Source organism: Coregonus clupeaformis, chromosome 34 (genome assembly GCF_020615455.1).
Source record: "Coregonus clupeaformis isolate EN_2021a chromosome 34, ASM2061545v1, whole genome shotgun sequence".
Taxonomy (NCBI): Eukaryota; Metazoa; Chordata; class Actinopteri; order Salmoniformes; family Salmonidae; genus Coregonus; species Coregonus clupeaformis.
In genome coordinates this window covers 17,693,515-17,815,410 of record NC_059225.1, presented here as the reverse complement: position 1 = coordinate 17,815,410, position 121,896 = coordinate 17,693,515, and the positions used below count along the sequence as shown (strand labels likewise).

Sequence of the window (121,896 nt, the reverse complement as noted above, 5' to 3'; positions counted from 1 at the left end):
CTGTCTTACTAAACACAGCTCTACTGACCAGCTCCCTGTCTTACTAAACACAGCTCTACTGACCAGCTCCCTGTCTTACTAAACACAGCTCTACTGACCAGCTCCCTGTCTTACTAAACACAGCTCTACTGACCAGCTCCCTGTCTTACTAAACACAGCTCTACTGACCAGCTCCCTGTCTTACTAAACACAGTTCATCTTAACTTATCTTGTATATCGATGGAGGGGTAGAGGAGAGCAGTGTGTGTGACAGGAAGAGTATGGAGGAGTAACATCCATTGCCAGGAGGAGGGTCTAAAAGGAAAGTGATGTATGAGGGGACAAATAGGAAGGTAGCTTTGGCTGGGGCAGGGCTGTACTAAATGGCGATTGGATGGTCTGGCTGAAGGCCTATTGGAAGACTGCTTCCTACTTCCTGAAGACGAGCGATTGGATTGGATAAGCCTCAAGGTGCACTTCCTGTTTACTTCATCCTATACTATTTACTCCAAGTGACGGCACTATTGTTATCCAATCACTGATCCCTGTTCATCCTCATTCTAACCCCCCCCACCCCCCTCCCAACGGGGAATGCAGAACAAACAACAAACAAAAACAACAACAATGCAGGGTGAGGACATGGTGTTAAGAGGCAGTAAAAAAAAACATTCCCAAAGTAAACAAAACAAGTTAATAAAAAAGTACTGACTAGAACCTAGAACACCTGTTCTCCTGTTCAATGTAACAGAGATCAAATCAACAGATGAGAAGATGAATGTAAACGAATGATGGTTTTAGCTGCTGAGAGGGACACCCCTGCTGACGGAGAGAAAGAGAATGATACCCCCCACCCATCCCTTCTCTCCTCTCTCCACTTGTTTTCCTCCATATCTCCTCTCCCTAAGTCCTCCTCCCCCCCCTTCCCCTGGGGGCTATGAGAGAATGGTGGTGATAAAGTCGTAGAACCTCTTGGAGTACTGCTCTGGGTTCACCGTGGAGATCTCAGCTCCCGCCTGCAGGGGGAGACACACACACGGTGGAGGACAGTGAGTCAAGGGAAGAAACCCAAACACACAACATTCACACCAACGGAGGCGTAGGCATCCGACCTCACACACATACATACCCCGTGTTTGACGGTCTTGGCAGCATGAGCAGCCTTCTTCTTGGCATCATAATGCTGCAGAATGTCAATGACCGCCATGAAGTACACCTCCTTCCTAGGAGCACCTGGACACAGACACACAGGATTATCCCTATATTATAAACTGGGTGGTTCAAGCCCTGAAGGCTGATTGGCTGACAGCCGTGATATATCAGACCGTATACCCCAATATGACAAAACATGTATTTTTACTGCTCTAATTATGTTGGTAACTAGTTTATAATAGCAATAAGGCACCTCAGGGGTTTGTGATACAGTGGGGGGGAAAAGTATTTAGTCAGCCACCAATTGTGCAAGTTCTCCCACTTAAAAAGATTAGAGAGGCCTGTAATTTTCATCATAGGTACACGTCAACTATGACAGACAAAATGAGGAAAAAAAATCCAGAAAATCACATTGTAGGATTTTTAATGAATTTATTTGCAAATTATGGTGGAAAATAAGTATTTGGTCAATAACAAAAGTTTCTCAATACTTTGTTATATACCCTTTGTTGGCAATGACACAGGTCAAACGTGTTCTGTAAGTCTTCACAAGGTTTTCACACACTGTTGCTGGTATTTTGGCCCATTCCTCCATGCAGATCTCCTCTAGAGCAGTGATGTTTTCACTCAAAATCTCACGATACATGGCCCCATTCATTCTTTCCTTTACACGGATCAGTCGTCCTGGTCCCTTTGCAGAAAAACAGCCCCAAAGCATGATGTTTCCACCCCCATGCTTCACAGTAGGTATGGTGTTCTTTGGATGCAACTCAGCATTCTTTATCCTCCAAACACGACGAGTTGAGTTTTTACCAAAAAGTTATATTTTGGTTTCATCTGACCATATGACATTCTCCCAATCCTCTTCTGGATCATCCAAATGCACTCTAGCAAACTTCAGACAGGCCTGGACATGTACTGGCTTAAGCAGGGGGACACGTCTGGCACTGCAGGATTTGAGTCCCTGGCGGCGTAGTGTGTTACTGATGGTAGGCTTTGTTACTTTGGTCCCAGCTCTCTGCAGGTCATTCACTAGGTCCCCCCGTGTGGTTCTGGGATTTTTGCTCACTGTTCTTGTGATCATTTTGACCCCACGGGGTGAGATCTTGCGTGGAGCCCCAGATCGAAGGAGATTATCAGTGGTCTTGTATGTCTTCCATTTCCTAATAATTGCTCCCACAGTTGATTTCTTCAAACCAAGCTGCTTACCTATTGCAGATTCAGTCTTCCCAGCCTGGTGCAGGTCTACAATTTTGTTTCTGGTGTCCTTTGACAGCTCTTTGGTTTTGGCCATAGTGGAGCTTGGAGTGTGACTGTTTGAGGTTGTGGACAGGTGTCTTTTATACTGATAACAAGTTCAAACAGGTGCCATTAATACAGGTAACGAGTGGAGGACAGAGGAGCCTCTTAAAGAAGAAGTTACAGGTCTGTGAGAGCCAGAAATCTTGCTTGTTTGTAGGTGACCAAATACTTATTTTCCACCATAATTTGCAAATAAATTCATTAAAAATCCTACAATGTGATTTTCTGGAGAAAAAAAATCTCAATTTGTCTGTCATAGTTGACGTGTACTTATGATGAAAATTACAGGCCTCTCTCATCTCTTTAAGTGGGAGAACTTGCACAATTGGTGGATGACTAAATACTTTCCCCCCCCCACTGTATATGGCCAATATACCACGGCTAAGGGCTGTATCCAGGCACTCCGTGACAGCCCTTAGCAATGGTATATTGGCCATATACCACACCCCCTCTGGCCTTATTTCTTAATTATATAAAATGAAGCCTACCAGAGGGCTACAACCATACTGCTCATCTATTTGGTATTTCTGACCCACTGTTTTGAAGTGAACCCTTTCCTTTTTAGTCTCCTGTACCCCTCCTCCTATCCCTTTCCTCCTCCTCCCTCCTTCCCCCTCTCCACTCACTGTCGTTGCTCTTGATGGCATAGACGTCTATGGTGGGGTCAAACTCCCCGGGGGACAGGGGCTTGGTGCTGTCCAGGGTGTTACTGGGGGAGTCAGGGGGAGTGCCAATCCCTCCATCACTCTCCCCTTCATCGTCCCCCTCGTTGTCCTCACTCTCCACCTCCTCCTGCTCAGCCCGCTCCACGTCATGGATCCCCACCAGCAGACTGTAGTCCATCAGCTTCAACTGGGCCAGGAACTGGAGGGAGAGAGAGAGAGGGAGGAGACATAGAATAAAGTAATGGAGAGAGTAAAAGGGGAGAATAACATTTTAGAGTGAGACCAGGATTAATCCAACCCAAGTATTCATTCCCTCACACCAGAAGAAATAACAGAACCACAAACACACCTCCACGTCTTTACGTAGTTTCTCCAGGAAAATTTTCTTGTTGTCATCGTCGATGTAGATCTTCTGTCCATCGTTGATGAAGTCGTTGTCCTTGTAGGTGGGCAGCTCCTTGGCCTGATGCCCCGCACAGACAGACAAACAGTCAGGACAGCAGAGGACACACCTGGACTTTATAACTATTTACATTATTAGAAAGGAGTCAGAATGAACACTCTTTAAAATGATCCTCTAACTAACTGACTCGTTGAATAAAGTGATCTGAATCATGTTTGTCTGTGACACATATAACAACAGTTCGAGACAAACAGTGTGAGCTCTATGGAGGCTTGTGAATTTCCATTGAGCCATCTGGCTACAGTACCATGTGTGGCCTGTGGTCTGCGGGGGGAGGGGGGTGGGCGTTATTCTGTGGCAGAGAGGAAGGAGTGAGCAGGAAATTAGGTTACAGCAGCAGCACTGCTCAGAGAGCTGACAGAAGCAGTTCTATGGCAGCACGAGGAAAGCAGCCACACAAACCCACACACATATAGCAACAAACACAAAGACCACAAACAATGCTGCGATGGCCAAGGCACCCTTGCACACTCAAATGGGTGAATGTTGTAATAATGTGGAGAGTCAAACAGCAGGTAGACACTAGTACCAGCTACAGACAGCATCCTAAAAAGAATATACATTCCAGATATCCAGCCACCCATTCTATGCATCCTCAATCTCTTCCCAAACACCCATCTTCCTGATCAACCCCTCTAATCGCTCAATTATCAGTTCTATTCTCAGAGAAAGTATAGAGGAGCCCATACAAGCAGTAGATCAGGTACTGTACGTAATGGTTGTGGTTCAGAGGTAGACTGGGCTGACAAGGTAGAGTAGCAGTAACAAACACCCGGGCTCCCGAGTGGTGCAGCGGTCTAAGGCACTGCACTGCATCTCAGTGCTTGAGGCATCACTACAGACCCCCTGGTTCGATTCCAGGCTGTATCACAACCGGCCGTGATTGGGAGTCCCATAGGGCGGTGCACAATTGGCCCAGCATCGTCCGGGTTTGGCCGGTGTAGGCCGTCATTGTAAATAAGAATTTGTTCTTAACTGACTTGCCTAGTTAAATAAAGGTAAAATAAAAATAAAATAAAAAAACAGAATAGATTAAGTTGGATGAAAACAGCCACGAGAGAGAGAGATGGAGAGAGAGAAAGAAACAGATAAAGATGGGTTGAGAGAATGAGAGAGAAAGAGGGAGAAAACAAGAGAAGAAAGAGATAGATCAAAGGGTCATTGCACATGGCCTTCAATCAGGTGACCGAAGGCAGTTTTTTGATCATCATCATCACAGTGCGCTACAGGAAGTTTGTGGCACATCAGATGTGAGTGATGTCGCTCAATAGTGAATTTGTCACAGCTTGGGGAGAAAGAACAGGAGAATTGTACCAGATCACCAACTGAAGTATCAAAAATATACAGTCAAACCTCCAGGTAAATAAAAACAAAAGCAGTCAGTGAAACAGGTTGGTGTGATGATAGTACTGCAGGATTGTGATTAGTAGTCAGGAAGGACAGGAGAGGAGAGGCCAGGCCTGGTGGTGAGCAGCTGCAGCCCAGTGGTGCTGTGCTCTGGGCATGCTCAGACAACAGCTGTTCCAACCAGCCACGTGTCTCTCTCTGCCTGCACATCAACACTGAATGGGAATCTGGGTCAACTACACACAGGCTGCATCTGAAATGGCACCATATTCCCTATTAAGGGGACTACTTTTAGCCAGGGGGACTGATGGGCCCTGGTCAAAAGTAGTGCACTATATGGGGAATAGGGTGCTATTTCAGAAGCAGACACACACTCTCTGAGGTACAGCATCATCACACTGTGTGTGTGTGTGTTTGTGAGAGGGACAGGAAGTGAAAGTGATTGGTTGTGAGTCAATAGCCATAAAGGAAAAGGGGCAAAAACAGCAGTTTGAAAAACTGTTCCAGAATAAGCCAGTTCCGTCTGTCTGTTTCCTACATGCCAGTCCATTGCAGGTGTCCTGTCCTGTATCCGTCATGACATGAATCTGAAAAAAGCTATGAAAATAAAATGAGATACGATTGATCTGATAACTTGAGCATGCCTGGCCTTGGTTCTATAATATGATTTGATCTGATAGGTAGATAGATTGAGCATGCCTGGCCTTGTTCCTTACGTCTCTTACGTGTTTCATGGCGCAGTAAAAGCGTGTGGCGATCCGCAGCGTTTGCAGCCTTTGCTGAACGTTAGATTTGGGCCGCGGGGGCGCATCCTCAGGAGGGCGTGGCTGCTAGAAGAGGGGAGCGGGGGAGGGATGGAGGGAGGAGGATGAGAGGAGAGAGCCGGGGAAAGGAAGGAAGGAAGTTGGAAGGAAAGGCAAGTGTTTAGGAAATACACAAACTGTATTAGTTTTGTTTCAAGCGAGGCAAGGGAAGAGAGCTTCTGAAAGAGCGTACAGCCTGGCAAGTGCTGCTAGAAAAGCCAAGGTTGCGGGTTCAATTTCCGCAGGGATCACATACACATACTAAATTGTATGCTCTCACTGTACTGCAAATCGCTTTGGATAAAAGCATCTGCTAAGTGGCATATTATATTTCATGTAAACAGAATCTGCATATCCTCCGGTTTTGTGCGCATAAGGAAGAGCTATAACAGCTAGGGTGGCATTTCAGGTGTTCTTTTAGACTGCTGCTTAGACAGACTGTCTCAGGTAAAAGCCATGTTGCCTGTAGGGAGGGCCAGCCGGTAGCTAACAGTGTTAATAACAACACTACCAGCTGGCACAAGGAGCCCAGGGAGAGGAAACAACAACGTTAGATAGCAGAGATCTACAGTGGTAAACAGGTACCATGACAAATCTCTGGACCCAGGGGGACAGCTGGGAGTGCAGGCTTTTGTTCCAGCCCAGCACTAACACAACTGATTCCTAATCACATCACTATTCATGGTCTAAACATTGACTGTGATTAGATCACTTGCATTAGGTGTGTTTAGAGCTGGGCTGGAACAAAACCCTGCACAGTGCATACCGCAGCTCCATTGCCCACCCTGGCTGTAAACTATGAATATGTTCATGTAAAATAAAAATCCAGGTTCCATGTGAGGACAGTAGGACAAGCGAGTCCACAGCATGCAGCACAGAGTGGAGCTGGTCGGGGTGTTGGAGACACAAGCCTAGAGATGTAGGACCATGCAGAGAACATGCGAGAGAGAGAGAGAGAGAGGGGGGTTGGCATGCAGTCAGTCAAGAGGGCTTGTTGTTTGTGTGTGAAACCCTACACACCATACCGCTGTTACACACATTACACCACCTAACACATACTAACTACCATGTAGCTCAACACACACCAAATACCCTGTACCTCCATTCACCCCTCCAGTATTTATGAATACACAGCAGTGTCTATGGACACATCTCAGTCACAACTCTTAACCAACTAACCAATTAAATCAACCTAACCTGAAAATGCAGAAAATGTGCATTTCTAAAGCCAGTCTGCCATTAAAGATTAAACATGATAATGCATGTAGTCACGCCCGAACATACACACGACTACACTCAATGTGAGAAGGTGTTTTATTCAGTCATGTAATTGAACAGTGATGGTGGGTGGCCATGGCATGCCCGTTTACAGATTTCTGTGAGCATACAATGTGTGTGTGTGTGTGTACACTGTATGTCAAACTTTTAAGACAAAACAGTACACAACTTGAAGGCCTGTGAATGCTGCAAATGTGGTCAAAGCAGAGGCAGCAGTAGTAGAAGCAGCAGAAGGTACTTATCGTAGTAGTACTGCGGCTGTCGTGGTTGGAAAATGAACAATTGAAGTCCTTCCACATCTTGGCTAGTCCGTTATCGCTGATCTGTCAGCAATAACTACTGGCATTTTGTAATAGTCACACATTTTCACACACCAAGCTGAGAGAAGAGAGTAGAGCTTACTGTGTAGTACAGAGTGTGTGATCAACGGCTTCTGTACTTCCATTTAAGTCCTTATTCTCTTTGTCAGATATATTTAGACTGAGGGGTTCCCCGAAGTTACAACGCCCCGCTGGTTCTGGTGTTCCACCCGGCCAAGCTTCTACAGTCGCTAGAGGAAAGATCCGGCCTTTCAGGGTCAAATGATGACCTGGCTACTCAGACACACACACATACACACACACGCACACCCACACTAAACACAACGTCCAAAAACAGTATGCCGCAAAGAAGATTCCTGCCAACAGGGAAGGTTGCAGAATCCCAAAGCCTGTGTTCTGTTTGTACAACTACCATTGGCTGAATCACAGATATATATTTAGAATGTATGGCTCTGGGCTGAATCACTCATTCACTCTCAGAGAAAGTCTGCTCTCATTACCAGAAAACTGCCTCATACAACAAACAGCATCTGATCAAATAATCCAGGAATGTAAACGCACACACACAAAAAACATTCACTCTCTAGAAGACAAAGAACAAAGCATTTGGCGCGCACACACACACACCTCAGTCTCTCACACACAGACAGCAAGCAGGGGAAGCACTGGAACTGCTGTAGCAGTAGTAAACTGATGGAGCAAACTGAAGACACAGAGAGCGTGCAAGAGTATGGGGAGTATAATGGGCAGGGGTCTTAACAGAAGAGGATGGATGGCTTGAACTACCCCCCCACCCCCACCCCCACCCCAAAAACCAAAGCAAACCAGCTCAGTAGAAGTTGAGCCATGTAGTTGATGATGACAGAAGGAAGGGCAGGTAGGTAATGGACAGAAGCTATGTTGGTTTAAAGGACCAGGTGTTAACACACAGCTCCCTCCCTCGCACCCTCGGTTCCTCCACATGGCTTTTATAGGACAGGAAGTGGCCAGGAATCAGAATCAAACTCCATAATCAGTGTCTATATCAATACATTAAAACACACCATGTATAGGTCTGGTTGTTTTGTGTGTCTGTACTTTGTGTGTGTGTGTGTGTAAATTACTGTACCTTCTCCTTGTCGCTGGCCTCCCTGGCCACAGTGGAGCCCTGACAGACAGAAAGATGTCAGACATTCCTTTTTCCTTATAAAAGTCTACAACTATCTCTCCCCCCCCCCCCCTCCCTCCCTCCCCACCTACCTTCCTCCCCACCTACCTTGAGGTCATATTTTTTGTAGACGGAGAGGCGGTGGGAGAAGACGTTCCTGGTGACGATCATGTAGGTCTCGTCTCCGTCCACCGTGAGGCGGTACATCCCCAGGAACTGAGGCAGCAGCGTGTTGCCATGACACTCCACTATGAACTAGAGAAATAGAAGAATTAGAGGAGAGTTGGATTAAGACTCACTTTGGTACTTCTTGAGGTGTGTGTGTACCTGGTGGTACTTCTTGAGGTGTGTGTGTACCTGGTGGTACTTCTTGAGGTGTGTGTGCACCTGGTGGTACTTCTTGAGGTGTGTGTGTACCTGGTGGTACTTCTTGAGGTGTGTGTACCTGGTGGTACTTCTTGAGGTGTGTGTGTGTACCTGGTGGTACTTCTTGAGGTGTGTGTGTGTACCTGGTGGTACTTCTTGAGGTGTGTGTGTACCTGGTGGTACTTCTTGAGGTGTGTGTGTACCTGGTGGTACTTCTTGAGGTGTGTGTGTACCTGGTGGTACTTCTTGAGGTGTGTGTGTACCTGGTGGTACTTCTTGAGGTGTGTGTGTACCTGGTGGTACTTCTTGAGGTGTGTGTGTACCTGGTGGTACTTCTTGAGGTGTGTGTGTACCTGGTGGTACTTCTTGAGGTGTGTGTGTACCTGGTGGTACTTCTTGAGGTGTGTGTGTACCTGGTGGTACTTCTTGAGGTGTGTGTGTACCTGGTGGTACTTCTTGAGGTGTGTGTGTACCTGGTTGTACTTCTTGAGGTGTGTGTGTGTACCTGGTGGTACTTCTTGAGGATGTTGTGCATCTCGGCCACATCCTCACTGGTGATGGTTTTGATGACATAGCGTTTGTCATTGGAGGTGTGGAAGCGAGCGCCGCTCCGACCCTGAGAATCACTGTTCAACGGAGCCGCACGGGTCAGGGAGTTCTACACAGAGAGAGAACAGTGAATCACAAATGTCTATAAAAATCTGAAACTTCTTTTGAATCTATAGAGAGAATGTGAACGAGAAAGGGAGAAATTGTGGAGAGAGAGAGATAGACAGAGAAAGAGAGAGAGTGGGATTGTGTGTGATTGTCAGAGACAGCTGTAGTCAGGCAGGCCTCTAAGGCCCTGTTATCCCTCTCCCACACCCTCCAACAGCCCAGCCACTGTGTGTGGACAGACACCCCTCCTTCCCCTGGGTGTGTGCCACCCTCCTACCACCTCGTGCCCCCCAGCACACAGCTGATGCCCTCCAGAGTAACCTACCCCAGTCCTCTCTGTAACCCCCTCCATGTGTGCTTGTTCCTACCCTCAGCCCACTCCTTCTCCCTCCACCGTAATATAAACATGAGAGACAGCTTCAGAGGACCAGAAAACATTGACCTCCCTAATGCCAACACAGAGCACACACTCTACCCTGGGAACACACACAGACACAGACACAGACACAGACACAGACACAGACACAGACACAGACAGACACAGACAGACAGACAGGAGAGAGAGAGAGAGAGAGAGAGACAGACAGACAGAGAGAGAAAGAGAAACTTGGCGATAACCATGAAATAAATCTTGCAAGATTAGGAAGAGAACAGAGAGAGAGAGGGGGCGAGAGGAGAAGAGAGCTGTTCAGTCTGCTTCTGCATGCGTGTACCTGGAAATCCTGGTCGTCGATGCCAAACCGTTCTCTAAGGTTGCGGAACACCAGAGGACAGTACTCCTTAAACTTGAAATGGCTCGGCATGTTCTCCCTACACACACACCAAAACATAGAGTCACAACACTGAGTACAAGCTGTTATTGTGGTAGTAGACATTTAACATCAGAGCAATTAAATTAGTGTGTGTGTGTACACTTACTTGTTGAAGAGGTGATTGTCCACCTTGATCTTGGAATAGGCCTTGAAGTCATCAGGCATCAGCATGATAGGGATCTGAACATGGCTCAACTCATTGATCTGAGAGAGAGAGAGAGAGAGAGAGAGAGAGAGAGAGAGAGAGAGAGAGAGAGAGAGAGAGAGAGAGAGCATATTGTCTTATTGTAGAGTAATGACTAAACATAAAACTCCCATCAGATTTAACTAATGTTAGTCAAGTCCAGAGGCTTGTTTTTTTTATTCAAGATGAGCATACAGGACCTCAGACCTCCATACTCATCAAACCCCCTTCATCAGTCTCTTTAGCTCAGTGACCCTCATTCCTGGTTGTGCAGGCTTTTGTTCCAGCCCAGTACTAAATGCCTGAAGACTAACAGCCCATCTATTGCTGCCAACAACCGTGACTAGACATTCTGTATTTCATCTACTGCAAGAAATGTGAAACAAGGTTTTTGAATCCAACACATGGGACAGAGAGTGTGTGCGGAGGAGGAGGCAGGCAGGAACAGGGTTGTAGTCAAGATAGCCTCCAGACAGCATGGATCTTCAGAGCTGCCGTGACTCACACAGATTGAGGGATGGGGCTGGAGACAGATTGTCATACTCAGTTTCTAGCTGTCTGTGTGAGTGTTTGTGTGTCACTCTGCGCGTGTCATGCTGAGAGGCTGTTCAGGTCCACAGTCTATGGTTTTATTAACTACTTATTATAGCTGCCACTCCAGTCTTATAGGTCTGTTACAAACATAATGAGACCAGGGCCAATGACACATCATGGTTTTACAATTACCCAAGGAGAGGATCATTTCCATGTAAAAGGACCCATGTGCACCAACAAGTGAAGTTCATAGGAGCATGTCAAATTGGGTGTCAAATGAAAGCAAAGAGTCAATCTTTTTGAGAAATTAAGGCATATATACATTTTTCCACCCAAAACATTCGATTTCTGGTCGAACAGATGGAAAAGGGGTCTTAGAAAAAACCTCTAGCAGAAAAAGTCTTAAAGGGTAACTCTCAACCCCAATCTCAGCCTTTGCCCAACCCCATCAAATGTAAAACAAAATTGCTCATAAATATTACTTTTTGGGGGTGGGTAAACATAGTTGTATCTGATCCCAACTCTTTCTCACTAAAACATACCTACAGTGCCTTAGGAAAGTATTCAGACCCCTTCACTTTTTCCACATTTTGTTATGTTACAGCCTTATTTTAAAATCGATTAAAAACAAATTTTTCCTCATCACTGTACACACAATACCCCATAATGACAAAGCAAAAACAGGTTTTTAGAAATGTTTGCTAATTTATATATATATAAAAAAAAAAAACGAAATGCCAAGAGTGTGCAAAGCTGTCATCAAGGCAAAGGGTGGCTATTTGAAGAATCTAAAATATATTTGATTTGTGAACACTTTTTTGGTTACTACATGATTCCAAATGTGTTATTTCATAGTTTTGATGTGTTCACTATTATTCTACAATGTAGAAAATAGTAAAAATGAAGAAAAACCCTTGAATGAGTAGGTGTGTCCAAACTTTTGACTGGTACTGTGTATATACATATATATACATATACATATATATATATTTTTTACATTTACATTTTTAGTCATTTAGCAGACGCTCTTATCCAGAGCGACTTACAGTTAGTGCATACATGTATAATTTTTTTTTCCCATACCCCCCGTGGGAATCGAACCCACAACCCTGGCGTTGCAAACGCCATGCCCTACGAACTGAGCTACATCCCCTGCCGGCCATTCCCTCCCCTACCCTGGACGACGCTGGGCCAATTGTGCGCTGCCCCATGGGTCTCCCGGTCGCGGCCGGCTACGACAGAGCCTGGATTCGAACCAGGATCTCTAGTGGCACAGCTAGCACTGCGATGCAGTGCCTTAGACCACTGCCCCACTCGGGAGGCTACTGCTCGACTAAAGAAATCTTGGTCGACCAACAGCCTATCGACCAAACAATCGACCAGTCGACTAAATGGGGTCAGCCCTAATTTCTGTGTAGTACAGATCAGGGACCAATAATGAAATTCCACTTCATTTACTGTAGTTCAATAACCCAAAAATATTTTTTCTAAATTCAGTGTCAAATCAAATCAAAACATAGCTGACACCCCATTATTTCCGCGGATATCTTTGAATCTGAATTCGGAGCAGATATTCAACAGAGTTTTTGGACAACGTGGACAAACGTGGGCATACATTATAAGTGAAAAATCTGAGTCTCAGCGCAATTCCGTTATATTCTGTCATTTCTGTAAGAACTTGATAAAAAAATGTACCATAGCTAAACGTTTATGTTGCAATCCAATATAGTGGAAAAGTATCGATATCATCTTATCATATCATCCTGTTTTAATAGGTAGTGGGCCAATATGCCCCTGTCATGTGGGATTGATGCCTGCATCTCTCGCCTAATGCTGAAGGATCCACACAACAGACGGTGTAGAATATGGTCTCAGCAGGACTCTACTCCTCCTCTAGACCAATTCAGGTGTAATAACATCCGAAAGAGAGCGAGACTGCAGCTTGGTCCAGGAGGAAAGGAGACAAGGAAAGGAAGCTAGTGGACTTCAGGAGGGGGCAGGAACTTGATAGATGTTAAGGAGAGAGAGACTGTGGGGTGCCAGGTAACAACGTCACCCAGAGAGACTGTCAGTGATGTGGGGTGCCAGGCAACAACGTCACCCAGAGAGACTGTCAGTGATGTAGGGTGCCAGGCAACAACATCACCCAGAGAGACCGATGCATCCTGTGTACATCAGAAGGAGACGTCCCCACATCACAAAGCTCTATTTCACACACAGTACAGAGGCAGGAGAGAAGACAATGCCCCTAGACACACACCTCCACTTCCATTCTCATGCCTGTAACTGATCAGATACACATGCAAAGCAGGTGAGGCTCTCTCTTATCATCGGAGGGGAGATGAGCGACATGACCTCTGTGAAAGTAGTCAGTCCACCCCCCCCTCCCGCACACAGAGACAGAGGAGTGGCACAGGGCCAACCTTCAGGAGGCAGGCAGCAGCAGCAATGTATTCTGGGGGCTGACAGTGACAGAATACAAACATCTCCCCTGAAGGAAGCAGGATTACTAGTCTCTCTGTCTAATTATATCATGTTGCATTCATCTGTTCAGTCAGGCAGGCAGGATTTAGCCCAGAATGAAGAGAACCACATAGAACAGCATTCCCCGGACCTCTAGGTTTTCGAATACCCTGACCGGTCTATGGATGTGTTCCAAATGGCACCCTATTCCCATTATAGTGCACTACTTTAGACCAGGGCCCAGAAGTAGTGCACTATAAAGGGAATAGGGTGCCGTTTGGGACGCATCCTATATATTCTAGTCACTGTGTTCCTTGGCCTGTTCTTATCACCTCGGAGTGAAACTGAGTGATGCAGAGTGCAGCTCTCATGTTTATGTTGTGTTTAATCTCCTCCTCTGATGATGACTTATCTCTCTGCACCGCGTCTATCTCCCTCTGTCTATCTCAGCCTGGCCAACTTTCACAGTGCCATTTCCTGTTCTTCGTCGCCTTGGTGACGGAGTTTGGGGTTTCCGCCTCGGAGCAGAGTGAGTGCGCTCCGTGGCCCCAGTGGACAGGAAGTGGGAGAGGAACTCAGCACAGGGAGCCTAATTTCTCATAACACCCTCTCTGACTGACAGACACACAACTCTCTGACTGACAGACACACAACTCTCTGACTGACAGACAGACACACAGCTCTGACTGACTGACAGAAACAGCGCTGGCTGGTGCACCTGCTGACAGATCACTGGTACTTAAGTCAAGATAACCAGTTGTTACATGTATGGAAGATATAACAAGTACAACCAGTCTATACTCAAACAGAGCAGTACTATGGGACAGGCTAGACATTACTATGGTACAGTCACAGTACATAGGCCTACTCTAGCAGTTGGTGCTTACCGCTTAGTGACTGATTTAATGTTTGTTTGACTATAAAGGGGATAGATTTAGTAAGTGTAGCTGGTATGTAATCTCTCCTAGCAGCACTGACAGAGATATACTGCTCTAAACCGGATGACACCTGTTCAGGATAGTGGTCATATTACGCACATCGAGATCCAGCACATTTCACAGGTGCAATTGTGTACAAATCTGGCCTATCACATGAAAGGGTGCAGAATGCACAGTTAGGCTAGTTAGCAATATTTCTACCACTGTGTGTCTTGGAACAAAATAGTGTGATGTGATAAAACAAATAGGGTAAACCCTGTTCAATCTGTCTCACTGCCTCACGTCTTCTGCACCCCAACAGTAACATCTCAAAGAAGACAGGCAACCCGGTCCTTGTGATGGTTAACAATTCAGCCTGGTAGTCTCATTTCAGTCATCATGTGAAGAGAAACCCGCATCATTGCGTGTAATGTAGAATTAAATTATCGGTCTCCCAACCCCCATAACCCACCCGCACCCTCAAGTCAAGCGACAGCCTGCTTCTCCACGCCCCCAGAAACAAGCTCGGCTGCTTGGGGAAATGGGCTTTCAGCTCGACTGCCCCCAGCGTCTGGAATGCCCTCCCGGACCACCTGAAGGTAGGGCTGGGCGATATATCGAATTCATGCAAATTAATTTTTTTGCATGATATTCCAAATGCCTGTATCGCAAGAATCAAGTTTTTATTTTTATATGAACGTTTATGTCCACTTGTTGTCTTTTTGGTCTCGTCTCCTTTGCTCCTTCTGTGCACCTTCCCATTTACACCAGAGATCTGTATATAATGACGAGAAGCACGTCTCTGCCCTAACAATGGGAGTCTTTCTCCCAAAGGCAGGAAGCCAGGTGACAAGGTCCAAAATAAGCCCATAAAAACACATTGGGCTTATTTTTGCCAGAGTGAAACCGCACGTTTCCCCTCTTTCTCTGGTTCACTCACACACACACACACACAAAGCCCCTCACAACAACAAAGATGAGAGATCACGTCTTCCTCTCTGACGTGCGGTTTCAACTCGCTATTTGCATTTGAGGTTTGGTCCAACAGAATTGGTCATATGGACACCGAAACATATTGAGACATTATGCTACCGTAATACAGGAAAAGTTAACATTTCTAATGACACCACTAAAACGAAAGTATCAATGAACACTGATTCTGGCAAATGAATGCTCAGTTCGTTGCGTGCGGCATTGCGGTACTAAGTACCACTAGCAGCATTTTAGCCAAAGGCTGTTATACTAGCTGTCTAGTCTGTGTTATATAAACGTGCAATAAGCATAAAACACAATTATATAAGGAATTGGCAACTCATTCTCATTCTGAGAAATAAGGTAGGCCACTTGATTTCAACATCTGAACAAAGTGGACAGGCTAGCATGCTGTTCAAACAGTTGGAGACGGACAGAAGGTTGTGTTCATAACAATTCAACTGTTCTGCCTTGTTAGCTAGCAAAAAGATCCAAGTTGGCTAAACTTGAAATATACAGATTAGCTGGCTACTCACTAGCACGTGGGCTTGTGCTTGAGAGAATGTTTATATGAGACCTGTGTTCATTTTCTTTAGCCAAATGCCTGTCACAAGAAGTTAGTCATTAATAGTGAATGTGCATCATGTTTTTATTTTGTATTTGTTATGTAGCAGATGCTCATATCCAGAGCAACTTACAGGAGCAATTAGGGTTAAGTGCCTTGCTCAAGGGCACATCAACAGCTTTTTTACCTAGTTGGCTCGGGGATTCAAAACAGCAACTTTTAGTTTATTGACCCAACACTCTTAACCACCAGGCTACCATTATGCATGGTTCTGGTTAAATTTGTAACAAAAAATGGCATTTTCATAGACAGACTTGAAAGCCAGATCAGTGACTATTGCAAAAAAGCAGGTTGAACTATTTTGATTAAATAATTAAATGTCTAGTGAAAAGGAAAGGAGGATATCTAGTCAGTTGTACAACAATGCATTAAAGTGAAATGTGTCTTCCGCATTTAACCCAACCCATCTGGGTCTTATGGTTGTGGAAGGTTTACGTTTAACCTAGGTATAAGTTCACAAGCCCTGAATTCATTAGGATTATTGCTGACTATTTGAAATGCAGTGTATTATTTTATTTATTTTTTTAGATATCTTGAAATCGCCCCATAAGTTTGAAAAAAATGTAGATATGATTTTTAGGCTATATCGCCCAGCCCTACCTGAAGGCACCACAGACTCTGGGCTCCTTTGAAACGGGCCTGAAGACCTTTCTCTTTAGGAAGGCTGTATGTTGATAGCTGTGCTCCTTGGTGTCCTTGTCCCTTGTAGTGTCAGCTGTGTTCTTTGTCAGTTTCCATGTATAGTTTATTTTATGCAATTTGAGAGTAGTCTGTAGCCTTTTCATGGGGGAGTAGCCTAATTCTCTCTGACTGACTCTGCCTCCAATAAAGCTAATCAGGACCAATTTCACACTATGATACCAATTACACCCTCAGTTACATAAGATATACACACCACACTAACACACCATTTCATGGTCTGTTCCCTGTTTATATATCCCTGCCTACTGTACTTTTAAAGGAAACCAGAGCCCTTTGTGACACTAATATATTGTCATGGTTTGGAACGGGGTGGGGGGAATAGGTTATGGCAGATTCAAATTACAAGGTTTTTTTCTGCATAGAAAAGGCTTGGGCGGGCCGCCTAAGTGTTTAAAATGCAAACATTTCTCTACACCGTCAAGATGGGGGACTTCTAAAATTCTCTCTAAAATTCAGCCGTGCCAACCGCTCTCCCTGCCACGCCCACCACCTAGGCCCCTTTTTGATCCAGAAAAAAACCTGGCCTCGCAGTCTATGATGATGTCATATGGCTGAGTCTAACTTTAAAGCTTTGTTGGTGGTACGATTTCTTTGAGTGTGTGGGAAGCCAGGCGTGTGGCTAAAATGTCACGTGCAGAGAAACTTGAATGGTCAAATCACCAGACATGTTTAGGGAGTAGCCAAGGTAATGAGGCTTTAAAGGTCACAGATTATAACTGTATAGAAACCAGGGGGCCTGGTTGGCTTTTAAACAATGGGACCACTACCTCTCTCTACTGTACATTAGCCTATTCATTATCACAGGCTGTAGACAGCATAGGCCCTATAGAAATGATAATCGTCATTCAACATGACCTGTTTATCACAATGTAAACAACTTGAATATAAGGAACCTGCCCTGCTCTTATCACTCTGTGTTTGACTAGATTACTCAAGTAGAGGAATAAATCATGTTAGCAGTAGAATACATCTGTTTTATTTGTTCCTGGCTGATATCATGCGAGTGAGGGGAATGGTCTCTGTATTGGCTAGGGGAGTATGAGGGTCCTGCCAGCTAAACTAAGCTAAATGCTAGCTAGGCTAATCCTGTGAGGCTATAAGGAAGGAACCCTTTCTTATTAAAACACCTTCTCTCTCATTACTCCCTTGTTTCCCCTCCACAGCAGAGGGTTAATGAGCACACACCACCAGGGCCAAGCTATGATTGGTAACATACACATACGCATGCACTCTATTCGCTTCTCTTCTCGTAGGGCCTACTGTACACACATTGATGGCCATGCAACGAGGGCACACGTGTGCTGCAGTTTCAACATCTACTGTTGGTGGCTTAAAGTGGCAATCAGCAGTTGCTACGTCCATTTTTGGACTTAAATCAATTATATGCATGTACCCATTGATTCTTGAAGAATATAACTTATAAATGCCTCATGAGCTTAGTTCAAAAGGTTACATTTCTCCATCCCCATCCCTCAGCTTCTTACCAAAACATAGGTGGGGAGAACGCTTTGTTATTGTTTCAACTGCTGATTGCCGCTTTAAGCTATATTCAGTTTACATCAATGTCATGCAATGTCATCGTCTCCTCAGACATAACGCGTAATATTTCCTTCTGTTCTATGGCAAGCTACAGCCATATGAATGCTGCGGAAGCGTGTCTGAGAGATCACATGCACGCACGCACACACAGTGGATGTGCTTGTCTGGTCCCCGGGGACTGCAGGTACTTTGTGCGATCCCATCTATTCTGTTCTTCACCCATATTCACCACATATTAGCTGCAGGTCACTCCTGTGGCTATTAATAGGAACAGCCTCTTACGCAACACACAGACCCAGACATAGTCACTGGCTCAGAGAGAGGGGGGAGAGAGGGACGGGGGACGGGGGGAGGAGAGGAGGAGAAAGAGAGGGGACTGGGGAGAGGGGAGAGGGGGGAGCAGAGAGAGAGCATGAGAGAAGAAAGGAAAGAGGGATGGAAGTTGGCAAGGACAAAGATCAGGAGGGGCAGAAAAGGGAGATGAATGACAAAGAGATGGAACAAGAATGAAGCATCAGATAGCTTCACTCTTACTACGAGGGACCAATCAGGTTCAGAGAAAATAGAATTGGGAATATATGAGACCGAGAATTACTTTGATTACGTTAATTAAACTACTGGTGGTTATCGACTCTCACTTCGTCTGATTGGTTACTGACTGACTGTACATTCCCCTAGAGTATTTCACTGATTTATAATGTATAATGCTACTACACATCAAATCATCACTGAAATGAATCACTGAAATAGTACATGTCTACAATGTCTACAATGTGCCCATGATTCACCAGAGACTTGTACAGACATTCTAGATAGCAGTATTTCTCAAACTCCTGTCCATGGATGAAGCACTACAGGTCCTTGCCTGGGATGTTGCTGGACCGCTGTACGGCTGAGGTACATGTCAACTGTCAGAGTGTCTCTCTCTAAGCTAAGTCCTATATCCTCAAGGCCTTAAGACAGTAGGGATGTCTGTGAGGCTTTGGCTGTCAGACTGAGTTAGTTCTCTCTCCACACGGGGAGATGAAGGATTATAGACAGAGAGGTCTAGCTGCTGTCACTCATGCACTACCACCAATCACATAGCTGGAAGGACCGAGGCACAGAGGCGGCTAGCGCTTTAAAATCACAAATACAATTTGTGCTCAAACGACTACAGTAGATGTGCTGCTGCAAATCAAGAAAAGCTCTCTAACATGGTAATCTAGTGACATCTCTCTGTCCTCTCTACCATGGCCGTCTAGTGACTAACAGTTGAGTTGTCTAGCTCTGTCACTGGTTTCCCATGATGCTAGAGCTGCAGGAATGCAGTGAGCTGGTGAGTTTTGTTGCCTGCCTCGGTGTGTGTGTGTGTGTGTGTGTGTGTGTGTGTGTGTGTGTGTGTGTGTGTGTGTGTGTGTGTGTGTGTGTGTGTCTTGCCTCTGCACAGTTCTACTGGTGGACCACATTGTCAGGCCTACCACTCTCCCCATTCCATTCCAGTGTTCCGTCGCTAGCAGACATTACATCTGACCCCTACTCAAACCTGGGGCATTACCAGCAGCTCAAACACAATCAGCAGGCTTTCTATCTATTTCTAACTATCGCCCACACTAAATGACCAATTTAGAGCTTGTTGCAAGTCTGCAAGCAAGAGAAAGTCGTTGTGACCATGACGAGTGAAACTGTAAAGCAAGCAGCTTCAGGCATAAAACACGGCTATCCGTCACCCTGTCAGGCAATGCAAAAAGAGAAGTTTGACCATGTAGGCTATGCCACACTGGCCGGGAATCCAACCCAGATACTGTCTGTGTGACTAAAGTGGACCACATTAGCCCACTGAGCTAAAGCCTAGGGCATTAGCTCTCTCTGGGAGCTAATATAAGTATTCCGATCCCAGATGTGGTCACGACGTCACACAAGCCTGGTGTAGTAAACTACCACTTGGATAGAATACCATCTAGGCTAGGCTGTTGTGGTCGTGACACATTTATTGTGTAACCTCCCTTGGTTCCCCTCCCTGGCTTAACACCGAGATTAGTTAGGGGCAATTCCACGGTAACGGAATTATGCTGAAACACCGATTTTTCACTTAAAAATGTATGCAAAACAAAAAACATTTTTTTCCAATTTTAACAAACCATACAACTCTATACACAATGACTACTTTGAACAATTTACACAGTAAATAAAATAAAATATTAACTGGAAAAACTATACAGATGCAAAGTTTGGTAACAGACTAACGGTTACCAAATGTTGTATCTGCACAGTTCTTCCTGTAAATGTGTTTTTGTAAAATGTTCTGTGGAAACTGTTCAAAGTAGTCCTTGTGCATAGGTTCTATGGGTGGTTAAACTTTTAAATCAATGTTTTTTGTTTGGTATACATTTTAAAGGGTTAAAATCTGAGTCTCAGCATAATTCTGTTACCATGTAATTGCCCTTAGGCCCTGTGCAGTGGAGAGCACAGCACAATCAAGGCTCTTTCCATAAGAGTGTGTGTGTGTCCCCTCTTCTCATTCACACTAGTAACCCTGCACCCAAAGAGACTGTTTTAATGTAGAACTTTGAGCTGGGCTGACCAGCCTCTGATGCAACGTGAATGAGGGAGAACCCACACTGAGGGGGTGGGGGTGGGGGGGCTCAACATCTGTCTGTCTGGAACAGTAGAGGACCACCACATAGACCACTACAGAGATAGAGAACACCACTGTGTCTGGCCAACACTTCACTGTTAAGGCGTCAGCATGCTTCAGTTCGCCTGGTGCCTAGACGAAATCGGCTAGCCGAACTGAAGGAGTGTGCTCGCATACTCCCTTAAAATAAAATTGTTTGGGGCCTCCCGAGGGGCGCAGCGGTCTAAGGCACTGCATCGCAGTGCTAGAGGCGTCCCTACAGATCCGGGTTCGATCCCAGGCTGTGTCGCAGCCGGCTGCGACCGGGAGACCCATGAGGCGGCGCACAATTGGCCCAGCGTCGTCTGGATTAGGGGAGGGTTTGGCCGGCTGGGATGTCCTTGTCCCATCGCGCTCTAGCGACTCCTTGTATTGTTGGGGTATTGTTCCCCTGTGCCTGTATTTTGTTGGAGCTACCCGTACCTTGTATTGCCGGGGTAGATTGTTCCCCTGTGCCTGTATTTCAGCGCAACTGTGTACGACGGAATAAACTCTGTATTCAGTGATTTACCCTCCTGTGCCTGACTCCTTCTAATCACACTCATCACAGAATCACCCACCCACTATGGAGTCAGCGGGAGAGGAGCGCATGCCTGGGTCGTGGCACGGGTCCAGGAGCATTCCACGATGCTGGCCAGCTTGGGGGAAGCGATGGATTGGGTTCTTCAAGTCGTCCAACGCCTGGAGAGGAGAGGACCCGATATGTCGAGAGCAGCTGGCCAACTGGATCCAGCCACCCACACCCCAGCACCCGGAGGGATCCAGATATCCCGACCACGGGAGTTTGACGGGACGGCGGCTCTCTGCCAAGGATTCCTCCTCCAACTGGAGCTCTACTTCTCCAGCATCAGGCCGGCCCCAATCGGAGCGGGAAAAGGTGTCCGCCCTCGTTTCCTGCCTCTCGGGGAAAGCCCTGGAGTGGGCCAACTCGGTTTGGAACGAAGGAGGAGCCGCGTTGGAGAACTACGGGGAGTTTGCTCGCCTCTTTCGGGCTGTCTTCGATCACCCGCCCGAAGGTCAAGAGGAGGACTTCGCTTTGGAGTTTCGGACTCTTGCAGCGGGGTCCGGGTGGAACGAGCGGGCCCTTATCGACCATTTCCGGTGCCATCTGTGGGAGGATGTCCGACAGGAGCTAGACTGCCGGGACACCATGTTGTCCTTCACGCAACTGGTGGACATGGCCATCCGGTTGGACAACCTGCTGGCAGCCAGAGGACGTCCTGGATGGGGTCTGCCCGTTCCCACCCCGGCCGACTCGGATCCCGAGCTGATGGAACTGGGTGGAGCCGCCATCCGAGAGAGCGGAGGACGACAGCGACAGTGCCACTCTAGTGGCACGAAGAGACGGTACACCACACGTTGTCAACGCTCTTTTGGGTCTGGAGGCGGCAGGCAGGGCACTCTCGCATCACCCCAGGTATCGAACACCCACACTCGTTCAGAGCCCTCTGCTGCGCACGGTACCCTACCCATCTACTTTCCCGATCACATGGTAGTTCCCCAGTAAAAGGCGCTAGTCGATTCAAGCGCAGCTGGGAACTTTATGGACAGGGCATTCTCATGCCGTCTAGGCATTTCATTGGTTCCCCTATCCATTCCACTCCCCATCAGAGCACTTGATAGTCGATCATTAGGGTCTGGGTTCGTTCAGGAAGTTACTGCACCAGTCACCATGATTACCCAGGAGACTCATTGTCCCCTGCTTTCCCTGTGGTATTAGGTATCCCTTGGTTAGCACTCCACAACCCCACCTTCTCATGGCCGCAGAGGGTTCTCACGGCGTGGTCGCGAGTGTGTCAGGGTAGGTGTCTAGGTGTTTCCGTTGGTGCAACCACGGTGGAAAGTCCAGACAGTACCTCCACCGTGCGCATCCCCCCCTAATTACTCGATTTGGCGCACACGTTTTCAAAAACGCAGGCTACCAAGTTACCAGCTCATCGGGCGGGGGATTGTGCGATAAACCTCCGGGTAGACGCTGTACCTCCCATGAGTCATGTGTACCCCGTCGCAGGCTAAAACAGCGGCTATGGAAACATACATCACCGAGTCCCTGCGCCAGGGGTATATACGTCCCTCCACTTCACCCGCCTCCATGAGTTTCTTCTTTGCGAAGAAGAAAGACGGTGGTCTGCGCCCCTTGCATTGATTATCGACCACTGAACAAGGAGACAATCAGATTTAGTTATCCTCTCCCCCTCATTCCGTCAGTGATCGAGTCAATGCATGGGGCGCGCTTCTTCACCAAATTAGACCTCAGGAGTGCGTACAACCTGGTGCGTATCTGAGAGGGGGATGAGTGGAAGACAGCATTCAGCACAACCACGGGGCATTATGAATACCTGGTGATGCCCTACGGTTTGATGAATGCTTCATCATCTTCCAGTCCTTTGTGAACGAGGTGTTTCGGGACATGCTTGGTCGCGGTGTAGTGGTCTACATCGATGACATTCTGGTGTATTCCGCTACGCGCGCCGAGCCTGTGTCCCTGGTTCGCAAAGTGCGGGCCCGACTGTTGAAAAATGACCTTTATGCTAAGGCAGAGAAGTGTATGTTTTTCCAGCAGTCCGTCTCCTTCCTCGGATACCGCATTACCACCTCAGGTGTGGAGATACGTAATTGGCCGACTCCAACCACGGTTAAGGAAGTGCAGCGCTTCCTTGGCTTCGCCAACTACTATCAGAGGTTTATTCGGTCCTTTGGCAAGGTCGCAGCTCCCATTACATCCCTGTTGAAGGGTGGGCCGACCCGGCTCCGCTGGTCAGCTGAGGCTGACCTGGCCTTCAGCAAACTACGGGGTCTGTTCACCTCAGCCCCGGTACTGGCCCACCCCGATCCATTACTACCGTTCGTAGTGGAGGTGGATGCATCCGAGGTAGGGATAGGCGCTGTCCTGTCTCAACACTCGGGCACGCCACCCAAGCTCCGCCCCTGTACCTTATTCTCTAAGAAGCTCAGCCCGGCGGAGCAGAACTACGACGTTGGTGATCAGGAGCTGTTGGCTGTTGTCCGAGCCTTGACCATGTGGAGGCATTGGCTCGAAGAGGCGAAACACCCTTTCCTCATCTGGACGGACCACCGTAACCTGGAGTACATCAGGGCAGCGAGGAGGCTGAATCCTCGCCAGGCCAGGTGGGCCCTATTCTTCACCCGGTTCGATTTTACACTGTCATACATCCCGGTTACGAAGAACGTGAAGGCAGACGCATTGTCACGGCTGTATGACACAGGGGAGAGGCCCAGAGACAACACCCCCACACTCCCTACCTCCTGCATTGTGGCGCCGGTAGTATGGGCAATGGACGCGGATATAGAGCAGGCATTACGCACAGATCCATCTCCACCTCAGTGTCCAGCTGGGCTGCGGTACGTGCCTACTCTTATCCGTGATCGTCTGATCTACTGGGCACACACGTCACCCTCCTCTGGTCACCCAGGTATCGGTCGTACAGTGCGCTGCCTGACCGGAAGGTACTGGTGGCCTACCTTGGCTAAGGACGTGAGGGTGTATGTCTCCTCCTGCTCGGTGTGCGCCCAGAGTAAGGCACCTAGGCACCTCCCAGCAGGTAAGTTACAACCTTTACCAGTTCCACAATGACCATGGTCTCACCTAAGTGTTGATTTCCTGACTGATCTTCCCCTCTCCCAAGGTAACACCACCATCCTGGTCGTTGTAGACCGCTTTTCCAAGGCCTGCCGCCTCCTTCCTCTGCCCGGTCTTCCCACGGCTCTGCAAAATGCGGAGGCCCTGTTTACACATGTCTTCCGGCACTACGGGGTACCAGAGGATATAGTGTCTGACCGAGGTCCACAGTTCACATCCAAGGTCTGGAAGGCATTTATGGAACGTCTGGGGGTCTCAGTCAGCCTGACCTCTGGGTTCCACCCAGAGTCTAATGGGCAGGTGGAACGGGTAAATCAGGATGTGGGTAGGTTCCTGCGATCCTACTGCCAGGTCCGGCCGGGGGAGTGGTCGGTGTTCTTGCCATGGGCAGAATATGCCCAGAACTCTCTCCACCACTCTTCTACTAACCTAACACCATTCCAATGTGTTTTAGGTTACCAACTGGTTCTGGCACTGTGGCACCAGAGCCAGACCAAGGCTCCTGCGGTGGGTGACTGGTTTCAGCGCGCGGAGGAGACGTGGGACGCTGCCCACGTTCACCTCCAACGCGCCGTGCGTCGTCAGAAGGCCAACGCTGACCGCCACCACAGTGAGGCCCCGGTCTTCGTACCGGGGGATCGGGTCTGGCTCTCGACCCGGAATCTGCCCCTCCGCCTGCCCTGCCGGAAGCTGAGCCTGCGGTTTGTGGGGCCGTTCAAAGTCTTGAGGAGAATCAACGAGGTCACCTATAGGTTATTACTTCCCCCTGATTACCGTATTAACCCCTAGTTTCATATGTCTCTCCTCAGGCCGGTGGTGGCTAGTCCGCTCCAGGAGTCTGAGGTGCGGGAGGTCCCTCCACCTCCTCTGGACATCGAGGGGGCCCTGACGTACTCTGTCCGTTCCATCCTGGATTCGAGGCGTCGGGTGGGGGGCCTTCAGTACCTCGTGGAGTGGGAGGGGTCTGGTCCGGAGGAACGGTGCTGGGTCCCGGTGAGGGATATCCTCGATCCCTCCCTGTTGCGGGATTTCCACCGTTGCCATCCGGCTCGCCCTGCTCCACGTCCTCCTGGCCGTCCCCGAGGCAGAGGTCGGCGCGCTGCTGGAGCTGCGCGTCAAGGGAGGGGTACTGTCACGACTTCCGCCGAGGCTGCCTCCCCTCCTTGTTCGGGCAGGCTTCGACGTTCGTCATCACCGGCTTACTAGCCACTGCCGCTCCATATCTCATTATTCCATTTGTCTTGTCTTGTCAATTACACACACCTGGTTCTTATTCCCTCATTAGTCTGTGTATAAGTGTTCCCTCTGCCCCCTTGTCCTTGTGGGTGATTGTTTTATGTGAGTTGAGTGTAGCTCGGTGGAGCTACTCGTACCTTGTATTGCCGGGTTAGATTGTTCCCCTGTGCCTGTATTTTGTTGTCGCTATCCAGCGCAACTGTGTACGACAGAATAAACTCTGTATTCGGTGATTTACCCTTCTGCGCCTGACTCCTTCTAATCACACTCATCACAGCTGTACGGTGTTTCCTCTGTCACATTGGTGCGGCTGGCTTTCGGGTTAAGCAAGCAGTGTGTCAAGAAGAAGTGCTGCTAGTCAGAATTAATCTAAGATAATTTAAGAAATCTGTCATTAATTTTGACGTTTTTGCCAAAGAGATCTTAGTCGTGCATATTTACATCTAACTAAGATATTTGGTGCAGTATCTTTCAATTAAAAAAGAAGATGAGTCGTCTCTCGTTGAATGACAACAAAGACTTTATTGAAGAATCCCTACTGTTGACCAATCACCGATGAAGGGGCGTAGACTTCGGCGCCAAACTTCGGCTTGCCTCTAGAACCATTTTTGTGTGTCCGAACAGCCGGGGAAAAAAACTCACCGAAGCCAAAACGAACAGAAATGTCACAAAATGTAATTATAATATATGCACGAACTCTACCAAACTGTTTTGGCTGGGAAGCATGCGGACGCCTTTACAGTAACACAGCCAAGGTTTATTCTTGGGCTTCTTTTCTGTTTAAAGTAATCTCTGGTTTACTCTGTTGGCTAGGCTGGGGTAATCATTTCAGGTCCATCTACAAAATAACCTCTGCTCATTATTTAAAACCACTCAGTTTATGTTTACATGGCATTCAGTGAGTAAAAACGTCACTTCTTCTAAACAGCCAGTGTAGCATTGCAGAGATAATCTAATGCTGACATACCCAGAATATGGTGATCATTCATTCTTTGCATAGCCACTCTTCCACAGACGTATGCTAAAGAATTCAGCAAACTCCATTTGAGGTTTAGAACTTCAATGTTCTATCCAAAACAATCACAACATTCTAGTAAAAATGCTAATTAGTATGTTATGTCATGAAACATGGGGACAGTGAGCCTATGTTAAGCTACATGGCTCTGACTCAGCCTTCCTTCTGTGTACAGTGAATGACAGAGTGAGGAAGGGACGGAGAGCGATGATAAGCTCTCTGACATGGGAATATCTGCTCTCTCATGACACTGGACCCTGGGAGCTCAGAGAGCATATCCTACACACACACACACAGTAAAATAACTGAAAAACACAGAGGCTAAGCTACTTAGTGTCACATCGAGAGCACAGTATAGGCTAATATTATGATAACTGTTCTATCAGCAATTCACATTTACCCCAGGCAGTGTGGTATGTCTTAATACATGCAGTTGGAGAAATTACACATGATATGGCTGACAATCTACCCCAACACCATGAGAAAGCCCACTTAGCTACCTAGTTAGTATTGCATTTCTGCCAAAGCTCTATTGAAAACCAACTACATTTGAATTCAAAATCAAGCCTGGTGTGACCAGATGCTGATTTGCATCGACAGGACGATAACCACTGCTAGCCGTCATCCCTGATTTGCACCTAGCAGTCTCTAGTATGTCAAGTCAACCACATTCTGACACATAGATGACACTATTGTTAGGTAGCTGAGCTTTAGTTTTAAGTTAGTAGTAACGTTACAGGGTCATGAAACATCGATTTGACCACCACCACCAACCAACCCCAATGGACCGACTTACCGAATGGTTGACTCCCCACATAAGGACGCTGAGCAGAGGGTCACTGGCTCGGAACAGCTTCACTTTTTGAGCCACGAAGTGTTTCTTCTTCGTCTTCGTCTTGCTCGCAATAGATGCGGCAATGCTGCTCGCTGTAGCCATCTTTAGTAATGTGAAATCGGCTGGATATCACTCAGTGACAGTTATTTATGGAGCTGGGAGAGTAGCCTCTCAATGATCACCCTTACTCTGCATTTAGCTAGCGAGCAATCCGAAAACAACAGTATTACCTAGCTACTCCAATTTGCCTTAGCGTTTAGTTAGCTGGCTAACGAAATTACGGTCGTTGATAATGTATTGTAAAAAAGTAACGTTATTTCCTTCACTGTCAGCTAACGCACCACTAACTCGTTAACCCAACACTTCCCTCCAACATCGTAAGTCACCTCTTCCTTCCTCAAACTCCTCACCCCCGACACGACAGCCTCACTGAGCCGACGTCGTTAGCATTGCTTACTGGCTAAACACCCAACTGACTGAACGCATCCAGGCAAAACATTTAGGAAGCAAAAGCGTAGCTAGCACCGCAATGGTCAAATAAAATACAAATTTTCATGCAGCCTCACCATTAATTTTTTACAACCAACCACACTAAAATGCCATCGCAGATCGCCTGCCTACTGGTACTGCACACTCCTACCTTAGCTAACGTTAGCTTTAGCAGAGTAGTGGCAGCACTGCCCAAAGCTAACGGTCGTTAGCTTGCTAGCTAAGCTAGCTCGCTAAAATAGCTATTCAGTCCTTTTGGTTTTTCTCCCTCCTACGCGTTCGTTGGTCAGCCTCGAAATATGACAGTACCAAAGAGGATAAATCTAAAATCTACGGTTGATCAAATCTGTGTTCTTTCCTACGATGCTTTCGGCTCGGTGTTGCACTGTCAACTGACAGCTCGAGGGAGGGATGACAGCCAGAGCGACATTCCCTCTTGCAGACAGTGGGCAATAGTAGCGTTCCAGGTCGCCTAAATTGGCATACACGTTGCGCAATTGACCACATTGTTGAATCCAGTTCTGCATTTATATAGATTTTCGAGATTACAGATCTGTATCAGATATCTACAAATACCGAAGTAGTGTTTATCATTGCAAGAATCCCAGCAATATGACTTAACGATATGATAATATGCGTAATGTAGGCGACCTGGAACGCTCCCATTCTGTTCTGGCTCCCTCTCTACATGGTGCGTTCACGACAACAGAACACGGAACTAGGAATTCTCCGACCTCCGACTTCAGTCGGTTCAAGACAACTGGGAACTCGGACTTCTCCGACATGAAGATCACTGATGTCACGATTTTTCCCCATGTAATGCTGCGTTCATGTCATATCGGAAACTCAGAAATGTCTGACTTGCTTACTCGTTGTGGAAAGATGATACTGCGTTCAAAACCAGTGGAAACTCAGAAATCTCTGACTTCCGATATCAGTGTGTTCAAGACAACTGGGAACTCGGGGAAAAAAACGAGCTCTGACTGGGAAAAATCGTTTTGAACGGTCATCCAACTCTGTATTCCAAGTCGGAAACTGGCATCTTTCTACAGTTCCGACATTCTGACCTGAAGATCACTGACATCATGATTTGTCCTCGTTTTTTTCTCCATGTTCCCAGTTGTCTTGAAAGCACCATGGTACCCAAGTTTCTCACTTGGGATGTATCAGAATCAACCAACAGGAAGCTGTACGCAAATAACTTACATGACGTGAACGCAGCATAGGCCCTTTTTTTCTCCAGAGTTCCCAGTGTTCGTGAACGCACCAATACACTGCAGTCCAACCTCCCCCAAGTACGCTCTCTCTCTATCTTTAGTGTAATTCCCTTCTCTCAAATAAAATACTGTATTGATACAAAATGTGACACATTTTAGAAAAAGGACATTGATAAATGCTGGTACCTTTTTATTTTAAAGTAATATTATCAGCTGTGTGTGTGTGTCTATGTAGGCTATTGTATGCATGTCCTTTTGCAACCCTTAATCATAAATTAATGAAAAGCTATACAATATCTGCATATCCCCATCCCCCAATCTTTAACCTTTATTTGGGATTAATCTGTATTACTCAGGGCAGGCAGACAGCTGACAATGAAGTGACAGTGTCCCGCATGGCCAGAGGTGCTGTAATGCTTTTAGAGGTCGTTTGGGTGTTTTGGTGCAGAGCAGTGCAGTGTGCTGTTTCCAGCCGCGGTGCTGTGTCAGGGCGTTGTGGTGTTGGAGGAAGCCCCGCTCTGTCTGCTGGTGATGATGTGGAGCTCATTTGGTTTATGACTCACCCTCCTCATACCAGGAGCCTCTTGTGCTGCTGTGGGAGACAGGCAGGCCAACTCTTAAAGGCACAGCCACACCATTACTAATGAATAGAATATAATTGAATAGTGTGTGTGGGTGACATTCAGATAGGCAGACAGTAAAATAAATACACAACAACACAATGACACACATGTATATTACCCTATATTTTACATTTACATTTACGTCATTTAGCAGACGCTCATATTCAGCGAGTTACAAATTGGTGCATTCACCTTATAGCCAGTGGGATAACCACTTTACAAATTTTTTTTTTGGGGGGTGGGGTGTAGAAGGATTACTTTATCCTATCCCAGGTATTCCTTAAAGAGGTGGGGTTTCAAGTGTCTCCGGAAGGTGGTGAGTGACTCTGCTGTCCTGGCGTCGTGAGGGAGCTTGTTCCACCATTTGGGTGCCAGAGCAGCGAACAGTTTTGACTGGACTGAGTGGGAACTGTGCTTCCGCAGAGGTAGGGGGTGGATGAACGCAATGCCCTCGTTTGGGTGTAGGGACTGATCATAGCCTGAAGGTACGGAGGTGCCGTTCCCCTCACAGCTCCGTAGGCAAGCACCATGGTCTTGTAGCAGATGCAAGCTTCAACTGGAAGCCAGTGGAGTGTGCGGAGGAGCGGGGTGACGTGGGAGAACTGGGTAGCCATTTGATTAGATGTTCAGGAGTCTTATGGCTTGGGGGTGGAAGCTGTTTAGAAGCCTCTTGGACCTAGACTTGGCGCTCCGGTACCGCTTGCCGTGCGGTAGCAGAGAGAACAGTTTATTACTAGGGTGGCTGGAGTCTTTGACAATTTTTAGGGCCTTCCTCTGACACCGCCTGGTATAGAGGTCCTGGATGGCAGGAAGCTTGGCCCCAGTGATGTACTGGGCCGTACGCACTACCCTCTGTAGTGCCTTGCGGTCGGAGGCCGAGCAGTTGCCATTCCAGGCAATGATGCAACCAGTCAGGATGCTCTCAATGGTGCAGCTGTAGAACCTTTTGAGGATCTGAGGACCCATGCCAAATCTTTTCAGTCTCCTGAGGGGGAATAGGGGGCACGACTGTCTTGGTGTGCTTGGACCATGTTAGCTTGTTGGTGATGTGCACACCAAGGAACTTGAAGCTCTTAACCTGCTCCACTACAGCCCCGTCGATGAGAATGGTGGCGTGCTCGGTCCATTCCTTTTTCCTGTAGTCCACAATCATCTCCTTTGTCTTGATCACATTGAGGGAGAGGTTGTTGTCCTGGCACCACACGGCCAGGTCTCTGACCTCCTCCCTATAGGCTGTCTCGGTCGTTGTCGGTGATCAGGCCTACCACTGTTGTGTCATCGGCAAACTTAATGATGGTGTTGGAGTCGTGCCTGGCCATGCAGTCATGAGTGAACAGGGAGTACAGGAGGGGACTGAGCACGCACCCCTGAGGGGCCCCGTGTTGAGGATCACCGTGGCGTGTTGACTGATGTGGTGTACTCCTCAATGCCATCGGAAGAATCCCGGAACATATTCCAGTCTGTGCTAGCAAAACAGTCCTGTAGCTTAGCATCTGCTTCATCTGACCACTTTTTTATTGACCAAGTCACTGGTGCTTCCTGCTTTGGTCCAATCCATAGAATTAGGAATTAAAATACAAATATTTGTTATTCACATAAAAGAGTGTGGCACATTCTAAACCAAATGCTTTCCTTCATTTCATGAACATCTTCCAACTTCTGGCTTCCGGTTTGGACCACAAAAACAACATAATAGAATTAGGAATTAGATAGGATCTCTATGATTACTCCGTGGCATTCGTCGCCTAGGAACGAAATGTCAACCTTGCTTTCCAAAACATTATTTGCTAGCTAGCTAACAGACTAGCTGAAAACCTGTAGGCAAGCTAGCTAGGTACTGACCGTCCGCAGACTTGAACAACAGGTAAGAAATGGTTCATTATTAAAATGGTAATCAGGAAGGTCATCATCAATTACCTAAAAGTAACCTCATTTGGACATCCAGGGTAATTGCGTTAGCAAGCTCTCTTGCAACCTTAGCTAGCTGGCTTAACGCGTTAGCTAACATGCCAAGTTCTGCCAGTACTTGCCAAAGTTGACACCCATGTAATCATTGACAGCATGTTATAAATCTTAAATACATTTGCAGAAAAATCAGTTGTTAGTAGTTTAAGGATGTGGTAAGAATATTAAGATATGCGGTGGTGGGGGTCAATTTAATGAGAAGTCAAACAACTCAGTCTCTGCTGCTATCAATTCAATTCAAAGGGCGTTATTGGCATGGGAAACATATGTTTACATTGCCAAAGCAAATGAAATAGCCTCTCTCTTCTCCCTCGCTCTCTAGACTCTCTAGTTTGACCCCCTGCCGATCTAGAGTAAGAAGACAGCCACTGTGGTCCTCATGTTCAATTCCCCTGAAGAGGTTTTGGCTAAAGCTTGCGAAGCCATCCACAAATTTGCAGGGAAAGGTATTTTTACCGTTGATGTTGGTGAGAGAACTAACGTCATAGCAATATGGTATCCTTTCTTCATTGAAATAATCACATTATCTGAAAAAAACTGGATTGTGGAAAGATTTGCAATGAAAGTGATATATTCATTTGACCCTGGACCAAAGCTTGGGAGCAGCTTACCTATTGAGCATAAAGCCATCTCTATCTATCAATCTATCTATCTCTTTCTTGCTCTCTCTCTTTCTCTCTCCCCCACAATCTCACTCCCTGTCTCTCTGTCTCCCCATTGTGGTAGGTGACGAAAACAGGAGCTCTCTGCTGGGGCTGGGGGCAGTGGAGCCTCTACCTCACCTCATATCCCACGAAGACAAGCTGGTCCACCCCAACGCCTTCATGGCCCTGGGGGTCATGGCTGCCAACAGTAAGGACCCCTCCTCTAACTACGGCTGTAGGATAGTAACAACTACTGATATAGGATTAGTAACACAATGCAGTAACTAAATCAGTCATTTAGGGTCGGTCGCAGTGTACACAGTGGTGAATTGTGGCTGAAGACAAGATTGTTGCCGGAAACGTTAGGTCATTTCGGTTTCTGCTCTGTTTGAAAGGTGATGTAAAAATACTTCTGAAGAAACTGGAAGTCATTCATTCTGTCATCGGAAAGCTGTCACCTGAAAGTATGCTCTGGCTGGGTGTTTGGTGGCGGCGTGGCTCTCATATCTTATTGAGTATTAATCATATGTTTCCACCAGTCATTATTAAATCATTGTGACACGTCACATTTCATTGTATCTGTGTGTATCTCTCTGTGTGTGTGTGTTTATATGTGTGTGTTCCTGTGCCAGAGGTCCATGAGTTGTGCCTGGCCTCCCTGTTGGTGGACTTCAGCTGCTGTCCAGCCCTGACCCAGATGTCAAGAAGAACTCTGAGTCTATCTACATCCTGGTGCAGGTGTTTGTGTGTGTGTTTTGTGTGTGTGACCGATAGGGCTTGAACTCAATTCTCCTGCTCGCCATGAGACTATATTAGCCTGCTGAGTTAAAGCCCCTTTTTACATGTATGTAGGACCTCACCAGCCGCGTGGCTGTGCGTGAACTAAATGGCGTTCCCCCGCTCCTGGAGCTGAGATCTGAGATCCCGGTCATTCAGCAGCTTGACCTGAGGACCCTGGCAAGCGTAACCACGGATAACGACATACAAGTCACCTTCAGGGAGGAGCAGGGCTTTGACAGGATGCTGGAGTTCCTCTGCAACAAGGTCTGTGTGGGTCAGACCCACCTGGGTCAAATATATTTATCACATACTTGAAAGTACTTGTAAAGTATTTAAGGTGCTCTTGAAAAGCTTGCAGTTTGCTCTTTGTATTGAATTCATTCTACCAGGTAAACAAAATCAAGCAAAGCTGAAGTATTTTCTAGAATTTGACTAATTCCTTGTGTGTGTGTCTTGTAGGTGTTCAGTGATCTGCATGTAGAAGCTCTCCAGGTGGTCTCTATCTGTTTGGAGGACAGAGACAGTCTCCAGCTGATCCATGAGTGTTGTGAATGAGACGATGGTGGGGGAGTCATGAGGTCTCACTGTGTGTGTGTGTGTCTCAGTAATGTCTGAGGCTGAGGGAGATGAGGGTTTAGTTCAGCAGCTCCATCACATGATTCCCGGTGCGGTGGCTCATGCTGCGGTCGTTCTCACCAACATGGCCGAACAGGAATTCCTGCGCGGCAGCATTCTGTCCAGCGATGGCCGCACTCCTGGAGCCACTGCAGTCAGCAGACACACACACTTGTCAGAGCCATGCAGGCCATCGCTGCTCTCGCCTGCGATGCTGAGGAACAGGCAGACATGAGTGTGTCTTTGTCCGTAGTGTGGGTTTCACACCTGGGTCAAATATATACAATTCTTGAGTTTTCCCGGTACGATGGAACCAATGGAATAGTCCCAAAAGTACAAACTCCCTCCTCTCATTCCATCTCTTCCTGTTAAGCTGAGGAATGCGGGAGGCTTTGTCCCATTGGTCAAACTGCTACGGTCCAATCACAACGTGTGCGCCAACGATGAGCCCATTGCTGTGGAAATGTGCAAGCTGAGGTGAGTGTGGACGTGTTTAACTATACATGTGGGGACCAGAAGTACCCACAAGAATAGTAAACTAACACAGATTTAACCAACTGGGGACATTTTGTTAGTCCCCACAAGGTCAAATGCTATTTCTAGGGGGGTTAAGGTTAGAATGAGTGTTAGGGTTTGAATTAGGGTTAGGAGCTAGGGTTAGGGTTAAGGTTAGGTTTTGGGGTAAAGGTCAGGGTTAGGGTAAGGGTTAGGGAAAATAGGATTTTGAATGGGACTGAATTGTGTGTCCCCAAAAGGTTAGTTAGTTATACAAGAGTGGGTGTGTCTGTGTGTGTTGGTTAAGCTTTTTCCATTATTAAATGGCTTTGGATTCCATACAATACCACAGATGGATACCTAGTCAGTTGTCAGTTGAACTGAATGCATTCAACTGAAATGTGTCTTCCACATTTAACCCAACCCCTCTGACATTTCAAGACAGATTGCATAATAAAATGCTTTTGTGATTATAATCACCAGAGAGGTAGGAGGGTATTAGTGGTGATCCACAAGAGAGATTTACTAAGGAGCCAGCAGATGGCAGTATAGCTCTGTATTAGTTACATTTAGTGTCTGCTCTGAAGTTGTGTGTTTATCTGTCTGTATTGTGTTGTGTAGGACACCAGTGTTTATTTTGTTTGTTCTGTATGTTTGGTGTGTTTGTCCATGCATCTGTGTGTGGACTCCAACCTGTCTCTCGAATACAGCCTGACTAACACACTGGCCTCCACTATGGGCAGCTTCTACGACCCCGGACAGGAAGGGAGGACTGTGTGTGTGTGTTACATCTCAGCACTACCTCCTCCATTCTCTCTGTCTCTCAGGCTTGTTCTGGCCAGAGGATATTGACTCTAGAGGATCTGTCTAAACAGCCAGTCAACCAGCGACGGCCTGTCATTGCTATGTGTGAGTATGATCATCGCTCTCACCAACCCAATGACATTTACATTTTAGTCATGTAGCAGACGCTCTTATCCAGAGCGACTTACAGTTAGTGAGTGCATACCATTTTTTTTTTTATACTGGCCCCCCGTGGGAATCAAACCCACAACCCTGGCGTTGCAAACGCCATGCTCTACCAACTGAGCTACATCCCTGCCTGCCATTCCCTCCCCTACCCTGGACCAATTGTGCGCCGCCCCATGGGTCTCCCGGTCGCGGCCAGGCTACGACAGAGCCTGGATTCGAACCAGGATCTCTAGTGGCACAGCTAGCACTGCGCCACTCGGTGAGACTAATTCTCTGCAGACATGTACAGTATATGACTTAACCGGGTGTCTGGGTCCTGGGTTTAGAGCTGATATATCTGCGTAGCTTTCTGGACCTCTCTCTGCCCAGGGCTGTGTTCCAAAAGTGTTCAAACTTTGGACCTCCTCTTATTTGCCTTAGCATTGTTTGCACTCCCCTCAGTATGTCTGGTCTGTAAGCCCTAACTCTGAAAGCCATCTGATCTTTCAGATTTGCAACGCCATGCTCTACCAACTGAGCTACATCCCTGCCGGCCATTCCCTCCCCTACCCCGGACCAATTGTGCGCCGCCCCATGGGTCTCCCGGTCGCGGCCAGGCTACGACAGAGCCTGGATTCCTAGTGGCACAGCGCCACTCGGTGAGACTAATTCTCTGCAGACATGTACAGTATATGACTTAACCGGGTGTCTGGGTCCTGGGTTTAGAGCTGATATATCTGCGTAGCTTTCTGGACCTCTCTCTGCCCAGGGCTGTGTTCCAAAACTGTTCAAACTTTGGACCTCCTCTCATTTGCCTTAGCATTGTTTGCACTCCCCTCAGTATGTCTGGTCTGTGAGCCCTAACTCTGAAAGCCATCTGATCTTTCAGATTTGCAACGCCATGCTCTACCAACTGAGCTACATCCCTGCTGGCCATTCCCTCCCCTACCCTGGACCAATTGTGCGCCGCCCCATGGGTCTCCCGGTCGCAGCCAGGCTACAACAGAGCCTGGATTCGAACCAGGATCTCTAGTAGCACAGCTAGCACTGCAATGCAGTGCCTTAGACCACTGCACCACTCGGGAGACTAATTCTCTGCAGACATGTACAGTATATGACTTAACCGGGTGTCTGGGTCCTGGGTTTAGAGCTGATATATCTGCGTAGCTTTCTGGACCTCTCTCTGCCCAGGGCTGTGTTCCAAAACTGTTCAAACTTTGGACCTTCTCTCATTTGTCTTAGCATTGTTTGCACTCCCCTCAATATGTCTGGTCTGTGAGCCCTAACTCTGAAAGCCATCTGATCTTTCCTCCACTGTGCCCTTCACCTCTACTGTCGCTCTCCTGTAAAGATGATAACTTTTTTAATTGCTGCTGCAGAGTTTTAAAACAGCCTATTACTCGAATATTGTTGCTTTAAATCAGTGCGCGCGTGAGCACTCTCGCAGTCTTTCTCTTTCTCCATCAACTCCATTCAAATTGCATTCAAAATATATAATCCTGTTATGGATTGATATATACCCCTATATATATATATGTCCTAGCCTACCTCTTTCAGGTAATACATTCAATGCAGTATTAGCCTCATATTTAGCTAATTAATGATGGGTTATGCATAATAAGCTTCTAACTTATAGCCTCTGTCTCGTGCGCAATACGCACGCACCTGTGCTCCGCTAGCCTCTCGTTAAAAAATGCTTCTTAGCTCTTGGAGTCCCATGCAGGAAAATCTAGACTAGAATAGCTTGTTGGACATAATTTTTTTAGCATTTCTTATACCAATAGACTATTCGAAGAGGGACGCAAGCCCTATTTTGCTGAACGTTAAATACAGCAGCCAATAGAACTCACGGGTAGTTTGAAAGACGAGCGAACGGGCAATGGTGGTAGGCTATAGCAGTTATTTATTCAGACCCATAACCATTCAATCTTGGTGAAGACAAGTGAAAGCCTTCTGCATCTAATTCTAGTCCTATATTATTCAAGGATGTCATTAGAAGGATGAAGATGAGGACAACACATTTTGGAATGAGATATTGGACGAGCATACTTTTGGCCATATAGTGTATGTATTGGGCTTGAGCTCATAAAATGTATTTAATATATGGCTCATCAAGCTCCCGTGCACAAAGCGAGGTCCATACAGAAATGGTTTGTCGAGATCGGTGTGGAAGAACTTGACTGGCCTGCACAGAGCCCTGACCTCCACCCCATCGAACACCTTTGGGAAGAATTGGAACGCCGACTGCGAGCCAGGCCTAATCGCCCAACATCAGTGCGCAACATCGTTAACGTAGGGCTCATAAAATGTATTTAATATATGGCTCATCAAGCTCAGGTAGCATCAGGTTTGAATTTTCATGCTGATCAAAGCTTTAATCAAATCTAGACATATTTATATGCTTTATAATGCTTTTGAATGACACTTCCTGTTTTGGCTGGAAATACCGGGTTACCTGGGAGAAAATAGATTTATTCTCTGGATGGAATATTTGTAAAATACCGGGAAAATATTCAACCTTAATCAGTACTCACCCAAATGTTGTGTGGCTCCATATTCATTTGTCTCATATTTAATATTAAAATATTTCTAGCTTTACTGTAATCTTGACCTTGTTGTTTTCATGTGGTGTGTGTAGAGTTCTGGTAGTCTGTAGTGATAGAGTGGTCAGTAGGCACTGTGCTATTGTTTTTTGTTAGTGTATTGGGGGAGAGGGGAGTGGATGTGGGACTGATGCTGCTGCATGTTAAACAGGCCTGCTCTGGCTGAGAGAAAGGCCCAGTCAGGGACAGGAGCTATAGAGCCTCAGAAAGACACAACAAAATCAAATTGTATTTGTCACATGCGCTGAATACGGCAGGTGTAGACTTTATCGTGAAATGCTTGCTTATGAGCCCTTCCCTACGATGCAGAGTTTAAAAAGTAATATACATTTTAAAATAGTAACACAAGGAATAAAATACACAAGAATGAAGCTATATACAGGGAGTACCAGATCAATGTGCAGGGGTATGAGGTATTTGAGGTAGATATGTACATGAAGGCAGGATAAAGTGACTAGGCATCAGGATAGATAATAATAAGAGTAAAACAAAGAACAGAGTAGCAGCAGCATATGATGAGTGTAAAAATGTGTGTGTGTGTGTGATGTGTTGGTATGCGTGTGTGTGTATGTAGTGTATGTGAATGTGTGTGGTTTTTGTGTGAGAGTGTCAGTGTAGTGTGTGTTTGTGTGTGAGTGTGTGTAGATACTGTATAGTCTTGTGAGTGTTCATTGAGTCAGTGCAAGATAGGGTAAGTGTAGATGGACAGGGTAACCATTTAATTAACTATTTAGCAGTTTTATTGCTATTTAGCAGTCTTATGGCTTGGGGCTAGAAGCTGTCTCGGCGGGGTGTATGGATGTGGCTATGCAGACCCACGAGCCACTGCGGTCCCTCATGCTGAGTTCCGTGTTTTTGTAGCCCACACCCCCATCAAAGTTGCCCATCCCTGTTATAGACCATAGACCTCATACACTACCCTGGGAGGCTGCTCAGGACCAACACACCACACGACCCCAGGTTATACAATACCAGACTATACCTTACCAGTCTGAACTAAACTGTTATCAACTGTCTGAACTAGACTGTGCTGCTATCCCATTCTATCTTTGTGCTATGTTATTTTACCCAGAAGACACTGTTGTCATTAAAGTATTATTCAAAGTCACATGGACTCGATGGATTTATAATTCTCAGCGTCTGACCTTAGTAAAGTTGGGTAATGTCTTGTCAACATAACACAGATGATGTTGAAACATCTGTTCCCAAGACACACACTGTGATTATTGTGGATGTTGTGTATTCACCTTTGGCATGGTTCCATAGTGTAAGTGGTAAAGGTCGGGCCTGCCACTGTTCCAGATCACCCAGTCAGTCCCTCTCTGCAGGCTGGGGCTGCCTGCTTATCTGTTGGTTCAACTCCAACTGAGTTCAAAAGTGTTTAAAACATATTATTTAGCTTCTAAGTTCATGTAGTCTTAAGGGGTTTCCGAGGCAAATAATCAAATATGAATGACTCTTTTGAAATGCTCTTTTGAAATGCTCTTTTGAAAAAAGTGTTAAACAAATCAAAATACATTTTATATTTGAGATTCTTTAAATAGCCACCCTTTGCCTTGATGACAGCTTTGCACACTCTTGGCATTCTCTCAACCAGCTTCACCAGGAATGCTTTTCCAACAGTCTTGAAGGAGTTCCCACATATGCTGAGCACTTGTTGGCTGCTTTTCCTTCAGTCTGCGGTCCGACTCATCCCAAACCATCTCAATTTGTTTGAGGTCGGGGGATTGTGGAGGCCAGGTCATCTAATAAGGCACTTTATCACTCTCCTTCTTGGTAAAATAGCCCTTACACAGCCTGGAGGTGTGTTGGGTCATTGTCCTGTTGAAAAACAAATGATAGTCCCAATAAGCCCAAACCAGATGGGATGGTGTATCACTGCAGAATGCTGTGGTAGCCATGCTGGTTAAGTGTGCCTTGAATTCTAAATAAATCACAGACAGTGTCACCAGCATGCACCCCCACACCAAAACACCTCATCCTCCATGCTTTACGGTGGGAAATACACATGCAGAGCTCATCCATTCACCCACACCGCATCTCACAAAGACACGGCGGTTTAACCAAAAATCTCAAATTTGGACTCTTGACCAAAGGACACATTTCCACCGGTCTAATGTCCATTGCTCGTGTTTCTTGGCCCAAGCAAGTCTCTTCTTATTATTGGTATCCTTTAGTAGTGGTTTCTTTGCAGCAATTTGACCATGAAGGCCTGATTCACACAGTCTCCTCTGAACAGTTGATGTTGAGATGTGTCTGTTACTTAAACTCTGTGAAGCATTTATTTGGGCTGCAATTTCTGAGGCTGGTAACTCTAATGAACTTATACTCTGCAGCAGAGGTAACTCTGGGTCTTCCATTCCTGTGGCGGTCCTCATGAGAGCCAGTTTCATCATAGCGCTTGATGGTTTTTGCGACCGCACTTGAAGAAACTTCCAAAGTTCTTGAAATGTTCCGTATTGACTGACCTTCATGTCTTAAAGTAATGATGGACTGTTGTTTCTCTTTGCTTATTTGAGCTGTTCTTGCCATAATATGGACTTTTGGTCTTTTACCAAATAGGGCTATATTCTGTATACCCCCCTACCTTGTCACAACACAACTGATTGGCTCAAACGCATTAAGAAGGAAAGAAACTCCATAAATTAACATTGAAGAAGGCACACCTGTTAATTGAAATGCATTCCAGGTGACTACCTCATGAAGCTGGTTGAGAGAATGCCAAGAGTGTGCAAAGCTGTCATCAAGGCAAAGGGTGGCTATTTTAAGAATCTCAAATATAAAATATATTTTGATTTGTTTAACACTTTTTTGGTTATTACATGATTCCATATGTGTTACTTCATAGTTTTGATGTCTTCACTATTATTCTACAATGTAGAAAATAGTAAAAAAAATTAAGAAGAACTCTTGAATGAGTAGGTGTTCTAAAACTTTTGACCGGTAGTGTATATATAGTGGATTCTTTTTTATAGGATAGTTGGGGAAAAACAGTATTTTAACCATCCAGCCCAACAACAAAAGAAGGGATAGGCCTCTGTCACTGTTATCTTCCTTATCAACTCTGACCTAAATAATCTATCTAGTTTGTGACCGGGTCTTCCCAGTAGCCTACCGTATACTGGACAGCAGGGCGGGCTAGGGAGGGAAACGGTTCTGCAGGGACCGGCAGGAACTCGCTGGAGCGTTGAAAGTCCTCGGTCAACGCAGAGTAGGTCAGAGCAGCGAAAACGCAAACAGGCTGCACTTGACTTCGATACAGACACTTGCTGCACGGAGGACTGTAGCGCACAGCCAAACACTGCAGGAGAAAACATGTCTCGTTTTATCGTCCGACTTTCGCTCGTCATCTCTCAGAGAGTGGCTGGCAAGTCCGTCTTATTGCCCAAGACCAGGGTTCCTGTTTTCATCCGTCCCGTCTCCGCTAGTTCAGGTATGAGCTATTCTGTTAGAATCGAATTAGGCTTCATAGAATAATTACATAGCTTGCATCTGGATAGGATACTTTATTGTCTATCAGTTTAATAGATACTATTTTAATAACGCCTATTCATAGACTATCTATAATTCTAGGTCATAGTCTATAATTTTAAAGAAATAAACAAGTATTTTTGTCCTATTATGTAATAGGTTGATGCAGAATAGACCAGTGGAAGTTGCCAGACAGCCATCTGTCACATGCTTACTGTCACATCTTTCCTGGGGGTCACATTTGTTCCAAAGAGCAGAAACTCATTGTGCTCAAAACTAAGTAGGCTATAGTGGGGAAATGAAAAGCACAATGCAATGGACATTTTTTTTCAATGACAAATAAATAAAATGCAACAAAAAGCTCAACACATTTTGCTTATCTGTGTGTGCGTTACAGGCTCGGGATCTCTGACTCGTTATGATGAGACGACAGACTGGCAGAAGAAACTTACCCCTGAACAGTACGTGGTCACGAGGGAGAAGGGGACAGAGATGGTGAGTCACACACAGCACACATGCACACACACTTTGCCTGTCCTCAGCATCAATGACCATAGACTGACATTCATTGATAAACATCAGTGGGTTCAGTGTGTAGGTTTGTATGGACTTTATTCTTTGTTTATAATCTTCCTCAGAGTGGAAGATAGGAGCAGTTGGTTAAAGAATGACATATGGGCTGCATTTCGTCACCTTCATTTGCACTGACCTGGAAGCTTCAAGAAAGACAACATATAGTGTGTTTACTGTGTGTTAACCAGGTGTGTGTATTTGTGTCCTCAGCCCTTCAGCGGTCTCTATCTGAACCATAGTGAGGTGGGGATGTACCACTGTGTGTGCTGCGACACTCCCCTCTTTAGGTAACCATCTAACCCCCCTATACCTCCCTAACACCTCGCCAGACTTCACTATAACCCCTAAAATCTTAATTTTAACCAGAATATGAGCGTTTAGACTAGACCTCTTACTAGACCTCTCTTTCTGTCTGTCTCTGTCTCTGTCTCTGTCTCTCTTTCTCTCTGTAGTTCAGAGGCAAAGTATGACTCTGGGACAGGCTGGCCAGCGTTCAAAGAGGCTCATGGGACGTGGGAGCGCGATGAGAGCCACGCATCCATCATCCGTCGCCCTGACAACACCATGGGAAGTGCCGAGACAGAGGTCCTCTGTAAACATGTGAGTTGCATTCTGGGTAATAATGCAGAGAAATGTGTTGGTGTGTGTGTTCTGTCTCCTCTACTGTATTATTTTTACCCTGCAGTGTGTGTGTGTGTGTGTGTGTGTGTGTGTGTGTGTGTGCGTGTGTGTGTGTGTGTGTGTGTGTGTGTGTGTGTGTGTGTGTGGCTACAGTGTGACGCCCATCTGGGTCATGTGTTTGAGGATGGACCAGACCCCACAGGACAGAGGTTCTGCATCAACAGCCAGTCTCTTAACTTCAGACCGAGAGATCTCACACCCGACGACTAGTAGAGCCCCTAGAACCGCTTAGAACCATCTCAAACCACCTAGGCCTGACCAGAACCAACCTTCAAACCCAGAGAACACAAACCGAAGGACCAGTAAAACCCAACAGAACTGACACCTGGATCCCTAACACTGACCTGAGATGGAATTTTCCTGATTTCCTGACCTCGGCATCAGGGATACTGTTTTCTATGTCTGTATCTTTCTGTAACTGATCATAGATGAACATGTAATATTTACCTGACTGTATTTACCTGACTGTGTTCCCAGCCTCACCCTAGCCCCAACTACTGTACAGTGTGTTATAGGGGGAAGGGGGTAAAGGGAGGTCATATGTTTCATATGGTCACATTTTTATGTCTGTCCATTTATATTAAGGGGTCTTCAATCATAGTCACTTGGTTTCTCTGAGAGTTAAAGGCCTAATGCAGTGTTTTTTATCCTAATATCAAATTATTTCTGGGTAAAAATTAAGTACCTTACTGTAATAGTTTTCCATTAAAATGGTCAAAAAGAAACAAAAATAGCTTTTCAGCTGTTGTACAATATGATACAAAACACAGGAAAACAGAATTTTAACTGCTTCTAACTGACACATAAGGAGTATTTTTGACAGCTCATAAAGGAGTAATAAAGACATAGTTCACACAGGAGTAATAAGATTTTGTGAAATTTTTTTAACATTTGTATTATTTTATTTTATTTAAATGTATCAGGGGGTCCTGCAGCACCCTCGGCACCCCTACTTCCTGCGGCTGTGTCTGTGACCACATTGAAGCCAGGTCTTAAGGCTCCATTCAATCCGTAGCGCTGAAGATCCACAATATAGCGCAATTGAAATGTAAAGGCAATGATCCTGCATTTGCGGAGACTTCATTCGCTTTAAACGCTGCATATGTCGACTCAATTGGAAATTACCTTTAAATTTAAATTGCGCTATAATGCAGATCTTCGGAGCTATGGATTGAATCAAGCCCTTAGTGTCTGCTGTTGTGTACAGTTAGTCTGTGTCTGTGGTAGAACCTACTGTCATGTGAACCATTCAACATGGAGCATATTCTGTCAATAAAATGTGTATTTTTTCTTGTGTGTTTGGAAAGTGTTCTATTGTGTTCAATTGACAAAAGAGTCTAGTGTGTTTTTGTGTTGTGTTTTAAAATATAAATCAGTTGTAAATGACAGTATAGTTACAACAATACATCCATCATCCGTAGCCCTGTTCTCTGTCAGAAACACACACTGCACTGACTGGTATGTCCAGCCCACTGCCAGTAAAGGGCCGTTAATGATTGACTCAACAAGAGGTCATCACCCCCTCTGTGTGTGTGTGTGTGTCAACATCTGTCCAGAAAGAAGCAGCACAGAGAGAGTGATGGTCGGACACAAGACAGAGGGAAAGATAGATTGAGAGAGCAGTGGGTCGTTTTCTTCCAGAGTGGCTGTCGGTGGACATCAGTTCTGGTATTACACTAGACATAATCATTTAACAGGGATCCAGGCAGAACCAATCAGATTACACCAGCATCGTGATAACAACCTTGTGGGACAGACACAGCAGAAGGAAGAAGCAGAGAGAAGTGTTGGGAGTGTTTTGGGGACAGTGCTAGGATGACCAGGGTGTGGCTGTGTGTTACCATGGTGATGGTGGTGTGTGTGTGTCTGTGGGGGTCGGCGGAGGCGGTTGGGGGAGCAGTAAGCCGACCACGACCCCAGAGGAGACCCCACAAGAAGCCCAAGGTGAACCCCATTGACGACACCCCCCCACCGCAGAACATTGACATACAACAGGTAGGTACAGGAGTGTGTGTGTGTGTGTGTGTGTGTGTGTGTGTGTGTGTGTGTGTGTGTAAACACACATCGTTTACCATGATGTCACAACTACACCACAAACACAGCCAGTGGCGGACGTGCCTTGACGTTGTCAATGTTAAATCCCTGCTGTATCATGTATGTGTGTGTGTGTTGTAGATGGGAGGGACGTGGTACCTGGTCAACGCAGCATCTAAGTGTAACTTCCTGATGAAGAACGGTCTGAAGGTGGAGGCTACGGTGATGACCCTGATGCCCCCCTCCTCCCCAAACACCGCTCTCTCTGTTAGCACTACCACACGCCTGTGAGTTACACTCCTCTCTCTCTCTCTCTCTCTCTCTCTCTCTCTCTCTCTCTCTCTCTATCTCTCTCTCTCCCTCTCTCACTCTCTCTTTCTCTCTCTGTTTCAATTCATTTCAATGGGGCTTTATTGGCATGGGAAACATATGTTTACATTGCCAAAGCAAGTGAAATAAACAATAAATAAAAGTGAGAAGAAACACATTCAACAACATCAACAAAAAACTATTAGAAATGAACAGTAAACATTGCACTCAAAAAGGTTTTAAAAAGATAAAGACATTTCAAGTGTTATATTATCAGCTATGTAAAGTGTTTTAGCAATGTGAAAATAGTTGTAGTACGAATAGTGGGAGAAGATAAATAAACAGATAAAAATTGGGGGTATTTACAATGTTGTTTGTGCTCCACTGGTTGCCCTTCTCTCATGGCAACGGGCCACAAATCTTGCTGCTGCGATTGCACATTGCGGTATTTCGCCTAACAGCTATGGGAGTTTATCAACATTTGATTTGTTTTCTAATTCTTTGTGGGTCTGTGTGATCTGTGGGAAATATGTGTCTCTGATGTGGTCATACATTTGGCAGGAGGTTAGGAAGTGCTGCTTGGTTTCCACCTCATTTTGTGGACAGTGGGCACATATCCTGTCTTCTGTTGAGAGGCAGAGTTGCCTATGGCGACCTCTCTCAATAACAAGGCTATTCTCACTAAGTTTGTACATAGTCAAGGATTTTCTTAATTTTGGGTCAGTCACAGTGGTCAGGTAATCTGCCACTGTGTACTCTCTGTTAAAGGCCAGATAGCATTCCAACTTGCTCTGTTTTTGGTTGATTCTTTCCAGTGTGTCAAATTGTTAGCTTTTTGCTTTCTCATTCTTTGGTTTGGTCTAATTGTGTTGCTGTCCTGGGGCTCTGTGGGGTCTGTTTTTGAACAGAGCCCCAGAACCAGCTGGCTGAGGGCACTCTTCTCTAGGTTCATCTCTCTTTAGGTGATGGCTTTGTGGTGGAATGTGTGGGCATCGCTTCCTTTTAGGTGGTTGCAGAATTTGATAACTATTTTCTGGATTTTGATAACTAGCGGGTATGGTCCTAATTCTGCTCTGCTTGTACACAAAGTATATTTTTGCAGAATTCTGCAAGTTTCTCTATCTTTCTCTCTCTCTGCAACTATCTCTCTCTGCTTCTCTCACTCTCTTTCTCTCTTTGTTTGTTTCTCTCCCGTTCTCTATCTGTCTCTCTTTGCACCCTCTATCACTCTCTTCCTTCCTTTCACTCCAACTCCTCTCTTTCTGAGAGTACCTATGTCTACCACCAGAGAGCACTCTCTCTCTCGCTATCTACCTCTATCTCTTCACATTCTCTCTGTATCAGCTATCTCTCTCTCTTTTTCTCTCTGTCTCTTAGGTCAAGTCAACCTTACTCAAAGTGTCAGTAAACAGAGGAAATTATACCACTCCACAACACTTTTCACCTGAATAAGACAGTCTTGGCTCTATAGACATTGTTCCCGTACTAGGGAACTGAATGTTTTAGGCCTGTTTTGACTTGTTATATAATTAATCTGGCTGAACCAGAGGAAATAGTTGGCTGTGCAAGTTGCAAAATGGTTGCAAGTTCTCTCACGCATGCTTGCATGCACACAGACACAAACGCGCAAACACTCCCCCCTCCCCCCCACACACACACATACCCACAAACACACACGCACACAAAGTCTTATGCAATGTTAAAGCTACCTGAGTAGATAGACAGATCAGCTGAGGTAATTTTTTTATTTTTTTGTCCTCTCCCTCCCCTGCACCCCCCACCCCCCCAGTAACCACCAGTGTTGGGAGATCTTGCAGGCGTACACCATCACCCCCACCCCAGGACGCCTTCTACTCAATGGTAAGAGTCCTATCACACACAGAGACATGCCTTACAGCCCTGTTAACTGGCTATAGACACTCCTCTCCTCTCCACTCGGCCGTCTCCTCCTCCACCCGGCCGTCTCCTCCTCCACCCGGCCGTCTCCTCCAGCTATATCTCTGATAGCTCTGCTTTGTCTCTTTAAAATGGCAGCTGGAACCCCTAGGCTCCCCAACATTCCACTGCTCTAAACTGATTGGCTTTTCATTCAAAGTATGCAAATCACACCTTATAGTCTGGGAACAATTACTGTGATAGATTTACTATGTGTGTTTCAAAGGAACAGCAGAGGAGAGTTCATGTTCATATTCAAATTACTTCAGTTGAGAATGAGGTGCAAATTTGATCTTGTGCCAAAGTTATTGATATTACTGTATAATATGAACTGTTGTTGTTTTCCATGAAGGTAGCAGACCATTGCTGAACACTGAGATAGTGATTGGGGAGACAGACTATAGCTCCTACGCTGTGTTTTACTACCAGAAACAGGGACAGCTCACCATGAAGCTCTACGGTCAGTCTGCAGCTTCTATGCTACCAACCTGATTGATACCCTGTGCTAACAACATTTAACATTTTAGTCATTTAGCAGACGCTCTTATCCAGAGCGACTTACAGTTACTGAGTGCATAAATTTTTCATACTGGCCCCCCGTGGGAATCGAACCCACAATCCTGGCATTGCAAGCGCCATGCTCTACCAACTGAGCTACAGGAGGCCCATGCTGCAAGCCAACAGTATTGGACAATATATCGGTTTGAAGCCAGGTCTTCTGACATTTACATTTACATTTTAGTCATTTAGCAGACGCTCGTATCCAGAGCGACTTACTGTTAGTGAGTGCATACATTTTTCATACTGACCACGACAATACATTGTTAGCCAGCGGAGCTAAAGCCTAGGTATTACTTCTGGGAGATATGGTTCACCAAGCCACATCCAGTAAACCATTACAGAAACATTAATGTTGAAGTTACTGAGAATATTTCAAGGAGGCTGTTGTGTTTTCTCTACAGGCAGATCCAAGGATACCCTTTCAGAAGCCATCTTGGATAAGTTTGAGGACCTGGCTGAGAAAAAGGGTCTGGGATTGGCCTATGTGTTCGCCTTCCCCAACTACAGTAGGAACTTCTCTATAGGAACTTCTCTATCATAACTCACAAACACAGCCTGCCATAACTACCTCTAGCTACATCTCTACCACAGCCAGCATACATACTTAAAATGAAATGTTTCCAATCTGTACAGGTCACTGCCAGTCTGTGGACAAGGACCACGTGATCAGTGAGTATACCATTTCAAACAATTGTTCAACCATTTATGTGGGGCATCGTGGACCTAAAATGGCAAAATAAGGGATTCTTCCAAATATAGGCTACATCAATGTAAATGTAGACGGCTTCTTCTAGAGTAGGTTGAGAATGCTAATGCTGACTTGAGGATGGATGTTCTGGGGTTTCATTGGGAAGCGGAGCGGAGCCTCGTCTGTTGTAGAGAGACAAGGATTCCAAACCTCCCACTCGCCCCTACCAACTAGCTCGGACGGCCCTCGGTTGTCACGTGTTGCTGATGAAACTCCGAGGGTGACTTCAAGAGAGTGGCAAAGGGATCAATAAAGCCATCAACTTCGGGACACACTTGTGACTTGAATGATGCAATGATGTTTAAATAATAAATCAAGCATGACATTCAAATGAACGAATCCCCCCAGTCGCATTACAAGATATAAACACCAGTAAAGTTAAACAATTTATTTGGGTTTTATTGCATCTGTTACATGTGTCATGTCTCGAAATCAGACATAAACAAATGCACTTGGCATATAATTAGGCGTGCAGCTCCATTCTTCTGTATTAAAGGTCCAATGCAACCGTTTTTATCTCAATATCAAATCATTTTTGTTAACAATTAAGTACCTTACTGTGATTGTTTTCAATTAAAATTGTAAAAAATTAACAAAAATATATTCTTAGCTAAGAGCAATTTCTCAAGCAAGAATGTTGCTAGGACTGTCTGGGAGTGGTCTGAGCGGGAAGAACTGAAAACTAGCTGTTATTGGAAGAGAGGTTTGGAACTCTTTCTTATTTGAACGGGAAGGGGAGAACTGAAAACTAGCTGTTATTGGAAGAGAGGTTTGGAACTCTTTCTTATTGGTCTATTAACTAATGGTGATGTCACTAGGCAGACCAAAACTCCATTACACCAAAACTGGCTGAAATTTCAGGCGGTCTTTTCAAACTGCTCTTGTACTAAAAGGGCATTATCCGAATTTCACAGTATTGTTACAACATAGTGTGGAAATATATATACAATACCAGTCAAAAATTTTGGACACACCTACTCATTCAAGGGTCTTTCTTTATTTTTACTATTCTTTACATTGTAGAATAATAGTGAAGGCATCAAAACTATGAAATAACACATATGGAATCATTTAGTAACAAAAAAGTGTTAAACAAATCAAAATACATTTTATATTTGAGATTCTTCAAATAGCCTTTTTTTTTTTTTTTTTTTGCCTTGATGACAGCTTTGCACACTCTTGGCATTCTCTCAACCAGCTTCACCTGGAATGCTTTTCCAACAGTCTTGAAGGAGTTCCCACATATGCTGAGCACTTGTTGGCTGCTTTTCCTTCAATCTGCGGTCCGACTCATCCCAAACCATCTCAATTGGGTTGAGGTCGGGGGATTGTGGAGGCCAGGTCATCTGATGCAGCACTCCATCATTCTCCTTCTTGGTAAAATAGCCCTTACACAGCCTGGAGGTGTGTTGGGTCATTATCCTGTTGAAAAACAAATGATAGTCCCACTAAGCCCAAACCAGATGGGATGGCGTACCACTGCAGAATGCTGTGGTAGCCATGCTGGTTAAGTATGCCTTGAATTCTAAATAAATCACAGAAAGTGTCACCAGCAAAGCACCCCCACACCATTATTTGGGCTGCAATTTCTTAGGCTGGTAACTCTAATGAACTTATCCTCTGCAGCAGAGGTAACTCTGGGTCTTCCATTCCTGTGGTGGTCCTCATGAGAGCTAGTTTCATCATAGCGCTTGATGGTTTTTGCAACACCACTTGAAGCAACTTTCAAAGTTCTTGAAATGTTCCGTATTGACTGACCTTCATGTCTTAAAGTAATGATGGACTGTCATTTCTCTTTGCTTATTTGAGCTGTTCTTGCCATAATATGGACTTGGTCTTTTACCAAATAGGGCTATCTTCTGTATACCCCCCTACCTTGTCACAACACAACTGATTGGCTCAAATGCATTAAGAAGGAAAGAAATTCAACAAATTAACTTTGAAGGCACACCTGTTAATTGAAATGGATTCCAGGTGACGACCTCATGAAGCTGGTTGAGAGAATGCCTAGAGTGTGCAAAGCTGTCATCAAGGCAAAGGGTGGCTATTTGAAAAATCTCAAATACATTTGATTAACACTTTTTTGGTTACATTTACATTTTAGTCATTTGATTTTCACTCCCTCAGCTTTGGGACACTCGGTGCAAATGGTGAGAGGCAAGGGGAAGGGTGTGATTTGGGATTCGGACAGATGCAGATTGGTGGAAAAGGCATCCACTCCCTTTAACTTTGCTAAAAAAAAAACATCACGTTTACTCCTTCGCAGGGCATGTGGAAATGTACTTGCACGACGGTCAGTTAGATAAATTGCATAAACAAGTTTACCTAACTGTTACCTCATTTTGAAAAAGCGTCTGCAAATCTATAGCATAGAAACATATTTGCATAATGAACTTACATGCTTATTTTTGTCTAACTTAATTCACTTCGTATAGTTTGAGTTTATGTTTCCGTGTTACTTCTGAGCTTGTTTCATTTTTCCTTCCCAGACTGCGTGCCAATATGTTGAGGAAGATTCCAAGAGCCCATGTTCCAACTGCTCAGCAACATATGGCATAATAAAATGATTGAATTGCTTATGTGTGTTTTTTTGTACTCACTACTGAATCTCATCTCTGGATATGTCTACTCTCGCATGCTAATGAGTCCCAGATGTAGCCTGGCGAGATCAGGGAGTTTAGTTACAAAACGGGGGTCTGCAAACCCTAGCCCCCACCCTAAACATCCCTGTGGCTGTGTGTGCGCATGTGTTATGTAACCGACTCCCTGCCTACAAGACTCTGCCTGCCTCCTTCAGAACAAAGAGAGTTCAGGGCCATTATGAATCCCTCAAAGTTATGTATCTTTCAGACCTCAACTATATGTATCCTTTAGGAGGAATTCACCCCAAACCCCAACATGACCTGAGACCTCTGTGAACAATGTTCTTTCCTGCACACTTACATTTACTTACTCTTATTACTCACATGTTGCAGGCGTGCAGCCCTCGGGGGTCATGAGGACTGCTTTACTGGCTCATTCTGAGGACACTGTGCATTATGTGTCAGTGCATGCATGTGTGTATGTACACGTGTGTGTCTTCATGCTTACATATGTATTTCATGGTGGAGGTTGTAGTAATCAGGAATCCGAGTTGTCTGAATAGATTAGCACTATCATTGTGGGGGAGGAGAGGAGAGCGAAGGAGAGGGACAAATCATTCTGCTTTCAGTGTAGACTCCCCCCATGTGCAGTTGTGTAAGAGTGACATTTACATATCTTTGGGGGATGGAGAGGGATGGGACGAACTAATGGGGCCAAGGGGTTAGGAGAGGGGAGGAGTAGAGAAGGGGGAGGGGCCGTACAAGTTGGAGGATATAAAGACATTCACTCTCTCTCCTCACACACACCCTGGAGAGTCGAGCTGTCACACACCAATCTGTAGCCATGATGCTGAGGATGATGGGAGTTCTGCTGTGCGCTGCGCTGGTCGCCTGCGTTGACGTCATGCCCCAGAAAGACTTCAACCTGGAGAAGGTAAGAGAGAGAGAAAGAGGGCGAGAGAAGGAAACATACTGAGAGAACAAATGACATAGAGAAAGCACAGACAAAAAGCTGAGAGAAAGGGGCTGTACAAGAGATTCTGAGGTGTAATGGGGTCAGAGGTCAGAGTAGAGAGAGAGGACACAGTGTATAATCTGCAATGACTATTGAATCAATTTCAATTGTGAGAATGAATTATATGTCATTCTTATTCTGTTTCTAACTTTATCATTCTCTCTCCCCAGATGGCTGGTAAGTGGTGGATTGTGGGCTTTGCCACCAACGCCCAGTGGTTTGTGAACCATAAGGCTGGCATGAAGATGGGCACTTCCATGATGCTGCCAACCGCCGGAGGAGACCTGGACCTCACCTACACCAACCTGAAGTGAGTGTGTGTGAGAACACATTATGTGCATGTGTGTGTGGGCGTGTGTTTGTGTCCATAGAACTCATACTGACTCTGCTCTTTCTCTCTCAGCGCTGATGGTTCTTGCTGGAGGATGACACATCTAGCCAAGAAGACTGACATCCCAGGCCGCTTCACCTTCACCAGCCAGAGTGAGTATGCGCACACACACACAGTCAACATAAGTTCACCTCCCTAACGTTCCTCCCCTCCTCTCTTTCTCACTCTCTCAGGTTGGAACAATGAAAATGACATGCGTGTGGTGGCTGTCCAGTATGATGACTTTGCTCTGATCCACACCATCAAGACCAAAGACGGAGTACCTGAGGTGCTCAACAAGCTCTACAGTAAGTCTGTCTGGCTGTCTGTATTTCTGAAATTAATTCAAGCTTTTTAAGATTTTCATGTTTTGTGTGTGAAAATAATCATAGTTGTACTTTGGTCTCTGTTTTTAGCCTGGTCATATACAGTCGCATTCCGTTAACCTGGTCATGTTGTGTTAACCTGGGGGTGTTGTGTTAACCTGGGGGTGTTGTGTTAACCTGGGGGTGTTGTGTTAACCTGGGGGTGTTGTGTTAACCTGGGGGTGTTGTGTTAACCTGGGGGTGTTGTGTTAACCTGGTGGTGTTGTGGTTGCAGGTCGCACTCCTGAGGTGAGTGTAGCGCTGCAGCAGAAGTTCATGCGGTTCTCTCTGGATACAGGAATCAGCTCTGACAACATCGCTATCCTGCCCAAGAACGGTACGACATTACACACATATACATATGCAAGATCACACAGATATACTTACTGTATGTACAATATTACAACAATCGTGTGTGCTTCAGTAGAAATCATCTGCTCACTCTTTTCTCCCTCTGTATTGCAGGTGAATGTACCTAGGCATAAAGGGTTTCTTCACTGATCCCCCTCTCTTTCCATCCCTCGTCCAATCCTCTTCCACGGTTCCACCTCTCCTTTGTCACTCCATTTCACATCCGATCTCTTCTCCTGGGAGAAGACTGTGAAACAAGAAACCCCAACCCCCTCGGTGCACCACTCTTCATCCCTTTTCTACATGTTTTTTTACTGCTGAATTCTGTTTTCTTGTGTTGAAATAAAGAATGTGTAACAACTCCAAAGTCAAACAATACGTAGGCTAGAAATTATTTAGTGTAGATGTGCTGACTAACGGCGAATAAACTATAAGCTATAAAAACAATACATATGGAGTGTGCGACTCTCTTTGTTTTTATAGCTTACAGTTAACTAGCAAGCAACATGATCATTTAATCACAATGGATTTGTTTTTGAATGAAGCAGCTGCATGTAAGCTGCCGAGAGCCAGTGGAGAAGCTATCTAGCTATGTTGTGCTACTGGCAAATGGCAATGCTAAACGTTAAGCTAACATTAACTAGCGAGCGCACTGGCAGTATGGAATAATGGAGAGTGAATTAAATTGTCTTCAGCATCTTGCTAAATAGCTAGCTTGATAAGGCATTTATCACCCCATTCGTTTCATAAGAAGTGTGTGTGAATGCCTTGCTCAGTTATCAAATCAAATTGTATTTGTCACATACACGTGTTTAGCAGATGTTATAGCGGGTGTAGCGAAATGCTTGTGCTTCTAGCTCCGACATTGCAGTAATATCTAACAATTATACAACATATACCCAATACACACAAAAAAGTAAGGAATGGGATTTAAGAATATATACATATATGGACAAGCAATGACAGAGCGGCATGGACTAAGATACAGAAGAATATTATAGAATAGAATGCAGTATATACATATGAGATGAGTAGTGCAAGATATGTAAACATTAATGTCAGCTAGCTAACTAATGAGCTAGTGCACATTATCAAACCTAACAAAAAAATCCTTCTTCAAGCACAAAACTTCTTAGCTAGATATAAAGACTTGCTCTATAAAAAATATTTATCGTGCAGCTTTATTGTTTTAGTTGGAACAATTCTGATGAAAAGGGGATGGATTAAATACAGGAAAAAGTGCCCTTTTTCCCCCTTTTTCTTGTCACTCCTGTGGCTCCCCCACGTGGAGGTTTGTGCTCTCTGATTGGTTCATAGACAATTTGTCTGCCACTGCCAAGCATTGTGATTCTACAAGTAGAAAAAGCAGGTTCGTCAGTACCAGGTCCATACACAGCATGTATGTCTTTTGTTCTAGAAAGAGAAGGAACGGCCTCCTACTGTGCTAAGTACCAATCGGCAGATTGCTCTGTGTTTCTGACCTCTAAATAAACTACCATAGAGTAAATAAAAAATATGAAATAATACAGTAAAAAATATATTTTATTTAGGTTTTTTTAACTTTTTATTGCAACAATGATATCAATATTACACATCAATACAGGGACATTCCTGTGTATACAATTTAAAAAATGAAAATAATAAAACACCAGGCAACTTTTTAAGTTTCACAAGTTTGAGGGATTTATAAAATTGTAACAGTTCAATGAAAACATATTATTATTAGAAGAAAGAAAAAGGGACTGGCTTGGGTAAATGATTCTAGATAAACCATTGGTCTTGGACAAAGGAATATGACCCAAAATTGAGATATCATGTTAATAATAATGCAGCGTGAGAATAATAATGTTAATAAAATAGTTATGATCGGAATTACAAGGACAAGCATAATGCCATTTAACATCATCAAAGGTAAACATAGGTCATTTTAGAGATTTTATACACAACCATTAATGAATTTCAATCCGTAGTTTACTAGAATGGAGGTATGAAAAAAATAAATGCTCTATAGATTCTGAATCAGATGAGCAAAAAACACAAGGCGTTTTGTCAAAATTGAACTTTTTGTGCAAGAAATCATTAACAGGGTAGATAGAAGAAAATATTTTTAAATGAGGTTCTTTAACTTTTGGGATAACTGGACAATTAAGATAAAAGGTAGTCGCTTTTGACCACAGCATGGGTTGGTCACTTCCATAGCAAAATATTGAATTATAATCACAAAAAAATACTTCATTAACTGCCAATCCTATCCACTTATGGTTTAATTTTTTATGCAAAAGGTTCAAGTCATTAATTGGTAAACTTGGAAAAGTGGGAACAACCTCATAATATAACAAAGTGTTCTCAATAAGTCCAAGTAAGGGAAGTGGAATTGCTTCGCAAACCTTAATATATTATTTCTGATCAATATTAACCTGAAATGTACCAATGAACTCATCAAACGGCAGAAACTCCCCAGTGTTGTCTAACAAATCACATACAAAATTAATACCCTTGTCAAACCAAAGGGCTTTGAAAATGGATTTCCTAGTCATTTTAATAGCTCTATTATTCCAAACCACTGTTTTAATATAATTTTACAGAGAAATAACATTTGCTGGTGAAACTTAGACAATTTCACAGGTAATTTTGGAGGGTCAAAATCACATTTCATTGGGAATTCAAGTCCACCAAGTGTATTAAACAGACAGTTAGGGATATGATACCACATAGAGGTAGGATTAGACAGACATCATTTCAACCATTAAAATCCTAAAATACCCACCAACGACTCAAAATCAATAGCCTGTAAACCTCCATGATCATAGTCTTACACTAATTGAGATTTCAGAATATAATGCGTTTTATTCCTCAAAATATATCAAAATATAACAGAACATACTTTTTTTATGTTATTAGAATAAAGAAAAAGGGACTGACTTGGGTAAATGATTCTAGATAAACCATCAGTCTTTGACAAAAGAATACGACCCAAAATTGAGATATCACGTAAATAATAATGCAGAGTGACACTGAGACATCGTAGACAATGTGTGATCCCAATGCTGGCAATAACCATCATCCACATGAACACAATATAAGTCTGCACATTAATGATAGCATCAGCTCTCTGTGTCTCAGTCTTCATCCCAGCACAACTGGTGTTGTCTCCAACATATACTTCTTCATCTGAAACAATATATGAATGACCAAGTATGTCACTGTCTACATCCAATTCAAACACTCCCCGCAACATCTCCCACTACAGCAGATATGATGGTGTGTGTGTGTGTGTGTGTGTGTGTCTCACCTGTCTCTGCCTCCTCCTGGCCTGCAGCCCCTGCTGTTGCTTAAGTCTCACCTCCTCCAGACACAGACACCACCTAAACACACACACACACACACACACACACACACACACACACACACACACACACACACACACGGTTTTATGAAATCCACCCGTCTCATGTAAACTATAACAAATTGTTGTACCATGGTGCACCCTTGTGGCTATAAACAGAACTACAGCAGATAAATCTACTGACTGACAAAGTACTGTCTCCAGACAGTGCTCCACCGAGGAAGAGCATGAAGGTTGCTGTGAAGCATGTTGGAGCTTGTCATACTACTCCCACAGACCTGGGTTCAAATACTATTTCAATTATTTTCACATACATTAAGTAAGTAAGTATTCAGATATAAAAAAACAAAAACAAAAACAAAAACAAACAAAAAATTAGTTGAATATTGGAATGTATTTGGAAATACTAAAATACACAGAGTATTTTCAAATTCAAATACTCCCATGCATTTGAACCAAGGTATTTGGAAATAAGTATTAGAAAATATTTTCAAATAGTAGGATATTTATAGAAGTTCTTTGAAAATACTTTCAAATACTTCCAAAATAAGTAGTTGATTTTGCCCACATTATTTGAAAATTCACAGAAAGTAAAAATGTAAATAACAAATAAGCAAATACACATATATTTGAACCCAGGTGTGGTGTGTGGGTGTTTGTTTGTTATTGTGTATGTGTGAGTGAGTGAGTGTGTGTGTGTGTGTGTCTCTCACGAACACAGCTGGGGTCAATGAAAACGTAGGTATGGCTCTTCTCAGCCTCAGATCCTCCAGAGCAGCCAGCTCCTCCTCTGCCTCTGCACAGCCAATCACAGAGACACAGAACCCTCAATCAAGCAAACAAAACGAACGTTAGCTAGGTGTCCAACAGTACATTGTTCATAGGAAATGGATGATGGACATCCACAAATTAATACATACAAAACGTAAGATATCACACTAAATGAAGTGTCTCTGCTTTACATACAGAATAATACGAAATGCTCTGAGACCAGGTTGAGCTTTAATGGTCAGCCACTGGTGAAAAAAAACGTGTATTCTTAATCACAATTTTCCACCACCATTTTAGGATTTTCAGATAATTTAGGAAGTTCCACACCCTAGGCTGAACGCCTTGTGCAACATCCAAAATTCAAAGTTGTTCAAAACCTGAAGATGGTGGTGAACATTTTTGTTTTATTAGACAGTACACATATTTCTCAACAAAAAAATAACCCGGCGGCTCGCCAAAAAAGTTAGTTAAGGAGGAAAATGATGCCTTTGCAGCATTTATGTACGAGCCGGTCCACGGGGGACACGAGTGTATTATAGGGAGTGCACATAAATCCTAGACGATAGTGCAGATCTAGCGCCCACTATAGGCTGCCTTGGCTACATGCCAATAAATCATCATCAAGTTTTATAGGCTTTTAGCTACACTACTCCGAAATTCAAATGACAATTGTCTATTTGTAGAATGTCATAATAATAATAATAATAATAATAATAATAATAATAATAATAATAATAATAATAATAACATTAATAATAATATATAATTTGGTGGGTGCTTCTATTTGTCCTATTTCACACATGTACAAGTGTGTATTAATACGCATGTATGAATTGGAAATTCGTTTTTTGCATATCCTACTATAAAGGGGTAACAGAATCTGGTGAGGGAACAAAATTTGACATAACACCTGCGTGCCTGTGGATGGTAGCTAGGATTATACAACGGGTTCCAGATGGCTTGGAGTTTAAGACTGAGCTATTCCCAGCCACCAGCTGTAGGCCTACACCTGCAAATAACTATTCATATAGGGCTGGAGTATATTGAGGTATAGGAGTCATATAATAGGACATGGGTGGGCAACTCTCATGGAGAGCGCCTGGGTGTACAGGCTTTAATTCCAACCCTGCTGTAGAACTCGGAAATCTCCGACTTTCGACTTCAGTGCGTTCAAAACAATTGGGGAAAATCGATTTGAACGGTCATCCAACTCGGAAACCAACTCGGGAACTCGGGCCTCTTTCTAGAGCTCCGACTTTCCGACCTGAAGATCAGTGACGTCATGATGTGACCTCGTATTTTTCCGATTGCCCAGTTGTTTTGAACGCCGCAAAGGAGATTATTTGGGGGAAGGGGGGCAGGTAATTGGGCGGGGGAACACACATATTTAATTTGTGTGCGGTCCTCCTGCACTGTGCGTGGTGCTGTGCTGTCTCGCCTCTCTCTCTCTCTCTCTCTGCTCTCTGTCTGAGCGTCACAGTTCTACGCTACAGTAGGTTGCTCTCTCTCCATTCCTCCCATCTGGCGGACTGACTGGCCCATCGCAGCGGTCTCTCTGGTCGCCCTGAGCGGTCTGCCGACACACAGACCTCTTGCAGGTATGAAGGGATGGGGGTGGTGAAGGGAGCACGGGCGGGGGTGGGGAGGGGGATAAATCCTGGGGTTATTTCTATTAATCATAAACTCACATAAGCTTCTCTGAAATATTCGTAGCATATGTTTCACACTCGTTAAAACACCCGCGCCTGACTAGGATACTATACTTTCATTAGCAGGTTTATCACAAGCGAGGCAAAGGCATACAGATAATTTATCGGGGCTGATGTTATGACGCGCTGCTGTTCAATACACTTTCTGCGCTCTCTCATACCAGGAAGTGGAGCGCGCAAGGTGTCTTAAGCACGCCCCTTTTAACCAACTGACTCATTTGCAATGCTGTCCTGAAACGCAGATCAGCCTTCTTTCTGTGAGAGAAGGAGTAGCCTATAGATAAACTAACATGCGTTTTCTCTTCGCTGATGGATAGAGAGCATAGGCTCGGCTGCATGCGTCACAGCTGGTTTGGGGTAGGCCTAGGTATGAAGGCTACTCTTGGTGGTTTTGGATAGAACATTTCATCACAGCCACATTTTTAATAGTTTGGAATTTTCTTGGCAGGATATTTGTTGACAAAATAGGCTATGCATCATCATCATAAACATGATTAAAGGCAAGGCACAATAGTCTCCAGCAGCTCGAGAAGCACTCTCAAGTCTAGACCCAGATGTTTGCATCTGCCGCACGTTGGGTGGCACCTGCTGATGCGATGTTCCCATATATCGCCATTATAAATTAAGTCTTAGGATGAGGGAGTGGGCCTATAAAAATAGGCCCATTTGTTTACCATTACTTTGGTATAACAACTTTAAGTGCATATAAGTCTAAAGTTTAACGGTCTGTGGAAAGATTTTGGAAACGGTTCCTGATTTGACTAACAGTGGGGGGTTCTGTAGCCGCAGCTGTAATCATTAACTACAATGTAAAACAGAGACAGCGGTCTGATACTCTGTGTGTGTGTCCTCCTGCAGCGTGCTGAAACCTAGAGGGATGGAGACAGACCCTGCCTTGGAGACATGCACTGAGAGCAGAGCAGAGACAGGGGGAGAGAGAACGAAGACCAGAGAGGGACTTACCAGGAGCCCCAGCCCCCTGTCCCCCAATAGGTCTACAGCTGCTCACACCCCTACAACACTCATCTCTACTCCCCCTCAGCTTAATTCCTCCTGCCCTCCTAAACTCACCCCCGCCCCCACTCCCTCTACTAGTACGCGCACCCTCACCCCTACTTTCACACCCTTTTCCTCCTCTACACCCACACGCAATCCCCCTAAACTGACCCCCACCCCCTCATCTCCCCCTACAATCACCCGTAAAACCCTCCCCACCCTCACCCCTACGGTACTCAACCCCCCCCCAACATTTACACCTACTTCCCCCTCACTTAATCCCAACCCCCTCACCTCTAAAATGCTCACCCCCAACCCTACTCCCCCTATACTCACACCCTCTCTACCTACACTCAAGCATTCCTCGTTTCCCTCCCCTACTAAACTCACTTACAAACCTGCCCCCCTCCCCCTCACTCCTCCTACCCTCACCCCTACTCCCCCTCTGCTCACCCCCTCTCCCTCCCCTACCTCCCCAACTGTATCTGCCATCCCTTCTCTGCCCCCCTCTGCAACCCATGGCAAAATGTCCTTTGCTCCTGGTACTTCCTTCTCCCTGACCAATGGCAATGCAAGGCCAGCCACCACGCCCACCTCTCCACCAATCACGCCTTTCCATACCCCAGCCAGCAGACAGGTAACTGACCACATAGAAAATAAATAAAAAAGCAGCACACTATGTAACCAGCCACACACACACTCACATACTCACATAGGCACACAGCAATTGACTACACAGGCAACCACGTCCTGTCCTGGATCAATTGGTTTACATTCCTTTAACCTAGAGTACAGTATTCAAAATACCCCCCCAAAACTACCTCTCTCTCTTTCAGGTCCCTCTCCCTCGCCCCCTGGGTACGCCCACTCTGGTGCAAGCCAGTCAGAGCATCTCGCCTGTCAGACCGAGGGTATCCCAGCAGGCTTTGCTCCTGGGTCGGAGTCCTTGTTCCAGCCGAGACCAGATGCTGCACAGGGCCCAGATGGTAACAACACACACACCAACACCTCTCAGCCCTACTTCTACCAACTTCAAACTCCTGAAGCTTAACCTTGAGACAACATTCTCTCTCTCTCTCTCTCTCTCTCTCTCTCTCTCTCTCTCTCTCTCTCTCTCTCTCTCTCTCTCTCTCTCTCTCTCTCTCTCTCTCTCTCTCTCTCTCTCTCTCTCTCTCTCTCTCTCTCTCTCTCTCTCTCTCTCTCTCTCTCTCTGTCTGTATCTCTCTCATTCTTAGCTGATTTTCACCTCTACAGTACGGCCTGTCCCTTCCTCTTCTTCCTCTTCCTCTCACCCTGCCTCCGCTCAGGTGAGCAGTTCAGCAGGTGTGTGTTAGGTGTGTGAGAGACCACTCTACTGTAGATTGTGATTGTCTCACAAGTTTAACTACACTCCCTCTCCCTCTCAACCCCCACTCTCTCTGTCTTTCTTTTCCTCCTCACCCTCTCTCCTTCCCTCCCTCCCCCTTAGCTCCAGAGTCTAACCCTGCTCCCCTCTGCTCCCGGCACTCTCACAATCCCCCCTTCTTTACGTCTCAAACCTCCCTCTTCCTCCTCCTCCTCCCTCTCTCCCATCTCTCGCCCCCTTACACCCCTCTTCCCCCCTCTCCGCCCGTGCCCCCAGCCCAGTGCCGTGGCAACTGACAGACAGACCCCACCCACCCGGCACCTCTCATTCCGGCCTCCAAGTGAGTCATAAACATGTGATAATGAGTAGAATGTTCAGGAGGAATGTGATTTATAGTGTGTCCAATAAAACCATTCAATCGCTCTCTCTTTTTCCACTTCTCTCCAGCTCTCTACACTTCTGTGCGTTCTGTCCCTCTGAGACCTAGACTTCATTCTCCAAATGGCCACAGAGTGGTGCCCCCGAGACACAGCCCCGCCCTCCGATCATTCGCTGCTGCCGCTGCCTGTCAGGCCCTATCCAGCAGACAGTGTACTGGACCAGCCAGCAGTCTGTCATCTCAAACCCCGCCCACACAGTCCACCCCTGGCCAATCGCAGCTCAGCTCAGGCTCTAGGCCCCTCCCCTTGGATTCTACTTCCTGTTTTGATCGGTTGCCGCCGGCATCAAGGCAGCTGCAAATTATAGCCCTCTCTGCTGGCTCCACCAGCCGCCTCAGCAGCCAAACATGGCCTGCAGCCAACACACACACCCCAGCTTCTGTCCAATCAAAGTGTCTGGTTCTTGAGTCCCCAACTCCTCAGCTCGATGCCAAACCACAGAGGACTTCTGACCACGCCTCTCCCCCTCCCACCTCCTCCATCCACAAAGCCAACTCACCCCTACTATACCCCCATTATCAGGCCAGAAACATTCAGCCAAAAGGAGAAGTGGGTAGACCGGGGGTAAGGGAGGCGAGAGAAAGGGTGGGGGGAGAGGAAGAAAATATGGGGGAAATTGAAGAGGGGCAGAGGGATAAAGAGAGGGTGGGAGGAGAGAGACAGGTGACAGGAGAGGAAAGGGGGATTGTGGAGAAGAGAGGGGAGAGGGTGGGAGAGAAGGGACTGCTGACAGGAGAGGAGAAAGGAGGGACTGGAGGAGAGGAAAAATGGATGGAGAGAGTTAAACAATATGAGAGACTGAGAGAGATGACAGGGATAGAGGAGGAGGGGGAGGAAAGGATGAAGATGGAGGCAGAGGAGCAGAGAGAGAGGATGGAGGTAGAGGAGGAGGTGTGGGGACAGAAAGAAGCGATGAAAGGAGAGAAGGAGGAGGGGACTACCATTGACCAGGCCAGTCCGATAGACCCTCACCCCAATGCAGACCCGGCTACTCAGAATCACATACCCCTTGATGCCCCCTCACACACACCTCATAACCCCACCACTCAGAACGACACACGCCCTCCCTCAGGTTCCCCCATAGACCTCCAGAGACCATCAGACCGTCCCATAGAGCGACCCCCAGACCTCCCCCACAAGGACCTCTGTGAGAACATGTCCACTCAGTCTGACAACCACTCAGGTACCAGGGTCTCTCTCCTGTCCTATCACACACACCATTTCCTTTAGCCTTGGCCTATTAAGGAACTCTAAACTAACTTTTGAAACACTAATCTAACGAGTGTTGTGAACTCTTCCTCCTCTCTCTCCCCTCCTCCCATCTTCCCACCTCTCTCCTCCTCCTCCCTCTTCCTCCCCCAGTCTTGTCCAGTCTCTCCTCTCAGTCTCCCCCTGCCTCACCCTGCCTCACCCCTCCATCTGACTTCCCTCCTCCTCTCCTGCCTGTTAGCCCCTCCCACTCAGAGACCCTCAGCCTATCACAGATCCGCCCTGAGACCCTCAGCATATCAGAGCGCGAGCCTTGGACACAGAGGGTGTGGCCAGAGGGTGGGAGGCGTGTCTTAACTCACCTGGTGGAGGGCTTCGTCATACAGGAGGGTCTGCAGGCGTTCCCGGTAAACACATACACACACACATTTTAGAGTAAAATACATCTTCCTACACGGGACATAGCTGGTGTCTAGTTGGTGTCATATAATTATACATCAACAGTATATATAACCTGTGTGTGTGCGCGCGCGTGTGTATGTACCTGTGCAGGTGAACCGCTCGTCTCTGTTGTTGGGAGGGCAGGAGGGTGTCTCCCAGAATGGGAACACAAAGGGGGCAGAGTTATTACCGTTGACGGACACACCAGAGCCACCAGAACATTCTGGTGAATCAGAACGAGCGGGCGTGGCTACAGATGACCCGCTGACAGGTAAGCCACCTTAATCTCCTGGTTCTGAATCAATATTCAATTCAATTCTCTCTCTCTGAATCCAAACTTCACTAGGTCCCAGAGAGAGACAGAAGGGGGTGTTACAGTGTGAATCTTGTGGGAAGAGAGGCCATGCCCACTCCTTCCACCGCTCCAAAAGATACTGCTCCACTTCCTGTGCCCGCAGGTGAGTCACACTCCCATAAGCCGAATAAAGAAACAAGACAGTGACATATGAAGTATTCTCTCTCTTGCATAGTCTATTTACGAAAGGTGTACAGTACACACATTCATAAACACACAAAAACACACCCTCACAAACAGGATGTGGTCAGGTGTTGGTGTTCAGACAGGATGTGAGATGTGAGAAAATTGTAACACCATAGTGCTCAGAGAAACGACACATCATCTCTCTTGCTCTCTCTCTCTCTCTCTAGACTTAATGTAGGGATGTCTAAGCGTCTGCGTGCTCTGAGTGCTGGCAGCCAACCAGAGGGGCGAAGCTCTGAGATAAACAAGGTGGAGTCTGTTCCTGGGAAGCCCCTCCTATTGCGACTGGTCAGTTACAACTCAGACATTGCTGCAACTTTTAACAAATAGGTCACTCACTCCACAGTGATACAGGTTTGATGCTTTATAACATGTTATAACCATTTATAAGCCTTTATAATTCAAACCCAGCTGTTCACACATGTTCCATCTCCTGTAACATTATCTATTTTAGCCCCGCGAAATATGGAGTGCCCATCGCCATGACTACGAAGGGAAAGAAGGGCATGCTGTTCCCATAACGACCAGGCTGGAGCGCCGAGCGGCACGGATGGCAAGGAGGGCATCAGAGCCAGCGATGACCCCTAGTAACCTCACCGTGACCTCTACTGAACCCACACCTGCACAGTGGAGTATAGAGCAAGTCTGGGACTTTATACACACACTGCCAGGTAAAACACATATACATAAGGACACACATTCACTCATCTCCCTGCTGTAGGTTGTTGGCAGGTTATAACCTGTGTGTGTGTTTTTAGGTTGTGGGGAGGTTATAACCTGTGTGTGTGTTTTTAGGTTGTGGGGAGGTTATAACCTGTGTGTGTGTTGTTTTTAGGTTGTGGGGAGGTTATAACCTCTGCATGTGTTTTAAGGTTGTGTGGAGGTTATAACCTGTGTGTGTATGTTGTCTTTAGGTTGTGTAGAGGTTGCGGAGGCGTTCCGTGTTCAGGAGATAGACGGCCAGGCCCTGCTGCTGCTCACTGAGGACCACCTGGTGTCCAGCATGAACATCAAACTGGGACCAGCGCTCAAGATCTGTGCCCACATCAACACACTCCGACACACATAGAGAGGGAGAGATGAGAGACGGAGGTGAGGTGGGAGGGTGGGGGGAGGAGAATATAGAGAGAGGGAAAAAGGGAGAGGGGTGGGAGGGTTGAAAAAGAGAGGGAAAATAGTGATTGATAGATGAGGGCATGGGGGGGACAGAGAAGAAGAGCGGAAAAACAAGAGATTAATTAAAGAGATTATCAGCTGAGAGCAATCAATGAGAGAGGACATTTTTTTTGTTATATTCTGTTGTGTCTATTTAAATATTTTACAATGCAGTCTATTGGGTGTAAATCTTTAACATTTTCATGAAGGATTGTAATATACAGTATGTATTTGTCTGGTTGGTTATTATTTTATAATGTGGTGTCACATGTAAACTGTAAAATCTGTTTTGATTTTACACAGTTGATACACAGATTTTTTTTAAATCACTGTGTGGAAAATAATGTCTTAACTAAAGAATTTATTAAGTTTTATATATGATCTGAGCAAAAGTTAGGTCTTATTTGTCTCATAACCATGTCGTTTGTGAGATTTCATAATGTTTTCTCTTATCCTGCCTATTCAAACTCTGTAATAAATCAAAATAATTTATGGACATTGTTTTATTGCCTGGGTATTGGTATTGCGATATTTTGTAGTCACAAATGATCCATCTCACTACTAACTTCGGCCACCAGATGGAGTTGATGATTCAGGTTTGCTAGTAGATAGACTGCTGCTGCAATATTCTCACAACTCGTGTGGAAACAATGATCAAGATATATGAAATACATAACTATGCAGAATATTAATGTCACTGATACTTCTCTGGAGCACAATGTCTAAGTTCAGACATGGCAGCGATTCTGAAGCAGCACAGCCATATTATTGCTAAATCAACCCGTGTTTATGCCAAATCAATCAGGAGCCAGTGGCAATTTCAACACTGCTGACATTTGTTTTTAAGACTTAAACTGCATCATAAATCATGAAGATCCCCCCTCAACCCACCACACACACACACACACAGCAGTTTACCATCATAGCACCCATCCATCTCTGGTTTACGTTAGCAGCCCCATACCTTCTTCTGATTGGCTGAAAGTTTGGGTTGAGACATTTCCTGTACTATAAAACTCAATCTGCGCATTTTGCTGAAGTTCAGTCCTCCTCAAGCACCCCTCGCACTGTTGGACCCAGGTGGAACTATTGGTTTTAATGTATTTATTCTCTCTACATTTTAATTGGTTCATATTTTTCAAATACCTATATTTTGGGTCAGTTCAGTTTTTCCCCCAGGATTTTTAAAATTATTTTCTTCTAAAAAAAGAAAGTGATTTATTTTTGATTGCGCATCCCTGTGATAGTGTGTTTCATGGCACGTGTGTGCAGGCAGCTGAGCGGGAGCGCGGCCAGTTTTGCAGGCTGGGTAGGCATCATCATCGCCACCGCCACCAACGACTGGGTGCACACCTGCGACTACACCGTCACCACCTGTGTGCGCATGGACGAGCTGGGCGCGCGAGGCCTCTGGGCAGAGTGTGTCATCTCCCCCTCACTGTACCACTGTGTCATGCTCAACCATATCCTAACACTGCCAGGTGAGAGAGCGAGTGTGTGTGCGCGTGCGTGTGTGTGTGCAGATGTGCCACATCTGTAGCCCACCTGCAGATTTAAATAAAAGTAAGTCAATAAAGGCTTACTGAAAACTGTGCATATCTCTGATATTATTTATGTGTTTTCAACAATGTATGAATATAAAAGTCAACATTTTGAAAACATTTTCCGGTGGGTATCGCTGTGATCTCTCTCTCTCTACCTCTCCCCTCCCCTCCAGCATACATCCAGACATGTCGTGCATTGATGGTGTGTGCGTGTCTAATGGGTTTTCCTGCCATGGGGCTGGTGCTGATGTCCATGCCATGTGTCAGACTCAGAGATGAGATCCCCGCTACCAAACTACGCCGTGCCATGGTCGGGGGCGCTCTCATCTTCATCATGGGTGAGTGAGACACACACAGACACACACATTCCATATGCACACACACAACTTAATGTTATCCTATATGGATTAATTATGCTGTGTGAGGCTATGGGATGATTTGGGACCGGATCATGGTTGTCACTAGATACCACAGCCACAAAGTCAAAATTGGCTAACATGCTGATATACAAATACAGTTGAAGTCAGAAGTTTACATACACCTTAGCCAAATACATTTAAACTCAGTTTTTCACAATTCCTGACATTTAATCCTAGTAAAAATTCCCTGTTTTAGGTCAGTTAGGATCACCACTTTATTTTAAGAATGTGAAATGTCAGAATAATAGTAGAGAGAATGATTTCATTCAGCTTTTATTTCTTTCATCACATTCTAAGTGGGTCAGAAGTTTACATACACTCAATTAGTATTTGGTAGCGTTTCCTTTAAATTGTTTAACTTGGGTCAAACGTTTTGGGGAGCCTTCCACAAGCTTCCCACAATAAGTTGGGTGAATTTTGGCCCATTCCTCCTGACAGAGCTGGTGTAACTGAGTCAGGTTTGTAGGCCTCCTTGCTCGCACACGCTTTTTCAGTTCTGCCCACACATTTTCTATAGGATTGAACCTCATTGGTTTTTAGGAGCAAATACCCACGTGGGTGATTGAAAGATGAACTGAGGTCCACACTCCAGTCCAGTTGGTGGTGGTAATGCTCATTAAAGTTACTTGAAACGAACTCAGTTTCCTGTTTTATCTGTGGATTAATTGTCGGAGTACAGGACCTTGTGCATTTCAGGTAAAATAACAACCCAATGTTTATATCCCAGGACAAATTAGCTAGCAACAGCAAGCTAGCTAGCTAAATTGCCATAAATGTTTAATGCTTTTCAACCTGTCCCCAAATTAATATAGTTGGTTCAGAGTTCGTTTTGATATTTCAACCTGCATGTCCTGATCGCGTCTGGTGTGGGTGTACAAAATCAACATCGGCGCGATGGCACACAGCGACGCACGCGCCTTGAGCGGTCTGGTCAGCATGTAAGGTTTAATATCAGATTTTAAGAAGAAAAATTGTCGAAATAGGCTTATGATTCTGTGACTGTGGTAACTAATGATGACCTCAGATCACCCTCTCTCTTCCTGCTTCCTGTGTGGGACAGGAAGTCCCTGTCAGCAGCCTCATGACTGACAGACCCAGTTGGGGGACAAAAGCTGACTCAACTCTCTTTCTCTCCTCCTCTTCCTCCTGCCCCCTCTCTCCCCAGCCCTCTGTGGATTGGTGTCGACCATCTGGTTTCCTATTGGTTCTCACGCAGAGGAGGGTCTAATGTCATTCGGCATCTCACTGTACACCGGATGGGTCGGCTCCGCCCTCTGCCTTCTGGGGAGCTTCATGATTCTGTGTTGCCGTGGTAATGACCCCTCGGCGACCCCGCAGAGGCAGGAGAACAGCTACTACTACTCCAGACAGGCAGGCGGCGCCACGCCCATTAACCTTGCCCCTACCGCCGTAGTCACGGGCAACCACGCCAAGAGCGCACATGTGTAAGAATGTGCATTTGTGAGAGTTGGAGTTCTAGGCCAACTACATTGCAGACGTATGCCAGATCTTACAATGCCTGCATAGGTATTTAACATACACTATATATAGAAAAGTATGTTGACACCCCTTCAAATTAGTGGATTCGGCTATTTCAGCCACACCTGTTGCTAACAGGTGTATAAAATAGTTTGTCGAGATCGGTGTGGAAGAACTTGACTGGCCTGCTCAGAGCCCTGAAATCAACCCCATCGAACACGTTTGGGATGAATTGGAACGCAGACTGCGAGCCAGGCCTAATTGTCCAATATCAGTGCCTGACCTAACTAATGCTCTTGTGGCTGAATGTAAGCAATTCCCAGCAGCAATGTTCCAACATCTAGTGAAAAGCCTTCCCAGAAGAGTGGAGGCTTTTATAGCAGCAAAGGTGGGCCAACTGCATATTAATGCCCATGATTTTGGAATGAGATGTTCGACGAGCAGGTGTCCACATACTTTTGATCATGTAGAGTATCAGCTAACCACATCATATGATATGGCAATCTGGTGCCCAACTGCGCAGTCGATGACATGGCACCCAACTATTGGTTGATGCAATGTAGTCGGGCAGAAACTCGAACAGAAGGTAAAGAAGGGTATACGCTGCAGAGAACTTATAATTGACACATCCACCATCTGGACATTCACATTTCTGGCCTGACCATGACCTCATCCTGCCGACGGTGACTTCACATCCTCTCAGACAGGAAGCTGGCCAGATGGCACCATCCTCCTCAACTTTTCCCATCCTGTTCACTAGAATTCCACTCCTCATCTTCACCACTGGTGTTCTGTGTTCTAGTGTTGTAGTGTAGTGAGGGAAAACAGACAGGTGTTCTCTCAGAATTATTAACTTTATTCAATGTTTTATTGACAGTTTATCAGGCAACAGCAAAACAAAGATCACTTTCACTCTTTCTTCAAACATTACACTCTTCGACAATAAATATTTTCATTTTTGAATTATCATCTTATCAAACTCTTAAAACAAAATAAGTTAAAATATTTTCAACCAACTCATCCATGTCACACCAGAGGTGTCAGAATATTAGGTATTATGAGAGCATGCTTCCTCCAGTATAATTGATTGATTGGTTGATTGATTTTATGCAGAGCATGTTGTATGTATGTTAATAATGCAGTGTTAAATAAACAAATCTGTATTTTTGTGATAGTGACTCTTTCCAACCAGAAAAACTAAATATAAGAGTAATCTCTGTATAAAAGTCAATCAAGTTCATTTATTCACTCACTCATTAATTAGTTAATCATCTTATCTGTCCATCCCCAGCATCATTAGTTAATCGTCTCATCTGTCCATCCCCAGCATCATTAGTTAATCGTGTCATCTGTCCATCCCCAGCATCATTAGTTAATCGTCTCATCTGTCCATCCCCAGCATCATTAGTTAATCGTGTCATCTGTCCATCCCCAGCATCATTAATTAATCGTCTCATCTGTCCCTCCCAGCATCATTAGTTAATCGTCTCATCTGTCCATCCCCAGCATCATTAGTTAATCGTCTCATCTGTCCATCCCCAGCATCATTAGTTAATCGTCTCATCTGTCCAGCACCAGCATCATTAGTTAATTGTCTCATCTGTCCATCCCCAGCATCATTAGTTAATTGTCTCATCTGTCCATCCCCAGCATCATTAGTTAATTGTCTCATCTGTCCATCCTCAGCATCATTAGTTAATCGTCTCATCTGTAAACCCCAGCATCATTAGTTAATCGTCTCATCTGTCCATCCTCAGCATCATTAGTTCATCTTCTCATCTGTGCATCCCAGCATCATTAGTTAATCGTCTCATCTGTCCATCCCCAGCATCATTAGTTAATCGTCTCATCTGTCCATCCTCAGCATCATTAGTTCATCTTCTCATCTGTCCACCCCAGCATCATTAGTTAATCGTTTCATCTGTCCATCCCCAGCATCACTAGTTAATAGTCTCATCTGTCCACCCCAGCATCATTAGTTAATTGTCTCATCTGTCCATCCCCAGCATCATTAGTTAATCGTCTCATCTGTCCATCCTCAGCATCATTAGTTCATCTTCTCATCTGTCCACCCCAGCATCATTAGTTAATTGTCTAATCTGTCCATCCCCAGTATCATTAGTTAATAGCCTCATCTGTCCACCCCAGCATCATTAGTTAATCGTCTCATCTGTCCATCCCCAGCATCATTAGTTAATCGTCTCATCTGTCCACCCCAGCATCATTAGTGAATTGTCTCATCTGTCCATCCCCAGCATCATTAGTTAATCGTCTCATCTGTCCATCCCCAGCATCATTAGTTAATCGTCTCATCTGTCCATCCCCAGCATCATTAGTTAATTGTCTCAACTGTCCATCCCCAGCATCATTTTTTTAATTTATGTATTTATTTGGGGGTAGATCAGCTTAATATTGCAGATAGATTGTAACTTCCATCAATGTAATTGTCTGCATCACTTCCAATCCCCATGTAAAGAAAATAAAAATAGAATAAGTATTTGATACACTGCCGATTTTGCAGGTTTTCCTACTTACAAAGCATGTAGAGGTCTGTAATTTTTATCATAGGTACACTTCAACTGTGAGAGACGGAATCTAAAAAAAAATCCAGAAAATCACATTGTATGATTTTTAAGTAAATAATTTGCATTTTATTGCATGACATAAGTATTTGATCACCTACCAACCAGTAAGAATTCCGGCTCTCACAGACCTGTTAGTTTTTCTTTAAGAAGCCCTCCTGTCCTCCACTCATTATCTGTATTAACTGCACCTGTTTGAACTCGTTACCTGTATAAAAGACACCTGTCCACACACTCAATCAAACAGACTCCAACCTCTCCACAATGGCCAAGACCAGAGAGCTGTGTAAGGACATCAGGGATAAAATTGTAGACCTGCACAAGGCTGGGGTGGGCTATAGAACAATAGGCAAGCAGCTTGGTGAGAAAGCAACAACTGTTGGCGCAATTATTAGAAAATGGAAGAAGTTCAAGATGACGGTCAATCACCCTCGGTCTGGGGCTCCATGCAAGATCTCACCTCATAAACATTTTTGCTAATAGTATTATTATTTTATTGATCGATTGACTATGACTTTTCAGATCACCCAGTAGTGCTATCTGCAGGGTTAGCTCCAGGTAAATATTGCAATCCTTTAGCCATTCCTGGACCTGTGTCCAAAAACAAGCTACAAATGGACAGTACCAAAACAAATGATCTAATGATTCTGTCTCTTCGCAGGAAAATCTGCAGAGCTGGGAAGATTGTATCCCCCATATAAATAACATTCTATTGGTAGCAAGAATTTTATATAATAATTTAAATTGAAAGATTCTACGTTTTGAATCCGGTGTTGTTTTGCGTATCAGTTCATAAACACTATGCCATGGGATCGGTACGTCAAAAATCTCTTCCCAACTATTTTGCAATCTATATGGGATGGCTGTCAATCCTTTGGTCCTTAAATGAAACTGATATACCTTTTTATTTATCACAGTTTTCCTTAACCAAGTATGTTCTTTAATGCAAGGCCGACAGACAAGTTCCTTACTTTCTTCTCCTTCCACTTTCCTCTTCCATTTTTGCGGTAAGGCTGCAATTATTTGGTTGTAATTTTGGGTAGAGCAGACATTTCCATATGTTTTTGTTAGCTGCATGTGCGACATAACTCCACCAGTCCTACCGATGATATCATTTACAAAGATTATACATTTTTTAAACATTTTGCCAAAAAAATAAGTTTTTTTGTCAATTAGTATATTTGAGTTTAACCACAATATTTGTTGCATTATTTGTTCTGTCGTTTCTGGAGGATTAAATTGAAATTGCAACCAACTTTCTATGGCTTGTTTTAGAAATAGTGATATCTGGGAGATGATTTCCTTTTCAAATAACTGAAAGTGAGTGGTTGTAATCTGAATAAAGGGAAAAAGGCCATTCTTGAACATTGGGTGAGACAATCTTACTAATTTGCTAGAGAACCAGCTCGGATTTAAGTATAACTTTTGTATGACTGAAACTTTTAGTGATAGGTCTAATGCTTTAATATTTAATTATTTCTGTCCTCCGAATTCATATTTATTATATAAATAGGCCCGTTTAATTTTGTCTGGCTTGCCATTCCAAATAAAATGGAATACATTTTTTTCATATAATTTAAAAAACTGTTCGCTAGGCGTAGGCAAGACCATAAGCAAATAGGTAAACTGGGATAATACTAAAGAGTTAATCAGGGTGATTTTTCCACAAATTGACAGGCACCCACCTTTCCATGGTAGCAAGATCTTATCTATTTTTGCTAACTTTCTATTATAATTTATTGAAGTGAGATCATTTATTTCCTTTGGGATATGTATTCTGAGTATATCCACATCACCATCAGACCATTTTATTGGTAAACTACATGGCAATGTAAAAATTTATTTTTTATTGATCCAATACGTAACATAGTACATTTGTCATAATTTGGTTGTAATCCAGAGAGGCTAGAAGATGTATCTAGATCCTCTATGAGGCTGTGGAGTGATTCTAGTTGTGGATTTAAAATAAAACAATAATCATCAGCGTACAATGACACCTTTGTTTTTAATCCCTGGATTTCTAATCCCCTGATATTATTGTTGGATCTGATTTTAATAGCTAACATCTCGATGGCCACAATAAATAGATATGCCGATAGTGGACAACCTTTTTCACTCCTCTTGACAGTTTAAAACTTTCTGAGAAATAGCCATTATTTACTATTTTACACCTAGGGTTACTATACATGATTTTGACCCATTTAATAAGAGATTCACCAAAATTGAAATGCTCCAGGCATTTATATATAAACCCCAGTCGTACTTTATCAAATACCTTTTTGATGTCTGCTATGAATAGCAGGCCTGGTTTCTCAGATTTTCCATAATGTTCTATTCAGTAAGAGTAATGTATATGCCAATTATATGATGGTCCGACCGCATTCTGTCCCCTATCAACACTTTTTAAACTTTTGGCACCAACGAGAATGAGATAAGAAAGAAGTCAAGACGACTAGCTTGATTCAGTCTCCGCCATGTATATCTCACTAGATCAGGATATTTAAGCCTCCATATATCTACTAGTTCTAATGTATCCATGACATTCACAATTTCCTTAAGAGCATGTGGGTGATTGTTTGTGGTGTGATTTCCTTTACGGTCCATTGAGCTATTTAAAACAGTATTATAATCCCCCACCATAATAATATTGTCTTGAATTGCTTGCAGGGTTGATAATTTATTATATATATTGTCAAAGAAGTGTGGATCATCATTATTTGGTCCGTAAATGTTAATGAGCCATATCTGTTTATTGTCCAATAACATATTTAAAATAATCCATCTACCTTGCGTATCTATTTGGACAATTTGCACATTCGGATCGAAATTACTATTAATTAATATCATCACCCCTTTTGAATTTCTTTGCCCATGGGAGAAGTATATTTCGCCCCCCCCATTCCTTTTTCCATGCAACTTCATCTAGAATTGTTGAATGAGTTTCCTGTAAACAATAGATATTATATTCCTTCTCTTTGAGCCATGTAAATATTGTTATTCTTTTGTTATTATCAGCTAAGCCATCACAATTATAACTGGCTATACTTATTTCACCATACACCATAATGAGATACAAGTTTCAAGTCTATTTATCATTAAATATGTTTGTAAATTTACCATTAAAAAAAAAACGTAATGATTGAGTGTCCATATAGCTGTACCATGATATTTGCATTGCTACTAAGTATCCCTTCAATTGTTCTCCACTAATTCCCCCGCTAAAGCCCCTCCCCATCCCAAGTTGAGCCGTCATCCCAGTGATCGGCATCCCACCCACATCCCTCCGGATCCCTAGGGCCCCGAGAGGCCAGGACCCATCCATCGAAAACAGCACACAGTGCCACGCACAAAACAGAAGCAGATTAACCGCCAAAAGCATTTCCAATGCTGTCACCTCTATATATAAATATTACAAAATATATATCTATTAAAATATCTTGCATATCTTATTTTCCATAATTATCAATTAAATTGTCAGTGTGTGACCCCCTCCCCATGGGTTACTGCAGCCAGTGTTGCCAGCACTGCCACTACCTGGGTGGGGGTACCCCACCGGAATCCCCACCGGCTAGGTAAAAGGTCGTCAAGGTTCTCATTAGCAGCTTTGAGAATTTCCTTGTATATAATGTTCTCCCACCAGGGGGCTCTGGCTTTGTAGGACCAACCCTGCCAGGCAGGCTCAGAATCTTGAGGGGGCGGTGCTGCTCAAGTAGGTCTCTGACCGCATTTATTTCTCTGTTTAGGCTGCATACTCAAAGCAGGTCCATAAAAGAGATGGGAACTTCTCTTTGGTGTATGGGTCACTCAGGTGGGTGTCCAGGATATAGGGTTGGGGATCTTTCCATCATGATAGGACAATAACAAATTAGATTAGATGTATACTATATTTAAAAATGTATATCCCTCATCTACACAAAATTGAAAGCTCTCTCTCACTACCCCTGCTCATAGACACCCGTCGGCTCTAGGATATGCAACCATTTCCCCTCTCACTCAATTAACACCGCACCTTTCCAAACACAAAAATGCATACCACATGGTTGACTGCGGAGGAAATGGGCCGAGCGTGCAAACGCACCCACTTCCCACACCTGCCGCAAGGGGGAAAGGACGCCAGGGAGAACACAGGACCAACCCCAACAAACGTCCGCCAAAACAACAATTGCCCGCCAAAAAAGCCATGTTCTAATTAGTTGTATTTGAAGATGTATTATTCTGCTTGTTATCTTTTCTTGTTATATCGTTTTATCCTTTTTTAAATGCTATACTTACTATAAATGTTATTTTATATTCCAATCCCTATCGTTGCTAGTATTGGGTGTTCCATTATTCAACTCCGCTATTACAACTTTTAGAATAGCCATGGAGTAGTCTTTGTGTCTCTAAACATTTGGTTGTCAATATATAGTTTATCGCCCACAAGTGCCACACGTTTCCCTTTTAATCTATTTTCCTTGAAGATTGGATACAGAACTTTGCGCCTTTCTGCAATCTCCCTCGGGAACTGATCATTCATGCCTATTTTCGTGCCAGCAAGTCTTTTTCCTAGGCTTTTAACCATAGCTTTATCCTTAAAAAATGCACATTTGGCAACGATTGGGCGATCATATTTCTGTCCTCTTTGTCCGAAATGGTGTACACGTTCGAGTTGGATTTTATCGACAGCCTCAAGTGGTATTTGAAGCGCTGTATGCAGGAAATCCTTCATATTTATTCTCGGTTATTTCTCCCTCCTTTTCCTGAATACCGTAAGTACTAGATTTTCTCTCATCGATCTAGTTTGGATGTCTAGTAAGGCTTCTCTCAGGTTGTTCTCCTTTTTAAGTTCCCTAACGTCCGTTTCCATCTTAGTTACTGTCACTTTAAACTTTTTGGTTTCTGTTTCCATTATCGATACTTTTTCATCACTAATTTCAAGACTCGCTTTCAACTCTTTTACGTCCTTACTGACCAATTCTAGTATGCCCAATTTGTCATTTATCGACTTCAACAGGTCGCTTTCCACACTTACCAGACCCAGTGACGAAAAGCATATATCATCTGTATCAGTCGACGAGTCGCGTTTTCTCTTGGGGATTGGTACTCCTCGTTTATCTTCCGCCATGTTTGGGTGTTGCGTGTTGTTGTAATATTTATCGATATATTTCTCTAACCTTATGATTTGTTTTGTGTTATTATCCAGATTGAATTTTATTTACTGCAAATATATGAAATGCTAATATTTAGTGTAACTTACTGATTTCGAATATTATGTTTTTATCTTGAGGTGGTTTGTACCACTTTCTATTCAATACGCCATCTTGTCTTTGTCCACAGAGCGAATCGTCTCATCTTTCTCTCCCCAGCATCATTAGTTAATCGTCTCATCTGTCCATCCCAGCATCATTAGTTAATGATCTCATCTGTCCATCCCCAGCATCATTAGGTAATCATCTCATCTGTCCATCCCCAGCATCATTAGTTAATCGTCTCATCTGTCCATCCCCAGCATCATTAGTTAATCGTCTCATCTGTCCATCCCCAGCATCATTAGTTAATCGTCTCATCTGTCCATCCCCAGCATCATTAGTTAATCGTCTCATCTTTCCCTCCCCTGCATCATTAGTTAATCGTCTCATCTGTAAACCCCAGCATCATTAGTTAATCGTCTCATCTTTCCCTCCCCTGCATCATTAGTTAATCGTCTCATCTGTAAACCCCAGCATCATTAGTTAATCGTCTCATCTGTCCATCCCTTCTTTCTTCCCTCTCTCACTTCCCCTGAAATCCCAAATCGACCCTCTAGACACTACTGTAGATCTAAGAGGATTGGATAGGTATCAATATTTTGCCCTTTGATAGGCCAGGTGGAATCACTGCCATATTGATCACCTGTCCTGTCCTCTCAGGTCTACTCAAGTGCCTATGGTGTACACTGTAGGGGGCGGGGCTAGGGGTTGATGAGGGATTCAGGAGCCCTCTGCCCTTCCTCTCCTCTACACTCTTAGAAAAAAGGGTTCCAAAAGGGTTCTTCAGCTGTCCCCATAAGATAACCCTTTTTGGTTCCAGGTAGAACTATTTTGGGTTCCATGTAGGACCCTCTGTGGAAAGGGTTTTACATGGAACCCAAAAGGGTTCTACCTGGAACTAAAAGGGTTCTACCTGGAACCAAAAATGGTTCTTCAAAGGGTTCTCCTATGGGGACAGCCGAATGACCGTTTTAGGTTCTAGATAGCACCTTTTTTTCTAAGAGTGTAGTGCCCAGGAAGTGGGTGTATTCCATTGCAGCGGAAGAAGAGCCCTCGGTTTCCTGTGAATCTGTGTAGCCCTGATTGGTTTGTCCCTGGATCTGTGTAGCCCTGATTGGTTTGTCCCCTGGATTCCCTAGTGGAGCTCTGAGGGCTGGACTGGTAACCCGACTGGTTCTGTTACTGGAAGCAATCTTCATACTGGTTTCCGTCCTGGTACTGGGAGCCATCTTTTTTTTTTCCGGGGTAGATCAGCTTCATTTCCAATCCCCAATATGTTTTTTATCTCACATATATATATATACACATACATATATACATCCACACATGCATATCCTTTTTTAAAATTATATTTCCCTTCATTACTTTCCAACCCAACCACCCCTTCCCTAATTGGAGTAAACTAGTGAACAACAATGCTTAGGCCTCTACTTCCAGCTTATACATACTATATACATTTTATGGACACAGTCAAATTTTACAATAATTATATTTTGTTTGTTTTTACTCCTGAACTTCCTCCAATCATTTTCATGATGTCCATCTGGTTTGCTTCTATATGCCATACTGTATTTTTCTAACTGTGCTCTTTCACAAAAGCTCTCAACCTATAACCTATATACTTATTATGGACACAGTATGCTTTACATTAGTTATCTTGTTGTTATTAGTTGTTGTTAGTTGTTATTAGTCCCATCCTTCAGCTCCATTCAACACCTCCCATCTATCTCTTAACACCATCCATATTGTATTTCTATTTGCCATATATTTTTCAACTGTACTGTGATGTTTTACAAAAGTTCTGAACCTTTCTATTCTCATTGTTTCCACAGATTGTAAATTGAAAATAAACATTTTTGCTAAAAGTATTATTATATTATTGATCGATTGACTATGACTTTTCAGATCACCCAGTAGTGCTATCTGCAGGGTTAGCTCCAGGTAAATATTGCAATTCTTTAGCCATTCCTGGACCTGTGTCCAAAAACAAGCTACAAATGGACAGTACCAAAACAAATGATCTAATGATTCTGTGTCTTCGCAGCAAAATCTGCAGAGCTGGGAAGATTGTATCCCCCATATAAATAACATTCTATTGGTAGCAAGAATTTTATATAATAATATAAATTGAAAGATTCTAAATTTTGAATCCGGTGTTGTTTTGCGTATCAGTTCATAAACACTATGCCATGGGATCGGTACGTCAAAAATCTCTTCCCAACTATTTTGCAATCTATATGGGACGGCTGTCAATCCTTTGGTCCTTAAATGAAACTGGTATACTTTTTAATTTATCACAATTTTCTTTAACCAATTAAGTTCTTTAATGCAGGGCCGACAGACAAGTTCCTTACTTTTTCCCCCTTCCACTTTCCTCTTCCATTTTTGAGGTAATGCTGCAATTATTTGGTTGTAATTTTGGGTAGAGCAGATATTTCCATATGTTTTTGTTAGCTGCGTGTGCGACATAACTCCACCAGTCCTACCGATAATATAATTTATGAAGATTATACCTTTTTTAAACATTTTGTCAGAAAAAATGGTTTTTTATCAATTAGTATATTTGAGTTTAACCACAATATTTGTTGCAATATTTGTTCTGCCGTTTCTGGAGGATTAAATTGAAATTGCAACCAACTTTCTATGGCTTGTTTTAGAAATAGTGATATTTGGGGGATTATTTCCTTTTCAAATAACTGAAAGTGAGAGGTTGTAATCTGAATAAAGGGAAAAAGGCCATTCTTGAACATTGGGTGAGACAATCTTACTAATTTGCTAGAGAACCATTTCGGATTTAAGTAGAGCTTTTGTATGACTGAAGCTTTTAGTGATAGGTCTAATGCTTTAATATTTAATCATTTCTGTCCTCCGAATTCATATTCATTATATAAATAGGCCCGTTGAATTTTGTCTGGCTTGCCGTTCCAAATAAAATGGAATATTTTTTTCTCATATAATTTTAAAAACTGTTCGCTAGGCGTAGGCAAGACCATAAGCAAATAGGTAAACTGGGATAATACTAAAGAGTTAATCAGGGGGATTTTTCCACAAATTGACAGGTATTTACCTTTCCATGGTAGCAAGATCTTATCTATTTTTGCTAACTTTCTATTAAAATGTATTGGAGTGAGATCATTTATTTCATTTGGGATATGTATTCCGAGTACATCACATCTTGATACTGGTTTTGGTACTGGTCACTCTCCTGATACTGGTTCTGATCCTGGTTTTGCTGTTGGTAGTGGTAGCCCTTCTCCGCTGACAGTCCTGGTAGCGCCCCTCTTCCTGGTTGTCCTGGAGGTTAAGGTCGTTGTCAGGGGAAAAGGTGTCGTCAAGGTGGTCGTCATAGCGCTGGTAGGTGCTAGCGTGAGCCAGTCCCTCTCTGGTGCTGATCTCCATGGAGCTGTTCCATATCCCATAGCAACCGTATAGCAGGATACCTAGAGAGACAGACCATAATAATATCACATCCTATAGCAACTGTAGATCAGTACACCTAGAAAGAGGAGGGGGGAAGGAAGGAGAGGAGCGGAGCGGAGGGAGGATAGAAAGATAAGGGGAGAGAGAGAGGGTGGAGGGTGAGAGGGGGGATAGAGGAAGCTCTCTTCTCCACAATAAGAAAGTGACAAGTGTTGAAGTGACACAGCATAACTTACCCAGAGCGCACCAGACAGCGAAGCGTGCCCAGGAGTTTATCATCAGGTAGGAGTTTACCAAGATGACCAACGTGTGGATGCACAGCACGCATGGTGCCAAGTAGGGCAGGCTCCGACCACTCTCCGGCTGGCGCACGATCACCACTAGTAGGGTTGCAATTTTGCTCTCCGATAGCGTTGCTATGATCACTGAAACGGCATCGCCCTCTCCGGTCCCTCACTTCACACCGAAGATGACGGTGGCCCAGAGGAGGAAGGAGAGGAGGAAGAGGAGGAGGGTGCAGCGTGTCACCATGAGACCGGAGAACTAGGTGGTACGGGCCGAGGCGTTGGGAATCCCCAGGCGGACACGCAGGGTGGAGTAACCCCTACCCAGAACCCTCTTCAACAGCGAGGAAGGCCGGTGTGGAAGCTGCCCGAGTCGTCAGATTCACATGCAACACTGCTCGATTGGTAGCTGGATCAAAGGTCGATGAGTCTGATCCTCCAATCAACATCTGGTCGTCATTGGTAGGCGAAGTTTTGTCATCACATTCCGCTAGCACACCCTCCTTCTTCTTAGGCCCCTCCTCTTTCTCCCCAGGCAGGAAGTTGTGTGTGTCTGTGTCGGGCTGGTAGCAGAGCAGTAGAATACACACACTGACCAGGGTGTAAGCCAGTAGTGTTCCTATAGACATCATCTCTATGAGATCTTGAAGGGAGACAAGGAGAGACATGATAGGTTTGTAATAGGATTGAAGTGTGCGTGAGTGCACGTACAGAGACATATGCAGTCAGGCAGGTTATCAAACTAGCAGTAATACACTCTTTAAAAAAATGGTGTTATCTAGAACCTGAAAGGGTTCTTCGGCTGTCCTCATAGGAGTACACTTTGAAGAACTGTTATGATGTCTTGTCACAGTGTCGTAGGAACCAGGTTAAATTTAGTAGAAAGTGATACTGGGAGCCGCACAGTCTGAATAACAAGGATTCCATTATGTCAAGGGAGCTTACTGGTGGTTTATCTTAGAATGATTGATGGACATAATATACTGACTTGGGCACAGGGTAATAACATCAAAGAAGGGAGTGCCCACTGAGGGTTAACAGATGTTATTGAAGAAACGTGTAACATGATGTATATATAAACTGAGAGATTTTCTTTGTTCAGTTAGTTCGAATGGCAAGAGGCAAAGCATGGTCATTTTGTTATGTGAACCATGGTACATATTAAATATTTGAATGAACTCTCCATCTATGTGTTAAATATCTTCTTGCATCATGAATTACTTGATACCCTAGAAACTCATCATAACATGAGCCCTTTTTGGTTCCAGGTAGAACCCTTTTGGGTTCAATGTAGAACCCATGTTGAGGGTTCTACATGGAACCCAAAAGGGATCTCCTATGGGGACAGCCAAATAACCTTTTTTTGGAACCCTATGAGGGCATAGAAATAGGTGGCCACTCCCTTCATCACACAGGAGAGAGAGGCTTAGGTGTGTGTGTGAGTGTGTTTAGCTGACCATATCTCTTACCCCAGACCATCCGTAGGCAGGAAGTTACCCGCCTCCCAGTTGTCAGCGGACAGGAAGAAGAGTCCACCGATATCCAGGAAGCACCACATCACATTCAGAACGTTATTCAACCCCACTGAGTTACAAAACCCCAACCACACAATCACAGTGACAACCAGCGATATGGCCATGGCCTGGACATCAGAGTACGTCTCCTCCCCTTTACCTGCAGGGAAGGGAAGGGGGGGAGAGAGATTATAGGCACATACAAACACATACACATACTCACTCACCCAGGCCTCTGAGTGTCCCCAGGAGTGTTATCATGTAGCTGGAGATGCTGTGATTGGCCAGCGAGTCAAACATGCTGCTGAGAGCCGACGCTCCGGCTGCAGTAGCAATCAGGTACTCGAGGATCAGATTCCAGCCAATGAAAAAGGCTGTACACTCTCCCACTGTGACGTAGCTATAGGTGTAGGCTGACCCTGTTGTCTTAGGGACACGCATGCCGAACTCTGCATAACACACACCTGGAGGAGAGACACACATTTGACCCAGGTTAAACACACATACACGTCAAACTACGACAAACACAAATATGTGTGTGTGTGTCCCTGACCTGACAGTATAGAAGCCACAGCCATGTGTGTGTGTGTGTGTCTGACCTGACAGTATAGAAGCCACAGCCGTGTGTGTGTGTGTCTGACCTGACAGTATAGAAGCCACAGCCGTGTGTGTGTGTGTGTGTGTGTGTGTGTGTGTGTGTGTGTCTGACCTGACAGTATAGAAGCCACAGCAGCAATGATGAAGGACAGGATCACTCCCAGCCCTGCCATCTCCTTGGCGACCAGCCCGGCAACCATGTACATCCCCGTGCCAACGCAGCTCCCCACCCCTAGCGACACCAGGTCAGCTGTCGTCAGGACCCTAGCCAGCTCGCCCACCTCTGTGATATCATTGCTGACCTCTGACCCTGACCCATCCTGCCGACAAGTTTGGTCCTGAGCAGGCGGGAGTACAGGCTGTACCATGCACTGCCGCACAACACACGCCTCAGCCATTCTGCCATAGCGGTGGGAACAGGGGAGGGGTGTGTGTGTGTTTCCTCCTTTCCTATGTATTCATCCTTTATCATGATTTCCCTCTCATTTGGAGAGCTCTCTCTCTCAGAGGGTATCCATGACAGCATCAGTCCACACTGTTCTGGAGTTGAAGTTTGCTCTGAGGTCTCTCTGTAAAAAGACAGAAAACCACTTTTGCTGTTGTAAATGTTAGTCAGACAGATTGACGGACAGACAGACAATTGGTCATTGGTGAGTGGGTTATAGGTGATGCCAGTTAGCCTATAACTTGAACACTAGAATACCCAGGCGTCATCTTTTCTCCTCTCACTAGAGTGAGACTCCTTCTAAAACATTAATCAGACAGCACCTGATCCCCCGTCACAGTGGAGAGCTACACCAATTTCAGCCGACAACAAACTATCCTCAGTCTACAACTCTAACTTACACTACAGACAATTTAATTATTAATGGACTGATTTAAACAAGATACATTTCCCTGAGGAAAGAAATAGAATGAGAAGTCTATGGGGAAAAAAACTGGTTTCCATATGTAGGCTGCTGCTTCATGATATAGAACCTACAGGTGACTGACAGACAGATGAGGCCACAACAGAGGTGAATAACATGATACACACAGTAAAACACATCTCTAGTTTTTCATCTCACACACAAAGGAGAATGAACACTAGCCCGTTTGGTGCTTTCTCCCAAGGAATCGGCAGATAGAGGAGCTTTAACTTGGTTCCATATCCTCTGTAGAGAGCAGCCAAGGCCAGACTGGAAGTTATTCAGAAGCCGGTCCATGTGATCAGAAACATATCAATTATTCATCACCAAGGAGCCAGCCTGGGCGTGTGTGTCTGTGTGAAGCTGTCATGGTGCTGCTGTGCCTATACTGTAGAGACCCAGTATGTCACGCCCTGGCTCTGGGGACTCTTAAAGGTTGAGCCAGGGTGTGGATTTTTCTATGTTTAGTTTTTCTATGTTTTGTTCTAGATCATTTAGATCTATGTTGGCCAGGGTGGTTCCCAATCAGAGGCAGCTGTAGCTCGTTGTCTCTGATTGGGGACCATACTTAGGCAGCCTGTTTTGCACTAGTCTTGGTGGGATCTTGTTCCGTAAGGTTTGTTTTGGTGTTAACCTAGGACTTCACGTATCGTTTGGTTTGTTGTTTTGATCGTGTGTTGAGTACAAATAAAATGTACGCTTATCACGCTGCGCCTTGGTCCGTGTCTTCAGTCGACGATCGTGACAGAAGATCCCACCATAAGAGGACCAAGCAGCGTGCCCAGGAGGAGAAGATGGCGATGTCGCAGGTGGGCAAATGGTGGTCTTGGGAGGAGATCTTCGCGGGGAAAGGGCCATGGGCAAAGGTGAATGCCCAGGCAGGAGAGGAGACTGTGGAGGTGCGCTACAGAGAGGAGCAGCGGCAACGCAGAGGGTACCGGCCGAGGAGGAAGCCCGAGAGACAGCCCCAATATTTTTTTTGGGGGGGGGCTAAAAGGGTGGTTGGAGGAGCCTAGAGGTAGAGCAGAGCCATCTCCCCGTACTCAGGCTAGGAAGCGTGAGACTGGGCAGGCTCCGTGTTATGCGGAGCCACGTACTGTGCCGCGAGTGTTCCGGCACAGTCCTGTATGTCCTGTGCTAGCACCACGCACGTGTCGTGCTAAGGTGGGCATGCAGCCAGGACGGGGTGTGCCGGCTCAACGCTCGTGGCCTCCAGTACCTCTCCTCGGTCCCGGATATCCTGCGCCAGTGCCACGTGCTGTAGCGCCAGTACGAGTGCACAGCCCTGTACGTCCTGTGCTGATGCCTCACACATATTGTGCGGAAATAGGCATTCAGCCAGGACGGGTTATGTCAGCTCTCCGCTCCAGACCTCCAGTCCGCCGCCACAGTCCGGCCCGGCCCGTTCCAGCTCCCCGCACCAAGCCAATGGTGGGTGTTCCCAGTCCAGCCCGGCCTGTTCCTGCTCCCCGCACCAAGCCAGTGGTGCGCGTCGCCAGCCCGGTCCGGCCTGTTCCTGTCCCACGCACCAAGCCAGTGGTGCGCGTCGCCAGTCCGGTCCGGCCTGTTCCTGCCCCTCGCACCAAACCAGTGGTGCGCGTCGCCAGCCCGGTCCGGCCTGTTCCTGTCCCTCGCACCAAGCCTGTGTTGCGCGTCGCCAGCCCGGTCCGGCCCGTTCCTGCTCCCCGCACCAAGCCAGTGGTGCGTGTGTCCAGTCCGGCACGGCCCGTGCCTGTTCCACCGGTGCCTGGGGGGGTGGAGAGAGAGTGGTGGTCACGCCCGGAGCCGGATCCGCCTCCGAGGCGAAATGCCCACCCGGCCCCTACCCTCTTGTGTTTGTGTGGCGCGGTCGCAGTCCGCGCCTTTGGGGGGGGGGGTACTGTCACGCCCTGGCTCTGGGGACTCTTAAAGGTTGAGCCAGGGTGTGGATTTTTCTATGTTTAGTTTTTCTATGTTTTGTTCTAGATCGTTTAGATCTATGTTGGCCAGGGTGGTTCCCAATCAGAGGCAGCTGTAGCTCATTGTCTCTGATTGGGGACCATACCTAGGCAGCCTGTTTTGCACTAGTCTTGGTGGGATCTTGTTCCGTAAGGTTTGTTTTGGTGTTAACCTAGGACTTCACGTATCGTTTGGTTTGTTGTTTTGATCGTGTGTTGAGTACAAATAAAATGTACGCTTATCACGCTGCGTCTTGGTCCGTGTCTTCAGTCGACGATCCTGACACAGTAGGAGTCATAGAATTAGGAATTAGAATACTACAATGGACATGAACCTTTTTATGATGGGATAAAGGTCAGCTATTTTGGTCAGGGAATTGGTCAACCATGGTTTGCCAGAGCTGTGATAAGACACTGTGTAAAATAATGAATTTGAAGAATTGATCTGCACTGTATGTTTGTTAGCTAGCTAGCTAGCCAGTTTTAGTAGAATGCTTCCATACATTTTTTATATTAACTGCCAATATGCCAAAATTCCATTCAAACAATGCAGTCAATCCACGGCCATACACTGGCTGAAATCAGTTGATGATAGGACTTAAGACAAGTTGTAAATGCAGCAAGTACTGATATTGTATCACATAATAGCGCTCAGATTTTTCCAAGAAAAAAAAAATTGAGATATTTATGTTCTGTTTACATATATTTTAGAGGCTTTGTATACAGAAAGTGTATAACATCTGTACTAACTGTATTTATAATTATATGACAATATTTTAGGTTGGCAATAATTCTACTACACAATTTCTGATATATCACATGCCTTACTTTTATTGTCCTTTATAAGTAAAATCTGGATTATGCCTCTACTGCCATTCATTCCAATTAGACTGGTTTGGATTTCTTCCTGAAATATATGGCTGCCATTTTCACTCCATTCTGGAACTTTAAGGGTTTATTACATAGCCCCTAGTAATTTAATATGGTAGGAGTGACCAGGTGTGTGTGTGTCTATAGTGGGGAAAGAGACTGACAGTCAGTCAATGGTTAACTACACCACTATACACCAATAGTATGTGTGTTACTGGTCTCATCTGATGAACAGCTCTCTAATATTAGATCCCTCAGGCCTGGATCCAGTGGATCTAATTAGACTATGGCGGGTTTTCCTCTAACTTTTTACCGGGGCTTTTGCTCCTTTCATATATCTGGGGGATCCTGACAAACTCCCCAGTCCTTGCAGGTGACAAGCATATGCATAACACAATGCTGCCACAACAATACTTGAAAATACAGAGGATCTACAACATTACATTCACTCCACATTACTGGCTTGTATGACAAAGTGAAAAGAATGAAGCCTGTGTTAAAAAAAATCCACTCCAAATCATCCATTCTGTTTGCAACAAGGCCCTAACTTTTTGCCCTAAATAAAAAAAACTACAGGTTTGGGTTAAGTCCAATGCAACACAACACACAGTGAAACCCTTTTGTGGTGTCAGTATAATGTTAAACTCAAATTATATACAGCCAACAACCATCAGATTCCAACACCCCCAGAACCAACTAATCGCAAAGCCCCCACCCCATGGCCCAACTAGCAAATTAGACCAGTCCGAATGGTGCCGACGGCGCGCAAAAAAAAGGGGCAGGGCCTTAGGGCAGGACTCTTAAGAATGGTATTTTTCAATGTGATAATCTCTCTGCCTGTCCTGTGTGTTCCCAATACATCAGTGCAACATTGTATTGATTTTTCACCACCCAATGTATGCTACCATCGCACTGCTCTTTCTTGTTCACTGCTATTTGTTCTATATGCTATATATATTTTACATTCTCCTAAAATATTTGTTCACTTCAGAAAATGCAAAATATAATGCTAGTAATTTGTTTATTGAACAGAATGTTACCTTCAATCCATCTATGATAGCCTTAATCAAGCAGAAACACTTGAATGTCCCAATTTTAACTTTCACTGGTCTTACAACATGCGGGAATAAACAGAACAATAACCGCTCAATAACTGCACAGTGTGTAGGGGAGACCAGGGCTGGGTGTTCCATAGATTGGTTTTACTCCCAATCTAGAAGGTGCTGTGTAGCCCAATAATTTTAAGATCAAAATGTGTGACTACATTGCAAGAGGTCATCCAACTGCTTAATTCATATCAGCATCTCAGAACATTGAGGTGAGGGGAATTTGTGTGTTTTTATAGGAGGTGAAGTAAAATAATGTGTCTTGGTATTTTCATTGTTTGATTCATGGGAGTAGACTACAGTACCAGTCAAAAGTTTGGACACACTTACACATTCAAGGGTTTTTCTTTATTTTTACTATTTTCTACATTGTAGAATAATGTTGTAACCAAAAAAGTGTTAAACAAATCAAAATATATTTTATATTTGAGATTCTTCAAAGTAGCCACCCTTTGCCTTGATGACAGCTTTGCACACTCTTGGCATTCTCTCAACCAGCTTCATGAGGTAGTCACCTGGAATGCATTTCAATTAAAGGTGTGCCTTGTTAAAAGTTAATTTGTGGAATTTCTTACGTCATTTAGCAGACGCTCTTATCCAGAGCGACTTACAAATTGGTGCATTCACCTTATAGCCAGTGGGATTTTTTTTGGGGGGGGTGGGGTGGGGTAAGGGGGGGGTAGAAGGATTACTTTATCCTATCCCAGGTATTCCTTAAAGAGGTGGGGTTTCAAGTGTCTCCGGAAGGTGGTGAGTGACTCCGCTGTCCTGGCGTCGTGAGGGAGCTTGTTCCACCATTGGGGTGCCAGAGCAGCGAACAGTTTTGACTGGGCTGAGCGGGAACTGTGCTTCCGCAAAGGTAGGTGGGCCAGCAGGCCAGAGGTGGATGAACGCAATGCCCTCGTTTGGGTGTAGGGACTGATCAGAGCCTGAAGGTACGGAGGTGCCGTTCCCCTAACAGCTCGGTGGGCAAGCACCATGGTCTTGTAGCAGATGCGAGCTTCAACTGGAAGCCAGTGGAGTGTGCGGAGGAGCGGGGTGACGTGAGAGAACTTGGGAAGGTTGAACACCAGACGGGCTGCGGAATTCTGGATGAGTTGTAGGGGTTTAATGGCACAGGCAGGGAGCCCAGCCAACAGCGAGTTGCAGTAATCCAGACGGGAGATGACAAGTGCCTGGATTAGGACCTGTGCCGCTTCCTGTGTAAGGCAGGGTCGTACTCTCCGAATGTTGTAGAGCATGAACCTACAGGATCGGGTCACCGCCTTGATGTTAGCGGAGAACGACAGGGTGTTGTCCAGGGTCACGCCAAGGCTCATCGCACTCTGGGAGGAGGACACAACGGAGTTGTCAACCGTGATGGCGAGATCATGGAACGGGCAGTCCTTCCCCGGGAGGAAGAGCAGCTCCGTCTTGCCGAGGTTCAGCTTGAGGTGGTGATCCGTCATCCACACTGATATGTCTGCCAGACATGCAGAGATGCGATTCGCCACCTCGTTATCAGAAGGGGGAAAGGAGAAGATTAGTTGTGTGTCGTCTGCGTAGCAATGATAGGAGAGGCCATGTGAGGATATGACAGAGCCAAGTGACTTGGTGTATAGCGAGAATAGGAGAGGGCCTAGAACTGAGCCCTGGGGGACACCAGTGGTGAGAGCACGTGGTGCGGAGACAGCTTCTCGCCACGCCACTTGGTAGGAGCGACCGGTCAGGTAGGATGCAATCCAAGAGTGAGCCGCGCCGGAGATGCCCAACTCGGAGAGGGTGGAGAGGAGGATCTGATGGTTCACAGTATCAAAAGGCAGCAGACAGGTCTAGAAGGACAAGAGCAGAGGAGAGAGAGTTAGCTTTAGCAGTGCGGAGAGCCTCCGTGACACAGAGAAGAGCAGTCTCAGTTGAATGACCAGTCTTGAAACCTGACTGGTTTGGATCAAGAAGGTCATTCTGAGAGAGATAGCAAGAGAGTTGGCTAAAGACGGCACCCTCAAGAGTTTTGGAGAGAAAAGAAAGAAGGGATACTGGTCTGTAGTTGTTGACATCAGAGGGATCGAGTGTTGTTTTTTTTGAGAAGGGGAGCAACTCTCGCTCTCTTGAAGACGGAAGGGACATAGCCAGCGGTCAAGGATGAGTTGATGAACGAGGTGAGGTAAGGGAGAAGGTCACCGGAGATGGTCTGGAGAAAAAAGGTGGGGATAGGGTCAAGCGGGCAGGTTGTTGGGCGGCCGGCCGTCACAAGTCGCTAGATTTCATCTGGAGAGAGAGGGGAGAAAGAAGTCAAAGCATAGGGTAGGGCAGTGTGAGCAGGACCAGCAGTGTCATTTGACTTAAACGAGGATCGGATGTCGTCAACCTTCTTTTCAAAATGGTTGACGAAGTCATCCACAGAGAGGGAGGAGGGGGGGGGGGATTCAGCTTCCTAGTGTTAGAGGCAGATGCTTGGAATTTAGAGTGGTAGAAAGTGGCTTTAGCAGCAGAAACAGATGAAGAAAATGTAGAGAGGAGGGAGTGAAAAGATGCCAGGTCCGCAGGGAGTCTAGTTTTCCTCCATTTCCATTCGGCTGCCCAGAGCCCTGTTCTGTGAGCTCGCAATGAGTCGTCAAGCCACGGAGCAGGAGGGGAGGACCGAGCCGGCCGGGAGGATAGGGGACATAGAGAGTCAAAGGATGCAGAAAGGGAGGAGAGGAGGATTGAGGAGGCAGAATCAGGAGATTGGAGGGAGAAGGATTGCGCAGAGGGAAGAGATGATAGGATGGAAGAGGAGAGTGGCGCAGTGGTCTAAGGCACTGCATCGCAGTGCTAACTGTGCCACTAGAGATCCTGGTTCGAATCCAGGCTCTGTCGAAGCCGGCCGCGACCGGGAGACTCATGGGCGGCGCACAATTGGCCCAGCGTCGTCCAGGGTAGGGGAGGGAATGGCCGGCAGGGATGTAGCTCAGTTGATAGAGCATGACGTTTGCAACGCCAGGGTTGTGGGTTTGATTCCCACGGGGGGCCAGTATAAAAAAATTAAAATATGTATTCACTAACTGTAAGTCGCTCTGGATAAGAGCGTCTGCTAAATGACTAAAATGTAAATGTAAAATGAGAGAGTAGCGGGAGAGAGAGAGCGAAGGTTGCGACGGCGCATTACCATCTGAGTAGGGGCAGAGTGAGTAGTGTTGGAGGAGAGCGAGAGAGAAAAGGATACAAAGTAGTGGTCGGAGACTTGGAGGGGAGTTGCAGTGAGATTAGTAGAAGAACAGCATCTAGTAAAGATGAGGTCAAGCGTATTGCCTGCCTTGTCAGTAGGGTGAGAGGGTGAGAGGGTGAGGTCAAAAGAGGAGAGGAGTGGAAAGAAGGAGGCAGAGAGAAATGAGTCAAAGGTAGACGTAGGGAGGTTGAAGTCACCCAGAACTGTGAGGGGTGAGCCATCCTCAGGAAAGGAACTTATCAAAGCGTCAAGCTCATTGATGAACTCTCCAAGGGAACCTGGAGGGCGATATATGACAAGGATGTTAACCTTGAATGGGCTAGTGACTGTGACAGCATGGAATTCAAATGAGGAGATAGACAGATGGGTCAGGGGAAAAATAGAGAATGTCCACTTGGGAGAGATGAGGATTCCTGTGCCACCACCCCGCTGACCAGATGCTCTCAGGGTATGCGAGAACACATGGTCAGACGAGGAGAGAGCAGTAGGAGTAGCAGTGTTTTCAGTGGTAATCCATGTTTCCGTCAGCGCCAAGAAGTCGAGGGACTGGAGGGTAGCATAGGCTGAGATGAACTCTGCCTTGTTGCTAGCAGAACGGCAGTTCCAGAGGCTGCATGAGACCTGGAACTCCACGTGGGTGGTGCGTGCAGGGACCACCAGGTTAGAGAGGCAACAGCCACGCCGTGTGAAGCGTTTGTATAGCCTGTGCGGAGAGGAGAGAACAGGGATAGAATGAGGCATAGTTGACAGGCTACAGAAAATGGCTACAATAATGCAAAGGAGATTGGAATGAAATGAACTAAACATCTGGGAAAGGAGAGAGCGGGGCCTCCCTCACTTACGTTTCACTGAAACACCCAAATATAACTCTCCCAACTTCCACCTCAGAAACTATAATTGTTGTAAACTACAGCAGTTCAATGTTTTCTAGGAATAGACTAACTTAGTTTATTCAGCTAGCTAACTTGGTACAGTATTCTTCCGTGAAAATCGTCCAGGGCACCTAGTCATATGACGCCACAGCCAACTAGCATGCCGGACTCCAACAACACGGTTTAGCACCAATCCTCGGCCACAACAAACCACCAGTGTGTCAACACGCCAAGCAGATCATTCGTGTCCGTGTCTAACGTTGTGGGTTAGTCCCGACAGCTTGAGCGAGTCTGTCGTCAACTTATTCAGCCAGTTAGTTAGCTAGAATAGTTAGCATACTAGCTAGCCATTGCTTTCAGACAAAGAAGAAACCCCTCCTCCCACGGCACGAACACACAGAGAGAGCCAAGCTAACGTTAACTAGTCACCCATGTCCCGAATTCCCTTGAATGACTCTGGCTACCAGTATGTAAAAACAAAACACAAATGTAGGTTATAACTTACCCCTAGCAGCTACTGTTAGCTAGCCGAGTGCAAAGCTATTCACTGAATTGACTCAGCCAGTTCGCGTCTGTTCGCTAGGTCGTTCCAGCTATTGTTTACTAGTAGCTATCCAGGTAGCAACAAGCTAACTAAATTTCAAGCACAGTAGCCACTTACTACCTAACGTTAACGCTTCAGATAATGAGGTTAGAAAAACAGCTGAATGGTAGGCATTATTGTATGTAATTATTGTAGGCAGCTAGCTGGCATAATTACAGGTACTCTCAGGCGTGAAACAACTATCCACAGTTGCTAATAGTTACCAGTAGCTACCCGCTAGCTAGTCCAGGTAGTGGGTTAGCTAGCTTCGTGCTTCACCGGGCTCAGCCGAATACAATACTAACCTACAAGAATTACATACAACAACCCACGATAACTACCTACAACACATTTACATTACATTTACGTCATTTAGCAGACGCTCTTATCCAGAGCGACTTACAAATTGGATACCTAACTACAATCTAAATACATAGTTTAAGCTTTACTCGACAAAGCCCAAACTATGTATATAAGCCATATAAGCCAAGCTTACCTCCCGCCAGAGAGAGACACAACCTCACCCGACGACGACGACCAGCATGTGGGAACTCCTTCAAAACTGTTGGAAAAGCATTCCTCATGAAGCTGGTTGAGAGAATGCCAAGAGTGTGCAAAGCTGTCATCAAGGCAAAGGGTGGCTACTTTGAAGAATCTCAAATATAAATATATTTTGATTTGTTCAACAATTTTTGTTACTACATGATTCCATATGTGTTATTTCATAGTTTTGATGTCTTCACTATTATTATACAATATAGAAAATACTACAAATAAAGACAAACCATTGAATGAGTAGGTGTGTCCAAACTTTTGACTGGTACTGTATATCCATGAACAATTGTTTGTTGTAAAGAGGAAAGGGACAGCTAGGTATATTTTTTAAAGTATTGCTGAGTTGCTAGGTCAAGCCATAGCGGTAGCCTAGCGGATAATAACATTGGGGCAGTAACCAAAAGGTCGCTGGTTTGAATCCCTGAGCCAACTAGGTGAAATATCTGTTGATGTGCCCTTGAGCAAGGCATGTCTACAAGGGGTGTCTACATACACTATACAGTGGGGGAAAAAAGTATTTAGTCAGCCACCAATTGTGCAAGTTCTCCCACTTAAAAAGATGAGAGGCCTGTAATTTTCATCATAGGTACGCGTCAACTATGACAGACAAAATGAGGGGAAAAAATCCAGAAAATCACATTGTAGGATTTTTAATGATTTTATTTGCAAATTATGGTGGAAAATAAGTATTTGGTCAATAACAAAAGCTTCTCAATACTTTGTTATATACCCTTTGTTGGCAATGACACAGGTCAAACGTTTTCTGTAAGTCTTCACAAGGTTTTCACACACTGTTGCTGGTATTTTGGCCCATTCCTCCATGCAGATCTCCTCTAGAGCAATGATGTTTTGGGGCTGTCGCTGGGCAACACAGACTTTCAACTCCCTCCAAAGATTTTCTATGGGGTTGAGATCTGGAGACTGGCTAGGCCACTCCAGGACCTTGAAATGCTTCTTACGAAGCCACTCCTTCGTTGCCCGGGCGGTGTGTTTGGGATCATTGTCATGCTGAAAGACCCAGCCACGTTTCATCTTCAATGCCCTTGCTGATGGAAGGAGGTTTTCACTCAAAATCTCACGATACATGGCCCCATTCATTCTTTCCTTTACACGGATCAGTCGTCCTGGTCCCTTTGCAGAAAAAACAGCCCCAAAGCATGATGTTTCCACCCCCCATGCTTCACAGTAGGTATGGTGTTCTTTGGATGCAACTCAGCATTCTTTGTCCTCCAAACACGACGAGTTGAGTTTTTACCAAAAAGTTCTATTTTGGTTTCATCTGACCATATGACATTCTCCCAATCCTCTTCTGGATCATCCAAATGCACTCTAGCAAACTTCAGACGGGCCTGGACATGTACTGGCTTAAGCAGGGGGACACGTCTGGCACTGCAGGATTTGAGTCCCTGGCGGCATAGTGTGTTACTGATGGTAGGCTTTGTTACTTTGGTCCCAGCTCTCTGCAGGTCATTCACTAGGTCCCCCTGTGTGGTTCTGGGATTTTTGCTCACCGTTCTTGTGATCATTTTGACCCCACAGGGTGAGATCTTGCGTGGAGCCCCAGATTGAGGGAGATTATCAGTGGTCTTGTATGTCTTCCATTTCCTAATAATTGCTCCCACAGTTGATTTCTTCAAACCAAGCTGCTTACCTATTGCAGATTCAGTCTTCCCAGCCTGGTGCAGGTCTACAATTTTGTTTCTGGTGTCCTTTGACAGCTCTTTGGTCTTAGCCATAGTGGAGTTTGGAGTGTGACTGTTTGAGGTTGTGGACAGGTGTCTTTTATACTGATAACAAGTTCAAACAGGTGCCATTAATACAGGTAACAAGTGGAGGACAGAGGAGCCTCTTAAAGAAGAAGTTACAGGTCTGTGAGAGCCAGAAATCTTGCTTGTTTGTAGGTGACCAAATACTTATTTTCCAACATAATTTGCAAATAAATTCATAAAAAATCCTACAATGTGATTTTCTGGAGAAAAAAAATCTCAATTTGTCTGTCATAGTTGACGTGTACCTATGATGAAAATTACAGGCCTCTCTCATCTTTTAAAGTGGGAGAACTTGCACAATTGGTGGCTGACTAAATACTTTTTTCCCCCACAGTATATACAAAAGTATCTTGGCAGCACAATGGGAGAAAAGTAAAATCACCTGCGGTTCTGAATCGGACTCAGTCCAACATACCTTATACAGACTACTACTACAAACAGTTTGCTGGTTAGAAAGATTTGTTTGGGTTATAGTGAACTGAAGGCTGAGGAGACTGGGGTATCTACACTGGGGGTAGGGTAAAGCAAAGATGGTACAGTAGGGTTTGTGCTCTGGTTATAGTATGATATTCACGTACTCCAGCTTGAGGTTATTTACTTTCCATTGTAAACCTTCCAGTTTAGCCATGTTTAGCCAGCATTGCCGGTCCTGATTTGCACAGACTTTTAAACAATATAACAGCAGGACGCAGTAACACAGCCTCTGGTGACATCAGGTGGACATACTGGGAATTACACCTGTGATATTCATCTGAGAAGTTCTGTAACAATCATTCCCCACTGAAATTCATACTTAATTGAAACAGTCATGCACCCACAAAATAAACAAGCAGAACACACCAGGGCTGTTTTGTTGACCTCATTTATTCTCCCATCAAAACTAGAGACATGATGACACACACAGAAGTTTACAGTCCATCCACTGACAAATACAAATGTCTCTCACAGAAGACTTTCCCTCTCACAAACGGGTAGACAAGTGTGAGGGACTGGTCAGTCTCCAGTCCTGCATGCTGGGGGAGGTGGGAGGAGCTTGGTTCTACTCGTCATTGTCCGACTCCTCTTCCTGGCTGATCTGGAAGTATCTCAACTCATAGGTCTCCTTGTCCGACGACAGGACTCTCAAGCAATCACAGAGGTTGTTCTTCTTCAGGTACTTCTTGGTCAGGTATTTCAGGTACCTGTGGACCAATGGGAGGAGTTTGATGTCAAAGAAGGGGAGGAGTACACTTCAGACCTGTCCTAAAGGGTAGAGGCCAGGGAGTTCCTCAAACCTACTCCTAGTTAAAAAAGTCACGCTCAATGGAGTTACTATTGGGCATTCTTAGTAGTAACCCTTGGGCTCCCGAGTGGCACAGCGGTCTAAGGCACTGCATCTCAGTGCTAGAGGTGTCACTACAGACCCTGGTTCGATTCCAGGCTGTATCACAATCTGGCCGTGAGTCCCATAGGGCGGCGCACAACGTCGTAGTCTGTCATTGTAAATAAGAATTTGTTATTCACTGACTTGCCTAGTTAAATACATAAAATAGTATACTATCGACACCAATAGCTTCCCTCTTGGAAAGCTGCTTCTGTGACGTGACGTTGATCTTGTTCTACAGATGGGCGATCTCGACTACATTTGCCAGATTTCCTGTCTTGCCATTGACCTTTACCCTCTCTTTCCAGTTGGAAAGAGCAGTGACACTAGGGAAGAGAACCCTAGGATTCGAGCTAGGGAAGAGTTAGAGCAGAAGATGTTCACCCCTCCGCGTCCAGACTGCAAATTAATCGCGCATGCGGGAAGCCGCCGCTGGCTGATCCCGCCCTGGCTTACATTCAGGGCGGGATGTAAATGTAGTGTGTTTTTTACTCACTTTTTGTCTATCCCACAATGTTATTCCTCTCTCCTACAGCGTCCATCACAATTACATGCACATGGCCAATTATGCAAATTAGGTGATGACATCATTTAGCGACTTCCAGCGACTTTTAGGACAGCCAATAGCTACTTTCCTTACTGAGGAGTTGGCAACACTGCACTGCTATTAGCTTCACCACTGACATTTGGACCAACGATGTCAGCCCCATGAGCATGCTGAGTCTGACAGCACAGTGGGTCAACGAGGATTTCGTACTGAGGAAAGCCGTATAGCATGCTCAAGAATGTGCTGGTTCTCATACCTCTGCTGCCATTTCAATGGCATTTGAGAACATGTTTGAAACTTGGAAAATCCCCAAGAACAAAGTACACACTGTGCTACGTGACAATGCACATACAGTGAGGGAAAAAAGTATTTGATCCCCTGCTGATTCTGTATGTTTGCCCACTGACAAAGACATGATCAGTCTATACATTTAATGGTAGGTTTATTTGAACAGTGAGAGACAGAATAACAAACAAAAAATCCAGAAAAATGCATGTCAAAAATGTTATAAATTGATTAGCATTTTAGTGAGGGAAATAAGTATTTGACCCCTCTGCAAAACATGACTTAGTACTTGGTGGCAATCACAGAGGTCAGACATTTATTGTAGTTGGCCACCAGGTTTGCACACATCTCAGGAGGGATTTTGTCCCACTCCTCTTTGCAGATCTTCTCCGAGTCATTAAGGTTTCGAGGCTGACGTTTGGCAACTCGAACCTTCAGCTCCCTCCACAGATTTTATATGGGATTAAGGTCTGGAGACTGGCTAGGCCACTCCAGGACCTTAATGTGCTTCTTCTTGAGCCACTCCTTTGTTGCCTTGGCCGTGTGTTTCGGGTCATTGTAAAGCTGGAATACCCATCCACGACCCATTTTCTATGCCCTGGCTGACGGAAGGAGGTTCTCAGCCAAGATTTGACGGTACATGGCCCCGTCCATGCGGTGAAGTTGTCCTGTCCCCTTAGCAGAAAAACACCCCCAAAGCATAATGTTTCCACCTCCATGTTTGACATTTACATTACATTTTAGTAATTTAGCAGACGCTCTTATCCAGAGCGACTGACAGTTAGTGCATACATTATTTTAATTTTTCATACTGGCCCCCCGTGGGAATCGAACCCACAACCCTGGCGTTGCAAACGCCATGCTCTACCAACTGAGCTACATCCCTGCCGGCCATTCCCTCCCCTACCCTGGACGACGCTGGGCCAATTGTGCGCCGCCCCATGGGTCTCCCGGTTGCGGCTGGCTACGACAGAGCCTGGATTCGAACCAGGATCTCTAGTAGCACAGCCTTAGACCACTGCGCCACTCGGGACGGTGGGGATGGTGTTCTTGGGGTCATAGGCAGCATTCCTCCTCCTCTAAACACGGCGAGTTGAGTTGATGGCAAAGAGCTCGATTTTGGTCTCATCTGACCACAACACTTTCACCCAGTTCTCCTCTGAATCATTCAGATGTTCATTGGCAAACTTCAGACGGGCATGTATATGTGCTTTCTTGAGCAGGGGGACCTTGCGGGCGCTGCATGATTTCAGTCCTTCACGGCGTAGTGTGTTACCAATTGTTTTCTTGGTGACTACGGTCCCAGCTGCCTTGAAATCATTGACAAGATCCTCCCGTGTAGTTCTGGGCTGATTCCTCACCGTTCTCATGATCATTGCAACTCCACGAGGTGAGATCTTGCATGGAGCCCCAGGCCGAGGGAGATTGACAGTTCTTTTGTGTTTCTTCCATTTGTGAATAATCGCACCAACTGTTGTCACCTTCTCACCAAGCTGCTTGGCGATGGTCTTGTAGCCCATTCCAGCCTTGTGTAGGTCTACAATCTTGTCCCTGACATCCTTGGAGAGCTCTTTGGTCTTGGCCATGGTGGAGAGTTTGGAATCTGATTGATTGATTGCTTCTGTGGACAGGTGTCTTTTATACAGGTAACAAACTGAGATTAGAAGCACTCCCTTTAAGAGTGTGCTCCTAATCTCAGCTTGTTACCTGTATAAAAGACACCTGGGAGCCAGAAATCTTTCTGATTGAGAGGGGGTCAAATACTTATTTCCCTCATTAAAATGCAAATCAATTTCTAACATTTTTGACATGCGTTTTTCTGGATTTTTTTTTTGTTATTCTGTCTCTCACTGTTCAAATAAACATACCATTACAATTATAGACTGATCATTTCTTTGTCAGTGGGCAAACGTACAAAATCAGCAGGGGATCAAATACTTTTTTCCCTCACTGTACCAATGAACATTCATTCTGGAAAATGTATGCTCAGTTTGTCAGGCGCGCATGGCGTACCACGTATCGCTAGCAGCATTTTAGTCAAATAAAGATTGTTATACTAGCTGTTTAGTCTGTTTTCTAAATGTGCAATAAGCATAAAACAATTATATAAGGAATTGGCAACTCTTTCTCATTCTGAGAAATAAGGTAAGCCACTTGATTTCAACATCTGAACAAAGTGGACAGGCTAGCATGCTGTTCAAACAGTTGGAGACGGACAGAAGGTTGTGTTCATAACAATTCAACTGTTTTGCCTTGATAGCTGATTTCAGAGCTTGTGAAATTATATCTAGATCCAAGTTGGCTAAACTTGAAATATAAATATTAGCTGGCTACTCACTAGCACGTGGGCTTGTGCTTGAGAGATTGTTTATGAGACCAGTGTTCATTTTCTATAATGCCTGCTACATTATTAGTGAATGTGTATTATGCATGGTTCTGGTTAAATTTGTAACAAAAAGGGCATTTTTATAGACAGACCTGAAAGCCAGATCAGTGATTATTGCAACCAAAAAAAGCAGGTACAACTATTTTCATTAAATTATTAGTGGGTCTTATGGTTGTGGAAGGCATACAGTTGAAGTCGGAAGTTTACATACACCTTAGCCAAATACATTTAAACTCAGTTTTTCACAATTCCTGACATTTAATCCTAGTAAAAATTCCCTGTCTTAGGTCAGTTAGGATCACCACTTTATTTTAAGAATGTGAAATGTCAGAATAATAGTAGAGAGAATGATTTCTTTCAGCTTTTATTTCATTCATCACATTCCCAGTGTGTCAGAAGTTTACATACACTCAATTAGTATTTGGTAGCATTGCCTTTAAATTGTTTAACTTAGGTCAAACGTTTCGGGTAGCCTTCCACAAGCTTACCACAATAAGCTGGGTGAATTTAGGCCCATTCCTCCTGACAGAGCTGGTGTAACTGAGTCAGGTTTGTAGGCCTCCATGCTCGCACACGCTTTTTCAGTTCTGCCAACACATTTTCTATAGGATTGAGGTCAGGGCTTTGTGATGGCCACTCCAATACCAATACTCCAATTACTTTGTTGTCCTTAAGCCATTTTGCCACAACTTTGGAAGTATGCTTGGGGTCATTGTCCATTTGGAAGACCCATTTGCGACCAAGCTTTAACTTCCTGACTGATGTCTTGAGATGTTGCTTCAATATATCCACATAATTTTCCTTCCTCATGATGCAATCTATTTTGTGAAGTGCACCAGTCCCTCCTGCAGCAAAGCACCCACCGGGCATGATGCTGCCACCCCCGTGCTTCACGGTTGGCATGGTGTTCTTCGGCTTGCAAGCGTTCCCCTTTTTCCTCCAAACATATCGATGGTCATTATGGCCAAACTGTTCTATTTTTGTTTCATCAGACCAGAGGACATTTCTCAAAAAAGTACGATCTTTGTCCCCATGTGCAGTTGCAAACCGTAGTCTGGCTTTTTTATGGCAGTTTTGGAGCAGTGGCTTCTTACTTGCTGAGCGGCCTTTCAGGTTATGTCGATATAGGACTCGTTTTACTGTGGATATAGATACTTTTGTACCTGTTTCCTCCAGCATCTTCACAAGGTCCTTTGCTGTTGTTCTGGGATTGATTTGCACTTTTCGCACCAAAGTACGTTCATCTCTAGGAGACAGAAGGCATCTCCTTCCTGAGCGGTATGACGGCTGCTTGGTCCCATGGTGTTTATACTTGCGTACTATTGTTCGTACAGATGAACGTGGTACCTTCAGGCGTTTGGAAATTGCTCCCAAGGATGAACCAGACTTGTGGAGGTCTACAATTTTTTTTCTGAGGTCTTGGCTGATTTATTTTGATTTTCACACGATGTCAAGCAAAGAGGCACTGAGTTTGAAGGTAGGCCTTGAAATACATCCACAGGTACACCTCCAATTGACTCAAATGATGTCAATTAGCCTATCAGAAGCTTCTAAAGCCATGACATAATTTTCTGGAATTTTCCAAGTTGTTTAAAGGCGCAGTGAACTCAGTGTATGTAAACTTCTGACCCACTGGAATTGTGATACAGTGAATTATAAGTGAAATAATCTGTCTGTAAACAATTGTTGGAAAAATTACTTGTGTCATGCACAAAGTAGATGTCCTAACCGACTTGCCAAAACTATAGTTTGTTAACAAGAAATTTGTGGAGTGGTTGAAAAACGAGTTTTAATGACTCCAAACTAAGTGTATGTAAACTTCCGACTTCAACTGTATATTCAGCCTAGGTATAATTTCACAAGATCTGAATTCATTAGATTATTGCTGACTGTTTTAAATGCAGTGTATTTTACCTTCAAATTGTATAAGTTTTACCATAAGTTTATAAAAACAAAAGTGAGCTATGAGTTTTAGGCCATATCACCCAGCCCTACAGCATCACCGCTTGGTATGGCAACTGCTTGGCATCCGACCGCAAGGTGCTACAGAGGGTAGTGCGTACGGCCCAGTACATCACTGTGGCCGAGCTTCCTTCCATCCAGAACCTCTATACCAGGCGGTGTCAGAGGAAGGCCCTAAAAATGGTCAGACTCCAGCCACCAAGTCATAGACTGCAAGGCTCTATGCTGACTTTTTTTATAAGGAGCACGTGTGCGCCTAAATTGAAAAATGAACGCGCACACAAATAAATGTAGGAGCACCATGAAAGATATTTGAGGTAATAAAGCTAGAATCCTTAATTGTTGGTGCTCCGAAATAAAAATGCTTGGTCGCACAGCAAAATATTTAGGCGCATATGCAAGTAAAATTGTTGCACCGTAGAGCCTGAACTGTTCTCTCTGCTACCGCATGGCTAGCAGTACCAATGCACCAAGTCTGAAACCAACAGGACCCTGAACAGCTTCTACCCCCAAGCCATAAGACTGCTAAATAGTTAGTTAAATAGTTAACCAAATAGCTACCCGGACTCTCTGCATTGACCCTTTTTGCACTAACTTTTACTTATCACATACGCTGAAGCTACTGTTTATAATATATCTTGTTGCCTAGTCACTTTATTCTTAGTTATAAACTCAGCAAAAAAAGAAACGTCCCTTTTTCAGGACCCTGTCTTTCAAAGATCATTCGTAAAAATCCAAATAACTTCACAGATCTTCATTGTAAAGGGTTTAAACACTGTTTCCCATGCTTGTTCAATGAACCATAAACAATTAATGAACATGCACCTGTGGAACAGTCGTTAAGACACTAACAGCTTACAGACAGTAGGCAATTAAGGTCACAGTTATGAAAACTTAGGACACTAAAGAGGCCTTTCTACTGACTCTGAAAAACACCAAAAGAAAGATGCCCAGGGTCCCTGCTCATCTGCGTGAACGTGCCTTAGGCATGCTGCAAGGAGGCATGATGACTGCAGAAATGGCCATGGCAATAACTTGCAATGTCCGTACTGTGAGACGCCTAAGACAGCGCTACAGGGAGACAGGATGGACAGCTGATCGTCCTCGCAGTGGCAGACCACGTGTAACAACACCTGCACAGGTTCGGTACAGCCGAACACCTGCGGGACAGGTACAGGATGGCAACAACAACTGCCTGAGTTACACCAGGAACGCACAATCCCTCCATCAGTGCTCAGACTGTCCGCAATAGGCTGAGAGAGGCTGGACTGAGGGCTTGTAGGCCTGTTGTAAGGCAGGTCCTCACCAGACATCACCGGCAACAACGTCGCCTATGGGCACAAACCCACCGTCGCAGGACCAGACAGGACTGGCAAAAAGTGCTCTTCACTGAGGAGTCGCGGTTTTGTCTCACCAGAGGGGGATTGTCGGATATGCATTTATCGTCGAAGGAATGAGCGTTACACCGAGGCCTGTACTCTGTAGCGGGATCGATTTGGAGGTGGAGGGTCCGTCATGGTCTGGGGCGGTGTGTCACAGCATCATCGGACTGAGCTTGTTGTCATTGCAGGCAATCTCAACACTGTGCGTTACAGGTAAGAAACCCTCCTCCCTCATGTGGTACCCTTCCTGCAGGCTCATCCTGACATGACCCTCCAGCATGACAATGTCACCAGCCATATTGCTCGTTCTGTGCGTGATTTCCTGCAAGACAGGAATGTCAGTGTTCTGCCATGGCCAGCGAAGAGCCCGAATCTCAATCCCATTGAGCATGTCTGGGACCTGTTGGATCGGAGGGTGAGGGCTAGGGCCATTTCCCCCCAGAAATGTCCCGGAACTTGCAGGTGCCTTGGTGGAAGAGTGGGGTAACATCTCACAGCAAGAACTGGCTAATCTGGTGCAGTCCATGAGGAGGAGATGCACTGCAGTACTTAATGCAGTTGGTGGCCACACCAGATACTGGCTGTTACTTTTGATTTTGACCCCCCCTTTGTACACATTATTCCATTTCTGTTAGTCACATGTCTGTGGAACTTGTTCAGTTTATGTCTGTTGTTGAATCTTGTTATGTTCATACAAATATTTACATATGTTAAGTTTGCTGAAAATAAACGCAGTTGACAGTGAGAGGACGTTTCTTTTTTTGCTGAGTTTATGATCATATCTACCTCAATTACCTTGTACCCCGTGTATATAGCCAAGTTATCGTTACTCATTGTGTATTTATTATTACTTTTATATTATTTCTCTATTTTCTTTATCTGCATTGTTGGGAAGGGCCCGTAAGTAAGCATTTCACTGTTCGTCTACACCTGTTGTTTACGAAAAATGTGACGAATACAATTTAATTTGAGCTACTATGGGTCAGATAGCCATGACAGGCATTCCTCAATCTAATGTTTCTCCTGAACCACGGCTCTCAGAGATTAGAATAGGGATCTTGCCAACATGATTCAGCTGTCCCCAGACTGGAGTACTGTAATTGCAAATTCACCCCTTTATGATAAAGGCACAATGGAACCAATTCATTTCACACTGACCCACAATACAAAATTAGGTCAAATGTATTTATGTCCCCTGTAGCTCAGTTAGTAGAGCAAGGCGCTTGCAACGCCAGGGTTGTGGGTTCGTTTCCCACAGGGGGCCAGTATGAAAAAATTTATGCACTCATTAACTGTAAGTTGCTCTGAATAAGAGCATCTGCTAAATGACTAAAATGTAATGTCATTGCTTGTGAAAAGAGGCTGCCAAATGGATACTTGTAAAATAAATGTTATCAATTGTCAAAAAAATAGCCATCTTGGAATTTACTTTACAGTAATTTCCCTCTTTGAAACTGAACATGTGTAACAATAGCAAGCCAAGCTAACGTAAACTAGCTAAACCTAGATTACTTATGAATGGGGAGTAGTTTCATGCTTTATTCCATCATATAAACCCAGAAATACATAATGAGATGTATTATATAGCATAATGTAAAGTAATTAACACATTTTGTTTAGTAAAAGTGAAATTAACGATACAAAATAAATGTTCAGTAGAGCTCTTTTCACATACCGGTACCATGTTGAGTGATCCGAGTATAAAGGAAGTTGCGTCAGTCGGGCGCAGTGATGGTACACGTAGTTACGTAGGCCCCTTACCAAATATTGTCATCGTTCTGTGCATGGCATTCCAAATTGAAGTTTGGGATATTCCACAGCAAGGATCATCAACAAGATTCAGCAGCCAGCCGATTTTTTCTTGAGCGGATGATCGGGGGACTGGAACATAATTACAAATAATTTGTAGACCGCAAATTGACCGCAAGAAGCCCAAACAGATATGTTTGACTAAAACATAATAGTTTTAAACCTTGCTTAAATTTGTACAGTGGGGAAAAAAGTATTTAGTCAGCCACCAATTGTGCAAGTTCTCCCACTTAAAAAGATGAGAGAGGCCTGTAATTTTCATCATAGGTACACGTCAACTATGACAGACAAATTGAGATTTTTTCTCTCCAGAAAATCACATTGTAGGATTTTTAATGAATTTATTTGCAAATTTTGGTGGAAAATAAGTATTTGGTCACCTACAAACAAGCAAGATTTCTGGCTCTCGCAGACCTGTAACTTCTTCTTTAAGAGGCTCCTCTGTCCTCCACTCGTTACCTGTATTAATGGCACCTGTTTGAACTTGTTATCAGTATAAAAGACACCTGTCCACAACCTCAAACAGTCACACTCCAAACTCCACTATGGCTAAGACCAAAGAGCTGTCAAAGGACACCAGAAACAAAATTGTAGACCTGCACCAGGCTGGGAAGACTGAATCTGCAATAGGTAAGCAGCTTGGTTTGAAGAAATCAACTGTGGGAGCAATTATTAGGAAATGGAAGACATACAAGACCACTGATAATCTCCCCTCGATCTGTGGCTCCACGCAAGATCTCACCCCGTGGGGTCAAAATGATCACAAGAACGGTGAGCAAAAATCCCAGAACCACACGGGGGGACCTAGTGAATGACCTGCAGAGAGCTGGGACCAAAGTAACAAAGCCTACCATCAGTAACACACTACGCCGCCAGGGACTCAAATCCTGCAGTGCCAGACGTGTCCCCCTGCTTAAGCCAGTACATGTCCAGGCCCGTCTGAAGTTTGCTAGAGTGCATTTGGATGATCCAGAAGAGGATTGGGAGAATGTCATATGGTCAGATGAAACCAAAATATAACTTTTTGGTAAAAACTCAACTCGTCGTGTTTGGAGGACAAAGAATGCTGAGTTGCATCCAAAGAACACCATACCTACTGTGAAGCATGGGGGTGGAAACATCATGCTTTGGGGCTGTTTTTCTGCAAAGGGACCAGGATGACTGATCCGTATAAAGGAAAGAATGTATGGGGCCATGTATCGTGAGATTTTGAGTGAAAACCTCCTTCCATCAGCAAGGGCATTGAAGATGAAACGTGGCTTGGTCTTTCAGCATGACAATGATCCCAAACACACCCCCCGGGCAACGAAGGAGTGGATTCGTAAGAAGCATTTCAAGGTCCTGGAGTGGCCTAGCCAGTCTCCAGATCTCAACCCCATAGAAAATCTTTGGAGGGAGTTGAAAGTCCGTGTTGCCCAGTGACAGCCCCAAAACATCACTGCTCTAGAGGAGATCTGCATGGAGGAATGGGCCAAAATACCAGCAACAGTGTGTGAAAACCTTGTGAAGACTTACAGAAAACGTTTGACCTGTGTCATTGCCAACAAAGGGTATATAACAAAGTATTGAGAAACTTTTGTTATTGACCAAATACTTATTTTCCACCATAATTTGCAAATAAATTCATTAAAAATCCTACAATGTGATTTTCTGGATTTCTTTTCCTCATTTTGTCTGTCATAGTTGACGTGTACCTATGATGAAAATTACAGGCCTCTCTCATCTTTTTAAGTGGGAGAACTTGCACAATTGGTGGCTGACTAAATACTTTTTCCCCCCACTGTATATGATCACATGTCTCTCTCTATTAGGTGTGAAAAATACTTGGGAACAGATTTCTTGAATTAAAATCACTTGGAGCTGATTTCCTGGTGTTTTTTTTGTTTTCTTTTATGTCCAACAAAACAAATATTTATATATTTTTGCTCAGAAAGCTTGGGGGGGCCAAATAAAACCACCCATGGGCTGCCAGTTGGGTAACCCTGTTCTAAGGTTCCATTTTCAGTATTCTGCAGTACTCATTTCATTTTTTATTCATAAATCACTGGTGTTGTATAGTTGTGAAATTGACCATTATCATTTGCCATGATGAGGTACAATATTTTTAACTGTGCATTTCTTGTGTTAAATCTACTACTGTACTACAATATTAGTTAGAAAAACAGAGGCCTTCACTGGTTATTGGTTGCATTGCGTTGCCTTTTGCTTTTAGATCCACTCCAAAGGCCATGTTGGGTCCAAAGAGCAGCCAGACAGCACCCACCCAGACCTGAGTGTGGCCAACCATTGACAGCAGGGCCGATTAAAAAATCATAGGCCCCGGGGCTTTGTTTTTTTGTATTTTGAAATCTGCAAAACACAAACAGACAGCTGCAACCAACCATATAAATATAATCCATAGATGGCAGTTCCCATTTAAGTCAGGACTGGCATCCATTACTAGTGTAACCATGAGTTTAACAGTCAAATTGCCAGGGTAAGAGGTTACAATACCCTTCTATGGATTATATGTCTATGGCCACAACACAACAAGCTGTATATTTGACATGCATGCTGACCAAACGGCAGCCTTCCCAACTGTAGGCATACCGGTAACTGCCAAAATAAAGGAAACACTTGAGTAAACTAGGGATACAAAGTATATATTATGGTGTGGGGTGCATTTTCCTGGCATGGTTTAGGTCCACATGTAGAATCTAAGCCAAGGCGCATTCAAGCTGTTCTGGCAGCTCGTGGTGGCCCAACACCCTTTTAAGACACTTTATGTTAATACACTTTATGTTGGTGTTTCCTTTCTTTTGGCAAATACATTATATACACAAAAGTCTGTTGAAACCCTTCAAATTAGTGGATTCAGCTATTTCAGCCACACCCGTTGCTGACAGGTGTATCAAATCGAGCACACAGTCATGCAATCTCCATAGACAAGTCAGTTTGTCAAATTTCTGCCCTGCTAAAACTGCCCCGGTCAACTGTAAGTGCTGTTATTGTGAAGTGGAAACGTCTAGGGGCAACAATGGCTCAGCTGCAAAGTGGTAGGCCACACAAGCTCACAGAACGGGACCACTGAGTGCTGAAGCGCGTAGAAATCGTCTGTCCTCGGTTGCAACACTCACTACCAAGTTCCAAACTGCCTCTGGCAATAGGTCTAGCTGATTGAGTTGTGGCTGTCAGTGATAAGCATCTAGAAGATAATGTGTCTTGAGTATAATTAAATGTTACAACAAGAAGGGGAGGGGTGTGGCAAAGATATGGCGCGTCTCTCTCCAGAATGCATGCACTCAGCTCTCCAGAACGCGCTCAGCTGTCACCTGCCAATTCTTGTGCATTCATTGTTTCATCCCATGATTTTGGAATGAGATCTTCGACGAGCAGGTGTCCACATACTTTTGGTAATGTAGTGTATACAGTATGTAGTATATATTTTGTATTTGTTTTTTACAGCAACCATATGTGGGCACCTGCTCGTCGAACATCTCATTCCAAAATCATTGGCATTAATATAGAGTTGGTCCTCCCTTTGCTTCTATAATAGCCTCCACTCTTCTGGGAATGCTTTCCACTAGATGTTGGAACATTGCTGTGGGGACTTGCTTCCATTCAGCCACAAGCGCATTAGTGAGGTCGGGCACTGATGTTGGGTGATTAGGCCTGGCTTGCAGTCTGCGTTCCAAGTCATCCCAAAGGTGTTTGATGGGGTTGAAGTCTGGGCTCTGTGCAGGCCAGTCAAGTTATAATAATAATAAATAATAATAATAATACGCCATTTAGCAGACGCTTTTATCCAAAGCGACTTACAGTCGTGCGTGCATACATTTTTTGTGTATGGGTGGTCCCGGGGATCGAACCCACTACCTTGGCGTTACAAGCGCCGTGCTCTACCAGCTGAGCTACAGAGGACCACAAGTTCTTCCACACCGATCTCGACAAACCATTTCTGCATGGACCTCGCTTTGTGCACGGGGGCATTGTCATGTTGAAACAGGAAAGGGCCTTCCCCAAACTGTTGCCACGGAGTTGGAAGCACAGAATCGTCTAGAATGTAATTGTATGCTGTAGCGTTAAGATTTCCCTTCACTGGAACAAGGGTCCGAACCATGAAAAACAGCCCCAGACCATTATTCCTCCTCGACCAAACTTTACAGTTGTCACTATGCATTCGGGCAGGTAGCGTTCTCCTGACATCCGCCAAACCCAGATTTGTCCGTCCGACTGCCAGATGGTGAAGCGTGGTTCATCACTCCAGAGAATGCGTTTCCACTGCTCCAGAGTCCAATGGCGGCGAGCTTTACACCACTCCAGCCGACGCTTGTCATTGTACATGGTGATCTTAGGCTTGTGTGCAGCTGCTCGGCCATGGAAACCCATTTCATAAAACTCCAGACGAACAGTTATTGTGCTGATGTTGCTTCCAGAGGCAGTTTGGAACTCGGTAGTGTTGCAAACGAGAACAGACAATTTTTACGCGTTACACGCGGCCTACCACTTCGTCGCTGAGCTTTTGTTGCTTCTAGACGTTTCCGCTTCACAATAACAGCACTTACAGTTGACCGGGGCAGCTCTAGCAGGGCAGAAATTTGACAAACTGATGGAAAGGGGGCACCCTATGACGCCACGTTGAAAGTCACTGAGCTCTTCAGTAAGGCCATTCTCCTGCCAATGTTTGTATATGGAGATTGCATGGCTGTGTGGTCGATTTTATACACCTGTCAGCAACAACTGTGGGTGAAATAGCCAAATCCACAAATTTGAAGGGGTGTCCACATACTTTTGTGTATATATCGTTAAGCAATAATGCACGAGGGGGTGTGGTATATGGCCAATATACCATGGCTAAGGGCTGTTCTTAAACAGGGCGCAAAGTGGAGTGCCTGGATACAGCCCTTAGCCGTGGTATATTGGCAATATATCACAAACCCCATAGGTGCCGTATTGCTATTATAAACTGGTTACCAACGTAATTAGAGCAGTAAAATTAAACGTTTTGTACCCGTGGTATACGGTCTGATATACCACAGCTGTCAGCCAATCAGCATTTAGGGCTCGAACCACCCAGTTTTTTATGTATAATATATACTGTATATATTTCCTTTATTATTATTTTTTGCTTCCTAGGGCTTGAGCCCTGTTAAACCCCTGCATTAATCTGGCCCTGATTGACAACTACAACAGCAGGGTCATGGCTTTACTGATGTAATGGGTCTGTATTGTTGCCAATATGCTTACCGAGTGACCTACAAACACACCAACCTTATATTTCTTTCCTTTATCTAATTATTCTACATGTACTAGTCTAGTGTTAGACTGATCTGACTCATTGTCCTGGTTTCTGAGAGCATGCAGATGGGTTGTGTACAATTGCAAGTGTGAGTATGCATTGTGTGAAGAGAATGAATGAGTCATCTTCACACTGCAGTGGCAGACTTCAGGCAGGGTGTGGCTCTAACGGCCATACAGGCCCCTGCAGGGACAGGGCTCCATCCTGGCTCAAACCCAGCCAGTTTCACTCAGTCATTGAGTCTCAGCTGAGCCTTGAACACTGGTATCTGCAGTGCTTTGCCGCTGTTGCAGCGTACTCTAGTCTGGGCAATGGGCCAGAAGACGCAGTGGAGTGAGTACTTCACTGTGCATCATGTATCAAACCCAGGCTGTACAAGTGCCTCAAGACAGCTTTATCACACTGCCCTAAAGGCTAAAGGTCAAGCACTCAACAGTGAGAGGCTTCCTCTCCCTATGAAAGAGTCCACCATCCTGCTTTCATCAGACCCAGCCTCAGTGAATTTGGAGACAAATTCACTTTACAGGATGTGCCAGTTGCCAGGGATCAAATTGATATACACTGAACAAAAATATAAAAATATAAAATGCAACAAACAATTTCAAAGATTTTACTGAGTTCATAACGAAATCTGTCAATTGAAAAAAATCCATTAGGCCCTAATTTATGGATTTCACATGACTGGGAATACAGATGTGCATATGTTGGTCACAGATACCTTTAAAAAATGTAGGGGCGTGGAATATTTTCCCACTCCTCAATGGCTATGCGAAGTTGCTGGATATTGATGGGAACTGGAACACACGTCGATCCAGAGCATCCCAAACATGCTCAATGGGCGACGTCTGGTGAATATGCAGGCCATGGAAGAACTGGGACATTTTCAGCTTCCAGGAATTGTGTACAGATCATTGCAACATGGGGCAGTGCATTATCATGCTGAAACATGGTGATGGCAGCAGATGACTGGCATGACAATAGGCCTCAGGATCTCGTCACGGTATTTCTGTGCATTCAAACTGCCACAGAAATTCTTCAGTTGTGCAAACCCAGTTTCACCAGGTGTCTGGGGGGGCTGGTCTCAGATGATAACGCAGGTGAAGCAGGATGTGGACGTCCTGGGCTGGCATGTTTACGCATAGTCTGCAGTTGTGAGGCCGGTTGGCCATACTGCCAAATTCTCTAAAAAGTCATTGAGGTGGCTTATGGTATAGAAATGGACATTCAATTCTCTGGCAACAGCTCTGGTGGATATTCCTAATCAGCATGTCAATTGCGTGCTTCCTCAACTTGAGACATCTGTGGCATTGTGTTGTGACTAAACTGCACATTTTAGTGGCCTTTGTTCCCAGCACAAGGTGCACCTGTGTAATGATCATGCCGTTTAATCAGCTGCTTGATGTGTCAGGTGGATGGATTATCTTGGGAAAGGAGAAATGCTCACCAACAGGGATGTAAACAAATGTGCACAACATTTTAGAGAAGTAATCTTTGTGCATATGGAACATTTCTGGGATCTTTTATTTCAGCTCATGAAACATGGGACCAACACTTTACATTTTGCGTATACAGAGTAGCATACCATATGTTCCAGGCAACTTGGACAGTGCAGAGTTCCCAACCAAAGCTCAAACCTATCCATTGCTATATCATTATTTTACTTCAGAGTCAGGCATTGACAGTGGAACATTCTAGCGAGAAAACAAAACTGAAAACCACCACAACCAAGAAAACTTTTCTATTTGTTTTAACTTTATTTTTTTGCCATCTCCAGTCAGGTGACAAAGGCCTCGAGTGAACAAAATAAGTTTGCAACTCCACCCCCCCTGCCCTCATACACACCTCACTGCAAACTGCCTTCCAGAACATTCCGGAAGCCCACGCTGCCACACTAACACCTCAGACTCAACTATTATGGGATGCCCAGGGCAGCCGGCGCAGGGCCAGGTTGCCGCGGTGACAGAGGTAAGCGCACAGGGCCCTCAGCTTCCTAAACAGACAGAGCGGCATTGACAAGAGAAATCACTGAAGTTTGGTTCCATATTTAGCATCTTCTCTAATGTTCTCTTTTCTCGATATCGTAGGTTTATTTAAAAATGCTGGGGTGGGACGGTTAAGACTGCTCGTTAAGCGCTAGCCACCGACGTTCCCGCGGCTTGGGAGAAAAGCGTTGGAGTTGTCTGATCAGCCAGAGCGGAGAGGCCATGCTGGGAAGCAGCAGTAAGGCTGCCAGAGAGGGACAACCCCAACGGAGTTGGTCAGTAAAAGGGGCCTCCAGCCCCCCTCCTCCCACCAGTCAAAAAGCTCCCCCCCTCCCTTCTCCCCATAAAAGGCATCAGACCGGCTCTATTCAATCTAAGGAATATAAAAAAAATAACATACAAAAAGCTGGATCCCATCATTATTTTAAACATTCAGGAATGTATGTGGCAATACCAAAACATCTCGAAGGCAAAAATAAACAGGAATGAGGAAGTCAAAAAAGAAAATCTATATTTTTAAAGTACTTTTCTTTATATTGTAGATTATGTATAACTAAACCTCAGCGATCCGGCAGAATGCCACCCAACAGCGAGCGAGTCACTGTAATGGTGGGACAGTCCGACAGCGTTGGAGAGAGAAAAACCAAAAAAAAAGAAAAAAAAAAGGAATCACAACAGAATGATTGAAGTTGTCTGAAGGCCGTCGCTTTGGTGACAGATAGAAGAACCAATAAGAATGCTAGACTGGTTGTGGGTGGAGTTTGTTGCCTGGGCAGCCCAGTCCTGTCTTTCTATTTGCCGCCGGTCATCTGCTTAACGGCCACAGCACACTCCTCCCCCATAGCGGCCAGCACAGAGACCTGCAGGCAGAGAGATGGTTAATATTCTTCGTAGGCGCCACTAACAAAAATAAACTGTCAAGCTTCACAACACCCCAGCCAACACACTGCCAGCCACACTCACCAGGATATCCTCACCAGCAGCAAACTTCTGCTCTATCTCCTTGCCCAGGTCTGAATCAGGCACACGCAGGTCCTCCCTCACGTCTCCATTGTCACCCATGAGGGACATGAACCCATCAGTGATGTTCAATAGCTGGAAACAAACAGGTTACATCTACAGTCAGACACAAAGCACGCTCCAGGTAGTCTTCATTTCAGTCATGCTGTGCAGATGAGAAGGAAATGAGATGGGCATGTTAGAGAAAGTGTGAGTTGTGCATTTGTTTTGTTAGCCATCACATCAGATGTTTGTGATCTGATCACTCTGGTGTAACAGCCATCTCCAAAGAGATCTCTGTAGCAAGAACCATTCACACTCATGCCACGGGTATTGGCACAGTGCTGGGTGATCGTCATGCGTTAACAGGGGAACCCTCAAATGCCAAATATACAATTGAAAGTTAAATGTAATGTGATCAAATGTGTTTTAAAAAAACAGGTTGGGTGACATAGGGGCCAGTGCAGAGGAACCAAAGCTGTGCACACATGGTTCCCAGAAAGAGAAACAAGCCATTGTGATCAGCACAACAGCATTACTCCCAAGGCAGTTGAATTATGTACCGAGAATGAGTGAGACTATGAGTCACCCAACTGACCAGGCTTAAGCCCTAACACACCAGCGCATTTGATCCCTCTTTGTGGCATAAGTCTACCCCCAGGTAATGTAACAAAGTATGTCAACATGTCAGTAAACAAAGGGTTGTGGACAGTAACTTCTCAATGCCTTAGCAACAACTATCAGAGCAGTACAGCTCACTGAATACAAGCTCCCTGGACAAGGATGACATCATGCCTAGGAGATCCAGACCATATGACCTTGGTGGGAGGAACTGGCCAATAGTGTTGCGCCACCTCACAGGTGAACGCAGGCCAGGCTGGGAGCGTGTAGAGCTTTTCTCACTACTCCACACACGCTGAAAACTGACCTGCCCAACTACAGAACTACACAGGCAGCCTTCTAGGAGAGCGTCTAGATTTATGACGGCGGTTGGATTGACAGAACAGTGTTGAGTGGATTTGCTAGTCTCTTGGAAAATAGTGTCCTGATAGAATGTGAATTAGTCATTACTGAATTAGTACGTAGTCAACTGGTATCATTCCAATGATGTGGGAACAAGTTGGATAAGAGAACCCTTGTGACATAGGGCATTGGTTTCCCAAACTCTGTCCTTGCCCCCAGTGCACCTTTTGCCATAGAACTACACAGCCGACTTAAAAAATCCAAGCTTGAGGAGTTGGTTATTTGAGTCAGCCGTCTAGGGCAAAAACCAAAATGTGCACTGACAGGAAGTGAGGTCACACTGGGTAGGAAATGAACTTTTTGGTCCACGCCAATTTACCAGCCAAAATATTTAGGCATAATTACACCCCAAAAAAATAAGAGCATGCTTTGTAATGTTTCGAAAACAAGTATTAAGTAGTAATGAGGTGTATAGCTCAATTCAATTTCATTTTGATCCCAGTGTTTTAACTAATGCTAAAATAAATAATTCAGATAATAGTAAGTTAAATGGACAGTTCTACAACTGAACATCAAAGTGCCTTACCTGCCACAAAATGCTGAGTGATCAGGTTTTACTATTAGTTCAGGGCTCCAACGCTGACATTAGTACATAACTGAGTGGCGCAGTGGTCTAAGGCACTGCATCGCAGTGCTAACTGTGCCACTAGAGATCCTGGTTCGAATCCAGGCTCTGTCGCAGCCGGCCGCGACCGGGAGACTCATGGGCGGCGCACAATTGGCCCAGCGTCATCCAGGGTAGGGGAGGGAATGGCCGGCAGGAATGTGGCTCAGTTGATAAAGCATGGCGTTTGCAACGCCAGGGTTGTGGGTTCAATTCCCACGGGGGGGCAGTATAAAAAAAGATGTATTCACTAACTGTAAGTCGCTCTGGAAAAGAGCATCTGCTAAATGACTAAAATGTAAAAGTAACTTGATATTTAGGAGCACAAATCAAATGCAGGTGCACAATGCAATTAAGTGTTTCAATAAGAAATGCCTAAAGGTAATGAAAACATGTTGAGTGTTCCATGCTCAAGCACAATGTATCCCCCAAATATTTGAGTCACAAGGTTAGACAAATGTTCAGCTGCCCCCTTTTGAGGGGAGGGCCATTACCATGGTAATGCACTGTGTCCATCAGAGTTGAGAATCTCCTCTAATGCAACTAGCCAAGAAACGCAAAGACAAAGTCCCACTAACAGCCTTTCAGGTGAATTCGACCAATTTCTACATTTAGGCTTTTAATAAATATATACACACTCAAATTAAACAATTAGAAAAATATATATTTTTAAATTGTAAAGTGGTTGTCCCACTGGCTATCATAAGGTGAATGCACCAATTTGTAAGTTGCTCCCGCCAATGCCAAAATCTACCCGCATTAGGCAGGTGTTCATTTCCCACCCTGGTCACACTGACCTGGAACTCATTCCTCTTGATGTGGGGCACATCCATGTTGTGGGTAGAGGGGCACATGTCCTCATACTTCTTGTTGGTGAAGATGTCAATGCCCACCATGTTGACCTAAAAGAGGAAGGAGAGGGATAAACGTCAACTTAAAGAACAGAGTTTTACCACACCACTAATAACATAGTCATAACAAGTTAAGTAAAACCTAATTTGATGAGTCAAAAGTTATGCTTGGAGAATACAGACAAAGCATGTATGGGTCAATTACTTCAGATGTGGACAATGCATGTACACCTAAAGTCTGTACCCCGCAAATTCCCGAATACTGACGCTGCTGGACATTTCCACCATCTAGCAGAGGCATCCCTAGGGCGTGTAGTATTTGCATGCGTCTAGTCAATCCCCTACCTTGGCGTGTCCGTGCTTTCCGGTCTTGGAGGTGGACATTTCCACAATCTTACAGGGGCGTCCCTTTAGCACCACGTGACCATTCTTTCGCAGGGCAGAGCACTGCATAGGAATGGTGGCGGAGGCACCAGACTCTCCGGTGGTAAAGTCAAGTTCAGGGTCTGCCATGGTGTGATGGATTAGGGGGTACTGCAGAGGAAGAGATGTATAGGTTAGATCAGGCAATTACAGCAACAGCACTGCCAGATGAATTCGATGTATGAATACAAGGGCTGTCAAAGTCAATGAGTACATTTTACACCGTTAAGCGCATCTCCATTTCTTCAACATACGGACCCTTTAATATTTGATCATGACACATTAATACTGTTCAGTTTGTCATGTTTAGCAGGCCAACTGAAATCCATGCCATTGCAAATGGGACAAACTGCCCAATTTAAATAGCTTTTTGTATGTTTAACTAGCTGGCTTGCTTAGAATTGTGAAGTAAAACGCTTGCTAAATCTAGTTATCCTTAGGTCTGCATTGCCAATGACTTCACTGGCAGTAGGTTGAGTGGATGAACAAGGCAGGGGCAACACCTCAGTTGCTTGTTTGTTAGCTGATAAATTCCAGCACAGATGTGGCAGTCAAGTTATAGGAGATGAGTAAAGAAATGGGGAAATTGAGTTCACTGCTCCAGTCTCATACACTAGCAATGTTGCCGGCAACTGAGTTGGGTATCAGTTTACAGTAACTTCCCGCAATGATTTTAAATTAGAAACATGACAGCCATTCCATTTAACTACTGTTTGTTGTAGTTCAGGTCAAAAGATTTAAGCAAACGGTCCCAATTCTAGCAGTAGCAGCTTGTGACTAGTTCTTGATGAAGAACATGTTAAGTAGCCTAGGCTAGATTTAATAGCTGTATAATGTGAACTCGGCCCTGGCTGCTCTGTTATCTTCTGTGGAATTCTTAACATTGTTGGACATGTTTAAAGCTGCAATATGTAACTTCCTGGGCGACCCTGAACTAAATTCACAGAAATTAGTTATAGATATGTCACTCGTTGAAAGTAAGTCTAAGAAGCGGTAGATCTGATCAGTTTTGTACACCAGCTTCAAACAGCTGAAACTATAATATTTTTGGTAATGGAAAATAATTCACAGCGGTTTAGATGGTACAATGACTCTACACTACACTTGTGTCAAACTGAAATAAGGCGACCTACCATAACTTTAGCAACTAGGAATTGGCGAAGCACAGTTCTGTATGCCAACAGTGCACAACCATGCTTAATTTATCATAAGCATTACAGATCAAATCTTAATTGCTAAATAGCCCCATATTTTTTATATAAATCAAAAAAGCAAGTACCATTTAAGATGAATTTACTAAAACCATAATATCAACTGTTATATATTATGGAACAATCTTCAAAAAGGCAGTAACCTCAGCAGTAGTGCTTGCTTGTAGAAGCATCTGGCATAGCCTTGTTTTGTTAATATAGCAGAGAATACTTACTTCAAGCCCTTATCAAAGTCAAGACACCAAATGAAAAAAGTTGCCAGTGCGAAGTGATACACATCTCACGCCTGGAACAGTTATTCAGTGATCCTTTGAAACAGGACTCAATTGGGTGAGTTGAAAGAATTCAGGGTTAAACCAAAAATACAAATATATATCTTAAATATACAGACCTTCAATTTAGTTTATTCTGCCAGTTTTAGAATTTTGCAAATTGTTAGCAATTCCACATGACACCGCATGGTGATGAATTAGGGTCACGACATGTTTGGTGAGTAAGCCCAGGCTTAACGATTCTGATGAAAATACTGTCTTTAATAAACTCATGCCAGCATATTTTCAGTATGTTGGGGTCATAGCCTAGCTAATCCTAAATGCCACTAGCAGTTCGCAAAGTAGCCTAAGTGGAATAGACGGGACACAATTATTCCCAAATAAAATTGTATTTGCCACATGAGCCGAATACAACAGGTGTAGACCTTAGAGTGAAATGCTTACTTACAAGCCTTAACCAACAATGCAGTTGAGAAAATAAGAAAACGCAGGAGTTGAAAATATTGAAGGCATGTGGTACACGGATTGCCCCGCAGTCTAGTTTTGCATCACCAATTTAACATTTCGGCCTGCCCCATTGACAATGAATGACTTCCGCCAGAACGCAGAGTTGACGCATTTGGTGGACATGAGGCGATTCCACGAAATAGTTTCACTAGTCTGGTTAGATAGTTGACGTCAGTTCCAGTACTCAAACCCATCCTTATAACGAACATCATGCGGAAGATTACAACGTGGGAATAATGGACGTCCCAGCAAGCGTGGACCGCTTATAGTCAACGTTAACAGGCGACTGCTAAAATCTATTTCACAAATCAGCCCCAAGACTGGTTCAGGGCCCGACCTGGTCATGTTACCGATCATCCCCACGCCCTGTCCACGTGTCCCAGTTTGGCCTGCGCCTTAGCTCGGGAGGCAGAAACAAGAGTTCGCCTCACGTCACGATAAACCTGCCGCATTATAGTGCCACTGTAAATAACGGGGAGGCCTGGCCCGGGACACTCGTAGCCGACCTGACAACATTTATAAGAAATGTTGGCTAGACAACTTCCTCCGCGCTAACGTCAGCTTCATAATGTTAACCACACAAGTACCAGGGATACCGTTCAGCCAACTTCACACAAGTTTGGCTAGGTTAGCAAAAAGAGGCTAACAATAAGCTAGTTAGCTACTGTATTCGGCCTGGCCCGGCCTACACGCTGTGTATCTAGCTAGCTATGAGAATGAACATTGGGAGACTAAACATAACACTGGCTACGGTTTATAAAGACATACCTACCATACCAAATAGTTTTGGTTAACTAATAAGCGACTCATTAGTTTATAGATAGAAGCGATAATGCGTTAGCCAGCTAACCAGATGGCTACCTTAGATTGAAAGACGCGTTAGTTGGCTAGGTAACGTTAGTAGTATGACGACAATTCCATGCCGTTAGCGAGAAGTTAATTGTAGAAACGTTTGGAGTTATTTTAATCCATCCCAACCTCCTATATCTGTATTACGAACACATTCCATTACCTAGTCAATTTGCTAATGTTAGCTTGTTAACGTTGCAATTAGCAACCTAATCACAATACTTTGTCTAAACAAATAAACAAATGTTAATTCAGAAAGTGTCAACTACTTTCATTCAAACAATTCTAGGCATCTTTATTAAAATTGCCTCATGTCAATGTACATTACGACATGGTTAGCTTTCCTAGCGCAGTTAGTTACCAACATTCGGCTAGTTTAGCAGGCTAGGCTAGCAAGACATAACTAGCAACAAGCGCGCGGAAGGCCTCATGCCTCTTTTTCCATTAACGTTAGAGCGGAGATACAGAAACGTGAAACAAGGGACCCACACCCTATCGCCGAATGCACCTACACTAGGGAAACAAACTCCATTTCGACCTTTTCACTTTGCTTTTGACTACCAAAACCTAAAATGAATCTGTCCAGTCCAAAATAAACTGACATAAAACTACTAAAAGTTATCAATTTTCCCCCATGAACAGAAGCACGCGGCATGCACCACTTACCTTCCAAGAAAAAGAAGAATGGGACTGCGCAAGCGCGACCGACTTTACTGCGGCATACGTATAGGGAGGTAGATTTATATGGTTTCCGTTAAAGCGGTAGTCCAAAAATGTTCCTCTGGGTTCTCCCAACATAGCCCTATAAATATATTTATTTTATAATGTATAACAAAATATACTGCTATGGTCCTAATGTAGTGTTCAGCCAATACTGCAACATCTTTGGTTCAGTATTGTGGGGTTAATGAAAAGAAAACAGCAAAGTACCTACTAGGATGATAACTATTTGCTGAAGATACAGTGCCTTCAGAAAGTATTCACACCCCTTTACTTTTTCCACATTTTGTTGTGTTTCAGACTGAATTTTAAAGGGATTACATTTAGATTGTTTTTGTCACTGGCCTACACACAATACCTAATATTGTCAAAGTGGAATTATGTTTTTCGAAATTTTGACAAATTAATTAAAAATGAAAAGCTGAAATGTCTTGAGTCAATAAGTATTCAGCCCATTTGTTATGGTAAGCCTAAATACGTTCAGGAGTAAACATGTGCTTAACAAGTCACATAATAAATTGTTTAACATGATTTTTGAATGACTGCCTCATCTCTGTTCCCCACACATACAATTATATGTAAGGTCCCTCAGTCGAGCAGTGAATTTCAAACACAGATTCAACCACAAAGACCAGGGAGGTTTTCCAATGGCTAGCAAAGAAGGGCACCTATTGTTAGATGGGTAAAAAAAAAGCAGACATTGAATATCCTTTTGAACATGGTGAAGTTATTAATTACACTTTGGATGGTGTATCAATACACCCAGTCACTACAAAGATACAGGCGTCCTTCCTAATTCCTTTGCCAGAGAGGAAGGAAACAACTTAGAGATTTCACCATGAGGCCAATGGTGACTTTAAAACAGTTACAGAGTTTAATGGCTGTGATAGGAGAAAACATAGGATGGATCAACAACATTGTAATTACTCTACAATACTAACCTAATTGACAGAGTGAAAAGAAGGAAGCCTGTACATAATAAAACATATCCTAAAACATGCATCCTGTTTGCAATAAGGCACTAAAGTAAAACTGCAAAAATATGGCAAAAAATGTACTTTATGTCCTGATTACAAAGCATTATGTTTGGGGCAAATCCAACACAACACATCACTGAGTATCACTTTTCATATTTTCAAGCATGGTGGTGGCTAAATCATGTTATGGGTATGCTTGTCATCGGAAAGGACTAGGGAGTTTTTTATGATCAAAATAAACGGAATAGAGCTAAGCACAGGCAAATTCCTAAAGGAAAACCTGGTTCAGTCAGCTTTCCAACAGACACTGGGAGAGAAATTCACCTTTCAGCAGGACAATAACCTAAAACACAAGGCCAAATATACAATGGAGTTGCTTACTAAGACGACAATGAATGTTCCTGAGCGGCCTAGTTACAATTTTGACTTAAATCGTCTTGAAAATCTATGGCAAAGCTTGAGAATGGCTATCTAGCAATGATCAACAGACAACTTGACAGAGCTTGAAGAATTTTAAAAAGAATAATGTGCAAATATTGTACAATCCAGGTGTGCAAAGCTCTTAGAGACCTACCCAGAAAGTCACAGCTGTAATCGCTGCCAAAGGGGATTCTAACATGCATTGACTCAGAGGGTTGAATACTTATCTAATCAAGATTTATTACTATTATTATTATTTTTACAAATGTTAGAATTGTTCTTCCACTTTGACATTACAGAGTATTTTGTGTAGATCGTTGACAAAAAAAGACAATTAAATCCATTTTAATCCCACTTTGTAACACAACAAAATTGTGAAAAAGTCAAGGGGTGTGAATACTTTCTGAAGGCACTGCATGACACTGGATGAGAGGGAATATAGGCTGCAGGGATGGGGTCAATTTAATTTCAATTCAGATAGTGAACAAAACTCAAATTTAAATTTAAAGAAATACTCATTGAAAAGTATTCAAGAGAATTTGAATTTTAGAGTACTTCCTGAATTGACCCCAACCCTGACAGGCTCATAACAACAAAACAATTGTTATGATAAAAGAGAGGAGTACAGACAAGATAAATAACAGTCATTAACACATAGCTCATGTTTAACTTATTTTATTTAAGAAAAAAACAGCACATCTTTAATGCATGTTGTCATTTGGAAACATGAAGTGTGTGAGTAGGTTACATGGAAAAGTAATAAACAAAATGCCTCCAGTCACATTAATTAATCACCATCAATAATCACATGTATCTATGCTCATCACCCATACACCCTACCTCCCGCTGCAACTCTGTGTCTGTCGTGGTGACACAGAGAAGTAACAGCAGAAGACTAAAGAAGTCAGTAGCTAGTGCTCTTTATTGCTAAACACTCTAAGGAAGCTAGGAGCCAGTGTACAGATACCATCCCAACATTGTTCCCTTATAATCAATGTTTAATCAAATTCTACTCACTTATATTTAAAACATAAATATTTGTGATGTGCCAACCTTGAGGCCCAAAGTCTAAAGAAGCCGTGAGTAGGCCTACTGCGGTCTGCCCTGCTACTCTCTCCCCACACCTCCACATGCAAACAGACAGAACACTAGAGAACTGCTCTCAGACCAGTTGGCCGATCCTGATTGGTACCGGTACAGAGAACAGGCTCCTCTGATTTGCTACTGCTTGAGTACCGGCACCGCTTACAGAATATTGGCTCTAAAATATGGACCCATGTACTATAGTCTCTTGTGACAGCCTTAACAGCTGAGATTTGGTCTGGGTGTCGAGATTACCTGTACTGTAAAATTTTAATAAGTACTGGTACCTTTTTCATTCCACTTCAAGCACTTTGTCACAAAAACACAGATCATGGAGGTGAAGCACCTTGGGCAGTTTACCATACACAGCAGACCACACAGCTAATCCCATGGAGCCAGAGACAGAGCCCTTTATGACTCCAGATCTACGTACAGCAGTATTGACATTGGTTCTAACTCAAGAAAATAACATGAAAATCACAACTGAGATTAGCTCTCAAACAAGGAAATCATATGGACCCTCAGCAGAGCAGGACTTCATCCCAATGTTTAGTATGTCACACAGAGGTGTTTGTTTCTTTGTGTGTGTATGTGTGTTATGGAGCTGAACGTGGGACAAAGGGGCGGGGGGAAATCATGTGGCCAACAGTGTGAGATAGGGCTGCTGTGTACTTTACATGTCAGACACAGACATCCAGACAGTGAGAAGTAAATCAGCAGAGGACATCTATGTAATCATAATCATGTCTCTGTTCAAGGAAGGACAGTTACGTTTCAACAACACATTGTGAAGTGGAGTACCAGTCTGGGGGCGGGTTATTGAGCCCAGTGATTCAGATGAGGTGAAAACACACACACACACACACACACACACACACACACACAGTCTTAACAGTGGCCGTTTAATTCTGTACTGTTAGCAGGGAAGACAAGTCACACACACACGCTTTCATTCTTCCACACATGTTCACAGTCTGATACTTACAAAAAAATACCACAATAAAAACATATTGTAGAAACCATTTTCTCTATTCTGTAGAAAGCCTTATAGTATGAACATGATGGCGGTCTTTCTCTAAATGATCAGTTAGATATCATAATCAAATGCTTTATCATGTTTCCCCTACAGTTTCTTGGAGACAACCCCCTTTCTCTCGAACCTATACCCTTGCAGTGTTCACAGATCTGACAGGACTAGACAGGAGAAAGCAA

General features: G+C 44.5%; 9 protein-coding genes, 1 long non-coding RNA gene and 1 pseudogene across 25 annotated transcripts in view; 7 read left to right on the top strand and 4 right to left on the bottom strand.

Annotated features, from left to right (window-relative positions):
• Nucleotides 1–563: 563 nt before the first annotated feature.
• pip4k2aa (phosphatidylinositol-5-phosphate 4-kinase, type II, alpha a) lies at nucleotides 564–28,486 on the bottom strand. 3 transcript variants are annotated; one of them, XM_041861666.1, is made up of 11 exons: nucleotides 27,529–28,486; nucleotides 10,395–10,492; nucleotides 10,190–10,286; nucleotides 9,325–9,477; nucleotides 8,562–8,708; nucleotides 8,415–8,453; nucleotides 5,622–5,735; nucleotides 3,445–3,558; nucleotides 3,057–3,294; nucleotides 1,106–1,209; nucleotides 564–992 (listed from the first exon to the last, which is right to left on the bottom strand). In XM_041861666.1, exons 1-11 carry the CDS (start codon nucleotides 27,667–27,669, stop codon nucleotides 912–914), a joined length of 1,326 nt encoding a protein of 441 aa, XP_041717600.1. In that variant the 5' UTR covers nucleotides 27,670–28,486; the 3' UTR covers nucleotides 564–911. The 3 variants fall into 3 exon arrangements, with proteins under 3 accessions (XP_041717600.1, XP_041717601.1, XP_041717602.1); XM_041861667.1 differs by having other exon boundaries at nucleotides 5,631–5,735; XM_041861668.1 differs by lacking the exon at nucleotides 5,622–5,735.
• Nucleotides 28,487–31,440: 2,954 nt separating this feature from the next.
• LOC121549785 lies at nucleotides 31,441–35,896 on the top strand. Its single transcript, XR_005996865.2, has 8 exons — nucleotides 31,441–31,760; nucleotides 32,184–32,713; nucleotides 32,901–32,969; nucleotides 33,138–33,243; nucleotides 33,358–33,549; nucleotides 33,745–34,377; nucleotides 35,223–35,304; nucleotides 35,857–35,896. It is a non-coding gene; the product is annotated as an uncharacterized LOC121549785 (long non-coding RNA).
• A 5,209-nt stretch (nucleotides 35,897–41,105) lies between these two features.
• On the top strand, nucleotides 41,106–43,970 carry msrb2 (methionine sulfoxide reductase B2). The gene is made up of 5 exons (XM_041861669.2): nucleotides 41,106–41,382; nucleotides 41,818–41,915; nucleotides 42,204–42,280; nucleotides 42,446–42,593; nucleotides 42,768–43,970. Exons 1-5 carry the CDS (start codon nucleotides 41,265–41,267, stop codon nucleotides 42,882–42,884), a joined length of 558 nt encoding a protein of 185 aa, XP_041717603.2. The 5' UTR covers nucleotides 41,106–41,264; the 3' UTR covers nucleotides 42,885–43,970.
• A 254-nt stretch (nucleotides 43,971–44,224) lies between these two features.
• On the top strand, nucleotides 44,225–50,838 carry c8g (complement component 8, gamma polypeptide). Of its 2 annotated transcripts, none has more exons than XM_041861670.2 (7): nucleotides 44,225–44,669; nucleotides 44,850–44,995; nucleotides 46,807–46,877; nucleotides 47,305–47,412; nucleotides 47,915–48,019; nucleotides 48,147–48,182; nucleotides 50,389–50,838. In XM_041861670.2, the coding sequence occupies exons 1-7, from the start codon at nucleotides 44,490–44,492 to the stop codon at nucleotides 50,565–50,567; spliced, it is 825 nt and encodes a 274-aa protein (XP_041717604.1). In that variant the 5' UTR covers nucleotides 44,225–44,489; the 3' UTR covers nucleotides 50,568–50,838. The 2 variants fall into 2 exon arrangements, with proteins under 2 accessions (XP_041717604.1, XP_041717605.1); XM_041861671.2 differs by having other exon boundaries at nucleotides 44,226–44,669; nucleotides 50,751–50,838.
• Nucleotides 50,839–51,626: 788 nt separating this feature from the next.
• Nucleotides 51,627–53,393, top strand: LOC121549788 (lipocalin). Its single transcript, XM_041861672.2, has 6 exons — nucleotides 51,627–51,777; nucleotides 52,029–52,168; nucleotides 52,262–52,341; nucleotides 52,423–52,536; nucleotides 52,829–52,930; nucleotides 53,059–53,393. The coding sequence occupies exons 1-6, from the start codon at nucleotides 51,688–51,690 to the stop codon at nucleotides 53,070–53,072; spliced, it is 540 nt and encodes a 179-aa protein (XP_041717606.1). The 5' UTR covers nucleotides 51,627–51,687; the 3' UTR covers nucleotides 53,073–53,393.
• A 5,118-nt stretch (nucleotides 53,394–58,511) lies between these two features.
• LOC121549459 (mucin-2) lies at nucleotides 58,512–62,353 on the top strand. The gene is made up of 7 exons (XM_045210316.1): nucleotides 58,512–58,659; nucleotides 59,629–60,403; nucleotides 60,603–60,752; nucleotides 61,002–61,073; nucleotides 61,235–61,451; nucleotides 61,559–62,196; nucleotides 62,285–62,353. The coding sequence occupies exons 2-7, from the start codon at nucleotides 59,648–59,650 to the stop codon at nucleotides 62,351–62,353; spliced, it is 1,902 nt and encodes a 633-aa protein (XP_045066251.1). The 5' UTR covers nucleotides 58,512–58,659; nucleotides 59,629–59,647.
• A 23-nt stretch (nucleotides 62,354–62,376) lies between these two features.
• LOC121549789 (polyhomeotic-like protein 2) lies at nucleotides 62,377–65,393 on the top strand. Its single transcript, XM_041861673.2, has 7 exons — nucleotides 62,377–62,734; nucleotides 62,914–63,167; nucleotides 63,313–63,472; nucleotides 63,548–63,659; nucleotides 63,910–64,030; nucleotides 64,197–64,413; nucleotides 64,657–65,393. The coding sequence occupies exons 1-7, from the start codon at nucleotides 62,392–62,394 to the stop codon at nucleotides 64,809–64,811; spliced, it is 1,362 nt and encodes a 453-aa protein (XP_041717607.2). The 5' UTR covers nucleotides 62,377–62,391; the 3' UTR covers nucleotides 64,812–65,393.
• Nucleotides 65,394–66,150: 757 nt separating this feature from the next.
• Nucleotides 66,151–68,419, top strand: LOC121549631 (claudin-11-like). The gene is made up of 3 exons (XM_041861409.2): nucleotides 66,151–66,378; nucleotides 66,615–66,779; nucleotides 68,026–68,419. The coding sequence occupies exons 1-3, from the start codon at nucleotides 66,153–66,155 to the stop codon at nucleotides 68,307–68,309; spliced, it is 675 nt and encodes a 224-aa protein (XP_041717343.2). The 5' UTR covers nucleotides 66,151–66,152; the 3' UTR covers nucleotides 68,310–68,419.
• A 10,898-nt stretch (nucleotides 68,420–79,317) lies between these two features.
• On the bottom strand, nucleotides 79,318–82,362 carry LOC121549460 (annotated as a pseudogene).
• Nucleotides 82,363–110,265: 27,903 nt separating this feature from the next.
• On the bottom strand, nucleotides 110,266–118,188 carry LOC121549790 (eukaryotic translation initiation factor 5A-1). The gene is made up of 5 exons (XM_041861675.2): nucleotides 118,151–118,188; nucleotides 114,568–114,756; nucleotides 114,169–114,273; nucleotides 111,709–111,840; nucleotides 110,266–111,605 (listed from the first exon to the last, which is right to left on the bottom strand). Exons 2-5 carry the CDS (start codon nucleotides 114,733–114,735, stop codon nucleotides 111,537–111,539), a joined length of 474 nt encoding a protein of 157 aa, XP_041717609.1. The 5' UTR covers nucleotides 114,736–114,756; nucleotides 118,151–118,188; the 3' UTR covers nucleotides 110,266–111,536.
• A 2,665-nt stretch (nucleotides 118,189–120,853) lies between these two features.
• LOC121549791 (TRAF2 and NCK-interacting protein kinase-like) overlaps nucleotides 120,854–121,896 on the bottom strand; it is a 57,075-nt gene continuing 56,032 nt past the window's right edge. For all 13 annotated transcript variants that reach the window (XM_045210482.1, XM_045210483.1, XM_045210484.1 and 10 more), the window contains one exon: nucleotides 120,854–121,896. This exon is cut by the window's right edge and continues 1,553 nt beyond it. The gene's annotated coding sequence lies outside the window, so the exon portion shown is untranslated.

Excerpts from the sequence above, each read along its gene's own strand:
- pip4k2aa (XM_041861666.1), bottom strand. The coding sequence starts at position 27,669 with ATGGCTACAGCGAGCAGCATTGCCGCATCTATTGCGAGCAAGACGAAG. Across the intron at positions 8,454-8,561 it reads ACAAAAAATATGACCTCAAG|GGCTCCACTGTGGCCAGGGA; the intron begins GTAGGTGGGGAG and ends TCTGTCTGTCAG. Across the intron at positions 993-1,105 it reads CCAAGACCGTCAAACACGGG|GCGGGAGCTGAGATCTCCAC; the intron begins GTATGTATGTGT and ends CTCCCCCTGCAG.
- msrb2 (XM_041861669.2), top strand. The coding sequence starts at position 41,265 with ATGTCTCGTTTTATCGTCCGACTTTCGCTCGTCATCTCTCAGAGAGTG. Across the intron at positions 41,383-41,817 it reads TCCCGTCTCCGCTAGTTCAG|GCTCGGGATCTCTGACTCGT; the intron begins GTATGAGCTATT and ends TGTGCGTTACAG. Across the intron at positions 41,916-42,203 it reads GGGAGAAGGGGACAGAGATG|CCCTTCAGCGGTCTCTATCT; the intron begins GTGAGTCACACA and ends TTGTGTCCTCAG.
- c8g (XM_041861670.2), top strand. The coding sequence starts at position 44,490 with ATGACCAGGGTGTGGCTGTGTGTTACCATGGTGATGGTGGTGTGTGTG. Across the intron at positions 48,020-48,146 it reads GTTCGCCTTCCCCAACTACA|GTCACTGCCAGTCTGTGGAC; the intron begins GTAGGAACTTCT and ends CAATCTGTACAG. Across the intron at positions 48,183-50,388 it reads GGACAAGGACCACGTGATCA|CTTTGGGACACTCGGTGCAA; the intron begins GTGAGTATACCA and ends TCACTCCCTCAG.
- LOC121549788 (XM_041861672.2), top strand. The coding sequence starts at position 51,688 with ATGATGCTGAGGATGATGGGAGTTCTGCTGTGCGCTGCGCTGGTCGCC. Across the intron at positions 51,778-52,028 it reads AAGACTTCAACCTGGAGAAG|ATGGCTGGTAAGTGGTGGAT; the intron begins GTAAGAGAGAGA and ends CTCTCTCCCCAG. Across the intron at positions 52,342-52,422 it reads CTTCACCTTCACCAGCCAGA|GTTGGAACAATGAAAATGAC; the intron begins GTGAGTATGCGC and ends TCACTCTCTCAG.
- LOC121549459 (XM_045210316.1), top strand. The coding sequence starts at position 59,648 with ATGGAGACAGACCCTGCCTTGGAGACATGCACTGAGAGCAGAGCAGAG. Across the intron at positions 61,452-61,558 it reads CCTCTCATTCCGGCCTCCAA|CTCTCTACACTTCTGTGCGT; the intron begins GTGAGTCATAAA and ends ACTTCTCTCCAG. Across the intron at positions 62,197-62,284 it reads GGCAGAGGGATAAAGAGAGG|GAGAGGAGAAAGGAGGGACT; the intron begins GTGGGAGGAGAG and ends GACTGCTGACAG.
- LOC121549789 (XM_041861673.2), top strand. The coding sequence starts at position 62,392 with ATGAAGATGGAGGCAGAGGAGCAGAGAGAGAGGATGGAGGTAGAGGAG. Across the intron at positions 64,031-64,196 it reads AGCCCCTCCTATTGCGACTG|CCCCGCGAAATATGGAGTGC; the intron begins GTCAGTTACAAC and ends TATCTATTTTAG. Across the intron at positions 64,414-64,656 it reads CTTTATACACACACTGCCAG|GTTGTGTAGAGGTTGCGGAG; the intron begins GTAAAACACATA and ends TGTTGTCTTTAG.
- LOC121549631 (XM_041861409.2), top strand. The coding sequence starts at position 66,153 with ATGGCACGTGTGTGCAGGCAGCTGAGCGGGAGCGCGGCCAGTTTTGCA. Across the intron at positions 66,379-66,614 it reads CCATATCCTAACACTGCCAG|CATACATCCAGACATGTCGT; the intron begins GTGAGAGAGCGA and ends CCTCCCCTCCAG. Across the intron at positions 66,780-68,025 it reads CGCTCTCATCTTCATCATGG|CCCTCTGTGGATTGGTGTCG; the intron begins GTGAGTGAGACA and ends CTCTCTCCCCAG.
- LOC121549790 (XM_041861675.2), bottom strand. The coding sequence starts at position 114,735 with ATGGCAGACCCTGAACTTGACTTTACCACCGGAGAGTCTGGTGCCTCC. Across the intron at positions 114,274-114,567 it reads GAAAGCACGGACACGCCAAG|GTCAACATGGTGGGCATTGA; the intron begins GTAGGGGATTGA and ends TTCCTCTTTTAG. Across the intron at positions 111,606-111,708 it reads CTGCTGGTGAGGATATCCTG|GTCTCTGTGCTGGCCGCTAT; the intron begins GTGAGTGTGGCT and ends CTCTGCCTGCAG.